This window comes from Callospermophilus lateralis, unplaced genomic scaffold (assembly GCF_048772815.1).
Source record: "Callospermophilus lateralis isolate mCalLat2 unplaced genomic scaffold, mCalLat2.hap1 Scaffold_148, whole genome shotgun sequence".
NCBI lineage: Eukaryota > Metazoa > Chordata > Mammalia > Rodentia > Sciuridae > Callospermophilus > Callospermophilus lateralis.
The window spans coordinates 658-144,836 of NW_027512614.1; the positions used below are offsets into that span (position 1 = coordinate 658).

Consider the following 144,179-nt stretch of genomic DNA (forward strand, 5'->3'; position numbering starts at 1 on the left):
ATCTTTGTATCCCCAATGTCTGACATAGTGCCTTGAATGCCATAGGTTCTCAGATGTTTGTTGAAGTTGTTATCATTTAGTCTACTCTCAGAGAAGCAAGTACTGCTGCTGGACAGCATTGCATTTTAAGTGAGCAAACACATGTCTGACTGCATACTGATGATTGTAATTTGCTTTTCCCTTTCTGCCTTATATACATCTGTTTTCTCTAACTTCTTTACATATAGTCAGCTCTTGAATATTTGCTCTAGTGGAGGAAAACAGAGGCATGGATAATCCAAAGTGAAATAACCCCCAAAACATTTATATTTGGCTTTGGGTACTTACCTTTGAATGTGGGTATGTCTGGTACTTGAATTAAATAAAATAATATAAAGCCATGCTCTGAAGACTTAGAGCAAGAGAAGCTATCCAGCATTCTTCCCTGCAAACCATTCATTTCATGCTGGAACTAGACATGCAGAACACTAATGTAAGCAGTGCAGTCCTCTCTCATTTTTCCCCTTAATAATAATAATAATATTAATGATAATGATACTAAATGTTGTTATGACATCTTAGAATGAGGCTTTCAGTGTACTTTTCATACATTGTATTATTTAATCCATACAATCATTCAGTGAGTAGAAAAGGCAAATAGTGCCCTGTATTTTAGATATGAAGAAGTTTAAAGAGGATATCTTATTTACTCAAGATTACATGGCTTGGAAGGCATAATGTGAGATTCAACCTCAGTTCTTTTGATTCCTGACCTAGTGCTTTTGTATAATACCTAAGCACACGTTTCATAGGACTTCATCATAGTCTGTTCCTCACATGCATGAGGAGAGTATAGTCAAGTGATCAATGAGAATGTTGGTAGGCAATTGACCTTTCCATTGTCAACTAACAGATATAATTGAATATTTTCTATTTTGAACACTAAATGATAAATTTTGTGTTAGTTCCCTTTAAGAGAAGTCTCAATATTAAATTCTTCACACAGTGCAAAAAGTTGACTTAACTCTTTCTTATAACATTTTATAAGTATAAATCCAGGATAATGAGCCTGTAAAGGAGAGGTCACATTTACTATAGATCTATTTGTTTTGTAGTTATGAAAGGGTGATATCAGTAGGCCTTTCTAGAGTGATTTTTCAAGCTTTGTGAAACTTAGACCTATATATGAATTTTTAAAAAAATTATGTCACAGCATAAAAATAGCTATGGAATGTGCTCTTTTGATAGTCATACAATTTTTATTAACTCCTAATTACTCATTAATAACTGTGTTTACACATAACTGATTTTACATTAAGTGAATAAATATCAAATTTAACTTTATTTAATTGTTTTGAACATTTGGAGTAAATAAGACTAAATACAATTGTAGTTTATGTGTACTCTTTCAAAATACTTGATGTTTAAGTGGTTTTTGTACAGTGATATTTTAATAGTAATATAGTGATTTTTTTTGAAGTAAATATATTCTGCATTCTTGTAGGTTACTATTCGAGCTTCAGTTGGACCTCTTCAGTCAGGATCTTCACCTACACCTTCCATTAATGCAAGCACTTCTACCCTTCAGCTCTCACCTCCAAGGACTAAAAATATAACTGCTAAAAATCCCACAAATCGAATACAAGTAAACCTAATACAACCAAATCCAATGCAAATAAACCTAATGGAAATAAGCCTAATGGAAGTAAATCTAAATACAAATCAAAAATCTCTAATATGCAAAAGAAACAAAGCACATTGGCTAATAGCAATAAAAAAATCCAAGTTAATACTGCATTGAGGAACTTAATGTGATGTTTTATTCCTAATATACAATACCAATTTAAATTTAAGTATAAAAACATTATACTTTAGTTAATTAGAATAGTAATATGGCTCTTACTTATTACTTTTGTTTTAAAATATATTTATACCATTTTCTTTGTGTCTCCACAAGGTGTCGTCGGGGCATTCACAAGTGCATTGAGTGCTGTTCTGAAATAAAAGATTTTGCAAACCATTTTCCTACATATGTCCACTGTAGCTTTTGCAGATACAATACTATCTGTAGTAAAGCCTATGTAAATCATATGATGAGGTAAGAAGAGTTAAACCTGTAAATTGACAACTAAAATTATAGTACAGGAAGTTTTTGTTTTGAAGCAAAGTTATCCCTATTAGAAACTAGTTTTTCTCCTCAAAGAGCCAAAAGGACCTAGCAGTAAGGAACTTTTAAGATACTATCTGATGTTATTTTCCAACATAGTAACTCAAGTAATTACTGGTCTTAAATTGTAAGAACGGTTAATTAAACTAATAAAATTAGGATAGGTTTGTTGGGAAAATAATTTTTCTGTTTTTTTATTTTTCCCTATAGGTATTTAAAAATGGTGATTTTCAAATAAAACTTTAAGTGTTTTAAGCTTATTTAGCATACAAATAAATGTCCTCATTAGGAATATCCTCTTCAAATTAGTCACTTTGAGAGAAGCTGTGGTTTTGTGATGAAATCCAGTGATTACTGCTTCTGCTCATAGAGGAATAGCTGTACCTAAATGTATTGATAGTTGAAACTATTAACCTTTTATTCAACTAGTAGCTGTAGCTTTTTAATTAATAGCTAACATTATTGGAGGATTTTCAGTGATGTTAGGAACTTCATTGAATCTGGTTTTCTTTCTATGGTCCTTCATCTGTCAGGCCATCTATACATACATTTGTTCAGTGAAAAGGAGAGACTCTTCTGGTTATGATGCCACCGTTGGAATTCTTTTTCATTAATTCATTTAATTTATGTTGTTTAAGTACCTATCATTACACTATGCTAAGAAACCCCTTCAGAACCCATATTATTTTCATTTGTATTTCTTTAATAGGAGAATATTTTATTCTATCAGGGTGGATTTTTTATCTTTAAAAATAGTTATTCCATTATAAATGTGATATACTGCTTATTCATAGTGAGTTTGTTACATTTAAATAAACATTAGAATTAATGTATAACTGAGTTTCTTGGAGATCATGACATAACCTCTGTTTTGCTTTCTTATCATTATCAGAAACTGCGTTTCCAGAATTCTCCTACCTTTCATGGAAACTTTAGCCCTTCTCTCTCAGTTTTTCTGCCTTGATGATTGGCCTACCTCCTGGTGTTTTGGCTTCTTTAGTGCCAGCACTTCACATCAGCTTTTAAGTTTTGGGTCCTCTTCATTTTTAGTCTCATCCTATATACTCTTCATTCCTTCTGAATTCTTAATACTCTATGATGTTCAGAGTTTTGACTCTTTTTGCCAGTCTAGCAGCATTCATCTAACTTTATAGTCATCGTGGTCCTCTGTTTCGAATCCTGTTCTTTTCTTTGTCTTCTACATTTTTATTCATGCTCACCTAGCATAAAAGCCAGTTTAAGATTTCAGCCTCTTCCCCTTTCCATCTTTATGTATGCTTAATTCTAGAATACAAGAGTTTATTTATTCATTCTGACTTTATAATCTTTAACTTTGATTAAGACCTATCTCTTTATTTTTCTTTTTAAAGACCTCCTTATTTTTACCTACAGTGTTTGTTTAATCCTTTTTCAGTATCCTAAAGATTTTATTTTCATCTTTCAGTTGTTAACCCAACTTATTAATTGCTCAATTGAAGGTCATCTTTTTCATTTTTCCTTAAATTAGCTCTTTTCAACTCCAAATATTTTTCTTCATCCAGATATTAATCTCAGAAATTAAGCTTGTCCCATTTCTCCATAGCCAGTTCTATCTTTTATTTCCTTCAATTCATCATAAACTAATTCAGTTAACTTGTATCTTCATCCCTATGTCACTATTGGTCTTCTGCTTATAAACACTTTCTTTAATTTTAGGATGAGGGAGCTGTGTCCTTCCTGCGTATTTTCTTTATTTCTTGTCAGCCTTTTTCCATCAACATTTTTCAAAATGTTTGTTGCCAGCTTAATTGTGACTCATTTCTTTACCCTTTTGAGTATCATCCCTACCTATCAACTAACACTGACCCTTTAAAGATTATTGTGTCATGTACTTATCACCACACTTTTCCTCTTTTTTCATTCTTTACTCCTTAACTTTATTTTTAACGTTGTTGCCACTCACTTTTGAAACGTTTCTCTTTAGTCTCTATTAAGCGGTTAATACCATTTTTCTTCTTTTTAGGTAACACCTCTCTTTCATTGCCTGTCTCCAACTGTTTATAGTCCCTTTCTTAGTAATTTTAGCACTTGCACTTTCAGCTTTCAACTTGAAATCTTAGAATTTCAATCTTTTGTTTTTCTAAGATCCAAATCTGTGTTTCTAATTATTTTGTAGATGCTTTTACCCTAGACCCACTGGCATCTCAATAGAACAACAATAAAAGCCAAATATTATTATCTGTCTCAGATTCACATTACTATCATCCCAACTTTTTAAGTTCCATCTCTTTCAGGGCACCATTTTGTGTGAATGTTTAGCTCCAGCTAGAAATAATTTACTGCTCCAAGTTTCTGAAACTCAAGAAGTTCTTTGGATTCACTGTGCATCATGGCTTCCTGAGACTGCCTCCCAACCACTGCAGTATCTGATAGACCTATTGCTCTAAACCAGGCGCCATTATATTTTCCCCTAGTATACTTCTGGGTAGAATGCTAATCTCTTATTCTGTTCAAAACACAAAGCTACCTAAGGATGTCTTTTATTTTGCCCTTAATTTCTAAAGGATCAAATTGGAAAGTATTTTGTGTTTCTTAAACTAAGGTTCATCTGGCCTTCCTTCTCCCATTTATCATAGGTTTCCTTCCTGTCCTGAAGAACTTCCAAATCCATTATATCTCCAACCATTTGCAGTTGGCTCAAGACATTCTTCTTACCCTTTTTCAAACCACCCAAACCTGCATTTCATTGTCATCACATATACTCCTTATTCATTGTTAGCTCCTTTCTCCTTTTTTTTTTGTTTTGTTTTTCCTTCATTGATACTGTTGTTTCCTTTGCCTTCTCACTGAGTAGCACACCCTTATTTCTACTTACTGCAGATACTTGATCTAGGTTTGAAGTTTTTATGAAGGGAAGCTTCATTTCTCCAAAAGATGTGTACATTCAGTTCTTACCCTATACCATACCAACTCTGTAGCCTTTCAAGTAGTCTTTCTTTCTGGTCTCATACCTGCCCAGTCTTCTATAAAGAGAGACTCTGATCCTCATAAGTTGGCTAATCTTTTCAAAAGTATTTTTCTTCCCATACTTATTTTATATAGTAGTTTTTTCTTATTCTTTATTAGTCCCCATGACACCCTGTCCTTCCCTCCCAGTTCATCTTTCAAATGGTCAATTCTTTTGAATTGTGTACCATTCATCTGATCTGCCTTTCATTTTGTTTGTGTATGTAGAATCTCCTTGAGAAGTGGTCTTTGTATTTATCATATCACTTACTACTTTATAAACTATAAATGATAATCATTATTTATAATTAGAAGAGGCCCCAAACTTAATCTCAAAGAAGAGATTAAAAAATCTTGAAGCTGTTGAAACATCTTTAAAGTCAGACTCTTTGAAGGAAACAGATCATTAACTTCATAATTATAAATTATTTTTTAAAAATAGTATTACTGGGGTCAGTTATTTGAATTATTGTACTTTGCTAATAGCTTGTAAGTGGTAATCGAAATCACCTGAGAAAGTGAAAATTAACTACTATATAATATTACTGTTATTCCTCAAAAAGATATATGAGACAACTTTTTCTTCTACATGTAAGAGAATTAAGTTAATGGACATTACTAATATCTCTTTTTAATAGTATTTATATCACCCAGATTCATTTTCACAAATACTGATTATTACATACTAGGAAGGTACAGTTTGTGTTTTAGTCAAAAGACCTGACAAAAACAATTAGAGAAGGAAAAGTTTATTTTGGAGCTCATAGTTTTAGAGGTCTCTGTCTGTAGATGGTTGACTCCATGGGCCTGGGCCTGAGATGAGGCAGAATATCATGGTGGAAGCAAATGGTGGAGGAAAGCAACTGGGAACATGGCATCAGGAAGGAGAGGCAGAGCACTCTCATGATCACAAAATATATATCCAAAGACGAGCCTCCAGTCACACCCTACCTGCCTACAGTTACCACCCAGTTAATCCCTATCTGGGATCAATGCACTGATTATGTTAAGGCTCTCATAAACTAATTGAGTCATCTCTAAACTTTCTTGCATTGCTCACACATGAGCTTTGGGAGGCATATGAAACCATACAGTTTTCTATAAAGTGTGATAGGCAGGTAGTATTGGGGGTCAAGTCCTTGCTGTTAATTTTTGCTAATTAGTAGGAGAAATATGTTTACCTAGGTTAATGTGATAAGCAGATGACTATGAGAGCACAGAGAAGGTAAGAATAAATTCTTTAAATAAGAAGTAGAGAAGACTTTCTATAAATGACATTTCTCTTAGGCTTTGAAGAAAGATGTTAAACGTTTCCAAGTAAAACGAAAGCTGTTGTAATGATTTGTTCCTGTACACAGAGTTCTGTGTCACTGTTGATTTTTTTCTTGCATTAATTTATGAATATATATTCATTCCACATTTATTTATTAGCATTTATTCTGTGTCAAACCATCTTCTTCTCTTTCACTCAACCATGAATTCTAGGGCAGGCGACTTACCACTCTAGTTATTATATCATCATTCTACAGTGTCTTAAATAGTAGGTATACCATCAATATTGTTGGATGTTAAGGAAGTCATTCCTTTTGTGTTTCTCAGAAAGTTAAGTTGTTTCTTACATGGAATCAAGATTATTAAGGAAAATATGGTCAAAGAGGGATTTTGTCCTCAATTTCCTTGAGGTATAATTTATACCTAATAAAATTTACCTATTTGTGAAGAACAATTCAATGAGCTTTTGGTAATTATAGTCATGCAGTTGGGTAGCAGGTTTTTTAGACCTACGTCTTAACACTGTATTTTTACTGTATTGAATAAAAGTCTTAGCCTTTTCTGTTTTCTTAGGTGTGTTTCTGTATTTCTATCAACTTTGTGGAAATAGGGAAGAAAGGTAGCTTTTTCCTCCTTTTTATTTGTGAGTTGTGATTCACTTTTCCATTCTTACATTACAAAAAATTGCAGTTGTAGAAGTTATGTAGTAAATACAGATGAGTTACAGAGGCAGTATAAATGCTTTTTTTTTCCAAAGATAGGGAACTCTAAATCATAACTGGATTCAGACAACTAAAAATTTAATTAGGAACATTTGTAGATATTTGGTTCAAGTTATAGATAGATGTGGAAGCCATCAAAAAGACCCTAAAATATAATTTTTCTCTCTCCTTATCAAAGAATAAATAAAAACAGTATACTTATTTGAAGAGAAAAAACTTTAAAATGTCATTAAAAAAATAACTTATTTTGAACTGAACCTGGTGGTACATACTTGTAATCCCAGTGACTTAGGAGGTTGAGGCTAGAGGATTCCAAGTTGGAGGCCAGCTCATCAATTTATGAGAGACCTAGTCTAAAAATAAAAAGGGCTGGAGGTATATTTCACTGGTAGAGCATGCTGGGGTTCAATCCCCAGTAAACCTGCCTCCCAGTCTTGGACTCATTCCTCTAAGGAAACAATGATTTATATAATTTTTTGCACACAATTTCAGGGCTTCCCAACCCCCGATCTCTCTAAAAACTGTGTTTTTGTGATAATATCTTAAATTCATAAATCTCCAAATAATAGTTACCCTAGCTTGAAGAAATGATATTTGAAATCTTCTGAGGCTGTTTTCTAGGGATTATATTTAGCCAGAACATTTCTGTTCCTTTACATACAGGCATCACTGATGTGAGTAGCCATTTATCTAGTTTGTTGGCTACTGCTTTTCAAACTTTAACTTATATAAGAACCACTGAAAAACTTGTTAAGGCAGTTTCCTGGATCCCACTGCCAGAGATTAATTCAGTAGGTTTGTGAAGAGCCTAAGATTTTGCATTTCTAAATAAACTCTCAGGTGATGGTGATACGGTTTTCTGTGACTTTCAGATATAGTGTGCTAAACTACTTCTGGTTTTCTAGTACAGAAAGCTTTCCTTATTGGCTACAATGTTTGGTTAGTGGTTTTTTGTTCTGTGATTAGAGGAAGCATTAAGTTATGAGTTCTGCTTTTTTTCTTAAACCTCTACTAACAATTACAAAGAACTGTCTAGATGTTTGAATTTACAGATGGTAAACAGTAATATTTAGCTGAAATAGTGTGTACTTTCTAGATCAATTGAATTCTGTTCCCCTGCCTCTATACCAGCATGCTAAGATTATTAAAAAGTTATTTTCAAAAAGTTGATTTCTAATAATAATTCAGATTGTAGCAAAATTAATTTGTTAATAAAAATTTAGAATTGTTTTAAATGTATAATAAATGAAAAATTTAGTTTGTTTTTTAACTCTTTGAGCATTTCCTTTTTACATAATGGTGAGGTATTGATCATCTAAGTATATGCTTAGGGAAAAAAGTATGTGTCATTAGGAATTAAAAGCAAAATGGAATATCAGATCAAATGTTAAATTAAACAGAGTTAATGGTTCAGTATTTATTCTATAGTCTTTTAAAAACTAGAAACTTAAGTACAGACTTGAAATATGTTTATAAATTAATATAATTATTATTATGAAATAATATAATTCTATACTAAAATTATTAAAATGTCTTCTGTCTCTCCAGCTTTCACAGTAGTCGTCCAAGTAAAAGGTTTTGTATATTTAAGGAGCATTCTGAAGATCTCAGGTAACTAGTTGATTTTTTTTAATTCTTTCTACTAAACAATGGTTATAATTTACATTCTTTCTTGCATAACAAATTTATTGAAATATAATTCACATGCTGTACAATATGCATTTAACAATAAAATTAATAGGTTATGGTATTGTGCTATATTATACTATACAGTATAGTATAGCATCCAAACCTATAATAGGTTATAATATTATACTGTACTGCTGCTGTACAGCAATGACCACAGTTAATTTTAGTACATATTGGTCATTCCAAACAGAAACCCTTTCCCCATTCATTAGTGGTTATCCCCATTTCTTTTCAACTCTCCCCATTACTAAGCAATCATGAATCTACTTTGTGCCTATGTAGATTAGTTCATTCTAGATATTTTCTACAAATGGAATGATAGACTGTGTATGTAGTCTTTTCCAACTGTCTATAAAGGTTTATGTATATTGTAGCATGCATGTATGAATGCTTCATTTTTCAAAGTGCTGAATGATATTCCATATTATGAATATGTCATAGTTTAGCCATTCATTCAGTTCATTTTCACTTTAGGTTGTTATAATGCTACATTGTGAACATTTACATATTAATTTTTTTAAGGACATGTCTTTTTATTTTTCTTTAGTATATACTTAACATTAAATTTGCTGGATTTTATAGTACATTGATCCTTTTGAGGAACTGCTAAATTGCTTTTCAAAGTAGCCTCATTATTTACATTCCCACCAGCAGTGTATGAGGGTTCTAGTTTCTTCACAATCTTTTGTAACATTCTGTATTATATCTTTTTTGTTATAGTCATCCTAGTTGCTAGGAAGTGCTGTATCATTGTGGTTTGCACTTTTAAATTAAACTGTCTGGGAGTGCCAGTTTGGAAATCTGAGTGATTCCTAATGGATATTATATTGCTCCTTATAAGACCTGAGATATGCCATTAATCTCTTGGTAAATTTATTTCATTGGTGACAAATGGTGTCAAGATGAAATTCTCATGCATTTGCATTGTAAAATGAAAGGAAAAATCAGGCCCACCAACAATATTTGAATATCAAAAAGTTACTTAAGATACCTATTAAAGTGACGCTGTTAATTTTTGAAGCACATATATGAAACCACTGAAATTCTTGAAATCAGTAGTCTTCATAATTCTTTTTTGTTTGTTTCTTTTTCAAATAGAAGTATACATCTTAGCTTCTGTAAAGAAACTATGGATGAATGTTGATAATTAGCATTGGTTATACCACACACTGAATTCAAAATCCATTGAGCACCATTTTTTAAAATTCTGATTTCCTTTGTTTCTTTTTCTTTGTTTATTTTCTGCTTATGTTGCTATTCTCCTTGAAATAACAATATCTTTGTTCCACCAAACTAATTTATTGATAAGTATAGCCAAAGACTTGTTTGATGCTTTGGGTTCATGGAAAAGGAGGAAGAGGGAATGGCATTATGTCTTAGGATCTTTGTGTTTATTATCTCCTATGCATAGTTTACTCTTTCCCAGATATTATATGGTTACTCCTTTATCTCCACTCTGACAGTGATCCTTTCCTTAATTACTGCATTTGAAATTGTATCCACTCCCCCCATGCTTCACTCTAGCACTTTTACCTCCTTTTAATATTTTTTTTCAAAGTGCATTTGCAATACTGTATATTTTACTTTTTGTTTGTCTGTGGTCTGTGTTCTCTTAATACATTCTATGTGGCTTGTGTTTTTTTTTGTTGTTGTTGTTCATTTGTTTTTGTTTTTTTAAGCCTAGCATATAGTAGGCATTCAGTAAATATTTGTTGAATAAATTAATGTATATGGAAAAAATATGTATTTGGACAAAAGGTCCCATTTATGATGCTGAGCCAGTAGCTCACAGGAAGATAAAAAATAATGGTTCAATATTAAAACTTTTAGTCTCATTAGAGTGTTTATTGTATTCAGAGAAATTGATTGTTACTTGAGGTACTGCCTTAATAAAGACTTTTATAAGAATGAATAGGATTTATTGCATTTTAAAAATCAGATTTTAATTTGATTTTTACCTCATTGTTGTCTAGCTCAGATGTGTGTTAGTTTTTTAAACAAATTATCTGATTTTTTAAAGGTCTGGAGTGTTTTTCTCTCAACTACCATTATGTCTCACATTGGAATTGGTCAATTTCTGTGAGTGGAACTTAGCATATTTATAAAATTCCATATCCCCCAATCTTTGTAATTACTTATTGAAATGGAATACTTTTTATTGTGTATATTATGTGTATTATGCATTTATCATGTATGTATTGTAGCAGGTTCTGTGTAGATGATAGGGATAAAGCAATCTTGGAACTAGCCTTCAGGGAATGTTGTTCATTAGGTGGGAAATAAAGTATGAACAGAAGTAACTATGGATTTTAATAAGTGCAATAAGTTATTTCAGAGAAGTGAGAGATTACTTGGAATGATCTGGATAGGAATTAGGTTTACTTTGTTTTTAAGGATGAGTGTTTTTTTTTAAACTGGCAGAAGAAGCAGAGGGATCTTCTAGTTGGAGAAAATAGGACAAAAGTGCAGAAATGAAAAAGAGAAGACATACAGAAAGTATGGCTAGTAGTAAATGGATGGAACATGATGTTTGTGTGATAGTAATGGATTAAAGTCTGTAGCAACAATTTTGAGCTTACAATCATATTGGAATGCATTGAAAATTAAACTTAGGAAATTTGGACTTAATTCAGAGGGCACTGGAGAACCATTAGTGTTTTGTGTAGATTCAAGTGATACTGAAGGAAAGTTGAATTCAGGGACATGCAAGGTGAGTTGTAGGTGCATAAATCATTTAGATTAGGGATCTGAATTAAGGTGGTGAGGTGGTATTACATTGTGTTTATGATGTAATATGGGCTCTGGAATCAAAGTGCATAATTTTACACCTGATTTTGACCTTTACCAGCTCTATGTCCTTGGTAGGCTACTAAGCTAACTCTGTACTGTATAAAAGGGTAATAATTATAACACTTAACTCTTCAGGTTGTTGTAAGATTTAGATGAGATGATATGTTTAAAAGCAGCCTGGCACAGATAAGTACTCAATAAGTTGTTAATATTATAGAATGCTTGACATATTAAATGTTTTAAGAAAGGAGAAAGTCATAGGTGACTATGGTTTGAGCTTTAGTGTCAAGTGAAATGGGACCATAAGAAAGTCAGGAGGAGATGATTTGGGGAGAAAGCAGATGATTTTAGATTTGATGTGCCAGTGAATTCTCTCAGTGCACACATATATCATGCTATTAAAATAGAACTTAAGGAGGAGAAATCAGTCTGAAGTATCCTGTTTGTTTGTATTCATATACTGGTGTAACATATATATTATGTAATGAACATCAAATATATGAACGTTGAATGTATATACTTTGTATTAAACTGATAATAACAGTGATCAGTTAAATGATCAATTTTTTCACCTAAACAAAATTTAGGTGAAACTTTGATTTATTAGAGAGATTCCAAAGACTCTTATAGACCCTTAAGTAGAGGAGCAACAGGCAGAGCAAATAAGGAAAACAAAAAGTCATCAAGAACTTACTTTAGTTCTCTCTGCTTTGATCTGCTAAGGCAGCACAATGCTGTCTTATTTTCTCTGGACTTGGGTTTCTTTCTGCTTTCTCTGTACAGACCATCTTTTCTCTACTAATGACTCAACTATAATATTCCCAGACTCACATATTTTCCCAAATCAAGAAATTTGATTAAAAATTCCAATTACAAATCCCTGTTTAAAACAGATTGAGTTAGTCATGCCATCCCTTTTTAAATTATCTATATCCAGTGGAATAGGCAGTAGCCTGTTCTTTACCAGTGAAACTCTTTTTAGTATCTATGAGGGCAGTTTGTTCATAGAAAAAATTGTAGTTAGTTATTTAAGCTAAGTATTTTACATTTTAACTTTCTTTAAGCTTTTAAGTCTCCATACTCCATTTAGAATTTTAGAAATACTCCATTTAGAATTTGAGTACTTTTTAGTAATCACTTTCTAGAGGAACTTTAATTTAATGTAAGATAAAGTTCATTTAAATTGAACAGAGTGAATTTTTTTCAACAGTGACATTTAAGTTCAAATTACTTTAAACAATTTAGTGTCATTTATCCATTAAATATACTTGATTTTCTTTTAAACAGCACTTCAAATGCTTGACCCAACTAGCTCCCAATTGCTTAACATTTTAATAAATCTAATAAGTTCAATTATATAGTGGCTTTCTAAGTTCTCTGAACCATCTCAATATTTTTACAGTCTTAATAATATTTAAGATACTTTTCAATTAAAAGTCACGAGATCAAACACATTTTAAATATGAATCTTAAGGCCATTGACACATAACTTTAACATGCCAATTATGTTTAAATACTTCAGATAGCAAATGTTATTCAGTTTAATTCAGTGAGTATAAGAACTATTCTAGACTCAGAAAAAGTTTTTCATGATTTTGGGACTTGTTTCCTAACTTCCTTTGAAAGTCCTTAATCATTTCATGTGTTATTTAAGAATCAAGAACATATTGGAGTTCTCCCTGCTTTGACCTGCTAAGGCAGCATGATGCTGTCTTTATTTTCTCTGGACTTGAGTTTCTTTCTCCTTTCTCTGTACAGCACTCACAAGTTTTGTTAAAGAGAATGAGTAGTATAGGCCCCATCAGGTAGGCAATAGCATTCACAGTGCTGGGATGATGAGGATTCCAAATTTGTGGACTCCAACATTTTTATTAACTACGTCAGTTAATTCCATGTTAAATAATAACCACCCTTGAAAGATCATGCTAAAACCTTGGCATGTAGTGGCAGGTATCATACTATACTTCTAAATACTTTATAATTTTCTTCTAATTTTGTCCTCAACTAAATAAAACACTAGATTATAAATTTCATTCAAGTACTGACTGGCTTTTTTTGTTGTTGTGGTTCATAATAACAGTGATACAGTTGTATAGACAACCTCAGTAAATATATATTGAGTGAATGAATGCTATTCTCACTTTGCAGATGGGCAGGGGAACAAATAGAATGTGACTTGCCTATATTATTGCAAATTGTTAATGGAACCTAGACTGGTTGTAGGTCTTTTGACTGGTACAAAAGATAAATATTTATAAAACATAAATACTCTATGTAAATAAGTAGTAGCAAAATTTGGACATAGCTGTACCATTTTATAGAGAATCATTTCAGTTACATCAAATTTATATAACAAATAACAAGTTACATTTATTACACAAAAAGATAATTTGTGGAAAAATAATCATTGAACTTGTATATAGATTTAACAACAGATAAAAACTTTTCTTTTATGCTATTTTTTAATAGGGGCATTACTCTAGTGTGCCTTAATTGTGATTTCCTAACTGATGTTTCTGGCTTAGATAATATGGCTGCACACTTAAGTCAACATGAAACCCATACTTGCCAAGTTGTAGTAGAGAAAGGTACGTATATATAACTGTGCGCTTGTGGATTTTGTTATTTATTCCATTATTTTTGGTCAACCACAATATGAACTCTTTACTAAATTGTTACTCTCATCATAGTTCATATGCTGTTGTAAATATAAAACTTTTCTTCTAATTTCAGTTTCTGTCTGTATCCCAAATTCTGAACATCTTTCTGAGTAAGTTTAATTTTTTTCAGTGCATTTTACTTTGATGGATTTTAGCACTTACTGCATTTTTAAGTGTATCATTAATAGCAATGAAAAATATTTTTTAAATGTTTTTTAAACCTGCTTGTTGAAATAGGTTCCTGCTCTGTGGAGCTCGTGACCTGGTGCAAGACAAGTTGGAATTTCCTAAGTTCAAAGTTCTGAGATATTTTCTTACACAAAGCCAGTCAAGCAGCCAAGTTTATGACACTAGCTTTCATTATTCAGCTCTGTTCAGCTTGTAAATGGGTTCAGATTCCTGTTCTACTTTATCTTTGTGTCAAGTTGACATGTCTTAACATACATATTTTTTCTCCAGTTGGTTTTCTCTAAAAATAACTTATTGCTATGGTCTTTTCTTACTTTGCTTAAAATAATTTGTGTTTCTCTCTACTGCACTTGCCTTCAGAGTAATACATTCCAAGTGATATGGTTGTTTGTCTTCTGTTTTGTCTGCTTCTTAATTTCATGTCTTAAGTTTTTGGACCAGATGATTGTCCTTTTTCTCATTTGTTGTCTATCATTGTGCTATCTTTTTTATCAGGTGCAGAATCAGCCCAGAGATTTCAAAAAATATCCAGGGTACACCTGGACAGTGTCCCCCTTCGATGGACACAACTGATGACTGTGTATAAACTATATTATCACCTGTAACTTCATTTTTTAAAAATTGGTTTGACTAAAGCAGGACAAAGCTTGCTAATTATTGTAGGTAATTAGTTGAATTTGTGTGACACTAATAGGTTTTAGCTTAAGCCTGATCTTTCTTTACCATCAAGTTATTCTAAATAGTTGATTTGCCTCATCAGCTATTGCCATGTCACATGTTTATGCTTTTTGGTTACTGTTGAATAGGTCTAATTTTTAGATTGAGTCTATTGTCATTCTTAGAAAATGACTCTTAAGCTATAGAAACTTGGATTCTTGCCTTATTGTCACATTTTGGCAAAACATCTTGCCTGTATTTTAGATGATGGTCAATACTTTGAAGAAGAATAAAGTAGGGAAGAGAAATACAGGAATATGGGGTAGAAATTAGGAGACCACCATTTTAAATCTGGTATCAGGGAAAACTTCGCGGACACATGACATTTTGAGTAGAGGCTTTTACCTATTTTTAAATTGAATTATCTCTTACCTATTGAGTTGTAGGTGTTCTTTATGTACTACAGATAAAAGTTCTTTATTTTTACAATATTTTCTCCCAATCTGTTGCCTAATTTTTGAAAACAGGATTATTTTAATTTAGTCTCCTTTATTCTGATTATTAGTATTTATTTATTTAGTTTAAAATATTTATTCTTAAGTTTTAGATGAACACAATATCTTTATTTTACATTTATGTGGTGCTGAGGATCGAACCCAATGCCTTGTGCATGCTAGGCGAGCACTCTACCACTGAGCCACAACCCCAGCCCTGATTATTAGTATTTAACCAGGAGTTGAAAGCTATACTTTTTTTTCCTGACAAGAATCCTGCTTAGGGGCTGGGGCTGGAGCTTGGGCTTATTGGTAGAGTGCTTGCCTAGCACGTGCAAGGCACTGGGTTCCATCCTCAGTACCACATAAAATAAATACATAAAATAAAAGGTATTGGTTCCAACTAAAACTAAAAAAATAACAAAACAAAAACTATTTAAAGAAAAAAAAAGAATCCTGCTTAGGTTGATAGTCACTCCTAGCAAATTATATGTAGAAATATTCAAATAAAGAAACTATTACACTATAACTTCCCTGAACTCAGGGATGTATAGTTGACATTGCTAAGGGTGTATAGACCGTGAATTCCTGTAAGAGTCCACATAGGTCAGCAAGAGTTAAAAAAAAAAGAAAGCAAATACAGAAAAAGGACAATGGGCCATATTTATTTGTACCTTCTCCTGCATAAGAATTTATAAAAATGTGAGACTATGAGTCAGTGAATGACATTTTAGGAAAATATATTGTGTGGTTTCCAGCTTTGGAAGCAAGTAAGTAAATGGATGAAAATTTGACTGAGTAACATGGTGGAGCTATCTTAGCAAATGTTAAGATTTTTTTGTAAGAATTTCTTGCTTAATGATAAAGGATGCAGACTTTTCATAAAGAGGATAGAGGCCATTGAGAATACTACTTGATCTTTAAGGATATGATTGCATAGAATAGAACTCCTATCTAGTTCTTGTTTTTTGGAACTGTGATGAACTTCTTCTTTAATTGCCTTTTCTACCTAGCACTTGCTGTCATTCCTACTCCCAGACCTCAACCAGAATAGAAATCTTATTTTCAAAATATTTTGCTAGCATTTTTTTTACATATACCATAAAACTCACTATTTTAACGTGTACAGTGAAGTGGTCTTTAATGTATTCACAATGTGTTATAACCATCACTATTGTAATTCCTAAAAATTTCTTCCACTCCAAGAAGAAACTTCACACCTGGTATCAGTCATTCTAAATTTTTCCATATCCTGGAAACCACTCATCTGCTTTCTTTCTCTATGAATTTACCTTTCCTGGACATTTCATGTAAATGGAATCATATAACATGACCATTTACATATGACTTCTTTTTATATAGCATAATCTTTTTGAAGTTCATTCATAACTGTAGCTAGCATATTATGTGAGTTTCATTCCTCTTTATGACTGAATAATAGTCTACTGAATATATGTACCACGTTTTGTTGATGGAAATTTTGGTTTTATGACTTTTTGATTATTACAAATAATGCTGCTGTAAACATTTGTGTACATGTGCTTTGTGTGAACATTTATTTTTAGTTCTTTTGGATATATCCATTCAGGAGTTTGAAGGAGCATACAGTTCCTCTGTATTTAACTATATTAAACTTTTCCACAATGGCTGGCACCAATTTACATTCCCATCAGCAATGTATGGGGGTTCCAGTTTTTTCCGTACTCTCCCTAGGCCTATAATTTTCTTCATCTCTTTAAATTATATCCATCTGCATGGGTGCTAAGTAATTATTTTATGATTCTGATATGCATTTCCCTGATGTCTAATGATACATAATATCTTTTCATGTGTTTATTGGCCATTTTTATAACTTGTTTAGAAATATGTCTAATCATATACTGTGTCTAAAATTGGTCTCTTTTTTTTCCTCTCTTTCTTCATAAGAGTAAGTCTTTGCCTTTTGCTGTCTCAGAAATAGCTTTGGATCTTCACCATTGAGCTTGGACTAGCATCATAAATTCATCCTGGAAAACTCACTCAAGGCCTACCTGCCATTTTTAGATATGATGATAACTGGGCAAGCAGTATTTTCTGTTTTTGATTGGTGGACGGCTTTTCTTTATTTTCCATTTAAAAATGTTTCAAAAGCATATTTTGATGGAGTTATTGTCATGGCTGTAATTTGGATTTGGGCAAATCTCATTGGGAAATGAATTATGATAGAATGATAACGTATCTATGGTTGATATATTATTGGTGCTCACTGGAAGTGTTAAAGTAGAATCTGGACAACTATTTATTGGTTGTTTATAGAAGAAATTAGTGCATAGTAAAGAAAGTTGAATTATGTGCTTTTTGAGATTCTTTGCAGCTCTAAGATTCTGAAATTTGTCCCAGTGAAATGGTATAAAAAGTATCTTATTTCATCATTATTTTGTACAAACTTTTTTTTTGTAAAAAGTTTGATTCTCAGGGTAATGTAGATTTGCCTTGAAAATGTGGAATTACTTCAATAACATAACAAAGTATTATGCACTTTATTGTTTTTAAGAGATTTAATTTGTTTTACTTTGTTGCAGTTGAGATAGTTTGCTTTCAGTTCTAAAAAAAAGTTTTCTTCTTACAGATTAGCAAGACATCTACAAAAAGAGGCCCAAGCTCAACGCAACAATTCTGAATTCACAGAAGAGCAAAAGATACCATCAAATAATATCTAGATATATTCAATTCCAAATGAAATTGCTCTTGAGTCCATTAAGCAGAAAAATAAACAAAAAACTGTTATATTTAAGTAAAAAAAAATCAGATTGATTATGCTTTGCCTAACATTAAGTGAACATTTATACAGATATATAACTTATCACTTAATGAATTACTTTAGTTAACTATTTAGGCCTTATTTAACTCTAATGGAAGTCATCCACACTTTTAGTTGAAAAGCGTGGGTAACCCAAAGACTGGAGATTGTTCCGAGTCACTTGGAAAAACAGAAGGATTGGGAATAAGTGCATTCCACCTCAATGCTTAACTCTGAATTTTCATAACTCTTTATGTATCACCTCTCAAAGCAAAACAGAAAACACACACAAAACCCCCCAAACCAAAAAACAAATGGAAAAAAATTAGCTCAAGTCAAGAAGTTGGCGTACAGATCTGTCAGCTAAATAAATATATAAGATTGCAAAATGTTTCAGTACTGTTCTTTCTTCCTTGAATTAAAATTTTTGTATATCAAGTTGATTCCCTGATAGAGATTATGTAAAAGGGGATACTTTAAAGTAACTTCATTCTAAAAGAAGAGAAGAAATGGGAGGAAACGACTCCCATTTTCTCCTGGCTCAGAGTAACTAGTTTTAAGTCAATTTTTAATCCTGTAGATAGTGAAAAATATGTGTTAGTCTTTTCCTCATCTCTTAAGAAAAGGCAGTGTGAAAATCCTGGTGACCTAATTCACTCTTATTAATACTTTTCTTTTTTTGCACAAGGGGAAATGGGAGTAATTTTTGCATAACTTTTTAATTAAACCTAAGCAAGTTTTTAGTCCATAGGCCTGTGTTTATTAATTCTTAGTTACAGGAGTTTGGGGAGAAAAAGCCCCCAGAGGGTTAGCTGTATTTCTTGCCCAAATATATTTGTATTTTTAAAATATTTAAAGTCTACTTCAAAAAAATTATGTTACTGCAATACAGCACCACACCCTTTTCATTTCCACCTTAGCTATTCATATTCTTATTCTGAATATTGTTTAGACAGTTTGAAATAACTTAAATGATTTTTCCTTCAGTTTTTCCCCTTTCCTTTAAATTATGTATACATTGCATACCTGTATCACAATAGCCAAGGGGTTTTTTGTTTGTTTTTTTAGAAAGAATCTCACCGTGTTGCCCACACAGGCCTTAAACTTTTAGGCTCCTGCCTTAGCCTTGCCAGTAGATGGTACACATAACTATGCCCAGCTCACAACAGTGTTCTTAAGGGCATGTCTGTTAAAAAAAAGAACAATAAAAACACACTTCTGTGTAACTTATTGTTAAAGAAATCCTAGATTCCTCAGCAAGGAGTTTGTGGAAGGTCCATTTTCAGAATGACTATGCCCTACTTCACTTTACTTTTCAAACCTATCCCTCTGCTTTCAGTTCGGGATTTTAAGTAATTAAACCATGACAATTTTCCAAACTCTTTGATTTGAAAATCCTCATTAGTCTTTGGGACTGGATTCCTAATGTAGATCTTGTTCTTTTCCTTTAGGACATAAAAGGAACTTATTTTGCTGAAGCTTATAGATTGAGTGTCTCTCTTTTTAATATAGTGATTTTGTATATGTTTTATCACACATAATAGAACATGAGCATATTAAAAGCAAGGACTGTGCCCTATCACATCTGTTTTGTAGCTTATTTTATAAAACAGGTAGACTGTAAAATCTGCACCATTCATCACAAATACTGATTTTGTTAATATTGCCTACGTTTTTAAACAAGTCAGAATTGAGCTTTAATCAGAATTAAATTAGACCATTGTGCTATCTTTCAGATATCTTTTAGTAAATTTCAGGCTTTATGAGAAGATGATTGGAAGGGAAGATGTCAAAAATCCCTTTTCATTGCCATCCCCCTTTTTAATTTTTTTAATTTTCTGTTTTCTTTTTTAAAGTTAGTATTTGGGGGCTAGAGTTCTGGCTCAATGGTAGAGTGCTTGCTTGCCCAGAATGTGTGAGGAACTGGGTTCAATCCTCAGCACCACATTAAAACAAATTAATAAAATAAAGGTATTATGTCCATCTACAACTAAAAAAGAGCTATTTTTAAAACAAATAAAGTCAATATTTTAACTTACAGATAACAAAGATAGTACATATAAATGGGGTAACATGTTTTGATACATGTATATATTGTGTGATATTTAAATCCAGTTAACATTTTCTACTCACTTATCATTTCTTATGTTTAAAAACTTTCAAATTTTTCTTTTTTCTTTTGAAATGTAGGATGCATTTATTTATCCCTCCACCCACCCCTACTGGCTCCAACCCCTGGTAACTACTATTCTACTTTCAACTTCTATGAAATCAACTTTTTTGTATTCCACATGAATAAGATTTTTTGGGTCTTGTCTCTGTGCCTGGCTTACTTCATTAATATAATGATCTTGTTCCATCATGTTGTTGCAAAGGATAGGATTTCTTTATTTTTATGACTGAATAGTATTCCATTGTGTATATATAACATTTTTTTTTATCCACTTATCAGTTGATGGACTCTTAGGTTTCCATTTCTTGGCTAATAGGAATAGTGCTGCTATGAGTATGGGAGTGCAGGTGTCTCTGCAGCTTACTGATTTCCTTTCCTTTGGCCATATATCCTGGAGTGGAATTGTTGGATCATATCATAGTTCAATTTTTAATCTTTTGAGGAACCTCCACACTGCTTTCCATAATGGCTATCTTTGTTGCCCTTTAAATCATATCTAGACCTATCACCAAACCAAACTTGATTTAGAATTGGTTATGGCATATTAGTTTAGAGGAGAATATATACTCATCTCTCTCCCACTTCTCAGCCCTTTGTCTTCAGATTCTCTTCTCTAAAATCTGCAAGGTGCTAGAAAAGGAATAATAATTTATTTAAAGAAGTATAGATCTCTTTTGTAAATTTTTTAAATTGTAGATGGACACTATATCTTTGTTTTATTTTTTTTTTTAATGTAGTACTGAGGATCGAGCCCAGTGCCTCACACATGTGAGGCAAGTTTTCAACCACTGAGCTAAAATCCCAGTCCCTATAGATCTCTTATAAATAAAAATTCTTGATTTTAGTAACTGACAGTTAAAATTATCTTGGGATGTATAGCATTTTTTTTTCCCTACAGAAAACCATAGGCAAAATTGCAACATGCTTGGAATTGCGAAGCGCAGCTTTACAGGTAAATGGATTTTTTTAATGAATTATTCTAAATTGTTCTGATAAGATATTAGACATTCATGCCCAAAGCAATATTATCTCAGAAGGGTTTTATAACAATTGTAATTGATCAGTTGAACTCACACATAAATGATTTAGTTCATACTTTGTACACTGTAGAAATAAAAGATATGATTTTAATTTTTTCTGTTTCTATTAGCTTGAATATTCCAAAAATCAGTTTGGAACTTTTCATTTTCTACCTTTAAAGCAAGAAATATATTTATTTTAATATTTGATTCTTGCCACTTAAAAGACATAGGGTGTAGTGAAATCTTTGTAATGAAAAGATATAATATGCATATTTTAAATTTAGTCCACACAGTCCCAGGAAGAATTTAAACTGGAGGACCTGAAGAAGCTAGAACCAAGTAAGTTTGTTTTATATTTTTTAGTGATATTCCTTTAGAAAGAGTTTTATCTGTTGTGAATATTAAGATTGTTTAGCACAGAAAGTGATTGGATTTATTTCTCTTACTTTTTGGTGCTTTTAAACTCCTACAATATTTGCATTTTTAATTACCATTTGGATTTCATCTTGCAGTATGGGCAAAGGCACAGTGTGAATAACTGAATGAATGTAAGTTAATGTAGCCTTTTTAAAAAATTTTTTTAGTTGTAGACAGATACAATACCTTTGTTTTATTTATTTGTTTTTATGTGGTGTTGAGGATCGAATCCAGTGCCTCACACATGCAAGGCAAATGCTCTACAAACAGAACTATAACCCAGCTCCTGTACTCTTTTTTTTTATTGAGATAAGATTGCACATCTCAGTGCATTTATGTGACTAGGGAATAGTAGATTTTATTTATCTGACTAAGTAAGATTTTTAAGTAGGGAATCATAAAATCAAAGCATTTTCAAACAGAAAGGAGTCTCAGACTTGTGGTCACATTCTCTATTGAGGAAAGAAATGAAATGATTTGTTTGCCCTGTTTCATTTAAATCCCCAGTAACTGAGCAGGGTCTAGATCTCAGAACATTTGTCAGTCTATCTCAGTTCACACTAGTGCAATCCTTTTAATGTAAACATGCTTTGAGTAAGAGGTAAAAAATTAATTTAAGAACTAAAGAGGGCCTTGCACAGTGGCGCATGCCTGTAATCCCAGCGGCTCGGGAGGCTGAGGCAGAAGGATATCAAATTCAAAGCCAGCCCTAGCAAAGCAAGGCACTAAGCAACTTAGTGAGACCCTGTCTCTAAATAAAATATGAAATGGGGCTGGGGATGTGGCTCAGTGGTCAAGTGCCCCTGAGTTCAGTCCCAGTATCCCCTGCCAAAAAAGAACTAAATAGAATGTTCCTATAAATTCCACAAACTGCCAATATCTAATTCATTCATAGCAATTCTAAAAAAGACATATATTATTGAGATAGCTGAAATGTGATTGTATTACAAATCCAGGGTAGAAAAAGGATTCTCAGAGTATACTGAAGGGGATCTGATTTTCTGTTGTTTGGGTTGGAAAAGAAAAGTTAACAACAACAGACAACAACAAAGGAATGCGTAACGGATTTGTTGTGATTCTGGTGGCTTTTCCACAGTTTTAGATGATCATATTTCATTTCTTCAGAACACCATCCTTCTGAATATGGCAAGAATTCTGATGAACTCTGTCATTTTAATAGTTTTGGTTACTTTATGTAATCCAGATCATAAAGTTTTTTTTTTTCTTTGTGGTTCTGGGGATCAAACCCATGACCTCACACATGCTAGGCAAGCGTTTTACCACTGAGCTACATCTCCAGCCATAGATCATAAGAGTTGGAGATGTTATAAGAGACACACTTATATTCAGAAATAGTTCTTATGCCTATATCCAATGTATATAAGGATACTAATCAATGTAATATTTCTCACAATTTTTTGGGTTTTTTTGTACCTAAAACTTTATTTTTCAAAAGCATTAATAAATACTTTGTATATGATTGAGATATAATTTATATAAAGCACAGTTCACCAATTTAACATATCATATTCAATTTTTTAGTAAATTGGAAGAGTTATGCAGACATCACCACAATCAATTTTAGGACATTTTCATCACCACAAGAAGAAACCCTATTCCCATGAGCAGTCATTCACTTCTTGCCATCCCCCTAAAATTCCTTCCAATTCCCAGCCCTAGGAAACCATTAGTTTGATTTCTGTCTATAAATTGTCCTATTGAAGACATTTTATTTAAATGGACTCATATGATATATAATCTTTTATTACTGGCTACATATAAGATTATTTTGAGAAAAACACATTGATGGCTTTAAATAAAATGTTGCAACAGTTGTTTATACAGTGGTTCTACTGAAAATTATGTTTGTGTGTGAGTGTGTGCGTATGTGTGTGTGTGTGTGTGTGAGAGAGAGAGAGAGAGAGAGAGAGAGAGAGAGATAGAGAGAGAGAGAGAGAGAGAGAGAGAGAGAGAGAGATGATGCTGGGGATTGAACCAAGGGCTTTGGGCATGTTAGACAAGTGCTTTACCAGTAAACTACGTCACCAGCCCTCAGTTTTTTATGATAAAAATAATTAGGATTTTGCCTTCTTATTCAGTCACTATTTCCTATTAGTTTGTTTCCAAACAAAATTTAAGAATCTTATAGATACACAGAGTGGCTGTAAAGACTGTGGATGTTTATTTCATATATTTATTGTCTCTTCCTCTGAGCATGCTCAAGTACTTCTATTGCCTCACAAGATCTTTCATTAATTGCCTTTTTTTTTTTTAGAATAGCATCTATATGCTAAGCACTCGAATCCTCTCAGTTTCATTTTGCTAAGGACAACACCGACATTAGCTTGTAAATCCCAGGAATGAGTTTTAGGGTCACCTGGACCGGTTCTTTCACTATGCTGTTATTAATACCTGTAGTGGTGCTGTACTACATCATTCCTAAGTACAGCTCTCCAGTTCAAATTCCTAAGAAATTATTGATCCATGTATTAGTCGAAGATCAGGTTAAAATCTATTACTTTTTCGGCTTTTTAAAAAAGATTTGGAGTAGAAATGGAAAGAGAATTTTGGAGATTCACTTTATTATATTTTTTATAATGTTTTTCATTTGTACTTTTCCCTTCTTGATAGTTATCCTTTTAGATGATTTTAATTTGCTGTTGCTTCTGAAAGAAACATAAACGAGTATTTCAGTAGGGTAGACTCTGTAATTTGGAATTTATCCAAGCAGGGCACTTGTTGTGAGTTAATTATTGAGTTGTAATTAAATATTTTCTACAAATTGGTATTTAGTAATATTTCAGATTAAGTATACTTATTCAAGCTTGCTTTTTAAAAAATTAAGCCTCTTCTAAGGAAAAATAGTGAATTCTAACTTTTAATATGTTAAACTTAGCTGGTTTCCTTTCTTTTAAAAAAAGTTTTTTTAAAATTTAATTTTGTGCATGTGTGTGGTGCTGGGGATCAAACCCAGGGCATTGCCCATATAAGGCAAATGCTCTGCCACTGAGCTACATCCCTAGCTCTTGGCTGGTTTATTAGGCTGATGTATTCTTTACTTCAACATTTTGAAATCTTTTAAATTCTGTCTGAAAATACTAAAACTATGATTGTGAAAGTCTGAGCCATTTTTTCTTATGTAATTGCAGTAATGTACTGCTGCTTACTCAAGCATATCTCCCCACCACCACCCTGCAAAATTCCCTTCTATTAAGTCACCCTTCAAGGCTTCACAGAATCCCACCTCTCCCTGAAAGCTCTCTCTGCTGTCTCTATAGAGGCATAATTAAACTCTGCCTCCTCTCCTGTATAGGATCATTTTAACTATCCATTGTCAGACTCTCACATGTGTTATTTTTCACTTGTATTTGTTTCAGTCCTCAAAGAGATTATGAATGGACTCTTCCCCCACCCCAGCGCCTATTGAATGCTTTAAGTGTAGTATGAACTTTGCAAGATTGTGTTGAGTCAAATAGATTTGAATGTTTTGAAGGAATCTTTTCCTATAATTTAAAAAATACCCTTTCAAAATTGAGGCAGCTGCCCATTTTTCCTACCACAAAAATGAAACACGTCAGTCACAAAAGCAGAATGCATTTTGATATTTGCCTGTGTGTCATCTTTTGAGGGTTAGCTTCAGGAGGTTGGTAGGTCCGTCCTCCAAGAGCAAGGCTGGGAGTGCTGAATTTTCCATGGTGGAGTAGCATCAGATGTCTGCCATGTAGTGATCCAAAGTGTGTAAGACCTACCAAATCAGCCCATGAATCTCCAACCCATGACATGCTTCATACTTATGATAATATCTTTTGTAAAATTCAAGCTCCTCTTCAGATCCTCCTAAGACATCATTGCTAGTATTGGTAGAAAGAAAACTCTATGTAAAGTTTAAGCTATTTTAAAAGAACAATAGAAGCTGTTATTCCATAGTTGTTGAAAATGTAAACCTATACTACAGTTATAGAAAGTAAAACATAATTTGTTTTTTTAGTTCTAAAGCTATTCACATAAATTAAATGTTTGATAATACTTTAACTTGTAAAAATAATATAACAAAGCTATTATTCTAAAGCAAATACTTCCTCTTCAGAGCTTTGATACTAAAGAAAAGAAAATACTATTTAATTATTCTGTTACAATACAAATGCAAGATAACCACTGAGCCACATCCCCAGCCCTATTTTGTATTTTATTTAGAGACAGGGTCTCACTGAGTTGCTTATGCCTCACTTTTGCTGAGGCTGGCTTTGAATTCTTAATCCTCCTAAGCCACTGGGATTACAGGTGTGCACTACCACACTCAGCCAAGATATTCTTAATAACCAAGATATTTTTCAACTTTTTTGTTTGTTTTTGATGTACTGGGGATTGAACCCAGGGGTGCTCTACCACTGAGCTGTATTTCCAGTCCTTTTTATTTTTTAAAACTTTTTTAGTTGTAGATGGACACAATACCTTTATTTTATTTATTTATTTCATGTAGTGCTAAGGATCGAACCCAGTGCCACATGTGCAAGGCAAGCACTCTACCACTGAACTACAACCCCAGCTCTTTTATTGTTTTATTTTTATTTTGAGACAGGGTCTCCCTACGTTGCTTAGGCAGATGAACTTCTAGTCCTCCTGACTCAGGCTTTTGGTACCTAGGATTACAGACACATGCCACCATCACAGGATCAACTTTTAAAAATTATTGTTATATACATTTTTAATGGTTGATTTTTTTGCCCATTTTATTAAACTCTTATTACAATATGATCCTTTCTGTGTTTTTGTTTCTGATATAAGTGAGACATGATCTTTTTGTTACCTGCTCCCCATTCTTGGGTATCTATTCCATTGTTGTGTAAGTGATCAATATTTATTAATATTACTTATTAATATTGAGTTGATTTAATAGTTTAGTAACAATGATCATGCAGAAGTATAGAAAAGATGTTCTTGTATTAAAAAATAAACAGTACTTCTTAGTAAGATAAGAAATATTAGGATTCTAGTCAACTAGATCAAAAAGGTCATGGAGAGAGTGAATGTCCATTTTAGATTTTCCCTCGCCATTTTGTATACATTTATTTAGGCTGTAATTCTCTCAATAGCCTGTAAAGGAAGTAGCATTCTCATTTTAGAACTGGGGAGATTAGAGTATTTATGTAAATGTTCAAGTTATTGTTGTAATTGTAGGGCTAGGTTTTGATTTAAACCTTCTACTTTGATCTCCTGCTGCTTCCCCTTTGCTTGTCAGACTTAAGTTCTCACAGTCCTTTCTATGCCTTGAATAAGGCAAACTCTTTCCTACTTGGAACCTTTGTTGTTGCTCCAGCCTGTTCTCTAATACCTGGGAAGCCCTTATGCTAGAGCCACTTGTGGATGATTCCTCTCATCTCAGGTCTTGGCTCAAATGTCTTCTTACAGTTTAGTTTCGAAAGGCACCCTGTCTACCTTAGCTACTCTACCAAGTTCTCTCTGCTTTTACACAGCATCCTGTTTGTATCCTTAATACCACTAATCACATCTTACATTATCTAGTTTATTTATTGGCATATTTATTGTCTACTTTTCCTTAGAAAAGTCTAAGGTCCAAATATGAGTTCTTGATTACTGTGTATCTTTAACACCTAAAGCAGTGATTGGAACATTGTGAGTACTCGATATGCATTTGTTGAGAAGAAGAAAGAGATAAAGGATGAGGAAGAGCTAAAGGGAGAGAGAATTAAGAGTGAGTAATGAGAATCTAGATACAAGTTTCCAACTTCTTTCTCACTGGATGATTGACTCCTATTGGAATAAGTTATGTAATTACAACTTATTCTTTTTGAATTTCCTTATTTAGGAATCCAATATGCCTTACTCCTTTTAACTCAAATCTGCAAGACTCCAAAATTAAAGTCTGAGTAATTAGAGTAAAAATCATGGGTTGCCCAATTAATAATGCTAAATATTCACCTTGAAATAATTGCAGGTAGTCACTAGGAACCCGTAAATTGGGAAATGAAACAATAAATTTCATAAAATACTTTTCCAGATACAGATAGAATTGTATAACATCTGTCTGTAGGCTTACATTCCAGAAAGTAATCAACCAGGACACAAGAGGTGATAGCATTATGTTGTTTGATGACTTCCCTGAGGAGAGAGTCTGCTGTGTGTGTGTGTGTGTGTGTGTGTGTGTGTGTGTGTATGTGTGTGTACACATGTGTAATATATATATATATATATATATATATATATATATATATATATATATATATATACACACACACACAAACACACACATATATATGCATGTATATATGTGTGTACACATATATAATAAATTTCATCATAAAAGGAATATTAGAATTATAACCTTGTTGCTACAAACCTTACCAGTGTGATAAGTATTGAGGGAAATCTACTTAGGATAAAGAATAAGATGTGATTATCTATTCTCTTTAATTAGTCATCTTCAGTATCAATCTTTTAGTTAAAATACTTCAGGAGAAGAGGTATTCTCTTTCACCCCATATCACCTAGGACCTTGTACATTGGAGAATTATTTTATGGTTCATTTTCTATCAGGGCTCTGAGACTTTCCTTGGAGATCTTACAGTACTCTGAAAATACTGGTACCTGCAGTCCACTATGGACATTTTTATTTTGCTAAGACACTCAGTAGTCAATTGCATAGTCTTGAAATGATAGTGAAGCTCGGAATTTAAAATACATATATTAATGTGTGGTTAATACACTATAAAATACGATTAAAAGTATCAATTTAAGATATAACATATAAGACTAACTAATATATAAGACTTACATAACATGTAGGACTAAGATAAAAGATATAAGACTAATGTTTGTCTATGTCTTTATTCTAGTCCTAAAGAATATTCTCACATATAATAAAGAATTTCCATTTGATGTTCAGCCTGTCCCATTAAGGTAAATAAATAAGCATCCATATTTTGTCTTCTGATTTTATTATCTATTTTATGCCTGTTTTTTAAATATTTCTGGATTTTTTTCCCTATCAAATTTGGTATTGGTGATATGACTGATACCATTGGTAGCAATGAAATGATTGACATTGACATTTATATCAACATTAACCTAATAATCAGCATCTTATCTGGGAAGTTAGTGGCTTTGAGGGTTAGCTGGTGTATTAAGTGGAGTAGCTCACTAATTTTTCTGTCCTTTTTTATATAGGAGAATTTTAGCCCCTGGTGAGGAAGAGAATTTAGAATTTGAAGAAGATGAAGAATAAGGTGGTGCTGGAGCAGGGTCTCCTGATTCTTTTCCTGCTAGAGTGCCTGGTGGGTACAAAAAATGTACATTATATAATTCAAGGTCAGGTGTTTGGAACTTACTTTTGTACTTGTTAGTGGCAGGTAAAACATCTCCAAGTTTGCCAATCTTAAGCAAATTATCACGGCCATTCTGTTAGCGGTAGCTATCGGTTTATTGTGAAAGTATCTTACTATTTGTGTCAGGGATCCTCAAAACATCCCATGTTTAGTGATTGGCTAGGAAGACCCACAGGACTCAGCATATAGCTGTACTCACAGTTGTATTCTGAGCCATTACAACAAGAAAACACAAGAACAAAATCAGCAAAGGGTAAAGGCACACAGACAAATTCCAGAGGAAACCAAACTTCTAAGAGTCCTCTCCCAGCAGAGTCAAATATGTACTCGATTCTCTCAACATTCTTTCACACCTGTGAAATGAAAAATATTGTCTATTGGGGAAGCACTGTAGAGATTCAGTGCACAAGACACTTATTGGGGTTAGCATGAACCAAAACTACAGACTCCAGGAAGAAAGCAAGTGTTCAGCACAAACCATATTGTTTGCATGGACCGTTTAGGCACAGTGATCTTCTTAACAGGGCACGATGGGAATCCTGCTGAAATCCAGGTTCCCAGATGCTAGCCATGGACCAACATTGTAGGTAGGCTTTCTAGAGTAACTGTTTGCTATGTTAATTATTTTCTTTATATATCTAGCTGTTCTTTAAATAATCATATATGATTGTGAAACCTGGACCTGGAGGAACAGATACTAAACAGTTGCCCTTAACAGGGAAATAAAAAATACATAGCAAGTCCTTTTTATTTGTGGAAGATCTTGACAAGGTTGTAAAATACCCTAGTCAAGCACCCTGAGTAAATTTTTTGACTCTTCCACTTCTATACTTTCTTCTGTTCTTATACAGTGCACAGTTTTTACTTCTGATGAACTAGTTCATTTTTGGAAGTGTAGAAATAACACTGTACTATTGTGATGCATTTTTTAAAAGACTCTATGCTTTATGGTATAATTAAATATAATATACTTATCATCCAGAAAACTTCATAATTAAAGTCAGATTCCAGTAATTTAAATACTCTTTGGTAGAAGACGTTTGAAATATAAACAGTATAGGCTTAGACAAACAAGATACCTGCACTTTTGAGTCTAACATCTGCCAATCAGTAGTTAAGTGACTGTACTTAATTCTTTATAAAAGGAGATGTTGACAATGCCTAATTTGTAGGGTTACAGTGAAAATTAAGGCCCCACATACAAAGCATTTGGCATGATACTTTTCATTTGCTGGTGTAGTGGTGGCTACTGTATTTTCATTATCACCTCTAAATGGTGCTAAAGTCCTACACCATAGGATTATTGGAAAAATTACAGTCACTATAAAATGTTATTGTTAGTGTTTCTTTGGTACAAGGTAAGTATTTCCAATCTGCTTATCCTTATGAAGAAAGAGCTATATTTTACTTGTCATATTTGTAGGAAATTTCAAGATTGCTGAGATGATGAGGTAAATAAATTTGCTAAAAATTTTCTGTATTTTTTATTTCCTTTTCAAACCACATGCTATAATTGAAATAGATTCCAGTTCTATAAATTTCTGGTTTGGTTATTTGTTCACTAGCTATACTTCTGTAGCAAACAAGATCCTTGAAGCAGATGATATAAGTCATGAAATGGACAGATTAAGGTCTTTATGGGGTTCAAGTTGCTGAGTTGAAAAGAAACTCTGTAAATTAAGTCTATTTGCTATGAAAGATTAAGCCCAAAGTAATCATATTTTTGTATTCTGATATAGCATTTTGGTATTTTATTTCAGAGATACAGAAAGCTCACTAAACCCTTCTATTCCCTGAATTATTTTCCTCAAAGTAAGAAAGAGTACATATAGTTCAATTGGCTATATTTGATTTGCGATGATATTTTCAAGGGCCTGTGTCATTATAAAATTGAAAATGTCATTGAAGGACAATTTAACCTTTAACTTAATTGTAGAATGGGAAAAAATTGTTATACTGTGGACATCCAAGATTTCAGTCGTGATAAGGGTGTTGTGTCTACATTATCATATGCAGGGTGCTTCTAAGAATTATAACATTTTTATTACGTTTATTTTATGTAATTTATATAATTGTAAGTTTGTTGTACTTTTTTTGGTACTGAGGATTTAACACAGGGTTACTTTACCAGTGAACCACATCCTCAGCCCTTTTTATTTTTTATTTTGAGATAGGATTTCACTTAGTTGCTGAGGGCCTCACTGAGTTGCTGAGATTAGTCTTAAACTTGGGATCCTCCTGCCTCAGCCTCCCAAGTCGCCTGGATTCCAGGCTTGTGCCATAGCATCTAGCTTATTGTGCTCTTTTTAAAAAAAATATTTATTAAGGTGTCCCTTACATATATAAAAGGCATCTTTTTTAGTGTGCAGCTTTATGAGTTTTGACAAACACACATGCTAAACACTACTACTGTTAAGCTAATGAGATGAAGTATAATATATAAATATGGTATAACCAAAAGTAGTTTATTCCCTTTTAAAATTAAAAATGGATTTTTATCCAACGTTTCTTGAAAAGAATAAAAATTGTTAAACCTTTCTTTGACATTAATATCATTTTCAAAGCCTTCAATTCTCATAAGACAAACAGTAACTTTTGTGTACTGCATTAAACACTAACTGGCTTAAGTCCAAATAGTAGTTTAATTTTCTTAAGGTAATCTCAGTAGATTTCATTTAAATAGAGGATATAAATTTATAACTTATCATTTATTACCTGAAAATTTATTTATCATGTTGAATATTAAAGCTTCTAAATGATAAACCAAAGTAATAGAAATTAAAAAAAAATAGCTGGCCAGGATTACATGCTTATAATCCTAGCTACTTGAGAAATTGAGGCAGGAGGATTGCAAGTTTGAGACCAGTGGGGACAACTTAGAGAGAATTTGTCTCAAAATAGAAAGAACTATGGATGTAGCTCAGTGGTAGGGTGCTTGCCTCACTTGTGTGAAGCCCTACATTCATTTCCTAGTACCACATGCACAAATAGCCATGACACAATTTTAGACAAAATTTTAAAAAACATTTCTGAGTGACCTAAACATAAGCCTAGCAATTTCAACATTATTCTAGATTTGTATTTGTTATTCATCTTTTATATAGTCTTAGATATGTACAAAAAATGTTTTTTTGAAACTCAAAATGAAGAGTGAATCTTACTTCTTTAATATCAAACCTGTACTTGTTTCTTTCCTGCATAAATATTCAATTCTGAGTTGAACTTGAGAGTTAAGCAAATATGGATTTCATTTTCAGCTAAAGTGCAGTTTTTTTCTTACCCATGCATATAGGAAGTTGAACACTGCAACAAAATATTCATTGCTGTTCCATGAATATTAAGGCATCCTTATTTCACAGAATTTCAGAATATATCTAGGGTTAATCAGTAAATACCACCAAAGTATGCAGTTAGACTCTGGCTCTCTGAGGACTTCCTTCCTCTCAAAGTCTCAAATTCTCAGACTGAGCCAAACAGTCAGAACCAGAGTCCCTCATCCAGTCATGTACTTATGTTGAAAGGAAAGGAAAATACCATTCAATGTTATCTGGTAGTTCTCCTAGCTGTTTTTCAATAGTTTTAAGGATTGTTAATATTCTATTACTCTCAAGCAGTTTTGGAAACATTTTAAGATTTCTTTTTTATAATTTGTTTCTTGTTTGTTTGTAGTACTGGTGATTGAAGTTGGGGGTACTCTACCACCTAGCTACATCCCCAGCTCTTTGATTTATTTTTTTAGTTTGAAACCAGGATTTTGCTAAGTTGCCCAGCTGGCCTCTCCTGCCTTAACTTGCCAAGTTGCTGGGATTACAGGCATGCACCACTATGTCTGGCTCAGTTTTTTTTTTAATCCATGAATCTTGTCACTTGAATTCAAAAAAGGTTTTCTCCAGAGCTTTGCAGAAATTGGTTCATAGGAAATGTCTATTGAGTAGGCTCTTCATCAAGGCTCTAAGCAACATCTGGCCTGCTTTTTCTTGAAAGTGCTCTGGCCACTCAAATTTTTAACCCAGCACCTGTAGTAACTCTTCCTTGCATACTAAATAGCATCTGTGTATGAAACATATACCCACTGATTAATCGTAGGTTTTGTGAGAGTATTTATTATTTTTTTCCAGATATGATGGTGACACTTAAGAATTCAGCCATTATCCAAATCACATATTTCTGAACACAGAAAAATACATATTTCTAGTACCAGTCAATAAAGAAAATAAAAACAAGAACATACTCATATAACCTATATACAAACAACTTTAATCAGGTATAATTTTTGACAGACTTAGAAATATTATTATTTGAACTAATGACCCCTAAGATTTTTATCAAACTTTTAATGTAATTTCAAAGTGAACAAACTTCTTATGATTTTACTCTTTATTTTGAAAGGTTGGAGCAGTTTCTCAACTACTAATCAGTTACCACCCAAAAGAAATTGTGCATGTGTTTTTATATTTTCACACAATTTTTATGTGTGTACAAATTGCAGATGTGCAGTACAAATTGCAAAATTTTTCTCTTGCTAGATTTTTAAGACCCATTTCATGTTTTGTGCCATCTACAAAATGTTATGACCAAATAATGATTTGACAATCCCATTATTTTAAATTATGTTAAAATTATCCCAAAATATTAGAAAATATTATTTTATATATATCCTTTTTATTGCATTTTAAAATTACAAAGAAATGTGCACTTAAAAAAAGTGTGTGACAGACTTTGAATTGGTAGTATCAGACATCTGAATTTAATTACAAGTATGATAAATCTAAAACAAAGAAGACATATATAATCATATACATATGATAATGCTTAGTTTACATTTTAGATATCAGGTACATCTCTGTCCTAAAAGTATGGATAAAAATTTTGTACTTCTTATTCATGATATTTAATTCACCAAGCACCAAGGCAAAATGAACACTGACTCACCTCTTATTGAAGTAAATGCCTGTGACAAACATTTGTACAATATTATGTAAAAAGCCAAGCAAATGAAATTACTCAATAAGCAAACTCAAATCAGTGTTTTAAAAAAATATAATCTTTGGTAATTTTCCTCTTTTAATGTTCTGACCTAGACAATAATGTACTATTTTGGACAAAGACTGTCATGCCATTTTCAATTTTGGACTAGAAATTGTCCTTATGGTATGATATGAGATATAAACAATAGCAATTTTTAAAAAGCAAAAATAAAAAGTTGAAAGAAAAAAATGACTTCCCCTTCTGCATGTGAGGACAGGGTCTTAAGAATCCCACTGACCTTCATATCCATGTCACTCCAGATTCATCTTCAGGCTGGTGGTCCTTTCATTGTCTGATTCTCCATGATCTCTATGGCTACAGAGAGACTATTGAATGTGAGGCCATCCTACTTGATACTCAGACCTTCATTTTTCTCAGCATTCTCTTGGAACAAAGAAGTTGCGGTCGGGGGGTGGGGGGCTTCAGATGCTCTCCCATTGTTTTTCTGTACCTGTTGCAGGTAGAGTGGTGCTTCATTGTTTGGTCTGTGTCAGTGCTGTGGGGTGCCCAGCAGAGGCAGAGGCCTTACTTGCACAATTCCCTTTCCTCTCCACAGTGGAAGTGGCTGTAACATTCTTGGCTAGGTCAGACGCTTTTACACAGTTTTTAAAACATTCTTGAGTGAACTCGTCTGTGTTTAACAAACAGCCATTTGGGGGATCCATAGCTACCTTCATAAATTGTTTTCCACAGATGAAGCACAATGAAATAGAGCAACTTGAGTTTTTACCCAAGTACTACCTGTTAATAAATAGTTTCCATCAACAAAATGAACTTTTTGGTGTCCCCTATTACAGTAATGTGGTGAAATGGTTCCAAACCTTCTAATTCATTGTCATTACTTTATCAGAGTTGTCTTTAGGTTTAGGCTTAGAATCTTCCTCTCACAGAAACTCCCACTGAATTGAGTAATTCCTTACAACTCTTTTTGACACCAGTGAGAGCATGCTTGCTCTGGTTGGTGCATAAGAGGTGGTTGGGGCAGATAAGTCAGAAAAAGACGTGCTTTCTGTGTTCAGTACAACTTGGGGCTCACCAGCTACCAATGGCTTCCTTTGTCTTGCAGTAAAAACTGAAAGTGGAATTAACCAAATGAACACAGTCCTGCTGCTCACTGCTATTTGAGTGTTAAAGACCTATCATATTGCTATCTGGGCTACTCAGTCTCTGTCCATTCCTGTGAATGTGCATTGCCCAGTGTACAAAGTTCAAATGTTACTCTTTTTTAATCACTCCCTTACTTGGAGTTCTTAGTGACAGCTCAATAACATTCCTGGGATGTTATTGAAAACTTGGTTTGGACAGCTGTAGCCATTTAGAGTTTTCCATATTTAAAAGTATAAGGCATAAATAGTGGCCTCACAAAAATGTCTATATTCTAATCCTGGGAACCTGTGACTGTTATGTTACATGGCAAAAGGAACTTTGCAGAAGCTTGAGATGGGGAGGTTCTCCTGCAGTTCCTTTTAAGGCTTTAGGGACAATTAAAATAAAGATGTTAAAATGGGACATGATGGTTAAAAGCATGGACTCTGTAGCCAAACTACTGTGTGATTATGGATACTTTGTTTTTCTATGCCTCACTTTTCACCTCTGAAAAATAGAACTAAACTATTGTTGTGAGGATTAGATGAGAGGATTAGGACAGTAAGTGGCACATCACAAATACTCACAAGTGTTAGCTATTTCTTATTTACATAGCAATTCCATGTGGAAGAACATTTCTTCTGATCTCTGTTCTAGATCTGAGAGCAGATGATTTAGCTGGAATAGCACAGTTTACACTGGATTGTGTGTAGTGATTTCTTTCTTATCCTTGTTAGTCTTCAGATTTTATGAATGTACTTGACTTGTTCTCATATTACACTATGAAATTGGATATGTTAATTCTTAACTTATAAACCTTCCTTTTAATGCATTGGCTCAATTTACAACTATCATGGTTTTATCTTTGATGCAAAAACATGCAACCTTTTTCATCTTACCTGGGAGCTATAGATGGTATGGTATTATTTTAGTATTTGATCTTCTTTTATGTTTATTATTTCTTCACTTATTGATATAGATTCTCTAGCCATTTGTTTACTAAAGCATGATAACCTCTAGAACTGGAAATTCAGTCATTCATTCAATAAAATATTTCTTCAATAAAGATCTGTTTATTCCTTGTGCATACTACAAAAGGAACAGTTCCCACACCTTTCAGGATGCTTATTGTGTAGTCAGCAAGACAGAGCCAAAAGCACATGATTATAATTAGAGATGTGCACCAATGTCATAGGTTGGAAAAAAGAAGGGCTGAGGGAGTTCAATAAATCTAGCCAGATTTAGGACTCACTGAGTATGTAGGAGTTGACCATGCAGAGAGAGAGCACATCATAGACCATTCTGAAACACCTTAAATAGGCACCTTTGTATGTAATCTATGATCTTAATTACAGTCAGCTTCCTTCATCATGGAGCACAATGTTTGACATTCTACCTTGAATTAAACAAGAAATTCAGACTTGCAATCACTGCCTCCATATTAAATTATTTGAAGCATAATGATTACATTAAACTTACTGTGTAATCTCAGGCAAAAAGATTGTTGGTAAGGAATGTAGCATCAGCCCTACCATTTCAACTGAAAGATCTAGATGATGACAGGTTATAAAATTGACTCACCCCAAAGTAACAACAAGTTTAATATCAACTTGGAAAAAAATAAACTTAACATCAAAAAGACTTTGAAAGTTGTAAAGCAATCGTCTTTTGACTGTCAAAAAAAGGGTAGTAAAGAGGTAAGACATAAAAGAGGTAACATTCTTGGGGGTTTTGGGGGGTGGGGTAGGGTGGGTTCTTTTTTTTTTTGTCTTTTTTGGAACTAGGCATCGCATCCAGGATTTTGCAAATGCAAGGCAGACACTTTGCCACTGAGCTACATCCCAACCCAACATTCATAATATATAAAGAAAAATTTTAATTGTAATAACCAAAGCAGAATACATGAGAGGAACAGACAACATGAGCGAGTGTGCGCACGTGCGAACACACACACACACACACACACACACACACACACACACACACACACATTTAAAAATACCCGTTAAATATATAAAAAGATACTCAACTATATTTTTAATAAAAAACCTAAATTAAAGCTACTGTTGGTGAGTCTTAGGGGAAATAGGTACTTATTAATCACTGGTGGGAATAGAAAAATGGTAGAGTTCCTTTGGAGGGAAATTGAGCATTCTCTAACAACATATAAGTACATATTTTTGCCTTAGCAATCCCATTCCTGAGAATTTACTCTGAAGGTGCACCCGCAAAATGCAGGAAAAAGAGGGGAAAACACTTGCATATATACCAGATTCTCTGTTGAGGTGTTTTTTATAATGATAAAAAGTTAGAAATAATGTAGCCATATGAAGATTGACTGAATAAACTATGATACATAGGATGGTGTAGAAAATAATTCAGAAAATCTCCATGAACTAATGAGTGATTTTTAAAAATATATTATTAGCAGAATTTATCAAGGTAGTTCACATTAGCAGATTAAGGGGAAAGATTTCATAATGTTGTCAACAATGCAGAAAAAGTTCTCAGTTAAGTTTGAAATACAGCCTTGATTTTAAACAATTCTTGGCAAAGAACAGAAAAACATCCTTAACTTGATAAAACATGGCTACATGACATTTACAACCCAAAATCATTTAATGATGAATTTGAACAAAACAAGAGTGTCTATTACTTCTTTTCATCAGAATTGTTTTGGAAGCCCTAGCTACTGCACTAGGATAAGAAAAATGAAATATAAAAGGGGGGATGTTCTTTATTTGCATATTTATGAATATATAGAGAATATGCAAAAAAACCTATTCATAACTCATTAATAAGATAATGCGGTTTCTGGATATAAAATCTGTACAGACAAATCAATTCTATCTCAAACAAGTAATAGTTGTTAGAAAATGAACTATTATAATATATATAGTAGTATTAAATAATATCAAGGACCTTATTATAAATTCAACAAAAGAAATATAAGAATTTTATGTAGAAAATAAACCTTTGTTGAAAGAAAGAAAAGAATATCAAAAGGAAAAGGAAACTGGAGTAATCTTGAAATTAGGGAAAAAGATGGAAGAGTGACTTAATAATTGTTATGGTTGGTGAGATGTTGAATTGTACGTTCTCTTTTACTTTTTTCATTTCTCTTGATTGAATTGTTTATGAGAATGCATTTTATAAAAACAGTGAAGTCATTATTCTTTTTTTCATTTGTTCATAATAGTTATTCTTGACATTAGATTCATTTGGACTAATTATAAATGCATGGAATATAATTTGCTCCAATTCAGTCCCTTCACCCTCCCCATCCTCCCTCCCACTGTTCCCTTTGATCCACTTTACTGATCTATTTATTTACATTTTTTAAAATTAGTATCTTATAGATATTCAAAGTGATGAGTTTCATTATAGTATATTCACATATGTGCATTGGAAAGTTAGTTTGGGTTCATTCCACAGTTTTTCCCTACCCACTCCCCATTCCCTTCTTTTTCTTTTATTGATTTTATTTTTTTTAAATACAGGACAATGGAGTCTATTACAATTCTTATTACACATATAGAGCACAATTTTTTATATCTTTGTATAAAGCATATTCACGCCAATTCACGTTATACATGTACTTGTTTTTTTTTTGCATTACAATTTTTATTACACATATATACCACAATTTTTCTTATCACTGTTTGTATATAAAGTAGGTTGACAGCCAATTTGTGTCTTCAGACATGTACTTTGGATAATGATGTCCATCACATTCATTCCACATTCATTAGGAGGCTAATCCCCTGCCTCCTCCCTTTCCCTCACTCCCCTCTTCCCTATCTAGAATCCATCTATTCATCCCATGTTCCTCCTCCCTACCCTATTATGAGTCAGCCTCCTTATATCAGAGAAAACATTTGGCATTTGTTTTTTGGGGATTGGCTAACTTCACTTAGCATTATCTTCTCCAATGCCATCCATTTACCTGCAAATGCCATGATTTTATTCTCTTTTTAAAAAGTTCATTGTGTATATATGCCACATTTTTAAAAATCCATTCATCCACTGAAGGGCATGTAGGTTAGCTCCACAGTTTAGCTATTGTGAATAGTGCTGCTATAAACATTGATGTGGCTGTGTCCCTGTAGTATGTTGTTTTAAAGTCCTTTGAGTATAGTCCAAGGAGAGCAATAGCTCGGTCAAATGGTGGTTCCATTCCCAGATTTCCAAAGAATCTCCATACTGCTTTCCAGATTGGCTACACCAATTTGCAGTCCCACCAGCAATGTATGAGTGTACCTTTTTCCCCACATTCTTGCCAACACTTATTGTTGTTTGTCTTCATAATAGCTGCCATTCCGATTAGAGTTGTATCTTAGTTTTGATTTGCATTTCTCTGATTGCTAGAGATGTTGAAAATTTTTTCATATATTTGTTGATTGATTGTATATCCTCTTCTGAGAAGTGTTTGTTCAAGTCCTTGGCCCATTTTTTGATTGGGTTACTTGTTTTTTCAGTGCTTAGCTTTTTGAGTTCTTTATATACCCTAGAGATTAGTGCTCTATCTGATGTGTGAGGGGTAAAGATTTTGTCCCAGGATGTAGGCTCTCTGTTCACCTCACAGATTGTTTCTTTTGCTGAGAAAAATCTTTTTAGTTTGAATCCATCCCATTTATTGATTCCTGGTTTTAATTCTTGTGCCATAGGAGTCTTATTAAGGAAGTTGGGGCCTAACCCATATGATGAAGATTAGGGCCTACCTTTTTCTTCTGTTAGACACAGAGTCTCTGGCTTAATTCCTAGGTCCTTGATCCATTTTAAGTTAAGTTTTGTGCATGGTGAGAGTTATGAGTTTAATTTCATTTTGTTGCATATGGATTTCCAGTTTTCCCAGCACCATTTGTTGAAAATGCTACCTTTTCTCCAGTGCATGTTTTTGGCACCTTTTTCTAAAATAAGCTGATTGTAATTTTGTGGGTTAGTCTCTGTGTCCTCTATTCTGTACCATTGGTCTACCAGTCTGTTTTAGTGCCAATACCATGCTGTTTTTGTTACTATTGCTCTGTAGTATAGTTTAAGGTCTCATATAGCGATACTCCCTGCTTCACTCTTCTTGCTAAGGATTTCTTTAGCTATTCTTGATCTCTTATTTTTCCAGATGAATTTCATGATTGCTTTTTCTATTTTTATGAGGAATGCCATTGAGATTTTGTTTGGAATTGCATTAAATCTATATAGTGCTTTTGGTAGTATGATCATTTTGATAATATTAATTCTGCCTATCCCAAGAGCGAGGTAGATCTTTCCAGAAATAGTAAATGAATTCAGCAAAGAAGCAGGATATAAATCAACACCCATAAATCAAAGGCATTTCTGTATATCAGTGCCAAAGCCTCTGAGAAGGAAATGAGGAAAACTGCCCCATTTACAGTAACCTCAAAAAAAAAAAATAAGATACTTGAGAATCAACGAAAGAAGTCAAAGATCTATACAATGAAAACTACAGAACCCTAAACAGAGAAATCAAAGAAGATCTTAGAATATGGAAAGATCTACACATTCCTTTCTTAAAAGGAGAAAGGGAGGAAGAGGGAGGGAGAGGGGAAAGGTGGGCAGGGTCAGATCAGAATATGATAGCCCAAAGGGTGGGGTTTTGGCCTGCTGAGAACTTCTAACTGAAGGAGATTGGAATCCCGAAAGCAACCTCAGCAGCAAAGCCTCTGCCCTCCTCCTGCCCTCCTGTCCTCCACCCTTCTCTCCCAAAGCCTTCTCTCATAAAACCTAGAAAGCTCTCTCTCTCTCTCTCTCTCTCTCTCTCTCTCTCTCTCTCTCCTCTACCCTCCCTGCTATTCCCTTCCTGTCCCCTTACCCTCCCTTACCCCCTCCCTTAAAAACCCTCATTTCAGACAGGACCTGCCTTAGGTCCAGAAGGAAAGAAGGCTATACAGAGAGGCCAAGAAGAATCTGACCAGACAGGGCTTGCTAGGATCCTGGCAGCCTTTTACCATTAGCTCACACCCCCTTTCCAGTCATTTCTACATGGCCGTCCATTCTTCATGGAACATAAACATAAAAACAGGAGTTTTCCCTGGATCTGTAGGTCTTTATTTCTGAAGGCTTTTAGGTCAAATAAAGTTCTATTAAATAAATGTTATGATTTTTAAAATGTAAAGATATATACTAGTTCATAAATTAGAAGAAGTAATTTAATTTATATAGATAGACTCTTTCTGAAACTCATCTGAATTTTTATTGCAGTTCCTGGACCTTTTATACAGCTATAGAATTAAGATACTGTATTAGTGATAAGAGGATAAACAGTTCGGTAAGACAGAAAACTCAGAAAGTGATTGCCACATGATTTATGATTGAGGTGGGACTGCAGATCAGTGGTGGAAAATGTCAGTCTTTTTAATAAGTAGTGCTGAGACAATTGAGTATGTGAAATTGAATGAAATTAAAGCTCCTACTATACACCATAGACAATAATTCTGTGTGACATATAGAATTAAGTGTGTGGGGCTGGGAATGTGGCTCAAGCATTAGCATGCTCGCCTGGCATGCGTGTGGCCCGGGTTCGATCCTCAGCGCCACATACAGACAAAGATGTTGTGTCCGCCAAATACTAAAAAATAAATATTAAAACTCTCTCTCTCTCTCCCAATCTCTCACTCTCTCTCACTCTTTCTTAAAAAAAAAAAGAATTAAGTGTGAATGGCAAAACAATAAAATGCTTTCAAGATAATACCTTTATGATTTTGGAGTGGGGTAAGTTTTCTTAAATATAACATAAAAAGCACTGATTGTAAAGGAAGATATTAAGAAATTTGATATTACTAGCAGTAAGTATTTATCATAATCAGAAGACACCATGGCAGACAAAAGTCATTCTTAATATTCAAAACTAATACTTGGTGTTAGAAGTTAGCAATGGTTGCTATCTTTTGGAAGAGTGCATTGGATAGGGTGTGGGGAAGGACACTCCCAGGAGGCTGATCATATCTTTCCTAGATCTGATGCTAGTTATACAGGTGTATTCACTTTGTGAAAGTTCAGCAAACTGTGCTAACAATTTGTACATTTTAAAATGTATATGCTCTACTTCAACAAAAAGTCTTTATAAAAGAAAACTAAGAAGCTATTTGTAAAACATTTGTCCAGCAAAATAATAGAGACCTCCTACAGCTCAATAAGATAGACATCTCAATAAAAAATCGAGCAAAATATTTGAACACAATTCAGAAAGAGGAAATCATTTATTTGATTTATTTGAAAAGGTGCTCAATCTTATTAATCTTCAGAGGAATGCAAATTAAAATGATTGATCTCTTTATACCAAAATTGGCTAACATGAAGAATCTGAGAAAACAGTACCTAATGAGGAAGTGGAGCAATGAGAACACTACTGCACTTGGGCTAGGAATAAAAATTGGCACAACCACCTTGGGAAATGGATTGTCATTACATAGTAGGTATGGAGGTTGCTGCAGTCTCTGGCTGGGCACAAAATCACGAGCCACCACACAGCTTGTAGATTCAAACAGCAATTCTTTATTCCCGAACTCACACCGGCCGTCTACAAACACGTTCTGGGGGAATCCAGGTTCTCTGCCCAAATCCACCACTCCACTGGGCTTCTGTCTCCCAAATATACTGTCTGACCCTAAGAACTCAAGAGGAACTCAGGCAGCAGGATATGCCCTATTCTAAAGGGGGAACACTCTAATCTCCTATTATGCTAAACCGGGGACACCCTAAACACGGATCCACCCTGGTCCTTGAGCAAGGTCACCTTTCAGGAGTCCTTCCACTAGACAGCATGGGAGGAGCTGGCAAGGAAATTGTCATACCTACTTGGCTGATGGCTCCCAGCAGAGGTAACATGCCAGGTGACTTAGTGATTCCGCTGTTTCAGAAATGGGTGCTTATGGGCACCAGAAGATGTTCAGAAGAGTATTTATAATAGCCTTGTTAACTATATCCAAACACTTGGAGTAATTCAAATATCTATCAACACAAGAATTTGTACATAAACTGTAGCATATTTATACAGCCATGTACTACATAATAGAATGAACTTTTCTGCAGAAAAATTCATATATGATATACATACATGTGAATATGTATGTATATAAATATCAACGTATACATATTCACATTTTTCATAAAATTTCAGAGGTGTTTCTTAGCTCTCTGAAGTTCATCCCAGATGTCCAGGTACAAGCCCCCTCTTCTAAAAGTACCCTCATTTGTCAATCAAAGAAGATGCATAAAAAAGGTATTATGTATATATTTAATGATATCAGCCTGAGCCCATTTAGGTTTGTTAATGCAACAGTGGAATGCAGCCTCCAGGCCTTCCCATTCTTGCATTTGTCTGTATTGTCTTCATATTTGTTTAAATTAGAAAGTAATACATTTTTAACAGCATTGTTGAGGTATAATTTGTATATCATAACATTTCCCTTCTGTAAGAATAAAATTCATTGATTTTTGACACCTCTATAGAGTTTTGCATCTGTCACCACTATACAAGTTCAGAACATTCCCATCACCTCCCAAAATTTCCTCAAGCCACATTTGCCATCAATCAAATGTGTATTTTCAAATATAGTGTGTTGATTGCTTCATGTATTTCAAATAACTCATCATTAAAAATAGCATAACACATTGATGAATAGAAACTTGAAAAACATCAACCAAAATCTTTTGTTAAATGTATTTTGAGGTTCTGTATACATACTTGATTAAAATCAGCTTATTTGCATCTGTTCTCTACTGGTAGTTTCAAAAAAGGGAACATACTGAACAGTTGATTTCTTCCTTCATATGTTCTTGGTGGGTGAATGTTGTCATGTTGTTCTGGGTGGGTTTTAGTTTTAAAAATTTTACTTGGTTTTGGGGAAAATGTTCAGTTATACAAATGGCCCTTTTATATGGCAGTCTGTATATTACTACTTTCTTAGAATAAATCATACAAAATAGAATGAAGAATAGAAGTTAGACTATATAGTTAAATTAAAACATAAATATCAAATTGTAAATTATTCTTTATTAGGAGTAACTAAAGGAAAGAATGTATTGATCAACTCTGATATTAAATGTCTCAGACTTTAGAACAGAATAACAAGTATTTTAAAAGCTTTTCTTGTCTTTGTTCTACCACTTCATATTAAGATGCTGAGTATAATATAGAAGTACATATGGAATATAAATATTATGTGAGCATATTATACTATTATGTATAATTGGGCTTCCTCAAGTGATGTTTTTAACAAACTTTTATTGTACATACTATACACTATTATTATAGAAATTATTATTTCTGCTTAAAGGTGATTGTATGGTTGGGAAATGCAGATATGTGTAAAATTAAATATTTTTCTAAAAAAGTATAAATCAGATGTTCATGAATTTTGGACATAAAAATACATAATGCCTAGCTAGTTCTTAAGAGGTAGGCTATATCTTCTGTTTGTCAAAGTATTTACTCTGAAATATTGGTGGAGCTATCTTTTATTGAGGTTTCTCTGTTGCCAGGTACTTTATTACCAAGGTTGCCATCAGAACCAGGAATGACATTACTCACTATCAGGATTGAGAAAATTGGTCTGAAAGACCCTGGACAGTGCATTGATCCCTATATTACAGTTAGTGTAAAGGGTAAATAACTGGCAAATTGCATTATGTTTTTTCTCATATGGGACAAAGTTTTTGACAGGGTTGTATATGTGACAACTTACTTTAATGCATTCTATAATGAGGCAAAATCCTAGAAGAGATCATAACAGAACATAGTTCTGAAAGACTTACAAAATATATTTCCTACTTGCTTTTGAGTTTGTATAGATTTTTGCTCTTCAGATTCCAGCTAACGTGCGGACTAAACATACACATTGTCCTTAACAGCAGCTACAGCCTTCAGGATGTAGATTAACAATAGCACTCCTCACCTTCCATGGGTGTGTAGTTTTCTACACAAAGCCCCATGTCCTGTTTTCCCATCTCTCCTGCTTCAGCCCCTCTTCTTCCTGTGCTACTGAGGTATCTACATAGGTGAGTCCTACAGAGGCAGATGAAAATCAGGGGACAGGGAAGTAGGGTGCGTCCATAACATCCATGCCCTGAGAGCAATCCCGTGGGATGAAGATGTGATTAAGGAATAAATGATACCATTTTACAGAAATAACTATAGTTAGTACAAATGGCTTATTTTAATCTGTAGTTTTGCACCAAAGGAACAGATCGGTGCTGAAATTAAATGGAGGAACTTTTATCAATTGCAGAAATAAAGTCAGATCCATGGGTTCATTAGTGCTAATTAAAAGAAAAATATGACCACAAAGAAAAAGATTTATTTAAAGAACCTAATCCACAGCACTAATACTGGTACACTTTTAAATTCCGATGTTACTAGTTATCAAATATATAGTATACTGGAAAATATTTACATTGTTTGATAGACCATTTGTAAAATGGCATACTCATTCAGAAAGTATACTTAAAACACAAAAATATTTAATGATGTTGTAAATGTTAAGTTACCTTTGCATATGTTAAACTGAAATATTTTTATGTAAATATTTTTTAATTATTAAATGTACTAAATTGTTTTTGAGCTTTTTGAGACACATAAATGAATAACACATAAACACTGAGGAGTTATTAAATGAGTCCATGTTGAATTTGATTAAACTGAGATTTTAAAACCCAGAAAATTAAAACTATATATAACGTACCATCTGGTTGTTGTAAATTCAGGGTATGTTGTAAACAGTATAACCAGAATTTAGATAATATATATGAAAAATTATTCATTAACCAAAGGGTTTTTGTTGGCTGTTCTCATCCATTTTGGGTTCTTAACAGGGAAATTATGATAAGGTTAGGTTTAAAGGCTTTTCTAAATAAGCCATATACTTGATCAAAGTTAGAAATTGGTGGCAGAGCTCCATTGTGGCAAATTATATACTCCAGATTTTTTTTTTTTTTTTGCATAGAAAAATATAGTGGACTATTCCCTAAGGAAAACATGTTTGTTCTTTTTACCACTTCACTATGAAGATCAAGTTTTGTCCACTTGGCCATGTAAAGGCTTCCTTGTCCCCTTCATGAGGTCTCCTATCCAGTCTATATTCATTTCTCTCCACATACCCCATGAACTTCAACAACTCTCACATACTTGCTCACACCAAATAGGAATCTCTTAGCCTGAGAATCTCCTCTCAGCTCTTTCCATGCCTCTTTAGGAACTGTAACCTTTGCAGTTTCTAGATTTTCCGTCTGTATATGTGAATGCTCATAAGCAGAAACTTATTTGTTTCTCCAGATCTGAATGGCATAGATTTAACTCCTGTGCAAGATACTCCTGTGGCTTCAAGAAAAGAAGATACATATGTTCATTTTAATGTGGACATTGAGCTCCAGAAGCATATTGAAAAATTAACCAAAGGTTTGTAATTATCAGTTACTGACTTCTTAAGGACTTCTTAAGGACAGTACTTATCTGGGTTTGTGTTGATAGTGTACTTAAAACAAGATCTTATGTCACATAGTTATGAATATTGACTTAAAGAAAGTCAAATCAACATTTTTTTTAATTATGAGAATTAGCAGTTGCATTATCTAGTTGTGTAATAATGTGGTTAAATATTATTTGACAGGGAAGTATTTCTCATAATACAGAGTTAAGGAAGCAGGTTCTCTAATAATTACCTTAAGTCCTTTTAGGAACCTAATGATTACTTTCTAACAGTTAAGGAATTATTTTTTTTCTTTCAATAAGATGCTTTGGGTAAAAAGATACTATAACTGGCAGTTAGTTTGTAAGAATATGGAAAGGACAATCTGGGCATGGTGGTTTCAGGAGGGAGAGAAATAAAATATCAAAGGAACTCTTTTAAATTTCTATTCTAATATAGGTGCTTATTGAAACCATTTTTATAGGTACTGCTGATACTTAAGTAACTTCTGTTTTTCTTGTGGTATTTAATATTTTATATTCTTTGGTAGTTTATGATTCTACCTGTGTACATAACTTACATTCTTGCTATACAATTTTGTTGTACTTTGTAGAATTAAATGATATGGAGAAATGTCACTCAGACATGGTAGATGAGCTTGGAGTGACAGCCACAGTGAGTTATCAACAGTTGTGTCATCAGACTGTTTGACACATGTTACTTTGTAAAATCATAGGCTTCTGGTGACACATAAGAAATGTGTGGTCTCTGGCTTATGTGGTTTGTTTTAATTCCTTAGGTGCAGCTATCTTCTTTGAATTCAAACACTACAAGTCTAAAAAAAGGTTTACCAGCACCAAGTGTTTTACTTTCATGGAGATGGATGAGATTAAACCTGGGCCAATTGTAATAGAACTGTAAGTGATATACACATAGGATTCATACTGTACTAATGGTTACTAGTTCATGTTTCTTCTTAGTCCCTCTTATCTAGAATGTAACATTGGAGTAAATCAATCATCAAAGTATTTTAAACAATCATCTTTCTATTGTGGTTACAGATACAAGAAACCCACTGACTTTAAAAGAAAGAAATTGCAGTTATTGACCAAGAAACCACTTTATCTTCATCTACATCAAACTTTGCACAAGGAATGATTCTGACATGAGTAATGTGGAATTTCTGTGAATTTTACCACTCAGTACAAACCATCATAGCTCTGGGTAGCATATTCATCCTTCAGGAGGCAGGAAGTGAGCCGTACCTATAGGCCAGTGAGTCCTTTGCAAAGCTGTACCACAGAACTAAAGTCCAGCACCTCATTGTTATGACTGCTTTGGATACAAGGTTTATTGTAGATTTTGAAACATGTTTTTACTTTTCTATTAATTGTGCAATTAATAGTCTTTTTCCTAATTTACCACTGTTCCTACCCTGCTTCCTGGAACAATACTGCTGTGGTACGTATGCTCATCTTCAAACTTTAAAATACAGCAATAAGAATGTGCTAGAGTTTACACATTTGCTCACTTTTGCTCCAATATGGTCTTTTGATTTGAATTAACTTCAAACTTTTGAATTGAAGTGGGTAGGATAGTACCAGAATGCTTTGAAAGGAAATTGGATCACTTATGGTCTGTCTTATAGGCTGTTCCTTAGAGCTGGCCTAAATTCACCCTCATCTGATAGTTCTACTTAGAAATAGTGTGCCTTGACCAGATCAATATCTTATATGGGAGTGCCCCCCAGATTGTAGCTGTGATTTTTTTCCAGATGACCAGATTGTTTTTCTGAAAGTGAGCATATTTTTAGTCATGTTGATTAGTTGTTCTACATCACATTGCTATTGATTCTAGGGTTAACATTAATGATTCTAGGGTTAACATTAAAACCATCTCTCTCAGAATAATTACAAATTTTGGGGTGGGTTTAAATCATGTCATCTAAAAATAATTGAGTCAGATGCTAATGAGATACTGCAGGAACAACTGCTGTTTTTCTGACAACTGACTGTGAAACCTTAAAACCTGCATACCTTGTCTTTATAAAGTGATGAGTATGCAAAATCTGGAAAGATATTCTATTTTTTAATATAGGTAGATACAACTGCCATTTATTTCCTATTTAGATATATTGACATTCATATGAAAATATGCAGGCCATTAGCCTATTATAATTTCACCATTTACATTACTTTTAACTTAATGATGAGACATAAATAAAACTTTCATAGTACACAAGGTGGATATTTGATACACAGAACATAAAGATTTGTGAGGAGCTTTTTTGTAGGTTACATGTAGAACCCATGTATTTTAATATTCACTATTTTAAATGAACAATGCATGAAGGGAATGCAATACTTGGCCTATTTTTAAACTAGTGTAAACCCTAATCATACCATCTGTTTGCTTTTTAAAATGAATAACAGTAATTTTAGCCCTTGCACTTCAAGAGATCTAGTCTTTAATTTTTCAGTTGTCTGTTACGTCAATTTTGTTTACTAGATGAATGTTAATAAAACGATATGAGCCTGAAAGAATTCTCAACCAAATTTAGTCTTTTCTTTCATCTGGATTGGGTTAATTTCACAAGTGCAAAAATAGTTCAGTCTACAGTAGTTCTAGGAAATGAAGAATTTGCCTTAATAAAATGTTCACTCAACTGAAACTCTGAGTAGTCAAAATTTCCAGACTGTAAACTTCTCAAGAGAAGGGCCTCATCTTCTCCATGTCATGTAAACTTTCCAAGGTGCTTGGCAGCACTCTGTACCCTGTGGAGTACTCAGTACCTTTTTGTTTGATGTTACTGATGTTGAAGTTGCTCCCTTAAAATCTACTATTAAAATGTAGCAAAACTGATACATTGTTCTTTCTGTTTTTTCATAGACTATAAAACATGTATATCAAAGTGATAATTTAAAAAAAAACAAACCTTTTTTTTTGGGGTTGTAGATGGACACAGTACCTTTATATTTATATGTGGTGCTGAGGATCAAACCCAGTGCCTCACACGCAACCCCAGCCCCTCAAAGTGATAATTTATATAAAGAAACATTTAGCATCCTTCACATAAGAATGCTTTTTTTTAACCTCTATTTATTTATGTGATGCTGAGGATTAAACCCAGGGCCTTGCCTGTGCTAGGCAAGTACTCTACCACTGAGCCACAACCCCAGCTGCCACCAAAGAATGGGGTTATATGAAAAAAAAGAGGATGCTTTGTATGAATGTCTTTCATCAGCATTAAACAAACTTAAATTGAACATTGTCATTAGCTTAGCTTTAATTCAGACCTGAATGACCAAACCTCCCCTGCCAAAAAAGGTGGTTTTATCTTGAAGCAATTAACACAAAACAATCTGTATCTCACAAATTAGTTGTTTAAATTTACTTTCTAGTGTGGGAGGGGATGAGTCACTGGACAATAATTACAACTATAGCAGTAATACTTTCAGGTTGAAACACTACTGCTTCACAAATGAAATGATTTTAGTAACTAAACTCAAACACAATTTGCTGGAGAGGACTTCTAAAACTTTTGAGATACAAAAGTATAATTGAATCAAGGGACAGTATTCTCTCACAACCGGTATATGGGCAGCTACCTTGGGCTTTGCTACAGAAGTGGTACAATCAGATGGATATAAGGAGAGGAAATTATGGGTGGGCTCAGAACTGCTCAGATAAACTACGTAGAACGCATTATAGCTTACTAATAGAATAAATACAAAAAAGGCTTTAGAGGGAAAACTACTGTTGCTTTGAATAAAAAAATAAATCTGCCTTTCCTTGAAAATCTATCTTCTTAGCTGACATCACCTTTATTTAAATGCTATTTTAAAATTAGAAGTTATAGTAACTTCAGCATTGCCATGTGTCCTGTAGAGGTTGAAAGATACATTCAAAATTGGTGTTTGTGACTTAAATTTTATTTTACATGGCTAAAAATGGCATAAGGTATTATATGGTTTTTCTCTTACACACAGCTGCTGCTTCTGATATTAAATGGAAGCTATGTAGATTGAATTCTTCCTAACAGACTCAAATTCTTTTTGATTCTGAGTCATCTTCAGTAGTTTAGAGATTTTGTTTCACAGAGATTTTGTTTCACACTGAAGCTTTTGCCCCTATTTTGAGAATACTTAGGGGACATAAAAAGAACAATGATATGTTCTAGGTTCCAACAATCCTATTACTTTCTAGAACTTTAAAGAATGGAAGAATATGGTCTAGCAGTAAACAAAAGTACCAGGCTTTTATAATTTTATTTAAATCTTAAACCTCTTAAAATGTACTGTTAAAATTGCTGTAATTAAAATTACAGCTCTGGAGAGCTAGTTCTTAGGAACATTGTTTTAAAGACAGTAGTTACAGATTCAGGACTTGCTTTAATTGATTTTTAAATAAAATATATTTGAGTACCTAAAAAAAAAAGAATTTAATTCAGCCCATAGTTGCTGATTAAGGACATTATAAGCCTTAGGGTTTCATTCATTCTTAGAGGATTATACTTTTCTAATTTTTTTATCATATTCCTTGAAAATCAGTGGCAAGGTATGGGAAAGAGAAGAGTGTGTGTGCACATTTTTTTTTTAAAAGAAATTTCCTTATTTTTTATAGACACAACATACCACCCTATATTTTACTGTTTTAATGCAATACTGGCAAAAGCAGTAGAACTTCAGGTCAAACAACTCTTGCTACTAATGTAAACTCATTCTCAGAAAACCATTCTCACATGGACAGTGGTTAGAAAAAAGTACATGAATGTGCTACAAAAATAGAGCCACAAGACTTCTCACAAGTAAAAGAAATTCCTCTGTATAAGTCCACAGTTGACCAAGGTCCAGCCTCCTTAACAGTGAGCAACAGGAAATATGCTGCCAAGTCACCATCTTCAGTTCTGAGAGTGAGTTTACATGCTTCCCCAATGGCACAAAGTCTCATGACGATCCAATGAATCAACAGACACTTGGGAAATATTAATAAACAATTTTTTATGAACTATTACAACAAAGAACTTCAGCAAGAAGGAAAATGAAGTTTATGATCTTTGAGTAAACATTTTTAGCGTAACAGTCTCTGCGACCAGATATTTAAAGAGAAAAATCAAGCTTATAAAACACCATTTCTCTGTTATCAACTGGAATACACTAAAAATAAGATACTGGAAATACATGTTCTTAAAGCATTTCCACAGGAAATGTCCATAATTATGACATTCTAAACCATTTAGCAATTGTATATGCTACATTAACTAAAACAAAGGTATTCCTTATTGCATATTTTAAAGTTGGAAGGATACTCTAGTTTAAGTGGGGGATATTTAGGGGGAAAATATTTTGGCTCCAAATGTATACTGCACCAAGGCAGCTTCATTCTAAAAACATAAACCATTTAAAATAAACTTTTATATTTTGAAGCCAATAATCCTTCAACACAATGAATAGTTCATAGTCCACTTTCTGAGTAAGTGTCAGAGGTTAATTTTATGGGCCCTGTTTTAAGGCCTGTGAACAGCCCTCACTACTCTGAGAATCGGGTGTAGGTGGAGGTTCATCTTTAAAGCCTGAAGACATTAAGTCTTTTGCAGCAGGTGGTGGCCCATAGTCTTGGGGACCATGAGTTGGAGGTGGTAATGGGGCACCAGGAATGAAGTACTCTCTTGGGCCAAATGAGCCTAAAGGTCTAAATGGTGCAGGTCCTGGAAAAAAATCACGAGGGTCAAAAGGCAAATCCCATTGTCCAGGTGGAACACCTGGTGCATATTCTCTGAAGCCTATTGGTGGACGGATACTAGGACCTGGAAAATAAAAAGGAAGTTATGTAAATACCCAGAAATTTCTGAACTTGGGTGATTTCAAGTATGTTAATATAGTCTTTAATTTCTCCCAAGCCTAGAACATCAACTGGTGAACATCCTGACTTGCCAGATGAGGCAAACTGAAATGGAACAAGTTTAGGTTATAGCCTGACCAACCAGCCATGAAGCAACATATTAAGGATTTAAACATGGCTCTACCTAGCTCCAGGCTTATCTTTTATCTTTCCCTACTATATAATTGCAGAATTATTTCTATCTCACAAGAGCTCCATTTATATTTGGAAGTACTATATTACCATGACAAGATGATAGATTATGAAAAAAGAACTTTACTACATCAAAGAAATTTTGATAAAAGGAAATCCCACTATTTATTACTGTATCCATTAAAAATTCATGAAGTATTTCAGCATGGACTTTACACATGCCATCAGAATCAAGGTGCATGCCCTCCTGGAAAAGGCCTTCCACAGCCACCTAATTAAATCAGCAACATTTATTAGGTCACTGTTAAATCCTCCTCTTTAACACTTCCCTCTGACTTTTCTCAAGGTAAGGAGGGTTTGACTTTTCCTTTTCTATATTCTATAACCTACTGCCTATGATTCCATTATGGGTGATTACAAACTTTATGTTATAGGATTTTCATATCTGTGACAAAATTTTAAGTTATGGCATGTGTCTCATCCACCTTTTCATCTATTGCAGTGCATATCAACATATTTTCAACAAACATCTGCAGAAGTAATATTTCTGGCTTTTCTCTATATAGCCCCTTATCCTTGTCTATGAGATAGCTATTGCCTATCTCAGTATAAGATTATGTAGTGTCCCATATGTCCCAAAAAACTGGAGGAAAAGTTAAAATGTACTCAGCTGTATCCTTTCATTGTTAAGACCTGAGATAGCAACCAACTGTTTTAGCAAGCAATAGAAATGAAAGATGAATGTGATTTATAAGTCAATCACTACTGTTCAGATCATCATACCAAATGGTGGAGGAATTGGCCGAGGCCCAAAAGGCCCACCGAGCTGAAATGGCGGTCCATACCAAAAGGGAGGTGGTGGAGGCCGTCGCATCGGGGGTTCCATAGGGGGGCCCATGAAGGGTACCCCTGAGAAAGGAGGGGGCCCTCTCATAGCCATATTAACCTGCAATTTAAGATTTTAAAGAAGTTAAAAGTTTTAAAATTCCTATGTATTAAGACAAAGTACCAACACCGATAAAAGCTAAAACCAAAACAGGCACCTGTCCAGAGAACACCATCAGTGCAACAAAACTCTACCCACCCCTCCTGTGTATTCCCACTGACAGCTTACAGAAGTTAGAAGGATTCCACAAGAGGGAGCAGTTTGTTAGTGATTATATCTGCTCAGGAAAGGGAAAGGCAAGAGGACTGGCAGAGGTTATTAACAGAGGTGATTTCTGACCAGTATGTCATGCTGTATTCACTACAACCTATTTCAAAGGGAGTCCCCCTCCTCCCCATCACTTCCCTTTCATCACAATAGCTCATTACTTCCATATTAAGAATGAACAGAATAAAATGAAAAATACATTCTTTACCCATGTAATAATAGCTACTATTCAGAGTATCTTCAGTAAGTCTTTCATAATTATTCAACCTCTGAGATCTTTAAGTAGACTGTCTTGTTTTAAATAAGAGGGAACAAAAGCAAATGGATTATGATAATTTGTTGAAGGCCACACTGCATATTAAAGGGTCTCAATCCCAGGTTTGCCTGCAAGCCATGCTTTTCCCACCTCTACTCCTCTATAACAACGGGTCTTTGCTCTCTTTTAAATCTTCTACTACAAAGGGGTTGGGGGGTCTTATCTAAGCTGCCCTTAGATTGCTCCAGAGATGTATATTCCTGGAATATGTATACACTGGAACTTGAGAAGTATTTTCCAACACAATGCTATATACACAAATTAGGAAGACAAGGCTTTAATATTTACTTTCATTTACTGTACACCATTTGAGATATTGATTTATCATTTCCTATGAGTAGGGAGTTTGAAACTAAACAATTAAAAATTTATTTTATTATAGAGCTGCAGAAGACCTACCAGATATAATAGCAACACAGTTACAAGAAAATGCACTTATGTGAACAAATGAGACCATTGCTTGGGACTGGCTCAAGAGGTCATTTCAGATTATCATTGTTGCACTGAAACAGTATTTCACTTTCAGAAAATCTGATACCAATCTAATTCAAATCACTCAAAATAGGGTTTGCACAAATGGAGGAATTCTTAAATAGCATTCTTCCAAACAAAAATAAAAATGATGAATTATATAATTTATAATGAATTTACTTTGCCTTAGAACATTCAACACAAAACACCATATAAAGTTAGAGTGATAACTTTTCACATTCTGTAGTTCATTATAGTTGTACACACTTAAGCCACATTTCCAAGGAGAAAAGTAAGCTCAATATTGCATGCAGTTTAAAGCAAACAAGATTAGTGTCATGCTCTGAATATCCTTCCCAGAAATGCACAGAATAAAACCCAATTCAGTTCTCAACCTCTAAGTACTTACTCCAACTGGATGCTCAGTTAAAGAAGTAATGGTAGAAACTGAGGGGGTCTCAGGTTCTTGGGGAACAGTTTGCTTTTTAAAAAACAAATGGGATGGTACAAATAGAACACAAAGAAGGATAAAGCAAAGAGCAAGTACTGTAGGAAAGCAACATGTTCCTGCACCACCACGTGATTCACAGTAACTACAGAACTTACCTTGCCCTCATCCGTCACCTTAGCTGGAGAAGAACTTTTGGAGCTGCTGTTCATGTGAGCTGGACCACATCCTGGGTCTGTTAGAGATCAAAGAATGGATTCAGACTTATTCTAACATGAAGAGAATAAAAATCCTGCATCCACAATTACAGATTCTTTGAAATTACTTGGTCTCTTTACCAGAGGCAACGGGTTTCCCAGATGCCTCAGAAGACCATTGAGTACGAGGTAAAGGTCCATCCATTGACCCTTGGGAAAAAAGATCAGAGCCCTTGTATGTATTTTTCAGAAGAAATAAACCACTGGTGGACAGGTCAGGGTTCAACAATAACTAGAAAGCAACATTAAAATGGGTTGCTCAGGGGCTGGGGTTGTAGCTCAGTTGCAGAGTGTTTGCCTAGCATGTGTGAGGCACTGGGTTTGATTCTCAGCACCACACCATCTACAATTAAAAATATTTAAAAAAATGGGTTGCCCAATACATAAATCACAATTTATGAAGAGACTTAAGTAAAATAAAGAACTGCCTTGGGTTGATAGAACAGCAAATTAATACGTACTGGTCCTAAACTTTAAGCTACAGACTTGAAGTATGTGTAAGTTGGCTTTTCTTTAGTCTGTATAACCTGACTTCCAATCTTACCAAGACTACAGTCCTATTTAGAATTGGAAATAAGACTAAGTATTTCATATTGGAAATATGTGTACTACATAAAGTTTAAGGCTACTTTTATAATATGTGGAAAAGGAACACCATAGAGATTTAATTTAAAGATAAAGGTTTACACTTCACAGTGTAAAATTTAAAAGAAAAAACAATACAGGGACCTCCAGGGGAAAAAAAAATGTTTTCTATTCTAGAACAGATTTTACAGAAAACATTCACTAAGATAAAGTAAGAAATTATCTTCTATATATTGTACAGGCCCAAATTCTATGTTTTCATTAGAATATTCAAAAGGGAAAAAAACCAAAACCTTGAAGCAGTTTACTATAAAGCAACATGTGAATGCTCACCAAATCCATTTCTAGGCATATCTTTTTGATTAAGAGTAGCAGAAGGAGGTCTCCCAGCTGGCTCTGCTGTCAGTGAAGGGGAACAGTCTCCACCACTCACGGGGGATGGACCAAAAGAGCCATTATGGCTCAGTGGACCTAAAGACAACAATGCCGTGTTACTACTTTAAGGCAGCCTTCTCCCTGACACCAACCCCCACACCTCCCGCTTTAGCAAATCATTCAGATTATTTCATAACCATTACACACAGAAATAAAAAGTAATTTACATACATTCTGCACCAAGAAATAAAATAGCTCCTTTTACAAAGTGCCCCCTACCTCTCCGAGGAGGATTTTGTAAATTTGGTCTCTCCGGCATTGGTTTTACAATCACAGGTTCATCTTGCCGCATTGCCATCTTTTGGGTCATTTCCAGTAGTCTTGAATATTGAGAAAGAATGGGCTGAATTATGAAACAGCAATCATAGATAATATCTAGCATAACCTTAAAACACTATAAAACATACAGTAAGATACCAAAAATCACATACTTCTGTCTCAAATTAGCAGCTTCCCTTTTCTCTTCAGCTATAGCTCTTTCTGCAGAACGAGCTTTGAGCTATTAAAGAGAAAATATTCAAATTCAGTTGCGGTAGGCTATGCAAAAAATAAAGAAAAGGGGAAAAAAATCTTACCCAATTATCATGAGCTTTCTTCTCAAGCATAGCAATCTGAAAAAGGCAACACATTAAAAAAATGTTTTTAGGGATTCATTATTATAGCCTATAATTGTCTGTATTAGATATCAAAGAATTCTGCAACTACAGGACAGTATTAATTACTACCTGGTTTTTAAATGAGCGTTCGGTTTTCTGTAATTCTTCTTCCATCTCTTCAATTCTCCGCCTAAGAATTACAACAATTGAATAAAATTTGAAACATTCTGACCATTTTCTCTTTATTCCATCAGCTATACTTTTAAAGACTTTTATCATACATAAGAAAAACATTTCTAAAGTTATATGAATCCAGTGTGTTCAAAACTAATACTACAGACCAGGTGCAATGCCACATGCCAGTAGTCCCAATGATTGGGAAGCTGATGCTGGAGGATCACAAGTTCGAGGTCAGTCTCAGCAATTAAGTGGGAACCTATGCAACTGAGACGCTGTCTCAAAGTGAAAAAAAGGTCTAAGGATGTAGCTTAGTAGTAAAGCACCAAAAATAAATAAATAAATAAATAAATAAATAAATAAAATAAAAACCTAATACTAATAACTTCTTTATCATTTAATTGCTAGAGATTCTGAATTGATAAATTATAATTTCCTTAACTGTTCATCAGTGTGTTCTCAAGTAATTCTGCTAGAAATATCTTCCTCCTTAAAACTTTTTCTTTTTTTCAAATTATATCCATAGAAGATTTCCAAGGTCTATCAAATGCCACACTTTTGTGGGTCTTGATATAACACACAGCAAACTGATTTCTTAAAGAATTACTACAACATACAAAACCCCCAGAACTGTTTGCATTGACCAAGTTCCCTATGGTCTTGCCCATTGGGTACAAGTAAATTTTTGTTAACATTTTTCATTTGTTAAGTTGAAATTTATTTTTTCTCCTGTGTGAATTGAATGTGTTCATATCCTCTCGTTATTTATACTTCCATGCTATTTTCTTCTATCTACATAATGTAAAAAAAAAATTAAAAAGAAAGCTAACACTAATTCATGAGACATTGACACCCTCCTTTAGAAACTGAACTCACTTGTAATTTTTAACTTCCTGTACAGCGGAAACCACCTTTTCATCTGCAGCTGACAGCTGCTGCTCTTTTTCTAGTCTCTCACATTCTTCTTGACTCTGTTTCCTAAAAGAAAACCAGTTATCAAATCAAAAGTTTCTCTTTGTGAATATCACTTCCCACAATTCTATAAAATGCTTAGGCACATAAAATAGGAATTCAAACCTGCAATTTCATAAATCAAACTCTGGCAAATCACTTACATTTTCTAACTTATCCTCTTAATTCTCTACTTACCAGTAAATAAAATAAATGTGAAAACAACATGTGCCCCAAGGGCAAGTCTCCTGTGTGTAAGATAATAAAAACTCACTTTACTTCAATGTGGAAGATCAGGACTGATCAACCTAACATAATTAAACATATTAGGATAAAGCAGGGGATAATTCTTTTCTCGTTTCTGCCATGGGTAGGACACTAAGTATATCTTTGTCATGGAGGAACTCTTTTCTCAATCCAAGACTGGTACCATATAGTCAGTCAAAGAAAAAATCTTCTAGAATATATCTTTTAGCTATGCAATTAACCACAGAACATTTTTCACACTTTAGATATTTATTTCAAAAGAATTGTAAATTAAGCAAAAAGACAAATCTGAGTTTTGATAATGTCTATCAACCAGAAAAAGAAGCCAAAGTGACCCACTATCAGAGTATTATCTACTGACAAGTTTTAACTCTGATCATGAAACTCAAGATGTTCATCTACTGACACAAAGGTAGCCACATTTAATGATTTAAAAAATACTATTTTCTGCTATCTTTGTACTACTTTAGCCATATTTCCAATTCAAAAGATAATTAACTTGAAACTTAATTTTCCATAAATCAGAAGAACTACAGTAAAAAAGGATTACTGGTACCAAATAGAAAAAGGGGATAATATATTCTTATATAGCTTCTCATTTAATTCTTCAGCAAGTATTTTATGAGTGGCTATAATATACTAGTTACCTTGTAAGATGCTAAAGAATAAAAGAGCTCACTGTTTCAGGTATAAATGATGCCTAAAGGAATATAATAATTTTCCCCACTGGCTTAAGAAAGAATATGGAGAAAACTGAATCTTGAAGGACAGAGAGAATTTTGTTTCCAATTATCAAAGAGTTAGTCCGAGAGCACTAAGAACAATCAAAACATCTTTATAAGAATATAAAATTGTGTTTGAAGGGATCCAAGCTAAAAAGTCAGTGAAGATATATGTATGTGGCCAAGATCCATTAGAAAAAGGAATCTCAGAATTACAAGTAAGGCTGGCACTTTAAGATACTTTTCTCCTATTGAAGATAACACAAAGATATGAGTCTGAACCAAGCCTTCATTAAATTCCTGGGCTTAGAGGAAAAATGAGGCTACCAATAAAGGGACCCTTAATAAAAGCCCTAGCCTTTGAGTTTAGATTAGAAAGTACTGCACACTTAAGTGATGAACAGGCAAAAAAATCCAAAAGGAACAATACTGAAAAACATTGAAAAGACAAGTCATTTTTTAATTATCTTAATTGCTGACTAAGTTTAAAGTGACAATCTTACTCAAGTAAACTCAACACTTTTCTATAAGAAGATAACTTCGTCTTAGTCCTCAAATTTCATGTATAATTATCACAACAATGTTGGCCAATCAAAACTGACCAGGCACTCCATAAGAGAAAATTCTGTGAGAAAAAATCCCACAGAAAAGGAAACCAGCTAATGGGGTTATCCGCACATGTTTTAAAATCACTGTGCTTTATATAGTCAAAAAAGTAAAGTCAAGATTATGAATTTCAGGGCTGGGAATATAGTTTAGTTGGTAGAGTGCTGCCTTGCATGCACAAGGCTCTGGGGTTCAAACCCCAGCACCACAAAAGAGGAAAAAAAAGATTATGAATTTTGTCAAAGGATTAGAAACTATAAAACCAAGAAATAGTTGGGTGTGGTGACCTACCTACAGTCGAAGATACTCAGGAGGCAGAGGCAGAATTATGAGATTAAAGATAGCTTGGAAAGCAGTAAGACCCTAGTCCCTTATGAGAAAGAGCAAGGAGTCTGGGGAGGTAGCTCAATAGTAGAGCACATGGCTCAAGGTCCTGGGTTTGAGCTGTAGTACTGAAATAGGACTGGGGTTGTGGCTCAGTGGTGAAGCACAGGCCCCACATGTGTGGGGCACTGGAATCAGTCCTCAACACCACATAAAATAAATAAAATATTGTGTCGGGCTGGGGATGTGGCTCAAGCGATAGCGTGCTTGCCTGGCATGCGTGCGGCCCCGGGTTCAATCCTCAGCACCCCATGCAAACAAAGATGTTGTGTCTGCCAAAAACTAAAAAATAAATATTAAAATTCTTTCTCTCTCTCTTAAAAAAATCCTATAAACAATAAAATATTGTGTCCATCTACAACTAAAATAATATTTTAAACCCTGAATTTTTTAAAATCCTAAACTCAATGAATGATTTTAACAGCAGATTTGGGAAGTGAAATAAATCCTAGAGCTTTTAACATAGGTCAGAAGAAAATATCCAGAAGAAGTAAATCCAGAATGTAGGAGGCAGGGGAAATCAAATTCTAATATACATTATTATAATCAGAAGAGAGAATGAGGTAAAATCAACATTTAGAAAAAGACTCGAAAATTCAAGAAGTGTTTAATGGTCCCAAGCAACATAACTGCAAGAGGAAAAGTGGGTGGGGTGGGGAAAACTACACCTAGGCACTTCCCAATACAACTGTTAAAAAAAGAGAAAGGACTACAGAAACTAGAAGAGGGATAAGACCAAACAACAATGATAATGGACTCCTTAAAGAAAAAATTTAAAACAGATGGTAATTAATTGGATATTTTTAAATTGCTAAAACTAAGTAACAGTCAAAATTCAGTAGCCAAAAGAAAGATCCTTTAAAAATGGAAACTGGTTTTAACTCTAATCATGAAATTCATGTCAACCTAATACAGATTATAAAGGTAGCAATATTTAGTGAATAAAATACTATTCTCTGTTTATCCTTGTATTACCTTTGATACACTAATCAAATCTATCATTAAAGGACAATGTTCAAATAGAATGAAAATAATTTCAAATAAGAAACCAACAGTGTAGAATGCAGAACTACAGAAACTTTAAATATGTGTATAAATTGAATGAATGTCTTGTGGAGTTCACAGTATATGAAGTACTAACATACAATGCCACAACAGTTATCTGATTCAGGAGCTACTTAAAGCCCATAAAAAAAAATAATAAACCTATTAATCTATGTCAGGTTTTTATTAAATCCAGAATATATACCATGGCCTTTAAATTATGAGAAGATGAATAAAATTATAATTATATAATTATAATTCCATTATAATTTATGATTACATCAAGCTTATACAGGGGATGAGGAAAATAATTAAAAATATTTAAACTATTAAAAAGATACAAGGAAGAAAAAAAGAACAGGTCATCAAATAGAAAGCAAATTCTTCATAAACTACACGCACATATTGACATGGACAGACTTATATTTTAGAAAGTCCACTCAAGCGGCTATAGAGAAAACTACTAAGAATTTGAAATAAGTTATATACAAATATAAAAAATGTAGAATGAAGACAGATGATCTAGGTTAGAAACAGAAAAGATGACACAGGCATGAACTAACATAGTACCTGGGGATCAGTAAAAAGAGTAAAAACCACAGATGATGACTGAATGAATTTTGGAGGAGTTGAGAAAAATAGTGCTACAATTTAACTGCATTACAAAAAAATTAATTGCCATTTAGGTCATTCAGATTACTAGTAGGGACAGAGAAAACAAGTGTTCTTTTAAAAAAAAAAAGTGATAAAATGAGAAATGTTTCTTTGAAACAGGCCAGGAATTTAGAACTGGCCTGAACAAAAATTTGAGATTCTAAAAAGGTCGATTGGAGATCACAGAATTTTAGAAAAGTTAATGGAAAGGTTTCAATATTTAATGCATTAATTAGGCAACAGAAGTCAAAATACCTAAAAATAGTTAGGTCTGTAAGAAGGTCTGTCTTTGCTTTACAAGATATATATATATATATCGAAGAGTAAAATCAGGTGCAAACAAATAAAATCTGACACAACCTATTTTTAGAGAATCCAAGTATTTTTGTGGATTAAAAACTTCAAATGAACTTTCAAAAAATAACTAGCTCCACACTAAGAAGATTAATATATAAATATATTCTACAAACAAGTACTTCTGTAATCATAACTCCTAAGGTCCTTGCCACAGTTCAATTTTGTGTGAACATCTGAGATATTCAAGTCCAAAACTTGTACCATCAATAAGTAAATATTATCCCTTTTTGAAGTTTTTATTCTACTAAAACATGTCATTCCAAATCACTCAGTATTTTTAAAGGTCCAGAGTTAGAGATACAAGTTCAAAACATTAGAATTACATAACTGATCACAATGAAAGGTAATTAAAATAAATAGGGAGATCATAGAAAGGGTCTAGAACTTTGAGAGGTATTTCCACATCAGTGACTGTTAATACCATTTTACCACTTCCTGCCTTCATATGAATTTGACAATTGATTACGATGTCCTCACAGCCTTAGTTTATGGTTCCAACTACCTCAGGACTCTTAAGACTGACAATGGAAAGAAAAATGCAACTTATAGGAAACAAAACACAAAGGAAAAAAGACAAATCTCTACTTATTACAACTAGAAGAAATTGTAAATAATCTTAAGAAAACATAAAATTATCTATTAGTTCACACAGTGATAACAATAACAAACAATGAAAATCTTACTTTTGTAGTGCCATCTCATTTTTCTGGTAGAGTTCATTTAAAATCTCCACTTTCTGCCTTAGAGTTTTGCATTCCTCTTCCAGTCCAACTTTAGAAGACTGTAGTGAATTGCAGTCACCTTCTAATTTCTTTATTTGGTCTGTAAAGGATAAAACAGCTTATCTCTATATGTGTACAAGGACTTAAGAACTTGTTTGAGGGAGTAGTGCCAAGAAAAGTAAGAAGCATGAAAGCAAGAAGCCATTCTTTATCTTTCCAATAAAATTTTATGTCTTTCCAACATGGCAATTTCTTCTCAAAAAGAACCCACCTTTTAGATTACATTTTGTGGGCATCGAGGCTCTTAGCATAAGTTGTAAAAGTTTTAGATCCTCTTCAACTACTGATATTGTAGTTTGTGTCTAAAAATTGCAGAAAAGAGAGGTATTCTTAAAAGTGAGGCACAGGAAGAATTCACAGGCACTATGGGATTCTTACAAAGAACTATACCCGAGAGACATCCATCATCTGCTTAATTTGATCTTTGATCTTCTCGTTCTGATCACCTAAAAAACAAAAGACTTTTGCTTTTTCTTTCCTTACTTTTAACTCTATATTCTCCTAACTTCCCCAAACTAAATAATGATTGTGTTCAAACACCAGAAGAAAAAAAATCAATTAAATAACTAAACTGATTAGACTAATGACTTTTAAGAGAATTGCAAGCTTAGATTTAAAAAAAAGAGAGAGACAGGTGAATTTCAGGCTGGGGTTGTGGCTCAGTGGTAGAGTGCTCACCTAGCATGTGTGAGGCACTGAGTTTGATCCTCAGCATAAAAATAAATAAAAGTACTGTCTGTCTTAAAAACAAAACAAAAAAAGGTGAATTTCTAGTTTGCACAACTAAAATGTTATCTATGCTATTCTTGTAAGATAAAAGCTTTTCTTCTCTCTCAGATCTATCTTCACCTGGGCAAGTAAGTGTCTTATTTAGAAAGATTCAATCCTCTATTTTCTCCCTGAATCTACTACCAGGTGTGGTTTGAAATACTTGCTATGTAAGCAATATCCAACTTGGGAGAAAACATCTGAAAATATTTTCCTCATCAGTAAACACTGTTACACTCCCTCACTCTAGCTTTCTGATAGTCTCTAGACTCTGTTCTCACAGCCTTAGTTTATGGTTCCAACTACCTCTGGACTCTTAAGACTGACTGTGGACCTTAAAACCACAGAGCCATAGAGATGATGAGTATCAAAATCAACTATCATCTGCATAAGAAATAAATTTCTCTTACTGTACAATGTTCAATACTCTAAGTATTGTACAGGATGTGACTATTGTAGCTGCAGTGTACTTACTAGTTTTCAATGGGATAGAAAAGGTCAGTGTTCTTCACATGCCTATTGCTACATTATACCCCAGCAACCCACCTCTGCCAATGCAACAGACATATCTATAGATCCAGTGATATGTGTCTACAACCCTGAAGCTTAAGAAGAAAATCAGCTAGCTGAAAAGTGGCATCTGTATAAATACTTAATTAAAGACAGGAAAGCAAAAAAAGGATTCAACCTCCCTGAGACTGATCTTACCTGCTACCTCTCCGTTGGTTAATTCATCTGACTCATCTTCTCTATTTTGATCCTCAGATTCAGATTCACATTGTAACCGATTCAACTGTGTGATATAATTAGTCAAAGTCTAGAAAAGAAGCAAAAGGTTGGAAGACTCTCGATTTTAATTCAGAAGATTTCAGGAGAAATCATGAGATGAAACATGTATTTGGAGTATAAACTTACATTAATAGTATCATCTTTGTGATTAAGAAATACAAGTAAATCTTTCTGGGACTTCTCAAATGATTTGATGTGTTCACTGAGCTCAGCGTGTGATGTACACCAGTCTTTGACTTCCTGCTGCAACTGAAAAGTCAAAACACATGAATTCCTGTGGGTTAGGGAGGGGTTTCTGCACTGGATACATCAGGACTACAAGACTTAGACAAAGAAATAGAGAACCATACTCCTCGGTGGCCTGCCTCAATCGAGGGGGTTGAGACCTTGGTTAAGGAAGAGGGCAGAGTGGCCCCAACTCTCACAGCTGCAGTAAGAACATCAGAGTTCTCAGGAAGTTGACCCTGTTTATTGCATTCCCCAGAAAATTGCTGCCAATTCAAATAATTTACCTCCAGCAGGAATGGCTGGGCACATATGACTGTCTCCTAAATTTAGACTCCTTATCATGTAATCTTCCCTTGGCCAGTGAATCAGTAACTACTCAAAAGAGGATCATAAAATACTTAATTTTCTGGTTTAAAAAGTTTCTTTGAGGCTATGCAAGTTAATAACTGATTGACATTTGATAAGAAAAGCAATAATCCAAAAATCCAAAACAGATGGAGAACATATACATGCACTCAATTTAGGGAGCATGTTTAAACTTTGCATATCTAGAAAAGGTCGTACATGAATATTCCTTACCTCAGAAACAGATCCAAGAAAGATACAAGATAATGATATTCACTTCTCTAGTTTACATTATGTATGACATCAAATTTTCTTTACCTGCTCTTTCGTCGTCTTAAGTATGGTATTTTCTTTCTGAAGCTGACAGCATTCCAACTTCACCTTCTCTTCACGAAGCTTAGCTTCATTAAAGACAATTTGAAGCTAATGCAAAACACTAGAGTTAGTGAATTAATTCCAAAGAAAAAACAAAGTTATACTTTCCCAAACCAGACATCATATAGTTCTCATTTTTTGCACATTTTAGCACACTTCAAATTTTTGGTCCGCAACAAAACTAAGATATAGTATTAATATCCCATTATGCCAACTATCCCATTAGCAAGAGTTGGCAGCTTTACCTCTGAAAATTCAGAAGTATTCACTGAAATGACATCTTCAAGCTTCTCTATAGATTTCTTATTTTCAATTATCTGCCAGGTGAAAACAGAACACAAAATATGCATTAGGATTTCAGTAGAAATAGTGATATGTGTGTGTGTGTGTGTGCGTGTGTGCGTGTGTGTACACACATATATATACTAAAAAAGATAAACACAACAAAATATTTGTCAAGCCATCCCATTACATTTCAGTAATGCAGGGGATCCAGCTTTGGACTAAGCAAAAAATCAAGAACTGAAAGAGATGAGGGAAAATGAAGTCATAAATATTTCATGGCATCCACAACCTTACTGTTTATGAGATAACCAGAAAAAGAGGTCAAAGTATAGAAAATCATAATGCAATAATAAAATGTTTTAAAGCATAGAAAATTAACTAATTACTGTTTTAAATAAATCAGTTCAAATTAGTAATTTTTTTTTCTAGTGATAGAGAAAAAAAATTTCCCAAGATCATTTTTAAAATTTTCTTATCTGAAGTAAAAAATGATAAAATTTAAGGGAGAATAGACTAATCTCACATACAGAAGAATTCCCAAAAATTTATAAAGATATTTGCTCCTTAAGGAAGTGGACATAACTCCCCAATCTTTGTTTGCAATGCCTGGGATTGAATCCTGGGCCTCATGCATGCTAGGCAAGTGCTCTACCATGAGCTGCATCCTGAGCTCGTAACTCTTCATACTTTAACTGTGGGCTGTGCATGGTAACTTCCAAAGAATATAATATGAAAAGGACTGGAAAGAATTTTTACAGTGATGAAATCTGATAAATACTACCTCAGCTAGGTGATCAAGCTTACTTGGGGGTAGGATATTTCAGAACACACTCTCTACTATCTTTTGCAACTTTTATGTAATTACAGAAACTTATAGAAATTGAAAATGAAATATGTAAGTAAAATTTTTTTAAGTACAGAAAATTGATTAATTCATTACTCTTTCAAGTAAAAAGTAAACAAATACTGTTCAATTGGACAATAGTTTTTTAGTTGATCTGCATGTTTCCAAGGGCAGAGCAAAGCAATATGAAAATTATCCAAGGTTGAGAATAAAAATATTTCCTAGGCCCATAAAAATAATTTGTTGTATCAGTACTTAAAAGTTCCACAAAATGGGCACAGATGTGGGTTCAACTTCCTTGACTCCTAATCTTACTTTAGTTAACAGCTGGACTAAGTTCAACTTAACCAATTTTACAAAATATTTCAAAAGCCAAATTAAAGCAACACTTAGCAGCAAAACTCTTACCAAGTCGTGATTCTTAGCATTCTGTTCTCTTTCAGATTCTAACATAACATGAAGACTTTTAGCTCTCTCATCCAGAAATTCTTTAGCTTTTTCAAGAAGCTTTATTTTATCCTGGGAAAAAAGGTGTCAAGATTACTCACTCATTACATTTACTTTTGATTTAGAATGTAATTCCCCCCAAAGAAGGGATTTTTACCTTATATTTAGTTGCTTCATCAGAAAGAATCATATTTTGTTTCATGGTTTCTTGGATCTGTTTCTCTGATTCCTTTATCTATGTAAATAAAGCATTCAGAATTAAGATACACAAATTATAGTGCTACTATACAAGTTACTTCCAGACAAGTGACCCTTTCCAGAAGAAAGCAGTACTTAATACATATGACTGCTTAGAATTTGGATGATTTGTAGGAAATAATGAAATAAAAACTTTAAAATATGATTTTTAAATTAAAACAGGTAGAAATGATTCAAGCTAGAACCAAGGGAGAAAGAAACAAAAAAATAATTATACCTTCTGTTCATACTTTGAAAATTTCTGTATCAATTCTTCATCTTCTTTCATGAAATTGATTATCTTTTGGGCAATTTGCTGTTCAGTGACTAAAAGGGGGAAATACACAAGATTATTACAATCACTAAATGAAATCCAATTACTCAATCTACTAAAAGTAAAGACATGTTATATGGTACTATGAGGAAATACTTCTTAGCATAACTAGTATGCTTTTAAAAAGCAATCTATGCTTATTAGCAATAAGAGTATAAAATTATTAAAATTTAAGAAAAATATAAGAACAATGATATTTTGCTGGGTGTGGTGGTGCACACCTGTAATCCCAGTGGCTCAGGAGGCTGAGCTAGAAGGATCCCAAGTTCAAAGCCAGCCTCAGCAAGAGCGAGACACTAAGCAACTAAGTGAGACTTGGTCTCTAAATATAGGGGGTTTGGGATGTGGCTCAGTAGAGTGCCCCAGAGTTCAATTCCAGGTACCCTTCACATCCAAAATGATATTTCACATTTAAGCTTATTTCACAGATGGGAAATACAGTAAAGTGTTGTAGCTTGATATTCCTCCCTTCTCAAAACACTTTCTTTTCAGAAAATGGAATCATTTAATTCTTTGCAAAGAAAAACAGAAATGAAAGCATACTGATTCACATTACCATTCTTTAAATTATCTACTCAATTACTTAATGCATGATTAAATCATTAGCATAGAAATACTCTTCAAATGTAATACATCTGCATTACATCAATATTCAAAGTTAATCTGCCCCAAATTAAAACTTATGTTCTCCCTATCCACAATTTGTTCCTCCTCTTTATCTCCTATCTCAGAGTTGGAACCAGCATCATCTACTCAGTTATCCATGCTAACAACCTAGGAATAGTAAAATTTTCAGGAGGTAAAAAAAAGTAATAGACATTAAAAGTCACTGTATCTACTTCTAACATACATAAAACACACATCAAACACCAATACAATACAAGTTTAAGAAACCTAAAAATTTACCTTGATATACTCTATCTTTTACCTAGAAGAGAGAAAAAAGATTAAATTTGATGTCAAACATCTGCTCAATAGAAACAGCATTCCTAAAACAACAGTCAGAATCATAACCAAGTGAGAATTTAATAACATTCTGGTTCAGAATAATAAATTTATAGGATTAAAAATAAGTAAAGGTTAACAAGAATTTTAAATTTAATTGGTAGTTATATTTCATAAATAGGCTCTGACATAAACACACTAAGATATGTACCTTATTTCACAGTAAAGATGTGTGTGTGTATTTGTGTGTGTGTGTGTGTACTCAAAATCATTTACTTGAGAATTCTAAATAACCAGGATAAAGTCTAGAAACAATCAAAAGGAATCTGAGGAAACGATATTAAGGCATAGCATAATCTTTGTACTAAGATATGCCACTTTCACTCACCAGAAAACATCTTAGAACTCCAATTTAAATTTGCCTATTGGCTGAATTTAGAAACTAATAGGCTACATCATCTTATTTCTACAAACCACTAAATATATAGCAAGAAATCTGAAAGGGAAGACTGCTAGAAGAAAATGCACAAGCAACAAGAGAAATGACAATTAACATATTCTGGAAAGGACAAAAACAATCATTTCCTAAAGACAGCAATAAACTGCCTGATAATAAAACCTAAGCAGAATTTTTTTAAAAACATCACTAAATTTCTTTGTAACTTAGCATATACTTGTCCTTTCAAATGTTATAAATGGTGATGGAATACTCAGATGTGTCCATGGATCATCCATGGGATCTTCGTAATAGGAAATTGCATTCAGAAAACTCCAACACAGAAAGAAATGGCATTTCTTTAATGACATAGCCTTGCTAACCTTTTACTCAAAATGACAACAGAAGAAAATGGGAAGTAGCATAAAAGCAGTCATCTAAGGAAGAGACTAAAGCTCCAAAGTCAAATGCTGAAACTGAGGAGCAACAGCTAGGAACCAGATCCCACATAACCTAGTGAAAAGAGAAACAGGTATTGTTTCTTTCTTGAAATGAAAGAAACAAGAGAGAAATATAAAGTGTTTTCATGTTTTTCCCTTCTCTTTATCCTTCTATTTCCTTTTTCCTTTTAGCTGAGAAAAAGTTCAATGAGATTGAACTGTGAAAATTCCTCACAGGAATCCAGGCAAATGATTCTTCTATTTAAGAAGGGAATGCTTTTTAAGAGATTTTACACTCAATTGTACAAGGAGAGGAAACTTACCTTAACAATGATATGTCTGATATAATTAAGAAATCAGAAAAAGAACACTCAGATTTGAAAAGATTTGTATCCAATGCTTTTGGCCTCTTTAACTGTTAGGCTTTTCATATGCAAAGTCCATTTACCTAAAATAATTTTCTTCCAATTATGTTAAATAACTATGAAACAGAATGACCTACAGTACAAACATATGTATGTATAAGCTTATATATATATACGCTTATACATATATGTACACACATACACAGAGATAGACTAATTCTGCTCAGAAAAAAAAGACTTAATGAACAAAACATTTAATGGATTTTTGGACAACACATAATCTATACTTCCAAATAAAAAGGTATTTTCTGTACATATGATCAAATCATAAAATCTGGGAATAATATATATAAAAGACTGGAAAAATTATCTTATCTCCTTTTTCTCATATTACTGTATTTCTTTGTAGCATTTCCCCCTGTTTATATGTGTTTATATTAACATACAGTTCATCAACATTTAAATCTTAGTTTCTGCTTTTTTTTCCACTTCACATTTAATTGTGAGCATTTTCTGTACCTCAAAGCTTTGAAATAGATAAATCTGCCTACTATTCCATTAAGCGAACATACAATATCCCCTAAATGAATTATGTTGTGCTAAGTCTTCAATCTAATACACTGTTCCACTGAAAAACATTACCAAAATCTTCAAAGCATAGTTATTTCTTTAATATAGATTACTAGACATATATGCTACATAAAAGGATATTTATCTAACCTATCCCATCTTTTATCCCACTTTTAAGACTTCTGATACGTTTGAAACTACTGGTCAGGATGGCTGTAAGAATTACCAGTTCTACCAACTGCACCCACACTAAATTATTTTATAAGGTTAGTTTGACTTAAACCACTAATTTGTGTTTTAGCAACTGAAAAGGAAAAAAAGTGGGGGGGGGGCAGTGACTATATAAAATAATCCTTGTGCTTATGTGCTAAGGTATAAGTAAGTTAATTTACTCACAACAAGAACAGTTCTCCAAAAGAAAATGACAAAGGATACCAATCCAAAGAAAACAGTGAAAACTACAGGCTCCCATGGTAGTCCATAAAAATCAGGCCCAGGTTGATACTCATCAGGCAATGTAGTAAACAGCTGAAACAGACAAATTAGAAGAAATGGGAAACCTTAAATTTATAACAAAACAGTCACAAAGAATCATGGCAATTCTAAACCAACCTCCTCGTCAGAAATCCACCTCCTCAATATTTTCCAATAGTTTCTTCAAGAGAAAGGATACTGACAGTCTCATATTTTTTGTTCACTTGCAGTGTTTTCAAGTATAATGAATCTAAATACTTTTTTAAAAAATTTATTTATGTATCTTTAGTTTCAGGTGGACACATTATTTTGTTTTTATATGGTGCTAAGGATCGAACCCCTAACCATCTAACCATCTAACCCTAACCATCTAACCCTAACCCTAACCCTAACCCTAACCCTGTGCCTCATGCATGCTAGGCAAGCGCTCTACCACTGAACCACAACTCCAGCCTGAATCTAAATACTTTAAATTGAGCATACTTTAAATTTTCCAGTTTGTAACAGGCCCTATATCATCACATTGTCTAACACCTGGCTAGAATCCCTCTGGATCATTCTTTTCTCTTAGATAACCTGGTTTTTATAATTTAAAAAATTCATTTAAGACAAAAACTTAAATATATGAAAGAACTAATTAATTTTATGGCAACAAATAAAAACAATGAAACAATAAAAAGATTTCAAGCCCCTTTGGGTATCATTTGATAAGCTAGAAGAATACCTTACTATTCTGAAAAGTGTTTAAATAAAGAAAAGGAATCAAATATTTATCTCCTGCCTTAACTATACAAACCAAATATCTGTGTAAAGAATAATCAATCATAGCCAGGCGCCGTGGCACACACTTGTAATCCCAGTAGCTAGGGAGGCTGAGGAGGGAGGATAGCAAGTTCAAAGTCAGCCTCAGCAAAAGGGAATTGCTAAGCAACTCAGTGAAACACTGTATATAAATAAAATACAAAATAGGGCTGGGGATATGGCTCACTAGCCAAATGCCCCTGAGTTTAATTCCCAATACCCCCCCCCCCCAAAAAAAAAAAAGAATAATCAAATTTTTATTTGTGTAGGCATCCCATCCTTTAAATGAAGAAAGAAAAATCCAGCAACTCAGACCATTGCTATTTTGCAACCTATAATATATTAGCAAATCTCACCAACGTCACTGTTGACTAGTAGTCAACATCAAAGGAGAGGATATGCATATGTCAATGCAATATTTCCTATTAAGTTTTCATAAGAAAAAGAATTGAACCTAAACCTGACTATGAATTTCCAAGAAATATAAAGCAACAGAGAGAAGCTGAGGTTGTTAGCTCAGCACTTGCCTAGAATGCATGGAGCCCGAGGTTCAATCCCAGCACCACCAAAAAAAAAAAAACAAAAAGGCAATAGAGAAAACAGGTTAAATTGTTGTACCAGGGGGATGTCATTTATTCACCAAAACTACAATATATCCTAGAAGTCCCACAAACGTATTTTTTTCAATTATTGCAAAAAGTTACAACAAAAGGAGAAATCAATTAACTTATATGAGACTTGTTCTCCCACTGAAAGCAACCAGAAAGTTGGAATATATATATTTTTGGTACCAGGGATTGAACTCAGGAGCACTTGATCACTGAGCCCCATCCCCAGTCTCAGCCCCATTTTGTATTTTATTTAGAGACAGGGTCTCACTGAGTTACTTAGAACCTCACTTTTGCTAAGGCTGGCTTTGAACTCATGATTCTCTCTCAGCTTCCTGAGCCACTAGGATATTAAGGCATGTGCCACCATGCACAGTCAAAATATATTTTTAAAGAGCTATTTTTCAGATAGAAAGCCACAAGGGACATGCAACTGTCACCCCTAAGAGAAGGAGAACAAATAGGTGAGCATTCTACCTTGAGGCACCCTCTAGACCTCAGTTTGGGAAGGGGAACCCAAATGGGGCCTAACAGTCTCACTGAGGAGAAAGAGACCAGAGTTCCAGGAGATTAAGCAGCCAAAAACATGTAGAGAAAACTACCAGAAAGATGGGAGCCACAAAGAAAAAGAGTTCCAGAAATCTGCATGGAGGTGGTCTTCAGTTTGGGGCTACATTCTAAGCAGTACCTGCGAGGGCCAAGAACAACTATAAGCTAACCAATCCCACAGTTGGCACTGAGCTGGGAGAAGTCTGGATTCCAGCTAACCAGAGAGAGTTGACATACAAAACCAGTATGGTCAACAAGCTCATGAAGAAGTATTTGATCCAGGCATGATAGCACATGTCTGTAATCCCAGCATCTCAGAAGGTTGAGGTAGGAGGATACCAAGTTTGAGGCTGGCAAGTTAGTTTGAGCCTAAGCAAGTTAGTAAGACCCTATCTCAAAAAAAAAAAAGTTCACTCAATATCATTAGTTATCAGGAAATAAACTCACAAAGACATACCCACTAGAATGGCCCAAGTGCTAGTGAAGATGAAGTCAAGTGGAAGTCTCCTAAATTGCTGGTGGAAGTATAAAATGATTGTGGTCATTTATTAGCATGGCTTGACAGTATCACATAAGATAAAAACATACATTAAACATAGGAGGCAATTGCACTCCTAGATATGAGTCCACTTATAGGGGCATATATATGAAATAGTACTGTAGGAAAAATGAACCTATAGTTTTAAAAAAAAAAAGTTATCAGTGGTTGCCTGGAACAGGTGGTGAAGGAACTCACTGGGAAGGATCCCAAGGAAACCCCCTTTCTAGTGAAAAAAACTGTTCTATATCTTGATTATGGTAGTTTTTACATGGGTATCTACATTTGTTAAAACTCAGAGTGTGATTGCTTTGGCAGCACATATACTAAAATTGGGACAATACAGAAAAAATTAGCATGGTCCCTGAGCAAGGATGACACCCACATTTGTGAAGCATTCCTTAGTTTTGTGGAAACAACCCTTCAACAGATGAATGGATAAAGAAACTGTGGTACATATACAAAATGAAATGTTACTTATAGCATTAAAAGAGAAAAAAATTATGGCATCTGCGGGTGAATGGGAATATCAGGCTAAGGGAAGTAAGCCAATCCCCAAAACCAAAAGCTGTATGTTCTCTCTGAAAGTGGATGCTGACCCATAATGGGGGTGAGGTGGGTGGTAAGGGGCATGGAAAGAATGGAGGAACTGTGATTGGGCAAAGGGGAGGTAGGACAGGCGAGAGGGCATAGGGATAGGAAAGATGGTGGAATGAGATGAACCTCATTACCCGAGGTACATGTAGGACTACTACATGTGTTGTGTACAACTAGGAAAAGTTTTGTTCCATTTATGTACAATGAATCAAAATGCATTCTGCTATCATGTATAACCAATTAGAACAAATTAAAAAAAAAAACTCACTGATATTGGCTATCAAGGAATTACTGTTAAGTTGGGTGATGGCCCATGGGTTCATTATACTATTCTCTATGCTTTTCTTTAAAGCTTTTCTAATTAAATTTATTTTTTAATTAGTACATAGAAATAAACATTATAATTATTGAAGTAGGTAACATGACATTTTGATGCATGTATACACTATGTAACGTTTAAATCAGGTTAAATATATCTACCTCCTCAAACATCATTTATGGTAAAACTTTCACAATCTTTTCTTCTAGTATTCTGAAATGTACAGTATGTTATGATTACCTATAGTCCCCTACTATTCTCTCTGCTCTTATTTGAAAGTTTCCATGATAAAAATACTAAAAATAATTTTTAAATTAAGATATAACTTCAAATATTTAAAGGATTTCTATGTAGAAAAGAATTCAATTTTATAGAGGAAATCATGTGGAGGAAAATTTGGAGTCAATACAAGGATGAACTAGACAACAGAAGAACATATAGCCTTGTAAGAGAGTGACTCCTGCTAGGAAATACTGGTGTACAGGCCTCATAACTACTCGTCAGGGCCACAGTAAAGAAAATTACAGCAATGAGTGAGAAACTAGACTAACAGCCTTCCAAGGTTTCTTCTAACACTAAGATTCTACTAAGATTCCATTGATCAATGAATCTGATTGGTGCACATCTCCCAAACACATCAGAGCCTATTACTCTCCAGTCCTATCAGATATCATACTACTTGTTTAAGATTTTACATTGACTTGTTCATAATTTTTGCATATATTTGTTAAGTCCTTTTCTTAAGGCTTTCAAAAATCACAATCACGCCTTACACCTGTTAGACTCTTTTAGTCCTCGCACAATGTCCTGTACATACTGGGCCATCAAAATGCCTTTTTGAAGGCTCCTTTCAAATCAGTCTCGTAACATTGTGCCTCTTCTTTGCCACTCACGTCAATGTCTTACCTATCACCGCAAAATCACTGACCATACCTGCACCACATTCGTGTACCCCGACCTAGACCTAGAGGAGGGCTCTGTGCATACCTAAAAATACGAATAAAGAAATCCTTCCCATATCATGAGGCTGTAAACTTTCCAAGTGATGTTGATTCATTCTGATAATCAAATTATGACTGTGGAAGACTGGGCTTTAATCACTGGAAATATCATTATTCTAACTGCCTGGCTTGTACATACTACTTACCCAGGTGGCTGCCACCACCATGAACAAACATGGAGCCAAATGAAAACTGATTCATTTCTCCCCATCACATCTTTTCCACCCTGGTGGTCTCTCCTCCCCAGGTATTCATTGTCTTTATACCACCTCTGACTGCATACATGAGAATTAGGGGGTGCGTGGGGGTAAAACCCTACAAAATGCCAGACATCTCACCAGACACTTTACCTTGTCAAATCATTTAATTCTTATGATTGGAGTAAGCATTATCTACATTTTTCAGATGGGGAATCTGATATTCAAAAGTTTAGTTATTTGCCCAAACTTCTAAATGATAACCTTGGGATTTGAAACCAGATCTACCTGGCTTCAAAATCTATACATTTTACAAGGAAAAAAACAACATCACTTTTCTTAAACAAGTCTTGAAATAACACAACTTACAGGAAACAACTTCAGTTGAGAAGGATTACTGTCACAATGGCCCTAGGACCATCTTATCCTCCAAGCTCTAAAAGCTTTCTCATTCCTATAATTAAACTCTAAAAGTCCAACATCAACAAATACCATGACGGGGAGGTAAGTCCTAAAATGCTTAGATAAGCTTCTAGACAGATTAAATGTCTTGTTTGGATCATGATTTTCTTTAGAAAGGTCAGCCTTAAGTGACTCTTTCTAAGAAACAGATCTAACCTAATTCCTTTCATTCTTAAAACTTTCTAAGGATCCCCACTATTAATGGTCTAATGCTACTTTGGCCCAAAACTTCCTTTAAGATTTGCTGGCCTCTCCAACAGACCATCCCCCTCCAACTTCACACGTTATACAACACCAACTATTTACATTCTCCTGGCCTCCCCAAATATCCTTTTCTTCATGTTTCCATTTCTCTGAACACATTTCTTCTGACTGCCAGCTTCCCCCACCATCCTCCACCCCAGCCTGTCTAATCAACAACAAACCACATGTCACACTCCTGTTTGCCCTTTGCCTGTGCTTCAAACACATCTCAACTACTTTCTGACCTTATTGATCACCCTTCCAACCATAATAAATGCATTTATGGACAATAATGTTGTACCATCAAATAAATACCTCTCTTTCTGCCATTATCTTACTGTGTTTCAAGTGAATGCTATTATCTCCCTGCCAGAATGAAAGGTTCTGAGGGGAAGAACCAAGTTTTTACAGGTGTACAAATGTCCAGCCTTGGTAGACAGCAAATCTTCCTCATATGCTAAACTAAGTAGCCATTAAGCCACACCCCTATGGCTTTTGTTTTAGGAGCTATCTACTCAAAGGGTCAGGAGTCATTTTCATAAAGACATTTTAAGTTCTTCACTTCATGACCAGAAGCCACTTAAAAACTAATAAATAATCAACATTCTAATTGAAGAAACTATGTCAAACTTACCATCTTAGTGAAATAAAGCAAGTATGAATATAACAAGGAAAGCACGTTGTCCAAAAGGGTGGCATCTGCTGGCTCTTCCAACTTTATGTCCTTTAGTTGTTTTTCTGTATCAGCATCATCAACAGGAGTACCTTCTGTTATAAGTAGCTCTAAAATTGAAAGGGGAAATGGCTATTTTATTTTATGCTATAGAATAAGAATTGTCTCTCTTCAGTTTCAATATTCATCAGTGTTTCACTAAATATATGAATCACAGTGCCTGGAATATGTGGCTCTCCTAAAGACAATTAACACAGAGAAGAAAACTTCAAAATCCTAATTAGAGCTGTCAGACCCTTCAATTATAAAATGAACAATCTCCAATCTACTCTCCACTACTTCCATGGCCATACAACTGCTATCAGAACAATATTTACTAAAGGAAAAATTTTAAAACCAGAGATATATAGACAGGGTGACATTCAACAAACATGGATTTAGTGCTGGTGAAACTTTGTGTTAAAAATTTTAGGAAAGCTGAAAGAGAGGGAGTCTTGGTTTGCAGATTTACAGGTGGAATGAGCCAAGGCTTAACACAGCATCTGGCACCTGGCAGAGATACTCAACAACTATTTATTGAGTGGACAGATGACAGCTATTTAAAAAGAACACAGTAATATCAAGAGAGACTAAAGGATATTGGGTACAGACCTGCATTGAGGCTCTGTGAATGAGGTAGAATTCCAATTAGACCTGAGAGCTTGTAGGGGTGGAATTTCAGTATGAGTTACATGAGCCTGGGGTACATTTGATTAAACAGCTAGGAGTCCAACGTGCAGTTATTAAGAAGTTGGACCAGTTGGGCTGGGGATGAGGCTCAAGCGGTAGTGCGCTCGTCTGGCCGTGCGGCCAGGGTTCGATCTTCAGCACCACATAAAAAAAAAAAAAAAAAAAAGATGTTGTGTCCGCAGATAACTAAAAAATAAATATTAAAACTATCTCTCTCTCTCTCTCTCTCTCTCTCTCTCTCTCTCTCTCTCTCTCTCTCTCCTCTCTCTAAAAAAAAAGGAAGTTGGACCAGTTGCCTCTAAGGTCTTTCTCAACCCTGAGATTCCATTCACTACTATTTTTTTAAGCTTTTGCCTAATTTTTAAATTTTTTTTTTTTTAGTTTTTGATGGACCTTTATTTTATTTATTTGTATGCAGTGCTGAGAATCAAACCCAGTGCCTCACATGTTAGACAAGCACTCTACCACTGAGCTACAACCCCAGGCCCTCCAATCACTATTGGTCTATGAATTTGACTGCTGGTGAAGTCTGCCCATTGGCTCAGCATCTCAGCACTTGAGACACATTAAATGACATTTGGGAAGATTTTACATATAAAGGTGATTGACATCATTTTGTGGTGGAACCTAAAAGGCCAGGGAAATAATTCATGCTTAATTTTGTAAGCCAAGTTTTCCCTAATCTTGAAAGTTTTGGAGCATGAAAATAACAAATCTTAATGGTGCGTGATTCATTTTCAGAACCTTATGGAGTTAAAGACAGTTCAGAAGTCAGTAGTGTTCATATATGAATGAAATGTCTTCTGGAAAATGGAAGAACTGATATGTTATTCCTTCTCAAATTAACTGAATCCCCCCTGCCATGAGTTCTCCTACACTCTGTGTGTGCAGATGGGGGCGGGGTCAGGATCAGTGCTGCTAAGCCCTGCACTGGTGCAGGATAATGCTATAGCTATGCTTACAGACCAGAACCTTTAAAAACACAAAATACAGTAATTATGGCTTCATAGCACCATACTGGATGGATAAAATAAAACAATTAGTCATAATGTAATTTACTGATAAAATGAGAGTGAGCAACACAAAAGTAGAATGCTATTGATGCCATTATTGGGGATCTTTTTGAAAAATTGTTTCTCATCTCCCACTGGATACTGTGCACTATGATGAAGTATTCATTAGTGTCAGTCTAAAATGGATTGCAGTTCTGTACTGCTTCCTGTAAGTATAAAGATCTGGACGATTGACTGCATTTGAAAAAGTTTAATTACCATGTCCAGGAAGCAAGTCAAAACAGGACTTGAGGTATAGTACATTCCATTTAGAAGAAAAGGGAAAAAACACAGAATTTAAGAGACTATGAACAGTGATTCTCAAGCTAACTTGTACCAGGCCAGACTTTCCTGGAAGGCCTGCTAAACACAGATTGTGGGTCCCACCCCCAGAGTTTCTGATGCTGTTGGTCTGGTTGAAAATTACAGTTCATAAGGCCTTTGAAGAATAATATTTTAGTTGTAAATGGTTTACACAAGCTAGTCATAGCTAAACATTTGCTTTTAGGTGAGTTACAGTCTCTGGCCTATTTTTGATTTCTAGTCATCTTTATTCTTGATTTTCTCTCACTTAAGAGATTTTGTTTTTTGAACTCACATGTACCTATATTACTCTCTGCTCTATTTTGTACCTTTGGCAACAAATATCCTTGAAAGCCTTCATTATGATAATGCCTCTACTTTGTAGAGAAAAATTGGCAAGCTTTACCTGGGTCTACTTTCTCAGTATTTGGGATCTGAGACATTTCTAAGACACCCATGTCCTCAGTCACAGGTTGACTCAAGAGGCTGGGCTCTTCAGGATGGTTCATATTTAAATGATGACTCAGGAGGCGAGGCTCTTCATGAAGATTTCTATTAAGATGATTTGTGTTCTCTTTAGGAAAATCATCTTCATGGGGTGGCTGCATCTCTACAGGGGAGAAGAATGCATTGAGCCAGCTGGATGACACTATCTACCCCCACTTAAGCCCAATGATCAGCACTCCCCCTCAGCACACAGCTCCAGATACCTCAACACTGCCCTCCTTGTCCTGGCATGCGCCCATGAGAACAACTGGGCAAGGATACGGGAGGGTTCATTGTTTTCATCCCACTTAAAGGATGACTGAACTATACAGTCAAATTTATAAAGAAGCCTTTAATCCAAAGTATTTCATAAACAAATACATTTATGATAGAGGCTTCAATAACTTAACTTCCCTTGGCAAACCAACATACACCCACATGAATAAATGTGCAGAAGAGAATTCTGGTCCAGAACAAAAATGTGAAATGTCTATTCTGCTCAGAAATAACAGGAACTCTTTCATCTACAAGTGAGCTGGTCTCACCGAGCCAGTATAGAGAAGGGAATTCCGTAAGTCTAGCTTGCTAATGTGACTTTCAAATATGTTCCAAGTAACCTAGGAGCCAAATGGTGAACCTATCTCCTTCCTGAGCTCAGGACATAGACCAATAGGATCCAGAGCAAAGATTATCTCTTCACAGCTTCATATTCTACCCTGAACATTCACTTGTACTTTGCATTCTTATCCAAAATATATCTGCTTTGATTAAATGTACAACTGTTTTCTTCCCCAAATTATCAGGTAAAATTAGCATTCTTGGGATGTAAATTTTCCAATGGCTTTATGTCCTTCTGGAATTCTTATCATATACTCTCAGTTGAAATATTTCATTTTGAAAAACAATGGATAGAGATGATCAAATATGAAACCAGGAAACAGAAAGCTTTTATCAGGATATTGGGGCTCATTGTCAGTTTGAGGAATATTTAATTGAAAGGCTTCTATGTGTCAAGCACTACATTATAAGGCTTGTCATCCTGGTTCCATCCTTGATTAATATGAATGCAAGGACCTTAGAACCCAGAGGAGTAAAACCAGAATAAGTGACCTCTCCCCCAAGAGACTGGAAATAGCATGGTATCCACAAATATAAATGCTGGGGAGGGGAATTCAGGCAAGCTATCCATTAAAAGTTATTCCAGGGCTAGGCTTGAGTGACAGAGCACTTGCCTAGTGCAGGTGAGGCACTGGGTTCGATCCTCAGCACCACATAAAAAGAGATTAAATTCTAAAATAAAAAAAGTTATGCTAGTAACTCCACACCCACATGATCTAGTACAGATATTTTATGATTAAGAAATTATGTTTAATAAAGCCCTTTTATAATTTTAACATAAAATCTGTACTGTTAACAGGTCTACTTTTGTGCATTAGTTTCTCATTTATATCTTTCTCTTTAACTTTTTATAAAATTTCTCTTTGAACATGCTAACCAATCCCAACTGTCCTAAAGGAAAAAAGAATAAGCAATGTCCTTTCATGCTCTAGCCCAAAAGAATGAATAAAGGAATATATGGGGCTCCTGAGTCAGCCTTCTTTCTCCTTTAGGCACATGGAAACTGAACAGAACTTTACAATAATACACAAAAACACCTGGATGGAACAACTCCTTTTCTCCAGCTCAAGCCGCAAGCAGGTATTTACCTTCAGCTTTAGTCCAGATTTCCTGTAGAGGAGGCACTGTTATCAATGGAGCAGTCTCCTCCACTGTGGAGTGCTTGTACCTCACAAAATAGATCAAGTATTGGATATCATCAAGCACTGCAGCCTCTTCAAATATGTTACTTTCCTTTATTCCTATGTCTCTAATATCATTCACACGATTATCAAGCATTTGCTCTGCTACGCTCAAAATGTGTGACTCAGAGGCACGGAAGACCTTATCTAGAACTTTTTCCACGTTATAGGGCAGGCTCTCCTGCTGTGCCGACTTCAGCTTTAATGACATTTCCTGCAACATGGCTTCCAGTTCTTGGACATCAAAGTACTTCAGGAAGCGTTGCAAGGACTTTTGTTCTGTAAAGAAGCTGCGGATTATGGGCAAGTCTTCCTCCTGATCGTTAAGCTCTGGCTTTAGGGCTATATGTGGACTCTGTGGGAGTATATCATCTTCAAGATCTGCAGAAGCAGGACCCTGGCTTTCTGCATCCGTGATATGCCCTATGTCCTCAAGTTCCTCTTTTGAGATTTCTTTTCCAGTAGCCTTTTCTGTAGACCCTGAAGTGTTCAGATGTTCCTTAGGGTTGTCTTTTTCAAGATCATCAGAATTTTTATCCTGAAATACTTCACTTATCCCTGAAGTCTGAGTGTTTTCCTCATCACTTCCGTCAAAGAGTCCTTGGGCTTCCTCATCTGCCAGAGGACTTTCCTCCTTTCCCATTTCCATATCACCTCGTTCCTTGTCCATCATGTCTACCCTTTTGGCTGTGGTTTCACTTTTCTTAAAAATCTCCCAAATTATACTCATTTCTTGTTTGTTTTCTTTGGTTTCTAGATCAGGATTGATAGTCTCTAAAATTGCTTTCTCAAGAACGTGCTGGTTAACATTCTGAATCCCAGAATGTTTTTCTTTTGACTGTTTTGCACTTACAGCATTTTCATCCTCCAGTAGCTCTTCAGGGGGATAATAATCCTCCTCTACTGATGCTGGCCTTTCGGTATGGAGACCCGGTACTTCTACCTCGTCAGTTTGCTCTGTTTTTTTAATTTCCTGTGTCCCCTGTGTTGCCTTATGCTGAATCAATTCTTCAGCCAAGGACTGCTCTTTACCCTTGTGCTTGGAAAGCCCTATCTTCTCATTTACATGACTAACTGTAACAATCACATCTCTTTCTTGTTGCCAAGAAAAATTTTTTCTGGGACTGTGGACTTCTTCTTCTGGTCCTCTTAACAAACCAATTCCATCTGGAGAGGAGAATCCAGATTGATTTTCAGTTTTCAGAACTAGTCCCTCTTTAATTTCCTGAGGTTGATGCTCCACTGAGTCTATGTGCAGGGTTGGTGTATTTACTGAACCTGGCTCCTCCATTCCATCTTTGGATGTATCATTTTGATTATCTCCCAGGAATGTTGCAATGCCCAAGGATTCTGGTGGTTTACTCTGTTCTTGGGTCATCAGACTCCCTACAGCTTTATGTAGAGATTTATTCTCTAAGCTATCTTCCAAAATCTTCTCTCCAGGTGAAGAGAGTTCTTCATTCACTTCTTTTGAGTCTTTTGAGATATGGATAACTGCTTCTTTTAGGTCATTCTCTTTGTTTTCAAAGGCTGATTTTAATGTGTCCTTGCCCTTTTCAACAGCTGGCAATGAGCTGAGCTTATTGCTTTGGGGAGAAGTATATGCAATCATACCTTCTATCTTCTCATCCTCTAATTCTGAAACATCTTGCATCAGGTGCTTCTTAGGCTCCTGAACATCTGTCTCTTTTCCTTTAATATGAAGTTCGATGTCCACTTTTGGCTCTTCATCATTATCTGTCTTAGAGGTTTCCACAAAAAGACCATATTCTGCACTTTCAGGATAAATATAATCTGTTGCTGCTTGTGGTTTCTTCTGTTTTCTATCTGGAACTAAAGCTTCCTCATCTTCTTTTTCTTCTTCTGAATAAGAATTCCCCAAATCCATCATATCTGTTTTCTCGTCACCACCTGTGCCAATAAATAAAGTATCCTCCAAGGTTGTCAGTATATTTTTGTCATCATCCTTGATGCCTGGGGGCAGAGTTACCTCAACCTTATCTTCTTCATTTGAATTCTGCTCTTCACCTATTGAATATTTCTCCACTCCAAACTCTACTGGGAATTTCATGCCTTCTTCACTTATAAAGGTTAGTAATGGGAGCTCCCCAAAGCTTTCCTCATTCTCCTCTTCTTCCTTATCAAATGCATAATAATCAGCATCCAATTCCTCATCATCAAAATCTTCGTCTAATGAAGTCACCAGTCTGGTCGTCTCATAATCAGACACAAGTGCATAAGCAGTATAACCAAATTTGGTTTTCAAGTCTAATGTCATTTCTTTTTTCAAAAGTGTATAAGCATTAGTCTTCTGTTCATTTGAGACCTGAGAACTGTTGCTGGTTTTGTTGTTTTCACTTTCTGGCACTTTCAATTCATCTTGTAGTATTTCTTCAAAGGGTTCAAATGAAGTTTGTTCACCTTGAGCATTATCTGTTTGACTATCTGCATGAGGATGGTTCTTCTGAGCCAGAAATTGTTCCTCAAGATCCATAGTGTTTTCTGAGAATGCACTTTCAATTTGCTCTGAGTTTGCTACTACTGGTTTAGGTTCAGGTTCAACATCCTGGGAGACTTCAGGAAATTGTTCCACTTTTTCTATAGCTTTCTCAGAATCTTCATTTGCAGAATCATACAATTCCAAAAATCCTAGAAGTTCTTCTACACTATAATTATCAAAATCATCTCTTCCACCATCAAAACAGACAAAATCTGTCTCCTGTAAGGAAAAGGAAAACATTAGTGTGTCAATAACAAAGTGTCACAAAAGCAAACTCATCCATGCTCCCAAATTCAGGATTGGTTCTAAAGAATCTTTGGGGTCAACCAGATTACCCTCCTCCAACCCCCATTGGCTAACTCCTTCTATGGCTGATTAAATTTGTCTTTTTCTAGACTACAGTGTTAGAAAGTCTATTCTTTCTTTCTTTTTTTTTTTAACATGGGTCATATTCTTTAAAAAGCATAATGAGTAAAAATGGTGACAATTTGGTCTCCAACAGCCTGACTCTTGGGTCTCTCTCAATTTGCTCTGAGCATAAGTAGGGAAAGGCAAGGTATCACTTGTAGGATCCTCAAGCTCTAAAATCTACACCTATGTTTCAGGAATTTAATTCTTAATCATTTGCTCAGGAGAAGCTGGAAGATCCTGCAGCATTGAGAAAGATGAATCAGTTTTAAAGCATCTTACTGAGATACAAGTACATTTGATGGAATAAAGAATGATATTAAGGAGGCTCCTCACATTATTATTACCACAAGAACAAACTGAAAACAAGATTCAACAAGTTATACACCTTCCTCTTCATCAGGGTTTCACAGTCACTAAGACCTCTCTCAGGACTATCTATATATTTATTTAGTCTTCCTTCTTGCCACTAGTAAGCAAATTGACATATAAAAGGAGCCATAGTATGAATGGAAATTTTTTTAAAAATTTCCATCTCCTAATTAAATCTTCATAATATTCTGTGGGGGTTCTGGGGGTGGGGGAGGCAGTTCAATGTAGTAGGGATGAGTGATTTCCTCTCCCCATCACATGCATTTCTAAGCCATGAGGGATGCATGTAATGGGAAACATAATGAAAAGGCAGAGTTCAAAACAAATGAGTTCTCTGTAATCAGTGAACTGCTGTCACAGCTTAAATCCCAAGAACTAACTCTCTTTACCAACAATGAAGTCCAACAAGCAACAGAAGTGATTTTATGGCCCCTGAGATTATGAAGAAATTTTAGGAACAGCAACAACAAACAGGATGACTTTATCCATTCACCCCATCTAATCTAAGAACTATCCTAGCCTAGCAGCTTGCATATTCTACAGCCACTACAAAGAGCTGCCCAAAGATGTTTCAATGTTGGTGGGCATCAATTACTACACAATTTAAAACTCTAGAAAATAATCAGCTGAAGTGAGAATTCTAGAACACGAAATCCTTTCAGTCACAAAATCAATTTAAGTCAGAGCACAATACAGGAATGCTGTATAAAGGAAGCAGTTGGGGCCTTAAAAGATCTGAGACTGAACATCACCTGAAACACTCAGGTCCCCTTTTCCAAATCTATAACATGACTAGGATCCCATATATGACTAAGAATAAGAAAACCTTTGTAAGTACGTATTTCTAGCCTAGTATAAAAGTTAGAGTTTATTAATTTAACCTAAATATACTTAAAATGTCTAATAACTATCCAATGAGTAGTTTTCAAGTTGGAATACCTCCTTTTGCCTGTAAAATGAAATTATTTACCTCTTAAATTTAATAGCCAAGTACAAATATATTACATTATTTATTTTTCACATATAAAACAGAAGAGAAAAGCCCTATAGTTGAGTAAACAGCCTTCTATAAGAATATCTGTTTCAATATATTAGAAAACTCTCAGATTATAATATAATCACCCTTGAATGCCTTTCAAACTTTTTTTTATAGGTAGTCTGATTTCAAATGAAAATCTGATACACAAATGTTATAAACACATTATAAAACTTTCAGAAGCAGTTAACTGAATATAATGGGTGGATTTATAAGCCAGTTTACAATTGAGAACAAAAAAGAAATCCATAACTTACATCTGTTGAAATTTGTAGCTCTTCTTTAGTATATTCACGAACTACTTTGATGAAATCTTTCAGAAAATAATCAAAAATATGGCCAACCTATAGTGCAAAGGAGACAAATATAAAATAAATTCTGTACAAGAAATATAAATAAGAGATTCTCAGAAGTGGCAGGAAATATACACATAATAGATAGGTATATGGTATAACCAAGAAAGAAAGTTGCTATAACAATTACACTGAGATTATTATTCCAAATACAGAACTGTTAAAACAACATTTCCAACCACTGAAGTTTTCTTTTTTACATTTAGCTTAATTCTCAACACAGAGCATATAAAGTTAAGACTTCTGAAGTAAATAAAAGATTTGCATAGGAGATTATTGTATATTATATGGTTAAAACTATATAAATCAAAGCTGGTTATAAATGCAATTCCAAATAACCTCTAGCAAGAATTTACCTGTACATTTTGTAGCATTGCTCATAAACCAATATTTATGTCTTTCTTAACCAATACATAACAGTCATGAAAATTAATAAGTAAAAACAATACAAAATCTCTAAAATGTATTACCACTATAGCAAATGTATTGATAGTATATGCTTTCCTAGCTTTTTCCAAATCTACTTTTACAAGTACTTGGGGAGAAAATAAAATTACAATATAATGCATACTAAACCACATATCAAGCTTCAGTTTCACCCAAAATAAATCCTCTGCAGAAAAGAACCCCATTTATTTTCAGCACCAACAGCTAAATTATATGAAGTTACATAAAGTGTACAAAAGGTATATAAAGTTCCCCTTGAGAAAGACACTCTTATTACTAACTACTGACTAAAAGGAATAGAAGATTCTTGCCAATAATTAAAGGAAACTGATAGGCAAATCAAACGCCCAAAAAAGAAAATTAAAAAAGGCATCTTATCACTAACTCTAAAATATCCCCATTCATGAATGTTCTTGTTATATCTAGAAACCATCTGAGAGCCAGTATTAGTGGTAGAATACTGCCATGAAGATTAGATAAGACGGAGCAATTAAAAGCTTCATCACTGGCAGATAAAGTCTGAGACTCTAGAAAATCAACAACATTGCAGAATGAAAACTAAAAACTCAAAAGGAGAATCATTTTGAAAACTAAAGTGTTTTTAATTTCCTAAGTATAACATTCATGACATGAGAGGCGAGTCTGAGGGGAAATACACTTTTCCCTTCTGATGAAAATTCTATTAAGGTTAAATTTGGAAAAGGAAAAAAAAACCAGAGATGTATGGAGAAAGGAAACACATTTATCTCTTATTAATCTGTGTCAATTGAGACCATAGATTATATAAAGCTCCATAATTACACACTGGGTGGTATCCCATTTCTTGTGATATGAAAAAAAATGATGCAGAATCATGGAGGCTCATGACTGGAAATAATTTTTATACCTAATTTTGCTCCCATACATCATCCCTGCTGAGGTGCTGCTGATTTGATTTGTGGGTGGGGAGCAAAGAACTGCCAGAAGAGAACAAATTCTGCATAAGCTACTATCAGAACAAATGTACTTAAGTGCCACTGCCCTGAATGGAAATATTCAAAAGGAAGATGGATTAGACAGGGGTCCTTTCCTAACTGAGTTTTTCACTTTATAGGGAGCTAAGATAAAACACAACCTGACTGAAGGCAAAGAAGACAAATGAATGCCACAGGAGCAATGCAAACAAAGTGCCACCCAAACACTCATCAGTCGGCAAAGATCCTTTCTGGTCAGGTGCTGAAAGCAGGGCTCCTCAGGAAGACAGGATGAGTGCTGCCACCCAGAATGGCAAGAGTCCTAGGGATGAACATAGTTAACAGGCTACAATGTGACAGGAGAAAATGTAAATCAAGCCCATTTATCCAAAAGTTCAAAGAAGGGGAGAAAGACGACTACTGTATGAAAAATGCCACTTGGGTACATGGAAAAACAGTTCCAAGTTTAAAGATTACGAATCCTATTTGGTATACTTGAAAGAAACAATAGATGGTTCTTTATATGGAGTACTGCAACTGGGACTCTGTCTAAATATAAAGTTTGTACCTAAAGGCACCAAGTTTCAAGATCATTCCCTAAGAATCAGAAATGGCAACAAAATGAAACTAGTTTTCCCATAGGGATTACTCTTATTTTCTGCTGTGTGGTATTTTATTTAGGGTGAGAACTTTCAGGGATGCAACCCGGAATGTCTCTAAACTGGAACATTCCTACAGTCATCAAAGACCCTTGCTACTATTTTAAGTAAACAATCCACATATCACATTTAAATGAAAAGGACAATACTCATAAGTCTCTCAATGAGGTCACTCCTTGTGAATCTCCCCATTTAAAATATCAAAGCATGATATAAACAATGTCATGTCTTTCATCAGAAGATCCATACAACTGGCTAGAAGTAGAACCCCTGGGGGAACCTTCAGGCATAGATTATAGGAAAAGCAGGAAATGGATGACCCAGAAGTTGCAAAAAAGAAAAAAAAGCACATAATGAACATAATATTCTGCTTTTTTAGAGTAAAAACAGCACAAATGATTAGGTAAAATACACAAAAAATCAACTTTAAATATGCATGCCTGAGTTACTATCTCAGACTTAATTTACAGGATTAACTCTAATGTCCTTGAATCCTTCCCTTTTGAAGCAGCAAAGCTAAGAATTGTCAGGTTTTCACCATGACAACCTTTATGATGTGTAGAGCCTTCTGGAACTTGATGTGAGGGGTAGCAACCACAACCAGTTCAGTTCTGTTTCAGAAAGTCTACTGACTTTCTATGCTGTGCCAGGCCTAAGGCATGTTAGGAGTACAGGGCCTGGCAGAGAGGTTAGGTTAACTCTACAAAGACCCCAAGAAATCAGTCATTTAAATCTACACTGCTGAAAAACGCATCAAAAGTAAGAATATAACACCTGTCAAACTTTTACTTACACTTCTGGCCCAAAGTTCTGGTGATACCTCTGCCAGTTTATAGTAGACATATACAGGGTCACCTTTTTTAAAATTCACAAAACGACAATCTGGGCCTCTGAAATCTTCAAGAGCTTCACCTCGGTACATTAACACTGTATATGAACATTGAAAAAAGAAAAACAAACATTAGAATTTGATTTTTCACGATCCACATTGACCCATCAGGAAATATGAATCCCACTATGAACAAAAATCAAATTTTTCCAGTACTCTCTGGAATCACTTTTAATTCACCTGCTCAAAGTATCTAAAATTCTTCAAGATTTTATTGCTATAAAATACAATATTCCCTGCAATTAGACAAGGGAAAAGGAAGCTTCTCTATTTTTCTCTGTGCTGAGAAATAAAAAGCAATGTGGCTACCACCAATCATGGCTGGTTTCAGTGAAACTCTTGGTTCTTGCAGGCCTCAATTTTTTTCTGTTTCATAATCATAAAAAGCTTCATTTTGCAAATATGTAAATCCAAGTGTAGACACAGACAGGCTTAAGTATGGCTTCATGCAGAGGTAATAGGGAGGGAAGAGGGAAGAATGTCCAGGAACCTCCAAGGGGTTAATTAACTTGAACTAACCGCTAAAAGACATTACCTTTAAGTGGCTGCAAGTGCTACCATGCAACCATAAACACTGTCAATTTCATTTGCAGAAGAGTTGCTGTCTCTGTGTTCAGGATCTGGGTAAATTACCAGGAAATGTATTTTCTCTGAGCAAATATTGTTGACTATATCCAACATTAAGATTGTTTCAAAACATCCTCATTAATATCAAAAATCAAAAGTGGGTATCCTATCTGACAAGGAACAAGTTTAACCATGAGAAAAGGTCAGGCAATACCTTCATGCTTAAAATGCAGGACTAGAATCACAATTGATCTAGAAACTGGTAGAAGCAACATTTTTCTTTTGGTTGACCAAATACACAGTTTCTGATTTAAGATGAAATGGACAATAGATGTATGTAAAAAGCACAAAGAAGAAATGGAAATAACACTTTTTCTAAAGGCCAATTAGCAGTAAAATACACAAGAATGTGTGTTTTATAAAAATATATGTCTGAGGAACAAACACAGATTTGGAGAGGGTAACTTGTTATTTTGAAGCTAAAATAGGACTATTTTCAAAACTGTCAGCATCCTAATTCATAGATAATTAAGAGGCCAAGTTGAAGGTGAGAGACACTTTAAGGTGGGGAATTCTCATCACAAGTGGAAATGGCAATGTTTCTCTTGTTCCCCCTTAGGTCATAGAGGATTTACAAATCAGTAATATATTAGGTGACAACATAATGCATACTATGGAGCACCTATTTAGTTATTTTTTTTTTTTGGAGCACTTATTTGGAAGGCACACAAGGACACCTGATATACACACCTCACTACTTCCTACAACACAACACAGACCCACCTGTTGTGTTTGGTCACATCTGTTTGGACACAGGCCATTTCTCAAGCTATGTTACCCCACTGAACCTTACCAACACCATGTCTTAGTACTGAGGAAGCATCAGTGATGAGATTGTCCAGGTAGCCCACATAGGATAGCGCTTGACAGCAAAGAATAGCAAACATTCTACCATGCTGGAAGCCTGATTTTGTTCACCCAAAACTGAAAGGAAATATCATGGCAGCTGCTTTGCTTTTCTGAGTGTTTATTTACTCCAGCCTTAGGGTTACCTCTAGGAACAGCTTAACATATATTGGAAACATCTTTTTTCTTTATGGGAGTGGAACAAACAATTCAAATTATAAAATTTGTTTTTGGTAACACCAATTTAGGCATAAAGAGCTCAATGGTAAACTTCTTGGCCTTTTCAGCATGAATATTTTAAAATATGTACTGCTTACAATTTATGGACAACATGGTCATCAAGTTACAAGGTTACTAGAAACCAAGCAGGAGGCCAAAAGAAGAATTCTGGGCCAGTAAATATATAGAGGAAAGAGGTTCCAACAACACTAGCAACTGAGTCTAAAACTGAATTGGCTTATAAAAATCTTGGAGTATTTATTATTGTTATTGCAACAAACCTCTTCATCTGAATCTGAATGGCTACATCCTCCCCACCGCCCACCTCCAATCCAGGACTGGGAAGCAATTCTGTCCGCTTCCTGCACACAGAAGAGGCTGCAGTTCCCAGGTGGCCAGTGCAGATCCTTGGCCTCTTTCAAAAGCAAAAGATTACTGGCCCACCTGCTACCCTACCTCAAATATGAAGGGAGGCTTCTATGCACAGAAATGACAGGTTGAAGCAGAGACGGGGCCGAGACCTTGGAACACATTGCGTGCCTGGACTTGGTGCTCTTCCCAAGCCTAAACTCTAGTCCCTGTTAAAAGGCAAAACCAGCCCAATCCCCAGTGCAACAAAAAAAACGAAGGGGCCAGTGAGCCTTTCCCAAGGAGCCCCACCATCAACCTGCCACTGGGATTAAGGCCACCTAGCCCTGGAGAGCATCTGCCCTGATACCGCACCGGCCCAGGTCCCTGTGGCGGGGGCAGAAAAGCGCTCTGCTACAGTGTGGGGAGCCCCGGGCGCGTGGCGCGCAACCCCATCACCCATTGAGATCCTAGGCAAATCCTGGAAGGGAATGAACTGAGAGCTGTCCCGGGGGAATCGTGTTTCCCAACCCCCGCCTCAGTCAGTAGAGAAAAATAAAACGCTGGCAACAAGTGGGAGTCCAAACCCCCGCAACCCGAGCGGGCTGGCGGGGGCGCAGGCAGAGCCGGAGTGGGCACACGCAGGGTCCCGAGGCTCTTGTCACTCCTGCACCCCACCCGTCGTCCTTCGACCCCCTAGCCCAGCCCGCAGGGCTGGGGACTGGGAGATCAGAGCCCCATGCAGCCCTGAAGAGCCACCGCGGAGACCCCGGGCCGCCCACCCGCCTGCGCACTCACTGCTGCATTCGTCCTCTGCACAGAGTTTGTGCTTCCAGAAGCGCTGGCCAGTGCTCGGGTCCGGTTGGCCCAGTACTCGCCAGGTCGGACAGAGCACGAACAGCCAGAAGAGCAGCCCCGGAGCCGCAGCCATGTTGTGGTCACCTCGGGGAGCCGGTGACGCGGTGGAGTAGGCTGCGGCGGGCATCGGGGCTCAGGGGGCAGGGTGGGTAGCAAGGCGCAGAGGGGCGGCACCCGGGAAGGCTTCAGCCTTTCCCGGTTGACACGTCAGCAGGGATATATGGGGGTCGATGCACTGGCTCTACTGGGGAATGCAGGGAGCCGGAGCTCCCCGTCCTTCTCTAGTGGAGACCTGCTCCTCAACTGAAGACCTTCTCCTCTAGTCGCTGCCGTGGCAACTAGGACTCTCTTTCTCGTCCAATCACCTGCCTTTGCTTCGGTGCCCTCACAAGCGACCCTCCGCATGATTCCATTCGCCACCCACCATCCCCCGCCACTCCGCCAACCGGTCTTTTCTGGCTTTCATCAACTTCTCATTTGTGGTCCATCCTGAACTAGCCTACTCCACTTCACCATCACTCCCATCCCCCATTCCTGGTCTGGTACCACCTTTTCTGAACTACCAAATCCCACCCATGACTTGTCACAGCTAGTCTATGGTTCCAAGCTCCCTCCCCTTCAAACTCCTAGAGGTTCCTTGAAGCCCCACCCCAATCCCTCTGATTAGGAAAGGGGAAAGTGGGAAAGTGAATGGAACTGTGAGTGAGGGTGTAAACTGGAGACTATGGCCTGCTTTTTTTTAAGGCGGGGACAAGTGAGGGCAGAGAGATGGACAGTAGTCTTCGGGCTAAGATCTTGAGATTCTTATCTTTATCCATAAGGGAAGAAATCATTTAATTCAACAGCATATTTTTAACTTTCATTTTGTGCTACCATTCATGCCAGATGCTGGACAAAGCCCTAGCATGGTGTGGGAGTGGATGAAAATCAAAAGACAAGATATCTGGTCCTGGTCTGAAAAAGTCCACAACTTCGTGGGAACCAACTGTCAAAACTGGTTGTCAGAGAAGAAAGCAATTAGCTAACATTTCTTGAACACTTTCTTTATGTCCAGTTGTTATTCTGAAGGTTTTATACATATCAATTCATTTAATCTTCATAACAATAGTACCTTACAGTAGTAGTAGGTCCTATTCCAATCCTTATTTTAGAGTAAATTGAGGCAGTCACACATCCAGTTGAAAGGTTAATAAAACAGGTACTTGTTACTCTGTTTTTCTGTATGCTCAACAAAACACCGTTGAAATCTTAAAAAAACTGTCTGCTAATCTTGTTCCCAGAATGTGCTGTCCCCAACTGCCAAACTGTTTGCTAATCTTGTTCCCAGAATGTGCTGTCCCCAACTGCCAAACTGCAGAATGTAACTTCCCTCCCTGCCCTCTTCAAGGAAAGTATATAAGCTCTGCTTAAGCTGTTGTCAGGGCTCTTTGCTCTCTCTTTGCTCTGTTCAAGTGAGCTCTGAGCCCCAGCATGCTGGTCAATAAACCCTTTGCCATTGCATGAGATAGTCTCTTGGTGGTCTCTTCCTCCAACGCTCGCCTGACCTTTACACAGTGAGTAATGGAGCTAAGTTTCAAACCCAAGGAGTAGACTCCTTTTCATCACAACCCATCAACTAACAAGCAAATGTTGTACTTTCTGACAAGAGGAGCAAAATATGATTTAAATCATAATATAGCTGAATTACTGATATGTACAGTTAAGGGGGGGAAAGGCACAAGCTAGCCAGTCTTCTTTCCAAGTAAGCATTTGAAACATGCCCAGAATCTGACCACTCCTCTGCATCTGCTAAGCCAATATACAGGCCAAACCCACATCATAAGTCACCTGAATGATTTCCATAGCCTTCTTCTGTCCTTGCTTCTGCCCTCATTTTCCCCAATATCTACTGTCCTGATGGCAACTAGACTGATATTTTTAAATATAAATTTGATTGTGTCTCTCTGTTCAAAATCTTCCTATAGCTTCCCATTTCCAAATAAAAGGCAATGACTTTAGCCAGGCCTGGTCGTACTCATCTGTAATCCCAGAAGCTCAGGAGGCTGCCAGGAGGATCCTGAGTTCAAAGCCAGCCTCAGAAATGTAGTGAGTCCCTAAGCAACTCAGTGAGACCCTACCTCTAAATAAAATATTTTAAAAAGGACTGTGGGTGTTGCTCAGTGTTTAAGTGCCCCTGGAGGTTCAATCTCTGGTATCAGGAAAAAAAAGGAAAAAAAGCCATGACTTTATTATGGACTGCCCTGCCTTATTATGGACTGCTCTTAATCAATGTGACTCCCCTCATCCTTTTCTCCCCATTTCCTAGCATTCTTCTCTTGCTCTGTTAGTTCCATTTAAATACACCAAGCCCACCCCTGCTTCAGAGCATTTACACTTGCAACTTTGCCTCAACCTTAACTCCCCAAATCATCTGACTAGCTAACTACCCCCCTCACTTTATCATGTCTTTGCAACAGTGGCATTTCATGTGATAAAGGCCTTCCCTACACAAAATAGAGCCTCTTGCCATGACTATCAAGCCCATCACCCTGCCTTTCTTTCTCTTCATACTTGCCTTACCACTTTAGACTTCTATTACTACTTGCCTTACATTTGTTTATCTACTTGACTGCTCCAACCCAACCTCAAACACAATTTCCAAGACAAGCAGGAAATTAGTTGTTTTGTTCACTACTGTTATATCAGTGACTAGGGAAATGCCTAGAATGTATGAGAGAGTTAACAAATGATTTGTTGGATAAACTCATGGTTCCAATGATATTATAAATATACTACACTATTAACCTAAACACATATATTAACTATTAAGCCCCCATATATAAACAGTACTGAGAGGAAATAAGCTATGGGAACAAGGCATTTAAGGTCTACCTCTCAGCAGCATGCATCCTCAACTCCAGGAATGAACCCCTGAATGTTTGTATTGAATAAAAACATAGTTGTTGTGGAGAGTAATTGTTTGGTTACATGATACTGGAATATTTAAGTAGATCTTTAAAAACTAGTTTTAATTTTTTCTTATTTTTCTTATTATAGAATATGGTATGTTGTAGAATTTTTCTTATTATAGAATAGAGATTAATGATAATTCATTGATGGAAAAATCAGAATAGCAAAATGATCTAATTGCATATTATCTTCTTGATATTTACTTTGACTCATAATCAGATATAATTTTATATGCATAGTTAGTGCTTCCAGTTACTGAAGAACCAGCTGCTTAGTTTGTAGAGTTTTCAATATTTTGATTTACCAGTATTATTTTTTAAACTTATTGCCTTAAAGACATATTAACTAGTCTGGTGGATGAGAAGAAAATTTCTCAACTGGCCACAATAAGGTAGTGGGAGTTCTTTCTACCAGGATACATACAATTAGTGGATGAATCAGCATTCACTTTTACTCATAGCATTTAAATATGTTGCATTGATGTTTAATATAAGGTTATGTTAAAAACCTTCAGAAAAGTAACAGGATAGAATGTGGTGGTGATTGTTGGCATGGAGATAAATAATCTTAAGTGCATTATTCTTTAATACCTCAAAGGGAATTCTTATGGGGTAAGGGTTGAGTAATTGTTAAAGGTAAATGTATCCAGTTTGGGTGGAGGGGACATAAAATTCTAAGTATGAAGGGTTCCGAATGTCAGAGTACAATCTAAATGAGTCAAGAAAAACATATCTGAAACAAATAATTGGCAGCATAATAACATATACCATTGGAAACTTGTGAAGGCACTTGCCTAGGAGCATTCAGAAGGCCTAACACTGCCGTTACCAGGAAGAACCTCATCTATTGTAAATGATGTGCCAGAGAATAGTGTTAAACATTATGGAGGACTAAATCTCTCCAAGAGGGGCAACAGATTTACCCTCGCATATGAAACATTGGAAAAAAGTGGACAAAATACAAACAACAACAGTTCTCAGATATTAGATAGTAAGCAGCATAAGAGTGACCTCTAAGATAAAGTTAAGCATGAGAGATGAGTGCTAGGATTATCCCAATTTACTCCCTGGAAAGAATTTTTCAGGCCACATTCAGAGAAGGAAAACTCAAATAGAAAATCTCCTGAGTTGAAGAGATGGATTTTAAAAGTCTGAAGAGACTGATGCAGGTAGAAGTCACAGATCAGAGTAAAGGAGAGAGTAGAGAACTGCAGAGGGAGAGAGAGTGTGTACATGTACTAGCTCTCTAGACATCTATGAAGGGTTCCCTTGAAGTCTGTGGTTAAGTAAGAATGGGCACACATGTAAGGCCAGAGAAAGAATCTTCAGAAAGGAACAGGATGGAAGGTGGTGGTGATTGTTGGCATGGAGATCAATTTTTGTAATCACCAGCTGGAATGGAAAATCTATAATAAAAGGGCATCAAGTAACATAGTCAGTAAAAGGCAAAAATTAGCCCAAAATTGAAGGTAAATCCTGTCTACAGAATCTTAAAAAGATAAAAATGTTTCCAAGATAGTTCAGAAAAAAGCTGTACACAGCTCAAGAATATTTAAAAGAATACAAAATATGTTTCCAAGATAGTTCAGCAAAAAGCTGTACACAGCTCAAGAATATTTAAATGAATACAAAATATCCAATACTCAACAATGTAAATTCACAATGTTTGGAATCCAATAAAAATGTATGAGGCATGCAAAGAGGTAGGAAAATATAACCCATGTTGAAAAGGAAATTAAGAGAAATGATCATTAATTACACTGTGATAGAGTTATTATACAAGGACATTAATACAGTTGTATACCATATGTTCAAGATGCTATGGAAAAGCATAAGCATGTAAAGGAGAAAAAAGAAGATATAAAAGTGATCTAATTCAAACTCAGATAAAACAATGGCTAAGGTGAAAATTACACTGTATGAGATTAACAGCAAATTCTACATTGAAGAAGTCAATGTCAGCAAACTGAATATGCAGTGATAAAGACTCTCCAAAATGAAACACAGAGAAAGAGATTGAACTGAACAGAGCATCAGTATGCACAGCTTCAACCAGTCCAATATATGTGTTATGGTAGTTCCTAAAAGAGGTGAGAAAAACACATTTGAAGAAATAATAAATAAAAATGTTCTATATCTGATGAACACTCAGATTCAAAAAGCTCAATGAACAAGAAAAATGATAAAGATGACACAAATATACACTAAATGCTTAAAACCAGTGCTAAGAAAAAAACTGAAAAGCATCTACAGAAAACAGATACCATTATGTACAAAGAAGTGAGAGTAAAATGTCAAAATTCATTCAAGAACCATGCAAACCAGAAAACAGTACATCAATATTTTCAAGTTCTGAAAGAAAAAAAACACTGACATCCTAGAATTGCATTTCAAATGAAAATATATTTCAAAATGATGTAGTCTTTAATGCAAAAGAATTAAGTTAAACCCTAACCCACATAAAAATTACCTCAAAATGGACCACAGACATCAATGTAAGAACTCAAAATGGACAACACATATATGTGTATGAACCAAAACCAAATGTAAGAAAGCATAAGGAAATCTTGGAGTAGACAATGACTTTGTAGTTAAGACACCAAAGGCCCAAGCACCAAAAGAAAAAAATAATAAAGTAATAAACTTCATCAAATTTAAAACTTTTAAAGGCTACCATCGAAGAAAGTGAAAATACAATCATAGAAGAAAATATTTACAATTCATGTAGTTAGAATATAACTACCTAGAATATATAAGCAATTCTTATTGTTCAATATGAAAAGACAAATGGCAAGAAATTAGAATAGACATTTCTCCAAAGAAAATAAGCAAAAGCCAATAAGCAAATGAAAGGATACCCAGCACCATTAGGGAAATGTACAACCTCAGTGAGATACTACTTCACATCTATTAAGATGGTTATAATCAAAAAGGTAATAATAAGTTGGCAAGGATGTGGATCAATGGGAGCCCTCACACACTACTGGTAGGGATAGACTACAGACCTAAATGTAGCAGCTAAACCTATACAACTTCTGGAAGAAAATATAAAAAGCTGCTTGGCAGAGACTCTCTCTGCCTCATGCTCTCTTTTTTCTCTCTCTCCTCTCAGAAATAGATCAGACTTAAAAACTTTGTCTCATGCTGGGCGTGGTGGTACATACCTGTAATACCAGTGGCTCAAGAGGCTGAGGCAGAGGGATTGCAAATTCAAAGCCAGCCTCAGCAAAAGTGAGGCACTAAGCAACTCAGTGAGACCCTGTCTCTAAATAAAATACAAAATAGGACTGGGGATGTGGCTCAGTGGTGGTATGCCCCTGAGTTCAATCCCCAGTACTAAAAACAACAACAACAACAAACTTTGTCTATTCTATATTCATTGTTATGGAAATGGAAAGGTAAGCTGACAGACTAGGACAAAGTATTGGCAAAACATATATCTCTCAAGAGAATGATATCTAGGATATACAAATGATTCTTGCAACTTATTAATAAGAAAAATTACCCAATTTGAAAAGATGGGCAGAAGATTTTTTTCTTCACCAAAGTAGATACAAATATGGTGAATGTGCACATGAAAGGATATCCAACATAATTTGAAATGTAAATCAAAACTGCAGTGTTATTACACATACAGTAGGATGGACAAAATTTAAGACTGATCATAACAAATGTTGACAAAGATGAAGACTATGGTATCTCTCTTAGAACTGCAGACTGTAACATGTAGTACAAACAATGGCACAAACTGTTAGAAAACTGTTTGGCAGTTGCTTTAAAAATTAAATCACATCTGTCGAGATATTTACTCCAGAGAAATAAAAGCATACATCCACACTGAGACTTGTGCACAACTATTCATGGTGGTTTTATTTGTAATAGTAAAAAAGTCCCCAATGTTGGACTGTGGGAACATGTCATGCCTCAGAACCCTTATACTCATATTAACCATATAGTAGGCATTTGATTACTAACTATTCCATGAATGTAGAGATTGATTTTTTTACTGTTAATAGAACTTCTCTTTTATTAAATATAACAGCCAAAAGAAAATCACGTATAGCACAATGAATTATCACAAAGTAAACATATCCATTAAACCCTAACCCAGGTCAAGAGATTGGACATCAAATGCACCTTCATGAGCCCTCTCTCATTGCTCCCCTAATTATTCCCTCCGCTCCCCCAGAGTTAGGCACTATTTTAACTTCTAATGACAAGGATTAGTTTTGCCTGTTTTGTTACTTTATTCAGTGTAATCATACACATGTGTTCTTTGGTGTGTGGCTTTTTTAGCTCCATATGTATTTTTATAAGATTTATCCAAGTTGTTGAATATGAATGTACTTCTTATTTTCATTGCTTAATAATTTTCCACTGTATAAATATAACCTGGTTTTCTTAAAAAAAATCCCCAATGTATATCAATAGGAAAATAGATAATAAATTTTGGAAACATACTTAGCAAGAATAAAGAACTATTGATAATAGCAAAAACAGGGAGATTCTGAATGAAATAAACTAGACAAAAAGTAATATGCATTGAAAAATTCTTTTTTTTTGTACTCCCTAGTACAAATATCCAAGGGTGCTCTACTGCTGAGCTACATCCCCAGCCCTTTTTATTTTATTTATTCTTTTATTATTATTATTATTTATTTTTTTATTTATTTATTTATTTTTTTTTTTTTTTGCTATCAGAGATGGAACTCTTGGGAACTCAAGCACTGAGCCACATCCCCAGCCCTCTTTTGTATTTTATTTAGAGATAGGTCCCACTGAGTTACTCAGGGCCTCATTAAGTTGCTAAGGTTGGATTTGAACTCCCAATTCTCCTGTTTCACCATTCTGAGCCGCTGGGATTACAGGTGTGTGCCACCATGCCCAGTTTAGTTTTTATTTTGAAACAGAGTCTGGCTCAGTTCCCCAAGTTTACCTCAAACTTTCGATCCTCCAGCCTCAGCCTCCTAAATATCTCGGATTACAGACTCTGCCACCACCTCCCAGCAGATTCAGTTATATTTAAAGGTAGAAAGTTATAAACCAGGTGAATCCTAGTAAAGGTCTTAGTAAAAACTTAATAAAAATAAGAGCACGATGCTTGGTCACAATATGGTAAGTCAGAAAATGACAACAAATATCCATTTTCTCTCAGGTTGACCAGAACAATATCATTTCTCAATGGATTTCAAAGGGTCTCCTTCCTTCTTTCCTTGCCCTCCCTCCCTCCCTTCCTTCCTTCCTTCCTGAGTTTTGGCGTGTGTGTGTGTGTGTGTGTGTGTGTGTGTGTGTGTATGTACTTCATCTTCTGTGCCAGTGTAAGAGGTTTAGGCAATGGATCAACCTTTACACCTGTGCCTAAGGACCCCAATCTTGGATCTATCTCCAAGGGTGGAGGTGAATCTAGATCCTCATTATAATCTCGAAAGTGGGAACTCCTAAAAAATAAACAGGTCTTTATTGGTAACACCAGTTTCCTCTTTGGTAAAAGTTAGTGCAGTGGGAGGGTGGCAAGGGCCCTACCCTGCCACAAAATAAATGCTAAAATGCATTTTGATACAAATCATAAACACTAAAGAGTTAAAAGTAAGAGATGAGTCTTGGGATTTGAGTTAGACCTGGATAAGTACATAAGATTCAGATTCTAAAAAGAGAATAAAAAGCAAGTGAATTAAACAGCATAAGAAAGACTCAGCAGAAAGAAATATGTTTAAAGGACAGTAAAGACACCTCATTTTGCTAAGAGGAAAGGATTCTATAAAGGATGACATATTTGTGTGCTTAGGTCAGATTATGAAATTCCTTGAAAATCAAGCATAAGGATTTAGACTTAATAGAATAAAAATGCAGAAAATATTAGACTTTAAGTAAAGGGATCATATAACTTCAGTGGAATTTAAACAAGTATCTTGTCCTTAAATCCAGGGAAGATGGAGGTTTAGGCTGGGCATGACCACTAGGGCTGAGGCATTCCCCACAATTAAAAAGTCATGTCGAAGTGTACTGTACTAATGGGAGTGAGTCATATACAAGGCAAGGTCTTCTGCCAGCATCTACTGTTTGTCTAGCCCTGACAAATATTATTCCACTTTCAATTGTACAAAGAAAGAAACTCAAACATCTGAAATTGCCACTAATATATGGCATGTATATGAGTTCCTGTTTCTGGTTCTCCCTAATTTACCTTGGCATTCTTTTCATGGAGGTCAAATATTTGGTGTGTTGAAATAAATGCAGAACAGATATTGGGGACATGTGGCCTATACATCTCAATTTCCACAGTGCACTGTTTGGCTTTTTTTAATATTTATTTTTTAGTTTTCAGCAGACACAACATCTTTGTATGTGGTGCTGAGGATCGAACCCGGGCTGCACATATGCCAGGCGAGCACGCTACCACTTGAGCCACATCCCCAGCCCCGCACTGTTTGGATTGATACATTTAGTTTTCAGAAATACAAGTTACTTCCTTACCAGAATAACAGCAGAAGTAAGGAATATAGCCTAAAGGATTGTAGTAAGAGTCAGAAGTCTAATTGTGTGACTATAGGCAAATCATTAACTTTTCTGAGTCTCAGATATTTCATCTATACAAATATGGGTCAAAGTTAAAATTGTATAGTTCATTTTTTAAGAAGAAAATGAGATAATATATGAAAGATTGCCCATTTATGTGATTTAAATAATTAAACAGCAAAATCCTGGCTGTTACAGCCAATATAGACAATTGACAAAGCAACAAAAGTCTTGGCAATAAATGCTTTCATCACTAAGGAGCCATTTTTAGATAGTGCCTACTCTGGAAACTGTTCTCTTCTCACTGAAACAAAGTAAGGCTGATAACATCCTCCCAAAGTGTGCTTGGAAGATCACAAGCACCTCTTGGAGGAGACAGGGAGAGTGGAGGAGAAAATATGTTCTTTGGGATAACATATAGTCTACCAGAGCATACACTGAAGCAAAGCAAGCCCTCCTGAATCTTCAGCATTTTAACTGATGCATGCAGTATAAAATTAGAAACAGGATCATAAACACTATTATGAAGACTATACTCAGCAGGGGACACTGATCAAACATATGGGAAAGTAAGTTCTCTGCGACAGTATGAAAGCTCAGTCTTACCCAAATCCACATGAAATTTGAAATGGTTTGGAATACATAAGAGGATCAGTGAATGACATCAAACCCAAATGATGACATAGAGAATCTGAACATGATCTTTCTCTTATTTCTCACTGATCCCTTAGAACCACCAATAGAAATATAATATTAACTCTACATGTAAATTAAATTTTCTAGAAGTCATATTTTAAAAAGTAAGAGAGATGAGCTTCATTTAATAATACATTTTACATAATTCAATATATTCAAAATGTCATCCTTTTAACTTATAATCAAAATAAAAATATAACTGTTATTTTACACTCTTCATAATAAGTCTTTGATATCTGACTTATGGCACATCTCAGTTCAAACTGGGCACATTTAAAGATAGTCGCAGCATAAGAAAGTAGGGATTGTAAATTAACACTAGGCCATATCATATATTTGCACTTATTTTAAAGAAAAGCCAAGTTTAAAAGTATGTTTATGGTTTTAAAATATTTTTGGCCAACCTCTCTTGGTACTTACGCAGAAGTGAGAAAAGATGATTGAAGGTATCTCAACATCCCTCTTTTTTTTTTTCACTCAGAGGTTAAGATTTCTGTTGCAATAGCTAGGGATTGCATTGTCATTTCAGATGAATCTCAAGTCTGTAATCAAAAAGTGTAAGTCATCATTAGGTTCCTACACTTGTCATTCTTTTATTATTTTTCATTTTTATCTTAAATATATTTACTTCTTGACAAACATAAAGAAATAAAGAATTATATTTAAATGGATAATAAAACAATTTGACTGCATAAAATCCCTTTTCGTTTTAGGTAGACCTACAAACAAGTCACCTGGGTGGTCTATTTTTCTTTGGTAACAGGGATTGAACTCAAGGGCTCTAGACCACTGAGCCACATCTCCAGCCCTATTTTGTATTTTATTTAGAGATAGGGTCTCACTGAATTGTTTAGGGCCTTACTTTTGCTGAGGCTGGCTTTGAACTCAGGATCCTCCTGCCTTAGCCTCCAGAGCCACTGGGATTACAGGCATGCAGCACTGCACCAGTACCTGCTCTGTTCTCTTACTTAACTGCAACTGTGTTTTCCTTGCAGTTAAGTAAGAGACCTTGGTAGATTACTTCTTTGCACCAGGGTTTCTTGATAGAACTCTATTGGTACTTTGGTTTGAACTCTTCCTTCTATCTGAAGGTTATATACTATCTATGGGCCTGGCCAAAAAATGTTACTAGTTTCCTCAGTCATGGTGAAACAACAACAAAATGCCCCCAGGCATTTCTAAATTTCTCTTGATAAAATAGTATCACTCTCCCAGTTTGAGAGTCACTGCTTGAAACTTAAGTTAAACTCTGATCATTTAACAAAGCACCTTTAGTTGTAAGTATCCTATATTTTGTAGTTTGCAAGTATTCTGTATTTTGTAATTTCTCTTATCAGCTAAAAAGAAAGGATTCTAAAATCAACATTTAAGGCCGGGCTTCATGATGCACACTGTAATCCCAGTGGCTCTGGAGGCTGAGGCAGGAGGATCTTGAGTTCAAAGTCACCCTCAGCAATTTAGCAAGGCCTTTAGTAATTATGGATTCCCTATCTCAAAATTAAAAAATGTAAAAAAGGGCTGGTGATGTGGATCAGTGGTTAAGCACCTAGATTCAATCCCCTCTGTCCATCCTCCACAAATCAACATTTTAAAAACCAGAAGCACTAAAACAAAAAAGAAACCCAAAGGCCCTTGTAAACACAACTGACTTTGCTTCAAAGGTTTTTTGCTTTTTGTTTTCCACTTCAAGTTAACACTACCTTTAAAAAAATCACATTTTTGAATTTAGTTTTTCTGACATCTAAGAGGGATCTTACATTTTTCTACTTCCCTTTCCAAGACTATTCCCTCTTTTGCACTGTGTAATCTTAAATCTAAATCTGAATTAGTTGCACTGATTTTCCTTTGTGTTAATAGTCAAATTATGATACAATTTGAATTATTGAAATGCATATGGAGGGGTTTATTTTCTTATTTTTAATGAAAACTCATGTTTTTAAAATTAGCACCTAGGGGACTACAGGTGGAGACTTAATATGTAGAGTCATCAGCATGATAATTGTAATTAAATAAACACAAATCAGTTCATGATAGCTGATTTCATTTACCATTATAATCAACTTTCTCCTCTATAAAACAGCACAATTAGTCCTAAATTGACATTCACTAATTGTATATTAGAATTTCAAGGAAAACACTGAAGAGTTAGTGACTATCATAATGATTGAGATGTGTTTTGACATCAGTTATTATTATTATTTTTAAGATGGGTGTTTTGCTATGTTGCCTAACCTGATCTCTAGCTCCTGGACTCAAGCAATCCTCCTGGCTTGGCCTTCTGAGTAGTTAGGACTACAAGTCACCAAACCAGCCCAGTAATTATTGTTTAGTAGATCTCTTTTTGGACACTAAAATCACTACTAATATGATTGTATATGTTTGAAATTGGTTTTATGAGCAACAGACAGATTTGATGCAATTCCCATCAAAATACCCACGAATTGGTGTGAACATACTTTGTATACAACCAGAGATATGAAAAACTGTGCACTATATATGTAATATGAATTGTAATGCATTCTGTTGTCATACATATATTTAAAATAATAATAATAATAATAAATGTCATTTTTCCAGAACTAGAAAAAACAGTCCTGAAATCCATTTGGAAGAATAAAATATTCAGAATAGCCAAAAGCTGGAGGCATCATCACAATACCTGACTTCAAATTATACTACAAAGCTATTGAAATAACCATTGCATGGCTCCGACATAAAACCAGATACACAGACCAATGGGAGAGAAGAGAAGACACAGAAAAAGATCCAACACAGTTCATAGTCATCTGATCCTTGACAAAGTTGCCAAAACATATTGGGAGAAAAGACAGGCTTTTAAACAAATGGTGCCAGAAAAATTGGTTATCCATATGTAGACAAATAAGACTAGATCCTGTACAAACTTGAAAGAGATCAAAAGCCCAGGAATTAGACCAGAAACTATGCAAATCCTTGGAAGAAAATATAGGTTTGAGACTCCAGCATATAAGTACAGGCAATGACTTTCTTATTAGAACTCCTAAAGCTCAGAAAATAATGACAAAAGTTAATAAACAGAATGGCATCAAATTAAAAAGCTTCTGCACAGCAAAGGAAACAATTAGTAACATGAAGAAAGAACCTACGGAATGGGAGAAAATATTTGCTAACTACTCTTTTTTTTTTAAAGAGAGAGAGAGAATTTTTTAATATTTATTTTTTAGTTTTTGGCAGACAGAACATCTTTGTTTGTATGTGGTGCTGAGGATCGAACCTGGACTGCATGCATGCCAGGCAAGCGCGCTACCACTTGAGCCACATCCCCAGCCCTGCTAACTACTCTTTTGACACAGGATTAATATCCAGACTATATAAGAAACTTTAAAAAACTTAACATCAAAACCTCAAATAACCTATCTTAATTGGGCAAATGAATTAAACAGATACTTCTCAAAAGAAGAAATAAAAATGGGCAACACATCTATGAAAATGTTCAGCATCATTAGCAATTAGGAAAATGCAAATCAAAACTACAGTGAGCCTTCATCTCACTCTAGTCAGAATAGCAGCCATCAAGAATGCGAAAGATATGGGGCTGGGGTTGTGGCTCAGCAGCAGATCGCTTGTCTAGCACGTGCGAGGCTCTGGGTTTGATCCTCAGCACCATATTAAAAATAAATAAATAAAAATAAAGGTATTGTGTCCAACTACTTAAAAAAAAGAATATGAACAATAATAAATGCTAGAGAGAATGTGGAGAAGAAGGGACAGTTTTTTTTCTGTTGATAGGATTGTAAATGGATATAACCACTATTGAAATCAGTATGGAGGTTCCTCAAAAGACTAGGCAGGAAACCACCATATAACCCAGCTATACAACTACTCAATGTTTATCCTAAAGTATTAAAGTCATAATACTAGAGTAGTACATGCATACCCATGTTTATAGCAGCACAGTTCACAGTTGCCAAACTATGGAACAAACTAGGTGCTTATCAAGGATGAATAAATAAAGAAAATTTGGCATATACACACAATGGAGCTTTATTCAGCCATAAAGGTGAATTATGTCATTTGCTGGAAAACGGATGAAACTTGAGAACATTCTGTTACACAAAATAAGCTAAACTCCTAAGGTCAAGGGAGCATATGTTTTCTCTCGTATGTGAAAGCAAGAGAGGAAAAGGGAAAAGAAAAGTGAAAATAAAAAGGAGATCAGTAGAGTGTAGGAAAGGGACCAGGAGAGGGAGGAGTGAAGGGAAAATACTGGGGAATGATATTGGCCAAACTGTAGTGTTATATTGTGCATGTGGAAATATGTAACGACAAATACTGCCATGATTTACGACTATAATGTATCACCAAAAAAATGGAAAAAATAAAAGAAAGCAAACAAAAAGAACAAAATTGCTTTCATGTATGTATGTATGTATATACACAGCTTAGCCAAACATTTGTTGTGAGCATAAACATTAATTAATACTCTGGAACAGTGATGAGCAAATCATAGCTGTCAGCCTGACACTGTTTTTTTAATTGTTCTCTTTTTTCCTTTTTTCTCTTTCTATTTTTCATTCTTCTCTCTCACCCTCCCTCCCTCCCTCCCTCTCTCTCTCTCTCTCTTTCTTTCATATTTCCCAGGCTGGCCTGAACTCCTAGGCTCAAGTAATCTTCCTGCCTCAGCTTTCTGAGTACTTGCGACTGTTGGAGTACACCACGGTGTCCAACAATAACACTTGCTTTTGTAAACAAAGTTTTATTAGAACACAGAAGCTTATATTATTTACCCACAGTCTAGGCTGTTTTTGTGCTACACTGGCACTTGAGTAGCAATGAAGACTTGCCTACAAAGTCTAATATATTTATTATCAGTCTCTTTTCAGGAAAAGTTTGTTGATCCCTGATTAGATTATAGATTAAAGTCAGCAGAACAAATACATAAACATTTCTTTTCTTACGAAGAAAACTGGCTGTATGAAATGAGATAAATGAACTGTTAATTGCCAAGATAAATGTCTCTTCCCTATAGAAAGTGTGTATTCAGGACTAGAAATCTTGACACTGTGTCATGTCAAATGTAGGAAAAAACCAGGCAGTTCATTTTGATGAGAGTTAAGAAATTTCTTTTCCAGGACATTTTGAGGTGTATCTAAACTTTGTAGATAATACAGGGAAGAACATTTTAATCTGCAAATAGATTATGTTCATTATTAATTTGTAATCATTTCACAACTATCATATAATATTAAAGCATCATAGGAGACTGCCTATTGGATTGTAATAGAAACTTTTATGACTCTAGACATTAACTTGTATTTTTCTAGTTAATGTAGACCCATACTTTTAAGCTAGTGCTATTGGTAAAATATATGATTACTTAAGTCTGACTGCCTTACTAATTTTGACCAGTTTATTATTCAGATATCCATTTTGGGGTTTACTCTTTCAATTAATTTTGGGTTCCATGGGCAATGAAATTGTTGTTGAGTATGTAAGATGTTGTAGTTTCTATGTAAGTTCACCTAAGTGCCTCTACCACTATTGATGGGCAAGGATATAAGTTATTTAGTACTTTTACTTGAAACTGTTATAGATCTACTGTACTGGATTTGTTTTCCTGACACAAAAGAGTATAAAACTAGAAAAACTAAACACTTTCAGGTATTAATTTCAGACATGACTGTAGGCCTGGTGCACAAAACACACTTATACAGGGAGATGAAGCTCAAGTAAGATGGTGGTCATACTGAGTTAAGGAGAAAATTATCAAAGTGCAAGATTATCATAGTGGTTGGAATTTTGTGGACAAGAATGTCTTGAGTTATGTATGGTGGGTGCAATGTGATTATGTGTGCGTGTTAGAGAGAGAATACTAAAAGCCTGGAGGAAATTCATTTTTGAAATGAATGTACCAGATGAGACTCTTTAAGGCTTAGCAGAGTTTGACTGCTATAAAGACTGAAGATGATGCTAAATGGCAATGTTGGAAGAAATTAGGTTTCCAGCAGAGTCAGGTTGCAGCAGCTTCACTAATATATCAGGTAATTAATTAAGAGTTCAGAAATAAGCCTTAGCAAAAAGAACCACACACAAAAGAGTAAAGGGAAAATGGTAGACCTACATTTGAAACCAAAATTGACTCATGCTAAAAATGTATGTGGCAGCCAGAAAAGAAAAAGGAAAAGAAAGGTGTGTGTGTGTGAAAGGAATCTCACAACAATCAAAGGGAGATCAGTAGAATAGAGGAAAGGGATCAGGGGAGAGAGGAAAGCAGGTAAAAGAGAAATACTCAAGAATAATATTGGCTAAGTTTTATCACTATATTGTACATATGTATGAAAACATAACAACAAATCCCACCATTATGTACAAGTATAATGCACCATGAAATATGGAAAAAAAGAAAAATACCAAACCTAGCCGGGCGCGGTGGAATATGCCTATAATCCCAGTGACTCAGGTGGTTGAAGCAAGAGGATCATGAGCTCAAAGCCAGCCTTGGTAAATCAAGGTGCTAAAGCAGGTCAGTAAGACCCTGTCTCTCAAAATACAAAATAGGTCTGGGGATGTGGCTCAGTACTTGAGTACCCTGAGTTCAATCTCTGGTACCAAATAATAATAATAATAATAATAATAATAATAATAATAATAATAATAATAATACCAAATATAATATGATCAAAACAATTCACCAGTAATTAGCCTGCATGACACATAAAACAGAATATCCTTTATAGGAAGACAACATAATCCAGACTTCCTATGATGTATCATCTATAAATGACCAGAATATAATTAAAAAAATTTTTTTTGCTACCAGGGATTGAACCCAGGGGTGCTTAACCATTGAGCCAGAACCTCAGCCCTTTTTTGCATTTTATTTAGATACAGGGTCTCATTGAGTTGCTAAGTGCATCCCTTAGTTGCAGAGGCTAGCTTTGAACTCTTGATCCTCCTGCCTCAGCAACTCCTGAGTTGCTGGGATTATAGGCATGTAGAATATCATTAAATTTTGCCAGAATGCAAAGCAGATAGAAAAATGAGAACCACAAGAGAAAATATCACATATAAAAAAAGTTCCGTGAGCTGACACAGATGTTAGGATTAGCAAAAAAAAAATTTAAATAGTTTTTATAACTAATTTCAAAGAGTGAGGCATGGTGAGTTAATGTATCATAGTGCACAAAATCTGGTGTTTTGGAATATACTGACCTTGGTTCAAATCTCTTTCAACTCATATCAAAAATAATACTGACTATGCAGAGTCGATATGCAAAATAAATGAGATGAGCCATGTGAAATCATAGTTACTGCACTGCCTAATAAATGTTACTTTATTTTCCTTTTCTCCGATTCTTTCCTTCTTGCACAGACATTAACTACCTGTCTCCATCAATCTAATTCACACTCTCAAGTTGTATTCTGTAAAACTTTCTAATATATTTGTTTTTTTTATTGGTTGTTCAAAACATTACAATGCTGTTGACACATCATATTTAATACATTTGATTCAAGTGGGCTATGAACTCCCATTTTTACCATGTGTACAGATTGCAGAATCACATTGGTTACTTTCTATTATATTTGTATATATGTGTCTACACACACACACACACACACACACACACACTGCATACTGTATTTCTTACTTGACTATAAATACCTCAAAGGATGTTCCAACTCCTTCATGGTGTGTATTATAGCTTCAGGATTCTTCCCCAACATCTGCAACATAGAATAACATATATTATACTATTTTTTGTCAAAAAATAGTATCACATATGCCCCCCAACACAAAGTACCCAGCATGGCAGTGATACATCTGACTGTTAGATCTCTGGACCCCTGAAGGTTTTTTTGTTGTTGTTTATTATTCTAGGGAATAGGAAATTTTTGCTTATATTAATGCAAATGAAGAGATGACCAAAAGCATATTAGAGACACTCCCCTTCAATATGTGTACTAAAAATATAACTAAAAGTTCCTTTGTAGGAGATTTGCAAAGGATCACTGGAATGTTTTAATGTTCATGTATTATAATTCTCTGCAAATGATTTCTGGATATTCCCATCTAAATAATGAAGTTCGAACTCAAGTTGAAAATATGTCAACAACCAAATATAATAGTTTGAAGCAAAACCAAGGAAGGTTTTCTTTAAGAAAGGAGGAGAAGAAGAAGAAAAATAAAACCAGAAAATGTGCAGGCCTTTTGACAGTCTAAAAAGGAAAATCCATATTATCTTCTATGTTTAGTTTTAGAGATTTATGTTCTGAGTCTACAGTAATTCTTCTAGCTTAAATAGTACATTGTGCACAAATATGCACTTAAATAAACTCTGACTAATCTAATGATCGTGAAAATATTTTTTCACATTATAGAGAATAAAAAACTTTCAAAAACTTAGTAAATGCATTTACTATTACTTATAACATCTTAGGAACTTGAACTGCATTTGGCACGTGGCTTAGAACATTGTTTGGGTTCCCATAACACTCGATAACAAAATGTTACCGAATAGATGCTGAAACACAAGAAAATATCTTCAGGACTTGATGGGTTCTTAACTTTTCCACTGGCTGCATTATTGTATTACATGGATCTCACCATGGTGGCTGGATGCTAACTTATTCCCAGGCACTGAGGTGGGATGGTGTGGGCAAAAGAAAACTAAGAAGCTTCCAGGAAACTTCATGCTTGACCAGTCCTGGACCACAGGGGGAAAAAATTACAGAGAATTTTGAACCTTTAGGAGTCACATGAAATCTTTTTAAATGCTGCCATCTTAAATTTTCAATAAATGAAAGATTCATGTCATGGATCTGGTTCATTCCTGCATTTTGCTTTAACTTGGATTGGTTCCTGCTTTTCAGTTCTTGATGGTTCAAGGTCAAATATGTTTTCTTTTAATGAGAAGTAGAGAGACTGGCTTGTATAGAACTTTGCCAACTTAAAAACAAGGATTTTTTTTCTTGTGAATAGAAAATTGTGACCTCAAGTGGTTATAATTATAAATGATAATAGAGTATTGTGCTAGGTGACAGGCAGTTATTTAAGTTTGAATCCTTATGAACTTATTTATTCCTAAGAGCAACACCATGCAATAGATATTATTATTTGTATTTTATAGATGGGAAACCCAAGGCAAATATATGTAATTAACTTGGTCAATATCATATAGTAAGCAGTTGAGTTCAGAGTTGAAGTCAGTGACCAGAGGATGGATAACAATCATGTGTGTTTTGCAGAAGAAACTCTTGGAGATGCAGGATATGTATTAGTTTCCTGTCATTATAATGAGATACCTGAGAATTAATTTTTTAATATTTATTTTTTTAGTTATAGGTGGACACATTTTATATTTGTGTGGAGCTGAGGATCAAATCCAGTGCCTCATGCATGCTAGGCAAATGCTCTACCTCTGAGCCACAACCCCAGCCCTGGTAATTAATTTTTAAAGGAAAAAAAAAAAGATGTATTTTGCCTCATAGATTTAGAAGATTCAGTCCAGGTGCATTATACTTGCTGAATGAATGTGTTTGAATGGATTTTCTCAAATGTCATCATTGGATTATAGCAAGGCAAACACAGGGCCATGTTCAGCTCCTCAAAGGCCACACTTCAACCTGCACTCATTTGGAATTTGTGCAGGCAGAGATGGCACAAAAAACAGCTGAAGTTAGGATTCAGAAACATAAGTGAAAACTGTGTAGTGAGGAACATTTCACAGGACTGTTACTGTAAAACACAGGCTTACCAGGATAAAACAGTATTTAGCATGTGAAAGATGTTTTCATACATCATCATAAAGTCCTATTTTTTTCAACTATGCAGATTGATTTAGTGAAAAGTAAAAAAAAAATACATGTGTAGATTTTCAATAATCTGGTTAACTGTGGTCATCAACAGTCACAATAATTACTGGAATTTTTTAGAATATCATATATTTCAAGATGAGACCTACTCAGATTGAGGTAATTGGGAAGTTATTTTATCAGTATCTGAGATTTAGAGCACTAACTTCAGTGGTTCTTAAAAAAATTGTTATATCTTAAAACAACACATGTTGGGGTATGTTATTCTCCACTATGTACTAATTCTATATTAAATCATTTTTGTATTGTATTGAATAACTTTACATATAGTATTTTAAGCAATCTTATGGACAATATTGAAGGATACACAGATTTAATTTTTTAAAATTTTCAGACTTTTGTCAAGAATCTTTTAATCCTCATTTTAAAGTGACAATTTTTTGTCATCCCGAGAGTTCTATTCATCAATACTCAAAAGAAAAAAAAATTGACAAAAGTGCATTTGTATGGTACTCTGTATTTCAGAGTGTTCTATATACCTTAAATTATAGACAGATAGATAGATAGATACGTAGATAGATAGATACACACATAGATAGATAGATACATACATACATACATAGATAATTTTTCAGAAAACATTTAGGGTCCCCTTCCTTTTTGTATTTTGATATCATTGAGAAAAAGCATTCATTTTTCACTAGGTAAAACGTGTGTTCTTAATTTGCAAGGATGGGGAGCTTTTTGTTTTCAGGGGTCTTTGATTTAAAAAAAACAACAGTGAATATCCTTTTTCTAGAAGGTTGATCAGGATGTAAAACAATTTGCCAAAAGAATGCCTTAAGGTACTGAGTCCCTCTAACAAATTAAGTTTTTATTTTACAAAATTTGGCATGATATTGAGGTTACAGAAATTCAATGACGACATTCAGCAAAATAATCAGTATAATTATAAACTGTTCATGATTACTCATTTTAAAACAAGTGATATCTGTTTGTAATAACTTTATTTGGGTTGGCAATATAATTTTAGTTTTATATAATTATGAGCTAAGGATGGAAAGCATAAAGCATGACTAATGTTTTAATTTTTACACATCTCTGGAATGTGACTATTAGATATATGCCTCAGCACCAATTATAAGAAAGCCTAAAAATTTTTACAAGTAATCTTTCATAATAAAATCTGTAGAAAGCTAGTTATCTGTCAAATATAATTCTGAGGATTTAAAAAATGAATAAAAATCAGAATAAATCACATGGAAAAAATCAAACACATAATAGCTATTTGAGTTTCAACTAAAATAAGATGATAAATTCATGCAATGTAATAAAAATGGGCTCATATTTACAAACTGAAAAATCTTTTAAACTAATAAAGCCCCTCAAAATTTTCTTTAAGAAGAATGGAATAAATATAATTTTTATAAATTACTTTTTTTCTATCATGACACCTTTTCACCATATTTTCAAAAAAAACTGATTTCAATACATCTTTTTTTAAAAATTGGTACCAGGCATTGAACCCAGAGGCACTTAACCACTGAGCCACATCCCTAGCCCTTTCTATTTTTTTTATAGTTTGAGATAAGGTCTCACTAAGTTGCTTAGGGTCTTTCTAAGTTGCTGAGGATGTCTTTGAACTTGTGATTGTCCTACCTCAGCCTCTTGAATCACTGGGATTATGGGCATGCACCACCATGCCTGTCTAGATTTTAATAATTTTTAAGAAAAATTCTTAGTAAAATATTTTACTCATTGTGGCCATTAATTGCCAACATAAATATTTAATAATGTTTTGCATTTGTGGTTGAGAACTACATGGTTTGATGTTACATGTCAGATATATTATTCAATGTCTCATAATTACAGAATCAATTTCCAAGGTGTTTAAAACTGTTGTGTATTAAAATTCTACAAGTTTGGCTATTTTATTACCTGATAGGTAGCATTAATATTACATTAACCTACTTTTGTACTATGCATTTATAGACAGTATTTAAAACAATCTTACAGAGAACACTTATTCTATTTTAAAAATTATAGATGCCATATATAATATTTTCATATACCTAAAACAGTTAAAAAAGAAATCCACATATATACAATTAAACAACTGAGTAATTAACTATTAATCAATAATATATTAACAATGCTAGATATTTTCATGGCTGAAATAAGAATCACCACTTTTACTAATATCTACTAGTACAAGTAAAAAATGTTTCCCTTTATATCAACCTATTTTATTGAGGAATAATCATTGTTTATATTAATATTAGGTAATAATTATACCTTTGACTTATGCATTACCTCATAAGGTTTACAGAGTGCTTCCCATGCATGATAAATTAAATTTTAGCCAGTTATAGCCTGATATACATAACAAGTTAAACCCTTAAAAACACATAAGTTTTAGCATACTCATTCTACAACATATCATAGATTCAAGAAGATATTTGAAATACCAAATGTCTCTCTTGCATCTTACAATAGTCCTATGACCTAAAATTTGATATCACATAAATTTTCAAGAACTTAACATTTGTATTTTGCATGTTACTCTACAAACAGTTTCAAAACTAAGAAAATGTACATCACAGGGAAACTTTATAACTTAGAAACCAACATTATTATTCCACCACAAACCTATGCTGAGATGTGTGGAATTACAAAGAGAAAGTCCAAACTGAAATATTAAACTTGCTCAGTACACAGACTAAACTGTCTAAATGAAAAAAAAAAAAGAATTAACAAAGGACAATTATGAATTGCTTATCATTACATATTCTCCAAAACCCAATCCTCTAGTTGGAAAACAAGAAATGTCATAACAGAGCAGTTGAGATGTAGGAGATACCAGCACTGAGAAGTAACCTGTGTCTCATTTAAGAATCCCTTGGTCTCATCCCCCCTCACTGTTACTGACCAAAACAGAGGACCCGTCACAGAAGAGCCCATATCTCTGTGAACAAACCTACAGGAGTAATGACAACACGACACCCAATAATCTTATTCCTACTTGTCCTTCAGGACTAACCAGGGGCATCAGCATGTCTAAGACACATTCTCTGATCACTGTCCCTCACTTCTGGATTAAATGTCACCTTTATATGCAAGTGGGTGTTAGCCCAATTATTGCAGGTAGAAAACACCACTAGAGTGATGTATTTACATTTTTAGTTTGAGTGCTTTGAGTGCAAATTTCCTGCAAACAGACAATTATTATTTTATTTTTATATCCCTGGGACCAAACCCAGCCTAGCACATAAATGCTCAGTAAATGTTTATTGAATGTTGAATGGAAGTTGAATGTAGATACTGTGACTACATCTGGCACATCTACAACACTAATGATTTAGAGGGAAGGAGAAAGAGTTAATTGCTTTAAAATGCAAAAAAAAAAAAAAGAAATATTATTAATTGCATGTAGTAAAAATGCCACTATACAGTTTCCCTAATGGTGGAACTAAAGCAGTTATTATACCAGGAACCATTTTGAACCTACCATTATTGACTATGTAACACCTCTGAAGTATAAATATGGAGACATGCATCATTTATTATAATGAAAGTACTTTACTACCATTGACACTTTAAATCAAGATATGTGATTTAGAAAAAAACTATTTTTAGAACATTTCTTTTTCTCCCTGGGACTCCATATTTTATATGTAAAACTTATGTGAAGCTTTCAAAGTATTACATTATTTTTCTCTTTCCAGTTAAATATAGTAGTATCTTGTCACAAAAAAAATCAGAAATTATTTAAAATATTTATATGGAAAAACTGATATCACTGAATTAAAAACACATTGTGTTACAGATGGCTAACTCTCTAAAATAAAATTTCATTTTCTTCTTTTGAAAACATGATTTTCCAAAGTGAGGCTCAATTTAAAAACTACCTATGTGTTGGGGAGTTAGGGGTGTATTTCAGTGGTACAGCATTTGCCTAGCATGCACAAGGCCCTGGGTTCAATCCCTTATGCCACAATAAATGAATAAATAAGAGAAATTTATACAGGAGCAAAATATAAATATGCTTCACTAAGACATATGAAAAGATATTCTATATATACAAGATTTCTTTTCTTGCTTTCATTGTCTGTAATGTAGATTATAGTATTGCCTATTATATAGACAATTTGACAACTTAAAAGGGCTAATATTTGTAGCACTATGGAAAGTAGCTAGACTAATATGCGAATAGAGCAACTGAAGTTCTCATTTTGATTTTGCATTTTATACTGTAAACTTAAATGACAACAAAATATTTTATTGAATAATATCATATGCTTAATAAAATTACTTTGTTTTTATGCAAAAATTCAATTATAGTTCTATAGATATTTTCCCCTTTATTAATAAATAATAATTCTCCAAGTAATACTGTTTGAAGCAGGTGTTTTATGAAGATTCTGACAAGTTTATTTATTATTATCTACCTAAATTATATACAATAACTAGAAATTACATGTTTTATGCAAAATTAAGATATATACTATCTTAAAGATGTTATTTGATACAAATAAACATAACGCCAATGTTTATTTTTATTCCCATAAAATAACATTGTTTTGTAAAGCTAATATATGATCAAAACATGCCTAGTTACAAATAAATTTATCTTCCTGAATGTAATCTTAGATTTCTACTCCAGGTCCATAACTGTTTTTCTAGATTCCTTGGGGCTGGATGTGCTCAGCTGCATAAACTGTATTTTATGTGACACCTCCAAGGAGGGTCTGAGGCTTGACTTTGCTATCAATTACAGTAGTTCTCTATGTCGTTATGTATCAGCATCACCACTGAGTAGGTTAAATAAAGAATCTACGGTGTTCAGATCTGGTTTTGCTGTCATGAGTTATGAAAACCATTTCAGTTTTCTGAGCAGCTTGAATTTCATAATTACAGATAAGGACTGTGAGGAACACATCAGAACACACAATTGATAGGTTCCCAAATGCTGCTGTTAGGTGGGGGCTGAGCCTTGATGAGCATTGATGAGTCTTGATGCTGGAATTTCAGAAGGCAGAAGTTAAGTCATTGGAATGACAATGGGAGACATTAAAAGCCTTCTGGTTGACATTGATAAAGGTGGTTTCAACAGGTGGTGGAAATAAAATTCTTTTGGGAAAAGATTACAAGTAGAGGGGGATAGTGAACAGAAAATAATGGCAGTGAGGAGCCTGGCTGTAAGAACAATGAAAAACAGAGCATTGACAGCTGTGGCCAGGAAGGAGGCTTCCTTTTGTAGAGAGGCATCCCATCAGAGTTTTATGGTGATGGGAATGATCTAGCAGAGAGAATAGAGGCAGACACAGGGAATAAGCAGCTTGCATAGTGGCTGAGACTACGCATCTAGAACTAAGTGAGGGGCTTGTTTTGGGTGGGAGTGTGGGCTGCACCCATTTGGGCACAGGTGAAATAAGCCCACCCATGGTGCTGGGAGGGTGATTGTGGAGGAAGAGTCTTTGAACCTATTTCCTCCATGAAACAGAAAGCAGCATCATCATTAGAGAAGAAGAGGAGGAGAAGAGTTTGGGATTTGAGGAGAGAAGTGAAGACGTGAAATCATTTCTGAGGAAAGTGGATATGTGGATTGTTCAGCCACTGGCAACAACTTTGCCAAGCAGCTCCAGCGTGCACCTGCATTTGGGAGGTCATGAGTTCAGTGACGCCAGCCAGTGGAGCCACAGGTTCTCCAGCCTTTGCTGGTTTCACCACAGAAAGAAGAATTGGATTGTTAAAAGGAAACTAAGACAAAGGAAACGAGAGTCTAGTGAGTTGAAGGTATCTTTAAGAGACTGACTACAATAGTGGGCCATGGACAAAAGCTGAATAAGGAGAAAAACAAGGAACCAGGTGGTGGGTCAGGAGCAATGGAAATTTAACACAATCAAAAATTATCAGGATGGAAACTTGGCACACTCAAAAGTTGGGTGCCAGAAGGAATGAACAAGGACAAAGGCTGAGAGAGGGTGAGATACCTAAAATTGACAATAGCAATGGCAGATAATGATAATGAGAGGGTCCAGGATATGATAGAGCGAATGAGTGGGTCAGACAAGGTGGAATTCAAAACCAATAATAAAGAGCAGGTGAAGGAAAGGAGGGATCAGATTTGGGAAAGAATCACTGATGTTTATATTGATTTCACCAGGAAGATAAGGATTTAGGGAAAGTGCCTAAGTGGGAAGGGGAAAAGACCAGGGGATGGTCAAGCATGGCTTCAAGAACATGTGGATGAAGATCAGGCTGAAAACATGATATTCTGGAAGCCACAATTCTAGGGAGAATTTTTTTGAGGGGTGGTGGTGTGGCAGGTAAATTGATAGATCAAAATCTGTAAGCAGCAGAGAAGCAAAGACTGGTCCTGCCTCTTCTCTGGCCCCACAGGCTGAAGATCAAAGAAGCAAAAAATAGCATAATTACAAGAAAATAGCCTCAAAATAAAAACCTTCTTCTCAGCAAAAGAAACAATCAACAAGGTGAATAGGGAGCCTACCTTTTGGGAGCAAATTTTTGCCACATGCAAGTCTGATAGAGCATTAATCTCCAGGATCAGAACTCAAAAAAGCAAACAACCCAATCAATAAATGAGCTAAAGAGCTGAACAGACACTTCTCAGAAGATGATACATATTTGATCAATAAATATATAAAAAAGTTTAACATCTCTAGCAGCTAGAGAAATGGAAATCAAAACTACTCTAAGATTTCATCTCGCGCCAGTCAGAATGGCAGTTATCAAGAATACAAACAACAGTGTTGGTGAGGATGTGGAAAAAAAGACACACTCATACATTGCTGGTGGGACTGCACATTGGTGCTACCAAACTGGAAAGCAGTTTGGAGATTCCTTAGAAAACTTGGAATGGAACCAGCATTTCACCAGGTATCCCACTCTTGGCTTATACCCAAAGGACTTACAAATGGCATACTATGGTAATGTGGCCACATTAATGTTTACAGCAGCTCAATTCACAATAGCTGAACTATGGAACTAATCTAGATGTCCTTCAATAGATGAATGGATAAAGTGTGGTATATATATACACAACGGAATAGTACTCAGCATTAAAAAATAAAATAATGGCATTTGCAGGTAAATGGATGAAGTTGGAGAATATCATGCTAAGCAAAATAAGCCAATCCCAAAAAACTAAAGGCCAAATGTTCTCTCTGATGAGTGGATGCTGATGCATAATGGAGGGGAGAGCATGAGAAAAATGGAGAAACTTTGGGCACAGGGGAAGGTGGGGTAGGGTGGGGGTATGGGGTAAGGAAAGATGTTGGAATGAGATGGACATCACTACCCTAAGTGCATGTATGACTGCATATAAGGTGCAACGCTATATTGTGTACAACCAGAGAAATGAAAAGTTGTGATGCAATTATATACAATGAATCAAAATGTGTTCTGCTATCATATATACCTAATTAAGATTTAATTAAGTAATTAATAAGAGAGAGAGAGAGAGAGAGAGAGCGAGTGAGAGAGCACAAGAGCACAATGTTGTGGGCAGCCAGAATGCAGAGAGCAGTGTTGAGTGAAATAAAAGGAAGAGAGGACTGAGGTCTTTCGAAGAGCATCTAAGGGTTCTCAGAGCCTTCATCTGGCCCTCCCTTTTCCAGCTCTCAGTCCTGGAACTCTTGTGCAGAGAGAGGCTGTAAATCATTTAAGGGCACAGAATTTGGACCAAGAGAGTCCGGTAACCAACCTTGGAACAGAGAAACAAACACTCTGGGACTTGGTTTCCTCATTGCTACAATAAGGATAATAATAATGCTTTCATAAAGATAAAGCAAATCTTAGATTTCATCTCATTCCAGTCAGAATGTCAGCTATTGTGAAGACAAAGAACAATAAGTGTTGGTGAGGATGTGGGAAAAAATGATACACTCATACACTGCTGGTGGGACTGCAAACTGGTATAGCCAATATGGAAAGTAATATGGAGATTTCTTGGAAAATTGGGAATGAAACCACAATTTGACCCAGCTATCCCTCTCCTCAGTCTATTCCCAAAGGACTTAAAAACAGTATACTAAAGGGACACAGCCACATCAATGTTACATCAGCACAATTCACAATAGCTAAACTGTGGAACCAAATTAAATACCCTTCAGTAGATGAATGGATTAAAAAATGTGGCATACGTACAAAACGGAATATTACTCAGCAATAAAAGAGAATAAAATCATTGCATTTTCAGGTAAATGGATGGAGTTAGAGAAGATTATGCTAAGTGAAGTTAGCCAATCCCAAGAAACCAAATGTTGAATGTTTTCTCTGATATAAGGAAGCTGATCATAGTGGGATAGGGAGAGGAAGCATTGGAGGAATAGACAAATTCTAGATAGGGCAGAGGGGTGGGAGGGGAAAGGAGGCAATAGGAGGTTAGAAACAATGGTGAAATGTGATGGATGTTATTATGCAAAGTACATGTATGAAGACACGAATTGGTGTGAATATGCTTTGTATACAATCAGAGAAATGAAAAACTGTGCTATATATGTGTAATAAGAATTGTAATGCATTCCACTGTCATATATAAATTAAAAAGTTGATTATAAAAAAAGATAAAGTGAATCAAGATAGAATGCACAGAGCAGTCTCTAAGTGGTAATTTAATAGATCATGTGTTCAAAGAACACCAGGTGGCATCCTGAAGATTTGCATGGCTTCCAACATAACAAGAAAGGGAACATTTTGGGAGACCTTATGAAAAAAAGCAGCAGTCAATATTTCCATTTGGTGTTAATATATTCAAAGAATCATTTTGCTTTGGTTTAGAAGGGTAACTTCAAAACTGGATTAAATGAAAACATAAAAGTTTAAATTTAGTGGCCAACCTCCCCTACCTCAGCCCTCGTGGGCCTATCAGTCCTGGTGAAACCCCTTCCAGCTCCTCCACATATCCCACCTCCTGTCTCCAGTCTCTCCCGTGTTTCCAACCTTGCTCCACTCTGCATCATGCTCTGTCCCTGAGCACAGATTGGTAAAATTCATTTAATCTGGCCCATTGTCTCTGTGTGGTAGAAATCTGGATGATGTCTCTCGAGAACTAACTCTTGAGCTTGTAGAGTGCACCTTCATGGCATTTGAGAAAGAATCTATCTCTTTTCTTAACTACAATTAGAAATTAATTGGCTGCCTTCATATTAAAGCCCAGGGAGTTGAAGAGATCATAAAGTTTCATGCTTAGCTGTTGTACTTAGGTTTTTATGTAGAAGAGCTTAAAAAAGCTAAATACTATGTTTTATAATCAATTTAGTGAATGTTCACTTATTAAATGCTTATTATGTGCCTAGCAGTGTGGGAGCCGAATTGCAGAAGTAAGACTCTTCTTTTTCTTTTCCTTACTTTCTTTCCCTCTTTCTTTCTCATTTCCTGAATGTTAAAGAAGCAAATGTTTTGAATACAGTATTTTTTTTCTTTCACATTACTCTTACCCAGTATCTAGCACATTATCTGCTATTAATGTTCAATAAATATTTAGCAAGTTGACTTTTTTCTTTTTGAACTACTTTTTTCCCTCTTACAAACACATTAAATAAATTCAAAATTAAAGGGATCCATATGTCTTCAACATGAGAGATAAGAAAATCCAGGTAAATAGGAAGATTGATACTAAAAAGAAGAAAAAAAAACACATAGATAGTAATGTTGAAGATGAAGAATAAAAGTTAGATTATAAATGCATAACTTCTATGCATCAACCTGCAATTATCAAGATGATTTCAGGAGGGTTGAAGCAAGTATTTTTTTAATCTCATGAAAACACATGGTGTTGACATTAATATAGCACAGGTCTGGAAGACCTAGATATGGAGTAAGCCTCAAATGTTGCTTAACACACATGAAGTCTATGGATAACTAGTACTGTGTTTTGCAAAATAACATGTTTTTCTACTCAAATAAATTAATGTATTGCTAAACACCTTAAAATAAATTTTAAGCCATATGAAAATAAATTCATTGATATTCTGGAATAAGTGTGTGCTTTATATTTCTAGTTTTAAAACAAATTTATTAGTCATGAGGTACAAATTTTGTATATTTTGGATATTAAGGCTTCTCTTTTGGATTTCTTTGACAGATTTACCACTATTAATCAATATTTTATACCCTTAAAATTTTCATGTTAGAGTATATCTAAATTACTTAAGTTTGACTTTTCTTTGTTGTTTTTTACATTTTTTGTATGATGTCCACAATAATCAAAATATGACAGTAGTAGGGCAATTTCTTTGCTCTCGGTCTTTGCATGTAAAAGAGTACCCTCTCTTTGATCTGCTTTGTTCTTCTTATCCTGCTTCATTTCCCATCATATGACCTAATACCTCTTAAATTTATGTCACACATTTGTAAGTTGCCTGGTCTATTTCTCTGGAAAGGGAGCATTTCCTAGCTTTATTCACTGGCATATCAGAAGTCATTTTGAACTTTAAAGAAAGGGAAACTTCTTAACAGGAAGAAAATTTAGTTTCTATAGAGACATTTAACCTATATTTTTAAATAATAAGATTTAGATTAATTATATGGCATGTTTAAAATCAAATAGCAGTGCTAAGTTACAAAGCCATTTCACCAGATCTATAATATTTATGGATATTATTCTTGTTTTAGTAAGGTGGTTCAGCTTCAAAGGAGCCTCATTAGGTTTTCAAGGCTTGATGAGCCTATTTACAAATTAACATTAAGATTTAACAAGTTATTTTAGGAAATTCATTACATAGCTATTGCAATGTCTAATTAAGATGGTTTAAAGTAAGATTATATAAGATTATGAAAATTTTTGTTTACATTTATTTTTGTTAACATGTGATTATTTTTTATAACTCTTCATGTGCAGTAGGTATATATGCTTTCCGACTAACTGTCCAGACAAGCTACAGCTTGTCTGTAATAGGTGGTATCTGACAAACACAGGAAGTCTTGAAGCATTCCCCAACACATCCCCCTCACTTTTATAAACACCCTTTCTTCTCTTGTTTAGGGGTTTTTTAATTTCTTTTTTTAAAGCTCTCTCAATTATGAATTTGAAAGTCAAAGAAAGAATAAGTGGAAAAAGTCCATCAACACAAAATACAAAATTTTGCATGGAATTTAAGAGATTTACAGAGCTCTTAAGTCCCATCCAGAGACTGGCTAGGGGTCATGGATGTCATATTAGTGTCTCCTGTTCTTTTCTGTTAGTTTCCCCATAGTACCCTTGCAACTGCCTTCACTTTAACCAGCACTGAACCATTAGAGGTGTCAGTTACACATTTCAAAATTGTTGAACCTTTTTGTACAATGCCATACTTGGGGGAGGGGGGCTAAGGAAAAAAGTTTAATTGAAATACATTATTTTAAAAAATTCTCTAGGAAAATATTTCAGGTAAGTTTCTACCCATAAGACTCTCAAGGTTTAGTATAACATCTATTTAATTCTCTTTAAGAGTGACAATTCAGCCTGTTATGTTTCTATCATTCTGCATGAAAGGGAAAGTTGGCTACTTGCTAAATATGGAGTATTGTAATAACAACAATTCAGAGAAAAATATGAACAATAGATGTAGGAAAAAATGTGCAAGGGATATGGGCAACAACTAAAGATAGACAATAAGTTAATAAGCTGGTGAATAAGTTTTACCTTGCAGATGTCTAGTAACAGTCCTTACCTCCATCACTCCTTTAACAGAAGCTTATCGACAACAACCATATGCAAGCCCCAGTGGGAGAAAGAAAAATGGATGAAGTCAGGCTTGAAAATCAAATTTTCTTTGAGGAGTCTAGAATATCATTCAGCCTGCTAATGTTTAATAAGGCTAAATTATTGTACATGTTCATTACTATTTAAGGGGAAAGACTAATATTATAGGTACAGATTCTACATCCATTAAAAAGTTATCTACATCACTTTCTTATTCATCCAAATCAAGCTGAATTCTGTGTGAGCTAGTAGCAAAAACATAGGAATTCTGTCTTGAATTAGAAAAAAGGGAGAAATGTAGTTTCTAACAGAATTTACCACTGTTCTCTACATGTATTTCAGATATTTTTTCTGCTCTAATGGAACATCAAGGTAGAATTTCACCACTTTCTTATATTCATAAGTATGTCTGAACCCATAACTTAAACACAAAGAAAAATAAAAGTGAAAGCAACTTTCCAAGACAAATATTTGAAAGCTCTTCATAGACTGCATGCCTGTAATCTCAATGACTCAGGAGGCTGAGACAGGAGGGTTGCAAGTTCAAAGCCAACCTCAGTAACTTAATAAGGCCCTGAGCCACTTCAGGAGACCCTGTCTCAAAATTTTAAAAAAATAAATAAATAAAAGAAGAATGGGGATGAGCCTCAGTGGATAAGCACCCCTGGTTTCAATCCCTAATACTACTACTAATAATAATGAGTTTCAGAGGAAGGTATTCAATTAGGATTGCAGAAAATGATTCAATTAGGATTCCCCTTTATTCAGCATTCCAAAGAGAATAAGAGCTTCCTCACTGAAGCAAGGAAGAACATAGAAGCAGTGAGATAGCCATGATTATTATTATGATTAAATAAAAATAAAATGAAAGCTGACATTTCTCTATTTTACAATTAAGAACTAAATATCTACCAATGAATAAAGATAAAGGTCTAGTGGGTGTTATAAGTCTTATATTAAAAATAAAATTACCCTCATTGATAGGTGAAATTGATCTGGCGTTTCACAGAAGAAGATAAATGGATTTTTAAAAATGTTTTTCTCCTCCTTACATAAGACACTTCAACTATTTATATTATTTAAAAGTTATTTCTCATGGAAATAGAATCAATTTTATATATGTCTGAAGCACATTAATGAGTATTTTGAACTTCTTTCCCTCCACCCAAGTTATAAGTCAAAGCAAAGAAACTCTGAAAGCTATTACATGTAGAAAATGGTTTTCTCTTTGAGGAAAAAAGTATTTATGGGCTGCTGCTAAATTTAACAGAGGCAATACAAATTTAGTGTGGCTGATTTATGCATAGGAGCAAGGTTTTTGTGGTGGTCAGATAATGACATAGAAAGTTCCTATTACAAGTTTCTGGTACATTTTAATTATGAATATTTAAATGTTTTCTCAATTTCGTGTCAGCCACGCTTCCCATAATGCTTTCCACCTCAACTTCCTTGAAGTTTTCATTTTACTTTGAGTTGCACTCTCAAAATGATATTACAAAAACAACAACAACAAAAACAAGATAATCTTGAATATGCTCTACCTAATAAATATGATCTGGACATTTCAACATTACTCCACTTGTACCAGAATAAGGATGCTTAAGGCAAATCTGCCACCATTTGGGCATCAGGGCTCTGAGTAAGAGTTATATGTACTTGCAAGTTTAGAATAGTTTTAAAAATTAAATATTATGGATAATTATATTGAATCATAGTTTTCAACTATAAACCTAAATAGTTCTAAAGCAAGATTTCTATTTTCTTATATTTCACATTTAATCTACTTCTTACACTATATTATGCATTTAAGTTTTTTTCTTCCTGATGATGAATTACATCATTCTAATACCTCAGGAATCCCCTCTCCAAGTCTTAACAGCCAGCCACTTGCTGCCCAGTGTTATAGTTGGTCTTGACTAACAGCTTATAACCTTGAAACTATTTTCCCTTTTGGTTTTAGTAGCAAAAAGATGGTAACCACCTAGATGTGAAGAAAAACACCCAAACCAAGAGCAAGCCTAATGACACTCTAAGTTGACATGTAAAACTATGTACTTATTATGTGTGATGTGATGTTTTGAAGCATACACACACACACACACACACACACACACACACACACACACACACATCATGGTAAAATTAAATCTAGCTAAATGTTTTATCCCACACAAAGCTTACCAGTTTTTCTATATAAAATTACTATGAGGTATCTCATCAAAATCCTGCACTTGGGTTTATTTTCCATTCATCTTTTAGTCATAGAATCCCGGAAGGCATCTCTGCTTACCTTCCTGCAGGGCTAGAGCCACTGTCTTCACTTTCCCATTGGTCATTTTTACTTCTTGAAACTGGGGGCTGCAGAATTCCAGCAGCTAGTGGATCAGCATCGTTTTCTTCTCTACCAATCCATTCTCCAATCACTGGGGGCCTCAGAAGAGAGGAACTGAATTCCATTGTTTCCTTAAGAGAAGAAAAGAATGTGCTGCTTTAGATGGCTTTTTCTTGTTCATGGACAACAGGAAAATAACCCTGTCTAGAGGGTTGGCTGCTCACTCAAACCAAAATGTTCTTTTCTTTCTCCTGAATTGACCTAAAACTTCAGTTCTCCTCATCTCTACTCAACTTCATGTTCTGTGTGGTTTATGCTGATTCCTGAGGATCACTGTGATACAGGATTTAGTAGTAAAATCTTGGATTTGGATTTGGAAGGTTACACATGTGTTCTCAGATGAGGAGTAGGACTAGCATTCCTGGTGGAAGGAGGAGGGTGCTTTAGGGCCCACAAATTGAGAGCGTGGTGTCACTCCTGGAAATAGTACATAATTTCTCTGGAAGAAATTGGGTTGGGGTCAACAGACAAAGTGAAGAGGCAATAGGGCCAGATGGACACATCATCTCCAATTGTGAAGACTCCTGGACTTTTAAAGATCCAGTAGAGGTATGTCATACTAATTCAAAAAATGTTAATCTCTTCTCATAGATTTAAAATGAGGTAACTCATTCAATTGAATGACTTGAACATGATTCAGCTATAAAAATTGTGTTGCATGAAGATACTGAATATATGTAATTGCTAGGGATATTTTAAGTGAAAAAAGGACAAGTTAAAAAGAAATACATATACATTGATCTAATTTTCGTTTAGAATTCACATGGATTGACACCCATCATTCATTCATTTTCTAATGTCCATTGATTCTTAGTATGTGCAAAAAGCTGCTCTTTACTAGGCAAAACATTGAGTAAAACCAAAGTTTTATAAAGGTTTTATTTGAAGGGAAGAATTGAGGGTGATCTTAAACTTTTGATTTGGTATTTCCATGTCTTTTCAACATTTTATGATAAATATAATCTGGTGATTTTGAAAATAGTTTGATCTCAGAAACACATGCTTTATTTAAATTATGTCTAATGATAAGTTTTAGTATTAGAAGTGTCTTGAACAATTTTGAAAATGTAGATCTTGTGTTCTGAGTCTTTACAATTCACAAATATATAAATCCAATACATGATACAACAAAAATAATAATATCATATATGTAATACAATGTGTAGATAAATATAATTTCAAAAGCAGCATATAAAAAATAATGTAGATAATATTTGATAAGAATTTATCAAATATAATTTCAAAAGAAGCATATAAGGAATGATGTAGATAATATTTGATAATAATTTCTCCAAGTGTGAATAAGTAATAAAAGGTAGTTGGATACCTAAATACTGTTTTAGCCTATGAAACATAGTAGATGTACTTTAATAAGAGTGTGTGGGCTGGGGATGTGGCTCAGGCGGTAGCGCGCTCGCCTGGCATGCGTGCGGCCTGGGTTCGATCCTCAGCACCACATACAAACAAAGATGTTGTGTCCGCCGAGAACTAAAAAAAATAAATATTAAAAAAATTCTCTCTCTCTCTGTCTCTCTCTCTCCTCTCTCACTCTCTCTTAAAAAATATTTAATAAGAGTGTGTAACTTTTTTTTTAAAGAGAGAGTGGGAGAGAGAGAGAGTGGGGGAGGGAGAAAGAGAGAGAATTTTTTAATACCCAATGTACTATTATATTGGCAGAATTAAAACGTCACTATTGAAAAATCCACAGGTACCAACACCAGCAGCCTTTGCCTTAATAAAAAGCCTCAGCTAACAATCCGGCGACATGGACAAGATGACATTTGCTTTTAAGAAAAAGTGAGCTTCAGAGAAGGGAGAAAGGCCTACCGTCCTAACTCATGTCTTGTGGTGGATTAGCAACCTTCACTTCATCCCTCAAAGAAGCAAGCCTCCAGGGAAAAGCCCCTGATGGCAAAGACACATTGCAGGAGCCACCAACGCAGGCTAAATGTAACTGCGAAGAGCACACAACACCAAGGACTCCCCGTCCTTCCTAACCCACCAGGAACCCCAGGAAACAAATGTCTTTTTTGTCTCTAAATTCCCACCATGCACTAAGGCACCAGAACTATTCCTAACCCCCCTCCAAGGAAACAGCAACCTGCAGGAAAGGCCAAGGAGGCGTCTGGGAGCTCCGTGCTGCCTGAAGGGCACACAGGGCAGGGCTGAAGGTCTGCGGGGTCCGCGTCACACAGCCTCACTATAGAGTACAGGCAAAGCCCCCTGGGGAAAGAGAAGGCCGTGAGAGCCAAGTTCCAGCATGACCAGCTGTGGCAGCTAGTGTAGCTGCCAGGGAGGCCAGGAGGACAGTAAGGGATCACCTTTTCCATCTAGGGACACCGCCGGCTTCCTCAAGGATGTCGGCATTCTATTGTTTGCTGGGGTAGAGGGACCTGTCCCTGGCCCCACTGCGAGGATGATGTGGAGAGACTCCTTGGTCGCCCTGGCTGGGATCCTGGCCACATAGTGCACTTGGCTGTGTGCTGTCCCTGCATGTGGGCTGAGGGTGGGGGGCCTGTTCCTTGGAGTAACTGTCCACATCAGCATTGCAGTCACTGCACCCAAGAGGGCCACTGGGTTCTGAAGGAGAGATGGGCCAGGTCAGAGACACCCCCACAGAACAGGCCACCCACCTGCACCCAAGTGGGGGTCCTGCCCCCGGCCTGCAAACGCCCCTTCCCAAAAGACCTTCACAGAAAAGGCTGGGCACATGCCACACCATTAGTGGAGATGGGGTCCCTCTTGCTCACATGCCCCAGATTAAGCTAATCTTGTACTTAGTGACTGTAGTCACGCTACTGTGATCAGAGGAAAAAAAAAGAAAAAAGAAAAACCCCAACAATTAGGTACCATGCAGGGTTAAGAGTTTTCTGAACTATTAGAAATTTAACCTCAAAACAGCCCTGGTGAACAGATACTAAAACCCCCTATGTTGCTTATTATTCTGGAAAATTCTTGCTCAGGTTTACTGTACCATAAATAGTAACTAAGAGACACACTCCTCTAGAATTAAAAGGGCACCAGGCAAGAGCTTCCTGTTTATATACTAAATACCCAATTTAGAGAGTGCTAGATGGAAATGTAGGCATCTCCCCTCTTCATTTAGTGAGTGGGTCAACCCAGATCTTGATTTCAAAAAGACACTACTTTTCCTGGTGGAAGCATCACCTGCCCATCGTAGGTGGACCAGGTGTCCCAGTGGCTTTTTCTGACACTTTCCAGGGCTCTTTACTGTATCTAACACAGAGCTTGGGCTGCCTCTGCATGATGCTGTGGATGTAACCTTTGGGAAGAGGCCCGCGTCTCTCAGACACACACCTGCAACAGACTCCCCAGGTTAGAAACTGCAGAGGAGGTCTCAGTGAGTTTGAGGAGCAGGACGGGTGGGGCTGCTGCTGTAGTCTCTCTATCAGTGTGAGTTACTACTGTGCCACCACGAAGCTGGCAATGGGCCTGTTTTCTAGTACCATTTTCCCAGCAAGCACTCTTTGAGCATCTGCAGCCATGTTAGAGGACCAGCTCTCTCAGGCCCGGCCTTCAGCTCAGCAAGCGCTCACAATCTCCCACCAACTGAAACAGCGGCCCCTGCAGAGAGCTTTCCCTGTGAGTATGGAATACAGAGCAGGTCTTGGCACTGCCGCTGCACTCGCATCCCTTGGTACCTTCATGGTGCCAGAGCCCCCACACAGATCCCAAAATCCAGGGATGCTCAAGTCCCTTGTATATAACAACACACCATTTGCACATAACCTGAATACACTGTCCCATGTAAGTCACCCTAGATTAAGCATTGTGACTAGTAGAATGTAACTTTGTGTGCACAGCTATTGGACTGTGTTTTGGGGGAATAATGACAAGGAAAAGAAGGCTGCATGTGCATCACCTTCTCCGCCCTGGATATTTCTAGTGTGTAGAGAATCGAACCCACAGATACCAAGGGCCAACTGTGGAAGCAGGGCTTGGTTTCAGGGCCTGGGGTTTCCCTTCAGCTGTTTCTGACAGTGATCCTAACTTATCGAACTGGGAGGCTTACTGCTAAGCCCAGATGGTGACCTTCTGGAGAGACAGGATGTTGAAACCTCTGCAGAGCTTGCACAGACCAGGACTGAGCTGAACAACAGAGGCCTGGGCCAGCAGCTGCCTCGTTCACCTGATGCTCCCTCCTACCTAACGCCAGACACCTGAATAGGGAGCTAGAGGCCATCTCCACCTACGGAGGACAGTCACCTAGATAGAGCTCCATCTCACTGTGTCAGAGGCCTTACTGTTGCTCTCGATGTGCTTGTTGGCCCAATGGCCACCCTCAGTCCTGATTGAGGTTTCTCACCAGTCAGAAAGGGTCCCCTGAGAAGAGAGGTAGCTTGGAACATCTGGTGGCATAATAGTTTCATCTTCAAGGAGATAAGACAATGAAATATTTAGGATTGCGGTGACAACAGATGCAGATGCGCATTCACTGTCAGGCCCCGAACAGGATCCCCTGGCAACAGCCATCGAGTCTGCGCAGAGACCAGGAGTTGGTGCAGGTAGGAGGCCCTCCCAGACCCGAGCTGAACCTGAGCCCAGGTCAAAAGCATGTGAGACCACAAAAGACAGGGAAGAGTGACAGGAAGGGAGACAGAACTAATAAATCCACAGCACTGTGATGCTTCAAGGACAATCCACCTCCGTTTATGAGGAGGACATCAGCAGGAAGTTCTTTTTTTTTTTTTTTACTTGTCAATAGACCTTTAGTTTATCTATTTATATGCTATGCTGAGGATCAAACCCAGTGCCTCACTCATGCCAGGCAAGTGCACTACCACTGAGCCCCAGCCCTAGCCCCAAGGCAGCTCCATTTCTGGCTCTGCCCTGACTATGAACCCAGTGTCCGCAAGACCAAGGGTTCAGTTCTCCAGAACCACATTCCCAGAGGTCCTGGTGTTCCCAGAGCATGAGAGCTCTTGAAGAGTGTGGACCTGGCTTCTCCTGCCCTGGAAATGAACGGCCACCGTGCTCACCTGTGTTGGTGACACTGTACTCCTCGCTCTTCTTCCTGGTTTGGTAGATGATGCACACCCACACCAGCGACATAAGAACAATGCTGCACACCACGGTAATGGTGAAGATGCCATGGTGGTCCTTCCTGCAGCCAGGCGTGGGCAAGATGCTCAGCTGGCTGTGAGCGGGCTCCGTGCCCAGGGTGTTGGACATCTCGCAGGTGTACTGGCCCGCGTCCTCCACCACCACGTTCTGGACCACCAGCAGCTGGTTGTCGGAGGTGAAGTGGTGCCTGTCGGTGAGGCTCAGGAGGCAGTTCCCCTTGAGCCAGGTGATGCGGGGGGAGGGGCTGCCAGTCATTGCACTGGAGGGCCACCATCTCCCCCACAGACACCACGAGGTCTTCCAAGGGTACCACCAAGGACGGGGTCTCTGCAAGAGATCAAGAGACAGCACACTCACTCTGGGGCCTCAGTGCTGTGGTCTGCTTGGTTCTCTAGACATGGCATAATCCCACCTGAGGGCTTCCATCAGCGTGGCAAGCTTTTCAGAAGATGGCTGATCTCTGGTCATAAAGGTTCCTGTTCCCAAACTGTGCTGTGTCCCTGTTCTTGACTAAGACCACACCCCTCCTGCATGCTCGTTGGTCACCAGTTGCTCAAGGTTCTGGCACTGCACTGGCCTTTAGGGGCCGGCTCTGCCCTCTTCTGCTCTCCTGCCCAGGACCCCATCGCTTGGTCACTCCCACAGTGAATGCCATACAAGATGCGCAGGTTCTTGAGTCCCTTGAAGGCGCCTTTGGTGATGTGGCTGATGGAGTTGTGGCTGAGGCACAGGATGCTCAAACTGCCCAGCTTGGCCAGGCTCTCCTTGTCCAGCCACGTGAGGTTGTTGAAGGACAGAATCCAGGGGAGGTGGAGGGGCACAGGCCATTATCAGGCTTCACAGACTTGCTTACAACAACCCATGGGATCTCCGTGGGCAGGGAGCATCTCACAGTGGATGTGCAGCTAGGTCATCCACCTGGCCTAACAACAGGGATGGCTGTGCAGGTCCCAGTGTGGTTAAACTGTGGGGATGGCACAAGGTCATGCAATACAAAACCTCCCTGCTGGTGTCCAGGCTGGTCCTGATTCAGACTTTTCTTGGCAGAGGCCCGACACCCTGGATAGGCCCCTTGTGGGTCAGATGCTGCCACTCCATGCACTGGACAGCAGAGGGCACCATGCATCCCTGCCTGGGACAACCACTGCAGGGCCTCAGCCTCAGGCTGGAGGCTCTGGCCTGAGTGTCACCTACCCTCCCTGTGAGCAGGACAGGACACACCCCAAATCATCCATTTAGCCTGCATGTGAGACTCCAACCCTCCTCCCAGACACCCTTGCATTTCTGACACAACCCTGGCGCTGGTCACTTGGCATACGGGTCACCTCTGATTGAAAAATGGGAAGTTTGGGCTGGGTCAGGAAGAACAAAAATAGTATCAGTGAAGATTAATGGGTTTTTAAAGGGGGCAGCAGGCAGCCTTCTTTCCCTGCTGGAGAAATAAGTCATGGTTTCTGTCAGTCACAAGACCTGGCAGGAGACCAAAATTATATCCTCACCTGCAATTAAGGAATTTGGCTTAGGGGAGGGGCGGGAAAGCAACCCTCAGCCTGCCTCTGAGGTGACCTGAGAACGGGGCAAGCTTCTAGGACTGGTCAAGGGATACTGCAGTAACCCCCGGTCCCTCTAAAGGGCACAGCAGACAGCGGTCCACAGCCAGAAAGGGGAGCAGGGAGCTCAAAGCCCCATCAAGGCTCTGGAGCACAGCTTCTCCCAGGAGGTCACACACCCTCTGCTGAGTCACAGGACGGTGGCTCCTCACCCTAGGAACTAGACAGGCTCAGGACTGTGGGACTCAACCTGCCCTGCTTCCCCAGGGCTCCTGGACTAGGACAACAGAGAACCACGTGTCCCTGGAGTTACCTCATGCGGTCCTCACCTGAGCAAAGAGTGTGCCATCTGATACCACAAAAGGGAGGAAGCAGCACCCTAAAGCACCAGGAGGGCGAATCTAACACCCCAAGTCCAAGGGCAGTGAGCGGGGAGGGAGAGGCAGGCTGTTGCATGGCACACGCTCTGACCACTGACCCACAGAGACTGAAACGCCAGGTCAGCAGAGGGATGCTTGTGGGCCCGAGATGCAAGGGACACACAACTGGAGGGACCGGCTAAGGACTCGGGCTGCAAGCGCAGCATGAAGTTCCAGGTCCCTGTGAGTGTGCCTGGCACCCATAATGCTTGCTCACATTAAGTGACGATTTTTCTAGGCCAAGCCTATGAAAAGTGGGAAAGGAGAAAACCCTCCCAAACTCTCCTGAAAAATAAGGAAACCCAACCGGCCTAAACTAGAGCATTATGAAACTGAAAATTTCCACCTAGCGAGGACCTGTTCCCCCAACACAAGCAGAGATCTAGAAACGGGTGCAGACACGGGAACATGGCCATGTTCTCCGACCTTTGGCTATGCAGCTCCGGCTGTGCATGCAGGACAGAGAGGGGACCCAGGTTCCCTCTCCAGGGGTCACCACTGTGGCTCTCAGCTTGGGCAACAGTGAGCTCAGGTGCCCTCAGGCCCAGCCTGGGTGTCCTGCCTGGGGATCTTCCAAAGGAATGGAGGGTGGGGGGACACTGTGAGCCTCCATGCACATCCACCTCCTCCACCAGGCACGACAGGTAAAGGGAAGAGCCAGGTCCCTGGGGAAGCTGACTGAGGTGCAAGCGCTGAGGACACACAGATTCTTCCAGTCAGCGGGTCGCCATTGCTCTGTTCATGATCCCAGTGTGGTTCAAACACACTGCTTCTCTCTCTCTCTCTCTCTCTCTCTCTCTCTCTCTCTCACTGGGGCTTGAACCCAGGGGTGCTCTACCACTGAGCAACATTGCCAGCTTTTTTTTTTTTGAAATAGGTCCCACTAATTTGCTGAGGCTGGCCTCAAACTTGTGATACTCCTGCCTTGGCCTCCCAGGTCACTGGCATTACAGGTATGCCACACCATGGCCCAGAGGCCTAAGGTACCATCACTCTGCAAGAAGCTACAGTGAGAAGGGTTCTTTAGGTTGCCCTTCCCAGACAGAGCCCTTGACTTCAGGAGCTTTTTTCACACCCAAGAAATCCCTGGGGACAGAGGCTCTTCATGGGGACCGACAGGCTACACCTCTGTTATTTCAAAAATAGGAGGTATGAAGGGCCTGGAGCTCAAAGACCTGACATTCCTGCTTTGGGCCTGGCTGGCCTGGACATCTATCCTTCTTTCTGCCAGAACAGGGCCACCGGCCTGCCTGCCTCTGAGCTGCCTTTGCCCCCGAGGCCTACACCCCTTCTTAGTCCACTGCTCTCTGCCATCGCAGTGGATGCGTGAGATGGAGTTGTGGCCAAGGTGCAGCTGGTGCAGGGCCGTGAGGCCAAAGAGGGAGCCGCTGTTCACTTCCACCAGGCTGTTGTGCTCGAGGTGTCTGCAATGACAGTGCCCGGAGTCAAAGGGGTCCGACCTTTACCCAATACCCGGAGTGTGCCTGGTCAACGCTCCGATCAGACACGGTGGTCACACTGAGGGTGTAAGAGCACATGGGAAGCATGGAGACCCCCTGGTGTGCATACACATGGCAGAGAGAAGACAGGCAGACCCCAGTGGAGGGTCTCCAGGCCAAGACATACTCAGAAAGTTTGGAAGGGCAGGGGATGTTAGCCATAAGTCACTTTCAGCTAAGTCAAAGTGAACCAGGCAGATGAGTGGGCAGAGGAGCTCTCAGCAAGGGCAAAGTCAGGAGAGGAACAGAGAGAGAAGGGGAAAAGGGAGGCAGCCCTTATCCTCATCCACCTGAAAAAATCCACTGTGCCAGGAGACATGGCATTAGCTCTGGGGTCCAATGACTGTATGATTTTTGTTTTTCTGGTACCCAGGATTGAACCCAGGAGTGCTTAACCACTGAGCCCCAGCCCCAGCCCTACTTATATTTTTTATTTAGAGACAGGGTCTCACTGAGCTGCTTAGGGCTTTGCTAAGTTGCTGAGGCTGGCTTTGAACTCACGATCCTCCTGCCTCAGCCTCCTGAGATGCTGGAATTACAGGTGTGTGCCACTACTCCCAGCTCCATGACTATAAGATTTAAATCTTGATTTTGCTATTTTGATGGCTTAATGAGTCTGAACACCTGCGAAATGGAAATATCCAGAAGAATCCACCTCATGGTGCTGTATGGAGAGGGAATAGAGAATGTACCTCGGGGTTGTGGGCAGTGTGAGGATCTGGCTCCCAACATGCTCATTAAGTATGCACCGTAGGTCCCTGACTTACAGTATTCCAACTTGTGATGTCCACACTCTATGAAGGTGTGAGACTAACACACATTCTGCAGAAACTCCGCTTTGAATTCCGAATCTAGATCTTTCCTAACTGGTACAATCCTTTCTCAATGCTGGGAGTGGCAGAGAGATGGCTCCCCCTCACCCCTGTAGTACCCAGAGGAAACAACTGACACTCTACCATGTGTTGTGCTACAAGCTAGGATGCCCTGGGGACTAGGAATTAAGTGTATTTTCAACTTATGACATCCTCAGCTCACAGTGGGCATCTCAGGATATGACCCCACTGAATGAAGAGCATTCATGTGCCATTTCCTCACTTCTCAGAATCCTCACCAATGACAGCTCTGCCTAGACACCTGGTTTCTCTCATGGAAGTTACCGATGCACATTTTGCTCTTTTTTTGGTACCCGGAATTGGACTCAGGGGTGCTTAACCACTGAGCCACACCCCCACCCTTTTTTATATTTGATTTAGAGACAAGGTCTCGCTGAGCTGCTTAGGATCTTGATAAGTTGCTGAGGCTGGCCTCAAACTTGCAATCCTCCTGCCTCAGCCTCCTCAGCCACTGGGATTACAGGCACACACCACCATGACCGGCCCTAATTTGTATAAATTCGTTCCACATAAAAATGAAATGGTAGAGCCTCACACTGTTTTCTTCTGAAAATTCTCTTAATCCTCAGACCATCATCAACTTAGAACTTCAGATTCTAAATGACAGACTTGAGGAAGGAAGAGTGTTCTGGAATATGCATGACAGAGCTCCAGCCCAGCTGAAGTGGCAAAGGAGAAGAAGCCACTAGCATCCTGGTCATGCAAAGCAGAGATGCTTCTGCACAGTACACTGTGGGTCCCTGAAGAGAAGAAGCCCACAGGGTCAGAGCCTCCCTGTGCACATTACACACACACACACACACACACACACACACACACACACACCCCTGCCGAGTTTCCCAGCCAGCGAGCCAGCGGGTATCTAATGCAAAAACATTTGCAGTCAGGGCATCTGATGGGATCTCCATATATGGGGCAAGCGCAGTGGGGGACCCCCCATGAAGCACACACATTCAGCTGCTGGCTCTAGTACTAGAGAGCCTCGGGAGACTGAAAGGACTCTGGGTGGCCTGGAGGGGCAGGGAAAGACACATGGAGCTAATGGGAAAGCCCTGGTTTCCCCCAACTATTTCTGGAGCATCTCGTGACCCAACCTCCTCAGCATCATGGAGACCTTCTCCGCAGACAGCCCAGGATCCACACCCCACTGAGCCTCAACAACTGTTCTCGTCAATTTAAACCAAATTTCCACTACTGGCTTGATTTCTTGACATTTATTCTTCCAATAATAAAAAGAAGTCAAAAATCAATCAATTAATCAATCAATCAAGAGCCAAGCATGGTAGCACAGGGTTATAATCCCAGTGGCGTGGGAGGATTGTGAGTTCAGAGCCAGCCTCAGCAACTCAGCAAGGCCCTAAGCAACTCAATGAGACTCTGTCTCTAAATAAAATACAAAATACAGCTGGGGAGGTAGCTCAGTGCTTGAGTGCCCCTGAGTTCAATCCCCGGTACCAAAAAAAAAAAAAAAAAGCGAGAGACCATCATAAATCAACCACCTCATAAGATTTAGGAGATAAAAATTGCCATCTCCTGCTTACCGCCTTTAGCCATGCTAACTTCCTGCCAAATTCAAGAAATGTCGAGGATGCCATCAAGCCTGAGGTACTTATTTTACGGGTACCTTTAAAAACAACACTAAAACCTCTGAGATAAATAAACAGAATGAATGCAGCCTAAGCACTAGCCACGCCAGCTAACCAGCAGGATTCCTCATGTCATCGAGGAGGACACTAGCATAAACCTGCACGTCCATACTCAGTGGACCTCATCCCTGCAAGATGAGGTGGCCCACCGGCCCCAGACCCAGCTCCAATCTGCTTTTACTAGGTGTTGTCATAGGGGCATTAATTACAGTTCATGCAGAACTTTACTGGGGGCAAGGTGGGGGGGGGAAGTAGGGGTTGCATTTGGTGCTAGGTCCTTGGGGAAGTTTGGCCCCCATAAAAATTGGGCTATAACCTTAATTAAAGTGCTGGTTTCTGTACTCACAGTTGTGTCAGCCTGGGTAACTTGAATGCTTTTATAGGAAGCTGGGTAATCCTGTTTTTGCTCAGGCAAAGAGTTAGCAACGACCGTGATAGGCCATCGAATGCTCCTGACTCCAGGGATCCAATGCGATTGCTGGCCAGGTTGCTGGAAGGAGTCAGGAGAGAAAATGTCACAGCTGTAGGAGGCCTTCCTCATTCTTTTACAGACACCAGACCCATCTGGATCCGAGCTGGGAAAACACGCTAAGACACACCCAGAGGGACAGGTTTCCTGAGGAGATGTCTGTTATCAGGAGGCTTCAGAGCCTGCCCTGACTCCCAGATGGGGAAGCACTGCAGGTGGCAAGACTGTCCAAGGTCAACCTCCACTCAGCCCAGAGCACACAGCACCTGTGGCTAGTGGGCCGAAGAGGGCGGGAGTGACCGTCAGACACCTCCACCCCCAGCCCTCCTGCAAACCTGCCAACCTCAGGCCACACCTGGACCGCCACCCAAGGCCCACAAGAAAAGCTCTACACAAAGCACAAAGTCAGCTCAGAGGCCAGGTCAGATTCCATTCCATGATTTGGGGAAACAGTCTTTAATCCTGAAGTGGGTCTCATTTTTGGACTTACATAATAAGTAGGTACAAGCCAATTCCTTTAAATGATTTTAAATACCCGAAAGAAACCCTCTAGAAAAATATGTGATAAGTGAAAATTACTTTCTATTTCACAGAAAGATTCTCCTCCATCTAAAATAATCCTGTGACCTTGTGGAAACAGTCCTGGATTAAACACTTAAAGCACAATTCTTTACCAAATTCACCAGTACATTACTGCTTTGAGAGCATTCAATTCAACATCTACTATGTTCTCTAGATGTATATTCATACACTGGTTTAAGCCATTTGCAGAAAATCAACATAAACCCTTAAGAACTGACATGCAACTTTAAGACATGTGAGTTTTAAATTGACAGATGTTTACATCTTTCATAATGGAAATTATCAGAATATACTCTGAAAGTTAAGTGATTCTTCCACAGAGCAAATTTAACTTGACCTCCTAAATGGTACAGATTTGACACACCATTTAGAAGGCTAAAAGAAATACTGATTTACTTCTTCTCTAAAGCAATACTGTTCAACAAAATTATAATGCAAGTTACACATGTAATTTTGAATTTTCTAATAACTATGCTAAAATGATAAAAATACAATTTTTAAAACATTTACTAAACATGTCAAATATCATTTCAATATGTAATAAATATCTTTAAAATATTTATTCTTTTACAAATTGTACTAAGTTTTCAAAATCCAGTATGCATTTTACACTTACAGCATATCACATTTTCAACTAACCACAACATCCTGGTCCATAGTCCAGAATGTGGCTAGTGGCTACACTATTGAGCAGTATACTTTTTAAGTAATATTTTGAGATCTGACATACCACTCTGTTTATAATTAGTTCACATTCATGTCTCCTTTTTAAACTGAAATGGCTGCGACTACAAATATAAGCAAAACTATTAATTCACTGGATAAATCAGGATCAGATCCCCCTTATCTGGGGATCTGGTTAACACACACAAGGTAGTAAATGGATTATTCCTTATTATGTCTCAGGTAGACTTCAGAGATGGTGCTGATCAACAAGAGCAAACACAATTTGTAGCCAAAACACAGGTTAAACACCAAAACATTTTTATATCAAATCATAACACTGCCTTAATTATAGCATCCCTTCCCCTCTCATTCTTGAGCACAAACTTCTATGCAATTTATTTATAATATTGCTCTCTAAATTTGATAAATTTTGTCAACCCTACAGTCACCATTCAAAAATAAACAGAAAACTATATAAGACACAAATGAAAAAAATCAACCAGCTACTTTTAATACAATTTGTCAACAATTTGTTAAAATCTGAGTTCCACTGACTTTGATTCTTCTCACAATTTCAATTAATTTACTGCTAAGAAATTTCCCAAGTCATTAGGATATTTGCTTAAAATGTAAACAATTCCAACAATGTGCTTTCTAGAAAATAACAACTACAACCATAGCTTAGCACATAAAATTTGTCCTTTAGGCAAGTTATTGAATAAATCCAACAGATACAACTATACTCCTGTTTTACATTTTGTAACACCATATTCAACAATTTCTAAATTTGGAAAATCAATTCAGATTGCACACAAGCACTAACTTTAAAACTTAAAACCTTACAGGTTTCTACAAAATACTTGTGAATAAATATATTCCACAGAAAAACAACAGAAAAATCAACACCACTCAAACAAATCTCAGCAAGAAGCACAAGATCACTATATTCATAAGTACAGAATATATGATACATGCTAAGAGTATTTTTCTCCTAATTTAATTTAATTCACCTAGGCAATTTTTGTTTAAAGCACTTGCAAAGCTTTAAGGAAGCAAACATAGCTAGCTAGCCTCTTCTGCTGCACATACATACAAGGATAATACATTCATCTCCTGATATTATTCCACCATTTAGAAATCAAAACAACAAAATTTGATTCTTACCTGAAGTTAGGAGAGGATTAAGGGTTATTTCAGCTAGATCCTTCTGAATTCTGTTAGTGAAATGGGAACAGACAAAAAGGATTTGAGACAGTCTACAGAATAACCAGAAAATCAGAATGCCCTCTACCATCATGCAGGTAAATGCAAGGCTGGTTTTGCCTTCAGTAATGCTAACATGGCTGCTTCCTCTTTGTTCTCAGAGGCATAACCCAAACTCCTTAACAGAAAATTGCAGCTTTTTTCTCACTTGCTACTGTAATTAGGTAAGTCACTTACACCTGATTTGAGAAAGTCCTCCACTACTACTAAACAAAAGGATATAAAATCTATTTTAAAACTCTTTTTACCAAAGAAATTCTCTTTTCAAGCTTATATGCAAATGAGAAAAAACGGAAGGAGAAAAAGCACTAGAATATTTTTGACAATGACTTCAATCCACTTTTATTGTGGTAAAAATTAGAAAGCTATTGCAAAAGCACATTAATAGTTTTATCAATATTTATCTGTTTAAAAAAAGTTTAAAATTTACAAATACCTTTACCAATGAAAAACTTCCAAGGACTATTTTAGCAATCTTACTTAACCATTTATTTTCTCTGATCTTAGGTTCAGCACGTAAATTTAAATTTCATACTCTTGGAGGAAAGAGGGCCTTGAGGTAAGGGGAAAAAGAGCATTTCTCTGATTTTCTTGAAATTTACAATGTTTTCAAAAGTTGTTTAATGTTCTCTCCACAAGATTACAACACACTGAGAAGAATTTTAAATTATTTCAAAGACTGCTGCTATTCAATATAATATTCTCAAGTTCATTAGTGTTTGATTAGTGGTGCAATGAAGGTGAAAATATATAGAAAAATAAGAACATGAATCACTATAAAATGCAATAATTGATCAGTTTTTGTATTCTTTCTTTTAGTTGTGATCAATGAAAAACAACAAAACATCAACATTAAGTAATGCTATAGGTGTATTTTATGTTTGATACAAGAGTTCTACTCAATACAACCACTATCACTGATGGAGTCCCAGTGATGGATTTTTTTGCCATCATAGAAAATAAAAGTCAGCAGGAAACAAATAATCTTTCACTTACAACCAACAAAATGTTTTTTCCTGCTGTTGATTTTCACTACTATGTCAAGAACATCCACGAGTTTTAAAGATGTGCAAAGTTTTAACAGCAAAGTGACACCTGAGATTGTTAATGGCTACTTTTCAGTTTTATTTGTTCTCACAAGAACAAGGAGGGATAACTATAACTACAAAAAAATTATACTTATTATGCAGGATTTAAAGACTTGTTTGTAAAACTAAGCAAATTTAAAATCTGCTTTCAAAAAATGCCAAGGCCTGACATTCAACATTTTTTAGCAAATATAAACTTTTTTGATCATTTCCTTTCATGAAAAGTGACACATTTCCTTTTATGAACCTGCCACCACAGATGCCTGGACTGACACCCAGGTGGACACGTGCTAATTTCACTCAAGAGTGTAACTCACAAAAGGAAACATCCCCAATGTACCATCTAATTCAGTTTCACACATTTTCCTTGCCAACTCCTTAAACTGTCAGGATGAGAATTCAGTCTCTAGGACTCTTACTGAAATTACCAAAGTACAGAATAAGTTTGCTTAGAAGCATAATTTTAGTGAGGACGTTTTCATGCTCCCTAAAGGATGACAATTCATTCAAGTATAAATAAAATTGGTCATGAAGTATTTCTGGAGTATTGTTCTTGATGTAAAAATAAAAGCATCCAATTGCTTGGAAGACAACCTGACAATGTTACCTTTTAGCACTAGTGGATAACTTAGCAGTGGTTTTGCTAGAGAGTGTGGTGCTCTTCTTCCGATGGGTGGCAGAAGGTTCTTTCTTCATGATCTTCAGGCTCTGGAACAGCAGGGTCTTGCTGGTCCAAATCTGAACTACCACTGCTGGTACTAGGGCTGTCATCATCATCGGACATTTGCTTATCACTGGACATCTTCATGAAGTTATCACTTGGAAAACTTTTTTAAAGAGAAAAGGGAAGAAATGTTAATCTAAGAAGTCAATCAACAGCTTTTCCTTATCTTAATATCATTCCCAAATTGTATCTTTATAAAAAGGCTTCAAAAGTGCTCGAATTTATGAAAATGTTACTGGGGATAGGATGAGTTTTACAATGCCAGCTCTCAGGGATTGTCCGAAATCACCCACTCACATTTTTTTCCATTCCTTGGATAATCTATCAATTGTCTACTTTCTCAGAAGGCATGAAAAAGATTTGCCGGGGAACTTAAGGCAAGGAGTATTAACAACATATGACACACTGTAAATAACAGATTCTTATGAAAAATGTTAAAAAGTCACTACAGGTCTAAATATTCACAGACTGACATGGGTCAGAGCTACCAAATTCCCTTTCCCAGAGGAAAACATTCCCTGTTAACTGCTCATATGCTTATTTAAGGTGAACGTAAAACCTATGCACTAAAACCTTTAAACACAATACTGGGAAATTTAAAACTCAACTAACAAGCCTCCCTAGCTTTTTCCAGGGCCAGCAGTGAAGATTCATCCAGCTGCCACCATGGGAAAAGCAGAATCCAAACTGCACTTTCTGCAAAGCTCCCCATGTCACCAAGGTTCCTTGCTCAATCTTTACATCACGGGGGACATTTTATCCAAAATTAACGAAAAGAAGGGTAAAAGCCCAAGGAAAAACAACAAAGCCCCAAAAACTACAACAAATGACTGCGCCCTCATAGGTGAGCTGCTGCTGCTGTCGCTGCTGCTGCTGCCGGTGTCCACGCAGCTCCGAGGCCCTTTGTGGGGAAGGCTGCCCACTGACAGAGGGCCCCCCAGCCGCCAAATAATAGGAGCAGCCAAAAGGCCCCGCAACTCGTGGACACCGGTGGCGGGGATGCCTGACTGGAACGTAGCTGCCCACACCCCAAGACCCCAGCTCCGCCGCCCTACCTTGCTGCCTGAGGGAAGCTGCTGCCGCCCCTACTGCCCCCGACACAGACCCCACCGCCTTACCTCGAAGCGGGAATGAAGCAGAGCCGGCACCGCCCCGGCTGAAGCCCTCGCGGAACCATCCCTGCTGCCCTACTTCCTGGCGGGAACAAAGCAGCCGCCACCGCTACCACAGCCCTAGCTTCCCCCAAAGCCGACCTCAGTACCGCTACCTGAGAAAGATGAACGCTACCTGAGAAAGAGGAACGAGGCGGAGGCAGGAACGAACCAGGCGGAGGCCGGAACGAGGCGGCCACCTGAGGAGAAGGAACGAGGCGGCGGCCAGAAGGAGGCGGCAGCCTGAACCAGGAAGGCGGCGGCGGCCGCGGCCGCCGGAGGAGGAGGAAGGCGGCGGCGGCCGGAAGGCGGCGGCGGCCGGAAGGCGGCGGCGGCCGGAAGGCGGCGGCGGCCGGAAGGCGGCGGCCACTTGAGGAGGAGGAACCGGCGGCGGCCGGACCCCGGCGGCGGCCGGACCCCGGCGGCGGCCACCTGAGGAGGAGGAGGAAGGCGGCGGCGGCCGCGGCCGCCGGAGGAGGAGGAAGGCGGCGGCGGCCGCGGCCGCCGGAGGAGGAGGAAGGCGGCGGCGGCCGCGGCCGCCGGAGGAGGAGGAAGGCGGCGGCGGCCGCGGCCGCCGGAGGAGGAGGAAGGCGGCGGCGGCCGGAAGGCGGCGGCGGCCGGAAGGCGGCGGCGGCCGGAAGGCGGCGGCGGCCGGAAGGAGGCGGCGGCCGGAAGGAGGCGGCGGCCGGAAGGAGGCGGCGGCCGGAAGGAGGAGGCGGCCACTTGAGGAGGAGGAACCGGCGGCGGCCGGACCCCGGCGGCGGCCGGACCCCGGCGGCGGCCGGACCCCGGCGGCGGCCGGACCCCGGCGGCGGCCGGACCCCGGCGGCGGCCGGACCCCGGCGGCGGCCGGACCCCGGCGGCGGCCGGACCCCGGCGGCGGCCGGACCCCGGCGGCGGCCGGACCCCGGCGGCGGCCGGACCCCGGCGGCGGCCGGACCCCGGCGGCGGCCGGACCCCGGCGGCGGCCGGACCCCGGCGGCGGCCACCTGAGGAGGAGGAGGAACGAAGCGGCGGCAGGAACGAGGAAGGCGGCCGCCGGAGGAGGAGGAAGGAGGCGGCGGCCGCGGCCGCCGGAGGAGGAGGAAGGAGGCGGCGGCCGCGGCCGCCGGAGGAGGAGGAAGGAGGCGGCGGCCGCGGCCGCCGGAGGAGGAGGAAGGAGGCGGCGGCCGCGGCCGCCGGAGGAGGAGGAAGGAGGCGGCGGCCGCGGCCGCCGGAGGAGGAGG

General features: G+C 36.4%; 2 protein-coding genes, 1 non-coding gene and 1 pseudogene across 3 annotated transcripts; 2 read left to right on the plus strand and 2 right to left on the minus strand.

Annotated features, from left to right (window-relative positions):
• The first annotated feature begins 15,427 nt into the window (after positions 1-15,427).
• Positions 15,428-48,033, plus strand: LOC143640255 (axin interactor, dorsalization-associated protein-like; annotated as a pseudogene).
• Positions 48,034-51,684: 3,651 nt separating this feature from the next.
• On the minus strand, positions 51,685-102,517 carry LOC143387691 (transport and Golgi organization protein 1 homolog). The gene is made up of 26 exons (XM_077108125.1): positions 102,448-102,517; positions 88,874-89,007; positions 85,926-86,012; positions 81,260-84,071; positions 79,474-79,677; positions 76,945-77,093; positions 68,672-68,684; positions 67,670-67,758; positions 67,352-67,429; positions 67,156-67,266; positions 65,864-65,935; positions 65,562-65,666; positions 64,797-64,919; positions 64,590-64,698; positions 63,504-63,559; positions 63,325-63,415; positions 63,015-63,153; positions 58,223-58,324; positions 57,299-57,359; positions 57,149-57,184; positions 57,005-57,072; positions 56,793-56,893; positions 56,472-56,609; positions 55,455-55,531; positions 53,692-53,854; positions 51,685-52,681 (listed from the first exon to the last, which is right to left on the minus strand). Exons 2-26 carry the CDS (start codon positions 89,000-89,002, stop codon positions 52,368-52,370), a joined length of 5,427 nt encoding a protein of 1,808 aa, XP_076964240.1. The 5' UTR covers positions 89,003-89,007; positions 102,448-102,517; the 3' UTR covers positions 51,685-52,367.
• Positions 73,794-73,900, plus strand: LOC143387694 (U6 spliceosomal RNA). The gene has a single exon (XR_013154907.1). It is a non-coding gene; the product is annotated as a U6 spliceosomal RNA (small nuclear RNA).
• A 7,152-nt stretch (positions 102,518-109,669) lies between the features above and the next one.
• LOC143387688 (uncharacterized protein C8orf34-like) lies at positions 109,670-131,052 on the minus strand. Its single transcript, XM_076841924.1, has 3 exons — positions 130,919-131,052; positions 125,817-125,989; positions 109,670-109,731 (listed from the first exon to the last, which is right to left on the minus strand). Exons 1-3 carry the CDS (start codon positions 131,030-131,032, stop codon positions 109,704-109,706), a joined length of 315 nt encoding a protein of 104 aa, XP_076698039.1. The 5' UTR covers positions 131,033-131,052; the 3' UTR covers positions 109,670-109,703.
• Positions 131,053-144,179: the final 13,127 nt, after the last annotated feature.

Coding starts and splice junctions, on each gene's coding strand:
- LOC143387688 (XM_076841924.1), bottom strand. CDS start 131,032: ATGGCATCTTCACCATTACCGTGGTGTGCAGCATTGTTCTTATGTCGC. Junction 125,990..130,918: donor GTACAGTGTCACCAACACAG/GTGAGCACGGTG, acceptor TCTTCTCTTAAG/GAAACAATGGAATTCAGTTC. Junction 109,732..125,816: donor GGCTCTAGCCCTGCAGGAAG/GTAAGCAGAGAT, acceptor TCTATGTTGCAG/ATGTTGGGGAAGAATCCTGA.
- LOC143387691 (XM_077108125.1), bottom strand. CDS start 89,002: ATGTACCGAGGTGAAGCTCTTGAAGATTTCAGAGGCCCAGATTGTCGT. Junction 64,920..65,561: donor TTAAGACGACGAAAGAGCAG/GTAAAGAAAATT, acceptor TTGACTTTTCAG/TTGCAGCAGGAAGTCAAAGA. Junction 64,699..64,796: donor ACAAAGATGATACTATTAAT/GTAAGTTTATAC, acceptor CTTCTTTTCTAG/ACTTTGACTAATTATATCAC.